Source organism: Chionomys nivalis, chromosome 10, assembly GCF_950005125.1.
Source record: "Chionomys nivalis chromosome 10, mChiNiv1.1, whole genome shotgun sequence".
In the NCBI taxonomy this organism is placed as follows: Eukaryota; Metazoa; Chordata; class Mammalia; order Rodentia; family Cricetidae; genus Chionomys; species Chionomys nivalis.
In genome coordinates, this window is record NC_080095.1 from 12,211,364 (window position 1) to 12,355,542 (window position 144,179).

The window sequence follows — 144,179 nt, forward strand, 5'->3', positions numbered from 1 at the left end:
CAGTCCTGAGAGGAAAGTTCATAGCACTAAGTGCCCACTTAAAGAAAACAGAGAAAGCACAAATTGGAGACTTAACAGTCAACCTGAAAGCTCTAGAAAAAAAAGAAGCAGACTCACCTAGAAGGAGTAGAAGACTGGAAATATTCAAACTAAGGGCTGAAATCAACAAAATAGAAAAACAGAAAACAATTGAAAGAATCAATGAAACAAAAAGCTGGTTCCTGGAGAAAATCAACAAGATTGATAAACCCCTATCCAAACTAATCAAACGGCAGAGATCGAATTTGCAAATTAATAAAATCAGAAATGAAAAGGGGGACATAACCACAGACACAGAGGAAATTCAGACAAACATTGGATCTTACTACAAAAGCCTGTATGCAACAAAACTGGAAAATGTTAAAGAAATGAACACTTATTTAGATGAATACCATATACCAAAGTTAAACCAGGACCAGGTAAACAACCTAAATAGACCTGTGAGTCGTGAAGAATTAGAAGCTGTTATCAAAAACCTCCCTTCCAAAAAAAGTCCAGGACCAGATGGTTTCAATGCGGAATTCTACCAGAACTTCCAAGAAGACCTAATACCTATACTCCTAAAGGTATTTCACAATATAGAAACAGAAGAGTCATTGCCAAATTCCTTCTATGAAGCTACAGTAACTCTGATACCAAAACCACACAAAGACTCAACCAAGAAAGAGAATTACAGGCCAATCTCACTCATGAACATCGACGCAAAAATCCTCAACAAAATTCTGGCAAACCGAATCCAAGAACACATTAGAAAAATTATCCATTATGATCAAGTAGGCTTCATCCCAGAGATGCAGGGCTGGTTTAACATACGCAAATCTATCATTGTAATCCATCATATAAATAAACTGAAAGAAAAAACCATATGATAGTTTCATTAGATGCTGAAAAAGCATTTGACAAAATTCAACATCCCTTTATGATAAAAGTCTTGGAGAGATTAGGGATACAAGGGCCATACCTAAATGTAATTAAAGCTATTTACAGCAAGCCGACAGCTAATATCAAATTAAATGGAGAGAAACTTAAAGCCATCCCACTAAAATCCAGAACACGCCAAGGCTGTCCACTCTCCCCTTACCTCTTCAATATAGTTCTTGAAGTCTTAGCAATAGCAATAAGACAACATAAGGGGATCAAGGGGATTCGAATTGGAAAGGAAGAAGTTAAACTTGCGTTATTTGCAGATGATATGATAGTGTATTTAAGTGACCGCAAAAACTCCACCAATGAACTTCTACAGCTGATAAATACATTTAGTAATGTGGCAGGATACAAGATCAACTCCAAAAAATCAATCGCCCTCTTATACACAAAGGATATGGAAGCAGAGAGGGAAATAAGAGAATCATCACCTTTCATGATAGCCACAAACAGCATAAAATATCTTGGGGTAACTCTAACCAAGGAAGTGAAAGATCTATTTGACAAGAACTTTAAGTCTTTGAAGAAAGAAATTGAAGAGGATACCAGAAAATGGAAGGATCTCCCTTGCTCTTGGATTGGGAGGATCAACATAGTAAAAATGGCCATTCTACCAAAGGCAATCTATAGATTCAATACAATCCCCATCAAGGTCCCATCAAAATTCTTCACAGATCTTGAGAGGACAATAATCAACTTTATATGGAAAAACAAAAAACCTAGGATAGCAAAAACAATCTTATACAATAAAGGAACTTCTGGAGGCATTACCATCCCTGACTTCAAACTCTATTACAGAGCTACAGTAATGAAAACAGCGTGGTACTGGCATAAATACAGAGAAGTTGACCAATGGAATCGTATAGAAGACCCGGATTTTAACCCACAAACCTATGAACACCTCATTTTAGATAAAGGAGCTGAAAGTGTACAATGGAAGAAAGAAAGCATCTTCAACAAATGGTGCTGGCACAACTGGTTGTCAACCTGTAGAAGAATGAAAATAGACCCATATCTATCACCATGCACAAAACTCAAGTCCAAATGGATCAAAGACCTCAATATCAATCTGAACACACTCAACCTGATAGAAGAGAAAATGTGGAGTACCCTACAAGATATGGGCACAGGAGATCGCTTCCTATGTATAACCCCAGCAGCACAGACATTAAGGGCAACATTGAATAAATGGGACCTCCTGAAACTGAGAAGCTTCTGTAAAGCAAAGGACACTGTCACGAAGACAAAATGGCACCCTACTGACTGGGAGAAGATCTTCACCAACCCCGCAACAGACAAAGGTCTGATCTCCAAAATATATAAAGAACTCAAGAAACTAGACGTTAAAATGATATTTAACCCAATTAAAAAATGGGGCACTGAACTGAACAGAGAATTCTCAACAGAAGAAGTTCCAATAGCCAAAAGATACTTAAGATCATGCTCAACCTCCTTAGCGATCATAGAAATGCAAATCAAAACAACTTTGAGATATCATCTTACACCTGTCAGAATGGCTAAAATCAAAAACACCAAAGATAGCCTTTGCTGGAGAGGTTGTGGAGAAAGGGGTACCCTCATCCATTGCTATTGGCACTGCAAACTTGTACAACCACTTTGGTAATCAGTGTGGCGGTTTCTCAGAAAAATTGGGATCAACCTACCCCTGGACCCAGCAATACCACTCCTGGGAATATACCCAAGAGATTCCTTATCATATGACAAAAGCATTTGTTCAACTATGTTCATAGCAGCATTATTTGTAATAGCCAGAACCTGGAAGCATCCTAGGTGTCCTTCAATGGAAGAATGGATGAAGAAAGTGTGGAATATATACACATTAGAGTACTACTCTGCAGTAAAAAACAATGACTTCTCGAATTTTGCATGCAAATGGATGGAAATAGAAAATACTATCCTGAGTGAGGTAACCCAGACCCAAAAAGAAGATCATGGGGTGTACTCACTCATAATTGGTTTCTAGCCATGGATAGGGGGCCTCTGAGTGTATAATATGTGGTCTTAAAGAAGCTAAACAAGAGGGCAAACCCAAGGAAAAACATATAGTTATCCTCCTGGCTATGGGAAGTAGACAAGAGTGCCGGGCAAAAAATTGAAATCTTGGGGGTAGGGTGGGATGGGGGTAAGGGGAGATGGAGAGAGAAAAGTGTGAAGGAGAGGATGAGGGGAACTGGGGGAAACGGGACGATTGGGGATAAAGGAAGGTTGGATAGGGGAGCAGGGAAACTCATATCTTAGTTAAGGGAACCACCTAAGGGTTGGCAAGAGACTTGAACTTGGGGTGGCTACCAGATGCCCAGGGCAATGTCCCCAGTTAGTTCCTTGAGCACCTGAGGATAGGGAACCTGAAATGAACCTATCCTATAGCCATACTGATGAATATCTTGCATATCACCATAGAACCTTCATCTAGCGATGGATGGAGATAGAGACAGAGACCCACACTGGAGCACCGGACTGAGCTCCCAAGGTCCTAATGAGGAGCAGAAGGAGGGAGAACATGTACAACGAAGTCAGGACCACGAGGGGTGCACCCACCCACTGAGACAGTGGGGCCGATCTATTGGGAGCTCACCAAGGCCAGCTGGACTGTGACTGAAAAAGCATGGGATAAAACCGGACTCTCTGAACATGGTGGACAATGAGAGCTGACAAGAGGCCAAGGACAATGGCACGGGGTTTTGATCCTACTTCAGGGTCGGGCTTTGTGGGAGCCTAGACAGTTTGGATGTTCAACTTCCTAGATCTGGATGGAGGGGGGAGGACCTTGAACTTTCCACAGGGCAGGGAACCCTGACTGCTCCGGGGACTGGAGATGGAGGAGAAGAAGAGTGGGGGGAGGGGGAGAGGGGCGGGAGGAGGGGGAGGGAAATGGGAGGCGGGGAGGAGGCGGAAAATTTTTTTTTCAATAAAAAAAAAATAATAATCTCTGCAAGCAAGCATGTCTTGAAAAGTTTCCAGGTAAGTAAACACCCATGAAACCACTACACTGAAAGACAATAAAGTATTTATTGCTTCTCTGAAGTTTATATCAATATCTCCCATATGATTCTATTAACCATTTTGAGGAATACATAGTCACAATATTTATGCTTTCTGGATGAGTTTCCCTAAAGATGAGAGTCCCTAAAGTTATGCCTTTACTGTACAGGGACTTCTCAGTTGTACAACCTGGCTAGAAAATCCAAGTAGTAAATTTGTTTCCCTTCTTGACCTCTGATCTTTTCTCAAAATGCAGTTATCACCCCATCTATTAACCTGGACATGTTCTCCTGATTCACCTACACTGAAATTGCATAGTACCCTGCTTTCTACCTGACAAATGACCCATGTATGCCTAAGAGAACCCCTGTATTGATTTTGCAAATCCTTACTATTCCCTGGGCACCTCCACAAGCACCATCAGCCACCTCAGGTCTGTAGCTCCTCTCTTAGACCCCATATGTCAGCATCTGAGCTGGTGCCATGCTGGATTTATTATCAAGGTACTTCAATGTGGTTTGAAATAAAATGTGGATAAATCTTCATCCCCATTTCTCTTGCTAAAGTTTGTCTTGACTGCCCATTTCTTTCATATTTAGTAATATCTTCCTTAAGCATTTTCTTTGGGGATTCATTTTTTTTATTAATTAATTTTTTTAATTATTAAAGATTTTTGCCTCTTCCCCACCACCACCTCCCATTACCCCCATCCCCCAATCAAGTCTTCCTCCCTCCTCAGCCCAAAGAGCAAGCAGGTTTCCCTGCCCTGTGGGAGGTCCAAGGACCACCCACCTCCATCCAGGTCTATTAAGGTGAGCATCCAAACTACCTAGGCTCCCACAAAGCCTTTACGTGCAATAGGATCAAGAACCCATTGCCATTGTTCTTCAGTTCTCAGTAGTCTTCATTGTCCGTTATGTTCAGCGAGACCGGTTTTGTCCCATGCTTTTTCAGACCCCGGCCAGCTGGCCTTGGTGAGTTCCCTATAGAACATCCCCATTGCCTCAGAGTGTGGGTGCACCCCTCGCGGTCCTGAGTTCCTTGCTCGTGCTCTCTCTCCTTCTGCTCCTCCTTTGGATCGTGAGACTTCAGTTTAGTGCTCCAATGTTGGTCTCTGTCTCTGTCTTCTTTCATCGCCTGATGAAGGTTAATATTCAGGAGGATGCTTATATGTTTTTCTTTAGGTTCACCTTCTTATTTAGCTTCTCTAGAATCACGAATTATAGTCTCAATGTCCTTTATTTATGGAGAAATCAAATATGAGTGAGTACATCCCATGTTCCTCTTTTTGGGTCAGGCTTAACTCACTCAGGACAGTGTTTTCAATTTCCATCCATTTGTATGCAAAATTCAAGAAGTCATTGTTTTTTACTGCTGAGTAGTGCTCTAATATGTATATATTCCATACTTTCTTCATCCATTCTTCCATTGAAGGGCATCTAGGTTGTTTCCAGGTTCTGGCTATTACAAACAATGCTGCTATGAACATAGTTGAGCATATACTTTTGTTGTATGTTAGGGCATCTCTTGGGTATATTCCCAATAGTGGTATTGCTGGGTCGAGAGGTAGGTTGAACCTGACTTTCCTGAGAAACTGCCACACTGATTTCCAAAGTGGTTGCACAAGTTTGCATTCCCACCAGCAATGGATGAGTGTGCCCCTTTCTCCACAACCTCTCCAGCAGAGGCTATCATTGGTGTTTTTGATTTTAGCCATTTTGACAGGTGTAAGATGGTATCTTAATGTTGTCTTGATTTGCATTTCCCTGATTGCTAAGGAAGTTGAGCACGATCTTAAGTGTCTTTTGGCCATTTGAACTTCTTCTGTTGAAAAGTCTCTGTTCAGCTCAGTGCCCCATTTTATAATTGGATTGATTAACCTTTTACGGTCTAATTTCTTGAGTTCTTTATATATTTTGGAGATCAGACCTTTGTCAGTTGCGGGGTTGGTGAAGATCTTCTCCCAGTCAGTGGGTTGCCTTTCTGTCTTAGTGACAGTGTCCTTTGCTTTACAGAAGCTTCTCAGTCTCAGGAGGTCCCATTTATTCAATGATGTCCTTAGTGTTTGTGCTGCTGGGGTTATACGTAGGAAGTGTTCTCCTGTGCCCATGTGTTGTAGAGTACTTCCCACTTTCTCTAATTCATCTATTCAATGGGTACTAATCTTTCTTCATTTTGAGGAATTGCATACCTAAAATATATGCAATTAAATATAATAACATTTGCACACTATTTCCCTTTCAGCTACTCCTAATCATTCCCAAAATAAGTGTTTCACAACTTATTGACCTCTGTAAGCCGAGTTGATGCTGCCCATGTGTGCATGCGTGTGTAGCCAGGCACTTTAGTATAAGAAACCTACTAATGATCACATTCTCAAAATGAAAGTGCCTCAGTTTTCAGGAAAGATCTATATTCAACAGATCATCAGTAAGAGGGAAGGCCTGGAAATAATCTACACAATGGTTTTGACTGGCTTGATCTCAGTTATGCTTACACAGAGAACAATTGCCATTATAAGTTCATGATGTGAGAGCCATGTCAAATCCAGAATTCAGCAAGTAACAGCGCTCTTCTTTATGCCTCTTACTTCTTTCCACTCCCCCTCCTCAATGTTCTCTGAGACTTGGAAGAATGTAATTGGAACTGGAAATTGTTATGTCAGAAAATATAACAAGTATTGAGCAGGACAAAGACTACCTGTTTCTTTCATATTATGCACCTAGATTCATTGTGTTAGGTGTTCTGGCATCTGCTTTATAGAACATGTAAGTAAAAGGGGAACCCTAGGAAAGGAAGACATCTTAATTGAGAGACAAGAAGAATGAAGCACAGGGTAATGTTGGTGCTGTTAAAGAAAAAACTGACAGTGATGATGGAAAGTTGATGAATAGGAGGGAAACCAGACAAATGGTTAAAGAACAACAAGTTCGTCCTAAAACTTAATCAAAATTCTGGTTCTGATAATTATATTATTTGGTAAATGAAAATTATTCTAACACAAAATAAAAACAGTCATAAGGTGCTTGGAGTAATGATGACAGAAGATAACAGTGGAGTGGAGAGTTTAAAGCAATCAAAGAGAGAACTTCAGAATGGAAAAAAGTGCATTTGATGCTAATGGATATAGGTCTCCTTAGTAAGTACAAAGTAGAAGAGAGAAAGAGTGACAAGGGATATCTCACTTACAATTCTCCTATAGCATGAGGACAGCATGGTCTTAAAAATAAGTAAAATTCAGAAAATCCCCAAGTATTCTTGCAACAGAGAGAGTTATGCCAACAGCATCTAAATGTTGTAACCTTGTCAAAGAGCCACATCAGGGAGAATCCATTTCCAGGCCAGAAAGTAAGAAAATCTGTGCTCCTATGTAGAAACACACCTGTGTTTGGCACATTTAATTTTATATGTGTACTAAGAAGACCTGATAGTATATATCCGCATGTTCTGTGCACGTGCACATAAAAGAAGAAACTGAAGTGTTGTGAATATTTCACAAGGAAAGTGTGAATCCAAAACTACAATTTTATGTCAATTTCTATAACTAGCATCGTTGATTTTGATGTCTTATATCTGTTATGAGCACTGCCTTCCCTCAAGGCTCCAACACTAGAGCAACTAGAGCAGGAAGGCATGCAAATAAGGCTTCTCTGTGCCAATGAAAACCAGCACTGCCTTGACCCTGCAGCTCAGACAGAGGAACCCAGAGCTGAATTTCCTGGTCCCACCATTCAGTTACCACTACTGATCAGAGACCATTCACCATGAACTTGGGGCACAGTTGGCTTTTCCTCGTCATTGTTTTAAAAGGTAATTTATGGAGACCATATGCTGTGTGCATTTGTGTACAATAGGAAGAAGAAAATTGGATTCTGTGACAGTTTTCTAATCAGGAATCTCTGTGTTTGCAGGTGTGCAGTGTGAGGTTCAGCTTGTGGAGTCAGGAGGAGGTTTGGTGCAACCTGGAAAGTCACTGAAACTCTCCTGTGTGGCCTCTGGATTCACCTTCAGTAACTATTGGATGAGCTGGATCCGCCTGGCTCCAGGGAAGTCCCTGGAGTGGGTTGCATCTATGTATAGTAGTAATAGCATCTACTACGCCGACGCTGTGAAGGGCCGATTCACCATCTCCAGAGACAATGCCAAGAACACCCTACACCTGGAAATGGGCAGTTTGAAGTCGGAGGACACAGCCATGTATTACTGTGCAAGAGACACAGTGAGTGAAAGCTGCTGTGAATTCAGACACAAACCTCCATGCAAAGTGCTCAGGACCAGCAGGTGGCGCAGACAGCACACAGTGCTCTCAGCCACAGAGGATCCTGATCAGAGAGGCATAAAGGAATGGACTCCTCTGTGTCTGGGCTGCATCTCCATATCACATTCTAAGATTCTCTCTACAGTAATTCTTGAAGTGTTCACAGTTTTAATCAAATATATATTTTCCATTGTGACATGCTTTTCTGTTTGTTTATCATACTGATTTTGTCCTCTGCTTCTTTTTCTCTTTTACTCTCCCTCCCTTTCTCCTTCTGGCACTGCTCTTCCTCCCTTTCTGCTTCCTCTCTCCCTCCCTTCCTCCCTCCTCCCCTCCTGCACATGATGACATATGATGTATTCCTCTATTAATCTGCAGTATATATTTGACACAGGTTCTAGAACTGCGCCTGAAATTTGCCACCTGACTTGACTGGTTGCCCAATGAGTCCCAGTGATAATGCTATCTACATATTCCTTAAAAAGGACAACTTCTTGGCTGATAAATCCATTCATTTGCAATCTTGGAGATCAAAGCTCAGAGTTAGATTCTATTCAGTTGTTCTTCTATGGCAAGAAATTGAGCTACAGAAGTATTTTCATGGTTCTTTTACCTTGTAAATTCAGAAAGCACTCTGCCTAGAAGAAAATCATCAAGCAGGGCAGAAGTGTTTATATTTAGTGAAGTGTATCAGATTCTGGAAAAGAAAAACAACCTGGAAAGTGTTAAGCCTAGACTCAGGGCAGCTCAAAAATATCTGTGAGTACAGAGAACACTGTACCCTCTGTTTGTCTCTATGACAACTACACTACCCACACAGAAGTGTATATATAAAATTAAAAATAAAGTATTTCTTCATAAATTCATTGAGTTCTGGGAGTTATAACAAATGGCTAAGTTCTTGTGTAGTATGTATGAATCCTTGATTCAAATCATAATATTTTAAATATATAGCCTAAGTTTTGATTAATAAATAATGTGTTTGTACCATCAATTCTCCTCGTTAAAGGTTAGAACACTATTTATCTCTTTTAAGATATCAGTCTCATTTTTCTTCTCACAAAAAACTCATTCGACTTGCTTGTCTGAGAATTGGGTCCACAAGGTAAAACAAGTTCAGGAAACACAGTGGTGAAAAGTGATGTCCTCATGGGCAGACAACTTCCTGCCCTCCATCCTATGATTGCACTCCTTCATCTTGACAAATTCATATAGGTGGAAGATATTGCATAGGCCAGTATCTCTAATAACCAGAGACATGGATATTAAAACCTAAAGGATAAGTTGCCTGTAACCAATGGTGCAAGTGCCATTTGCCAAAGGAAAGTATTGAAATGAGTGTGGGGGATATAGAGGAAGGGATCTATGTGCTGTATTGATGGCAAATACTATGGTGGTGCTTCAGAGATTTACACATGCAAGACCGTGTTACACAGCAGTCTCACTTCTGGTGAGTAGACAAAGGAAGAAAAGAGGAAGGAATAGGAGCAGAGGAGGAGGGAGGAGAGAAGAGACACGAGAGTGGGAGAAGACAGAGCAGTCAAATTAGTAAGAGGAAAAAGAGAGAGACTAGTCTGATGAATGGATATAATCACAGAACATTATAAACAAGCATGATGTTGACATTTTTAAGTAGGATGAATGACAGATAGAAACAACATTTTCAAGCAACATAAGTTGCTAAAACACATCTATCTCTCTTTTCTTTTATGCCTATAATTGTGCAGGTTGATCTCTGCATTATTTCTGGGTTTCTGTCTGAGTGCTTGTGTGTTTACTCAGGAGATGCTTATTTTCTCATAATATTACATTACACGGGTTACTACAGCTTCCTTGGACAACTGAGCCAAGGTCATGAGTCCTATGGGACTGGGAGTGGGGATTTGCTTTCAGGTTTTGGGCCTTCTTTACCTGAACCAGCCTCTGTAGACATACCAGTTCCTCTTCCTGCCCAATATTCCCAGTTACTCTCTGAATACCAGAGACTGAAACACAGCTCAGAAGACTCTGAATTTCTCAATTCAGTGTGGGGCAGAAACACTGCTCTTATTTTTCCATCTTCACAGTAGATGATGATGCCATCATTTCATGTGGTCCAGACTCTGGATAGGAGGCACCATAGTTGGAGATACAATTTCTTCCTTCCCCTCTTCCCTTCTTCCCCCTCCTCTCCCTGAGATAGTTCTAAACATCTACAAACTATGAGTTCAATCCCTGAAAAAGGAAACGTTTGAATGAATGAAAATGCTCATTGCTGATACTGTGTCTTCATATGTGTATGTTTGCATATGACTGTGGAGGCCACATGGTGATTAGGAGAGTCTTCCTCAACTGCTCTTTAACTTGTTTTTGAGACAGATTCTCACACTGAAACTGGAGCTCACATGTTTAGATAGAATGTTTAGACATAAGTCCCAAAGTGCCTCTTGTCACAATCTACCAAGTTATGGGAATATAAGGATAAACCATCATACCCAGGTTCCTAGTTAAGTACTGAGAATCAAACTGAGATACTCATATTAGGAGGCAGGCACCTTGCTCCCTAGCCATCTCCTTAGCAATGGATATTATCATTATACATTTTATAAGTTAATAAGAATATAGTAATCTATAAAAGGAATAAATGTATAATGATTTTAAAGGAGAAATATTTTGATAGTTATGGATTTTTAAACCATTTATTGCCCAGATAAAAAAGAAAACCATGAGGCAAATCCCTTCAATGTCCTAAAAATTCTTCCAGTTATGTGACTGGGCAATGTGAGAGAGAGGAAAGACTTGGGAAGGAATGAAGGGGAGGGGGATAGGAATCAGAACATATTGAGTGAAAATATTTTCAAAAAAATAAATAATTAATTTTTAAGACTCTTCATGTGAATGTCGGGAATAGTGATGCGTTCATTTAATCCAGTTACATGGGGGCAGTGGCTAGAAAATCTTTCATAGTTCAATATGAGCTTGGTCTACATAGTGAATCCAGGCCAACCAAAATGTGCCAGTCAAAGAAAAGTAAGAAAGAAAGTCAGCACTTCTACCAGTGAATATGTTTTTAAATGTACATTTGCTGGATGTCTGCATTGTGTGTGTTTCTGTAATGTGTTGGGATATGTGACTGTATTTATAATTGTGATCGTATGTTTGATTGTGTTTGCCATGTCTGTCTTCTCATCACATGAACTTTAAATTATTCTAGACTATATTTTTTTATTTGATGAAAACCATGCCCAAATGCATCATGGGAAGAGAAGGGATAATATCATCTTAGCTCTCATGGATCATTATAAAGAAAAATCAAATCATGTAATAAGGCAGGAGACTGAAAGTAGGAACTGAATCAAAAATCACACAAAAACAATGCTTACCAGTTTGCTCTCCATCGTTGTTCAGCATGCTTTCTTTTACAACCCAGAAACACCTGTCCAGGAATGACACTTTCTAATATGCCTAAGCCTTGCAAAACCAATTTTTTAATCAAGAAAATGCCCTACAGTCTTGCCTGATAACAATCAGATGGAGGCATTTTTCCACCTCTTACATTCTTCCAGTCTCCCTTTCCTCAGTGTTCTCTGAGACTTAGAAAAACATGAATAATTCTGAAGTCTTTGATGTATTGATTATGTTTATTAGATTTGTGCTTCAAACACCTTACCTTTCTTTGTAGCTGGGTGCTCAAGCCATGTGCCATTAAATATCGCATCATCCATTCCCAGGTAGGCTTTGTACTACTACTTATAGATAAAATATTTTTAATTTATTGCTGCATTGGTTGTTTTCCTATTCTGTGAAATATTCCTAACAGGAGGTCACTGCAGAAACAAAGGGTCTTTTTTTTTTGTTTTGTTTTGTTTTAAAAATTTATTTATTTATTTATTATGTGTACAACATTCTGCTTCCCACACACCAGAAGAGGGCGCCAGATCTCATTACAGATGGTTGTGAGCCATCATGTGGTTGCTGGGAATTGAACTCAGGACCTCTGGAAGAGCAGTCAGTGCTCTTAACCTCTGAGCCATCTCTCCAGCCCCCAAAGGGTCTTTTTGAATGAAGGTGTGAGGGGCACAGTCCATCATGACAGGAAGGTATGGCATACAGGACTTCTTACACTGCACCTGCATTCTGCAAGTAGAGAATAAATCACAGAGAGATCTGCTGTATAAACATTCAAGATGCACACCCAGGGACACAGTTCATCCTGAGGCACCACCTCTCAAGCATTCCACAGCATCTCTAAAGAGCATCATCAGACAGAGAACAAAGTTTAAACATATGACCCATTGGGAGCAAGTCCACTTTCAAATGACTACAAATACATAAATAATGTTTTTATTCAACTGAAGTTTTGATATTATTTACATTACCTGAGCAAAATGTATTGTAAATTATGGATTTTTAATCCATTCTTTGTATATATGAAAAAGAATGCCATGAGTTCAATACTTAAATGTCTTTATAAATGGTCCTAAGACCTCTGCCTGTCATTATTTGGATAAGATGGATGCTAGGGAGACTCTCAGGTGATGAGGGCAGGAAAACAGTGCTCAGAATACACACTGTGGATAAAGAAACTGCTTTCAGTGAAATTAAAACATTATATTTTAATAATCTGTGTTTGATAGTGAGGCACTGTGCCCCATACCTTTAATCTGGGCACTAGGAAGACAGAGGCAAAAGTATGTCGGAAGTTCAAGACCAGCCTGGTCAACAGTGATTCCAGGCCAGACAGAGTGGACCTGTTGAAAGTTCCATCCCTGAAACTATGAAGTTTCTGAGTCTGGCTTTGGTACTGTGTGTCAGTTTGTGAGTGTGCATGTGTGAGGGGGGTGTGGTTGTATGTGTGTGATTGGATGTGGGACTGCATCTGTGCATGTAACTATTCTTTGTATGTGTGTGTATTGGGATGTTACTTATTTGGGAGTGTGACTATGTGTGTGTCTGTGATTATGTGACTGCAAGTGCATGTATGTTGAGATTGTGACTATATCTATAAGTATGAATTTTGGTATATGTGTTTGTGTGTGTATTCAGATATGAGAACTTATCTGTAAGGGTGACTCTGTGTTGTGTGTGTGTGTGTGTGTGTGTGTATAAGTGTGTTGGAATGTGGAAGTGTATGTGTAAATGTGATTCTGTGTGGCTGTGGTTGCAGTTGTGCAGTCTGTTACCTCTCCCACATCCACCCTCTCATCAGAAGCATTTTAGGCCCATGCTTCTCATATGTGAACCTCTAAGTCCCTCACACCATGTTGCAGGATCACCCAGTCCAGTCAAATCAAGGTCTCACAGCCAGACTTCTGATGTTTCAAATATCTTCCCAAGGCAGTGCTCATCTCTTCTCTGAGTCAAGATAACTGTACTATGGTCTATGAATAGAAAATCCATCTGTGCTGTGTTTTTCTTGTTTGTCTTCCAGAGTTAGTACAAGTTAGATTCCCCAGGGGCAGAAGGAAACCACGATTAAGTGAAAGGGATTTATTGATATGTTATTCCAGGTCAAAATAATAAGAAAATAATGAATAAAGTAAGGAAGTTTAAAAACAAACAGAGACCTCTGCAGATCCAAGAGGAGCCTCAGGCTTGCAGCGGACTCCGTAGTAGGAACTAATTCATTGCATAACCATAAAAATAATATTTTAGATACATTGACTAAAGTACATATCTTCTCCTACAGAACTGTCACATGCATGCCCATAGGAGAGTGTAAGTCATGGCAGTATGCAAGGAATGTGTGGAGACCTTGGTTAAGATGGCAGTGGAGCTGAGTGTCCAGGTGGTATTCTCACCTTGTGTTTCTTAAGCAGTCCACAGGGATGATGGAGCAAGAAGCAAGTGTGGACCACATATAACAACAATGTGATACAGTAACAAGCTCAGCAAGACAAGAACAAATCCTAGTTATGAGAACAGGGAAGGATGCAGAAATGTGTTTGAGTCATCCACGAGAAAGCAAGTTTGAAAACATGAGAAGATATCTGACACTGGCCTTGGGTCTCAAAAATAAATAAATATCACAACCTACCTGACAATGTATGCACATTGGTTCAATAGTGTCGTGAATGTTATGGGAATGACTAAATACTTCTTATTGGATTTAAGACCCATTCCCAAAAACTTGAAATTGTATCTGGTTCCACGAACCAGACCAGGAACCCATTACATGGTAGATCATAAGCCCTAGGAGATAATTTAGCACTATTATTTTGTCAAATTTACATTATGTGAAACAACCCCTTAAGAATTTAAAATTTGTACTATATCTCATTGAATTTCTTCAGCTAAATCAAAACTCTGATTTATGGAGGTGTTGATTAATACAGAGACCTAAATCTAGCCCGCATTTGGAGAATAGGAGGCCCTGAAGTCCTCAATATAAATGGGACATTTCAACTATTCCTTCACTTTCCAAGATTTGGGGATCAATAATAGAAGAGAAGTTAAAAGAGCTTTAAGAGGCAGAACTGAGGGATGACATTAGTGAAACAGTGTTTTTCAGGCATGGCAAGGCTGCCACACTCATGAACCCACAGAAGCTGTAACTATATGCACAAGTCCACACTAGCTAACATCCCAGCATGGGATGTCTAACTCATAAATTCACAGCATCTGTAACTGCATGCACAGGATCATATGAGTCAACAACCTAGCATGGAAGGTCTCAATCATGAAGTCACAGCAGCTGCAACTGCATACACAAGATCACACTAACCACCCCAGCATGGGATGTCTCATTCATGAACTCATAGCATATGTAACTTCATACACAAGTTCACACCAGCAAACATCTCAGCATGATAGGTAAGGATGTCTTGAATTCTCATCTTTAGATGAAAAATTATTCAAAATTGTTAACTTTTGGAAGAGGGAGAATCATTTTTCTTTGAGATTTCAGTTTCTAACAGACTACCTACCCTTATTCCAATAGTAAGGCCACATGCATGAACATTGAGGCAGGACTAAGTGGAATCCTCAGATTTTTTAAAAGCACATTAATTTCTGCAGAAAAAGTGCATCACAAGAGAGGAGAAATCTGTGAAAAGTAGGGTGTATTTGAATAAAATACATTATGTGAATAATAAAAACTGAGATGTTTCTTTTAAAGGACAGGGAAGAAGAGAGTCTGTGTCAAGCCAACTCTACAATGAGAAGGAAGGGTCAAATGCTGATGTGTTTCCAGTGACTCCCCAGTCTACATGCTTCTTTATTCCAGACTCATATAACAAGAATACAGGATCACTGATGCTCACCCTGCAACAAGCAAAAGGAGTCAATATGAAACTTCCTCCCTTATGAAGGCAGGGAAGATTCCTCACATCCTAGTCCGAAAATCCTGTTCTAAGTTAAATTACTTCCTGATCTGTGGGACTTCACTGCTTTTTCTCACACAAGGTTGAGTTTTCTGAGGAAGGAGGATGGCCTATATCTTCTCTCTCCAAGGTGTGTATCACCATGCCACACATGTGCAAAGGTTGTGACAGTGTGCAACTGATGATGCCTGATTCTTCCTGTGTCCAGGCATCCTGTCTCAAGTACAGGTAGCTGTGCTGTGGTAAAATGCTCTTGTACACTAAAAAGACTTGACCCTCATATTTGATTAATAAAATGCATATTGGCAAGTAGCTCAACAGGAAGTATAGGCAGGGCAACTGGACTAGGGTAATTCTGGGAAGAGGAAAGGCAGCCAGTCAGTCACTAGTCAAATGAAGAAGAAGTAAGATGAGAATGTCTTACTGAGAAAAGGAACCACGTCATGTGACTAAACATAAACAAGAATTAAAGATCTTGCCAGGCAATGGTGGCGCACGCCATTAATCCCAGCACTCGGGAGGAAGAGGCAGGCGGATCTCTGTGAGTTCGAGACCAGCCTGGTCTACAGAGCTAGTTCCAGGACAGGCTCCAAAGCTACAGAGAAACCCTGTCTCAAAAAACCAAAAAACAAAAAAAAAAAAAAAAGAATTAAAGATCTTAAGTCATAAATGTTAGTTAATGATAAGTCTGAACAATAAGCCTAACAGTTTATAATTAATATAAGCCTCTGTGTGTTTATTTGGGCCTGAATATCTACAGAACTAGGTGGGACAGAAAGTTCTGTCAACAAAGGGCACCAAAAATGTTTAGCAAGAATTCCACATAAAGCCTGAGAAAGCATTAAGTAAAGGATTCTATACAGATAAGATGAGAGTCAAGTGCAGCTTCTTTGTAACCATCCTTACTCCAGTAGGCTATGCTTGCTAGAGGCAAGCAGAGGTGTGGCTCCTTTAAGAGAAACTTCTTGACATGGTGTTAGCAGCAAAAACATCGCGGCTCTTTTAAGAGGTTTTGCCACCAAACACTTAAATGATGCCTATGAGCAGCTGATTTTAGGCTTTTTGGTGGTGGCATGGACCTAGAAACTTTATAGAGTTGTGGAAACATAGGTGACCCTCCACCATGAAGGCAGACGCTCCACAAGCTGATAAATATGGTGGAGACAGCCACCAAAGTCACAGGTTTAATCCTAGCCTTATTGCTTTGCAAATTAAAGATTCATGTGCTTCGAAAAAGACAGAGATACATAATAAAAACAGATAGAGAAAAATAAACCTCTAAATGGCTGCAGTGTGTTTAAAAATATACATTGGCTTGGGAGAGAAGAAAATGGATAAAAACACTCCTTAAAAAAAGAAATGGGAACCCCATAAAAGCAAGTACAAGGGAGCAACCTCTGAGGGAGCAGGTCAAAGCCAGAGACCTCTGGGGATCCAGGTGCAAGCCAGTGACCTCCACTGGAGCAGGCCTGAAACAGAAATCTCAACTGGAGCAGGCCTGGGGCATCAGTCCTCCCAGGAGCAGGTGCAAGGGAGCAACTGCTGAGAGAGCAAGCACAAGCCAGAGACCTTTGCAGGATTGGGCACAAGTCAGGCAACTGCGAGGGAACAGGCTCAAACCAAGGACATCTGCTTGAACTGGTCTGAGCCAAGGACCTCCATGGGAGCAAGCCTGAGCAAGCTACCCGAGCCTGAGTAGGCCCAATGCAGGGACCACCAGAGTATCAGGCTTGAGCCAGTGACTTCTGAAGTAGGCCTGAGGCAACAGCATTCAGAGAAGCAGTTACAAGGCAGCCACCACTGAAGGAACAGGCCCATGTCAGAGACATTTGCAGTACTCGACATAAATTGAAGACTACTGAGGTAGCAGGCCTTTGCCAGCAACCCTCACCATGCAGGCCCAAATCAGCAACCTCCAACAGGTAGGCCTGAGCCAGTGAGCTCTGCTGGAACAGGCCCATGCCAGTGACCTCAGCCTAAGCAGCACCAAGCAAGCAAACTTCATGGGAGCAGGCTTGAAAGACCCCTAGTATTGCAGAGTGGTCTCAGGGAGTCCAGAGCAAACTCCAGGAATACTGAGTGACCACCAGGGTGACTGGAACTGAGACCCTGATTACACTACAAGGAGCAATTATCTGATCCTTGGATCCATGATGGAGGAAGGTCATTTGTCAATAAACAAACTGCCTTGGCCCATTTGATAGGCTACCCCTTAGGTGGGTGGAGTAGACAGAATAGAATGCTGGGAGGAAGAGGAAGTGAGCTCAGATGCAAGGCAGCTCCTCTCAGAGACAGACGCCATGCTCTCCTCTCCAGAGCAGACGAGATGAAACTCCAACCCAGGATGGATGTAGGCTAGAATCTTCCCGGTAAGCGCACCTGGGGTGCTACATACATGAATAGAAATGGGCCAAGCAGTGTTTAAAAGAATAGAGTTTGTGTGTCGTTATTTTGGGGCATAAGCTAGCCAGGCAACCATGAGCCGGGCTGTGGGAAGAGGCCCGCAGCCCCTACTACAGATGGCGCCCACGTGGATAACTGCATCCACAGAAAGCCTGAGAAAGCTTGGGAAAGAATAGAGTAAAGCGTGTTTTCTTGGTAGCAGCAATTTCTCGGGTCTGCTCTGCTTGCTAGAGGCAAGCAAGCGCTCTCATCTAAGAGAGGCTTCCTGACTCAGCTTCAGCTGTGAAACCTTGCAGCTCATTTAAGAGGTCCTGCCACGAAATACTTAAAACGGTGTTGGTGGAAAGCTGAAGGCATGCTTTTCGGTTTTCAGCCGTAGCAGGAAAAAAATTGTGCTGTTTTAAAATGCCGGCTTTCTGGGCCATCCTGCCAGGGCAAACTCTGACTGTCTGAGGCAGGAGGTCAGCTACAGAGAGAGTATTTGAGTGTTGTAGCTTGTTTGCTGACAAGGACCTTGAAACGCCACAGAGTTGTGGTGATAAACATGGCTACAGCCGGTACCTCAGCCATGAGGCTGGAAAGCTAAGGAATGTGCTGGATCCAGCCGTCAAAGCCACGGCTTTCGTCCTACTGATATTGCTTGCTAAATTAAAGACTCATGTGGTCAGAAAAAGAGAGATATACAGTAAAGAGAGATTCAAAGACAAAGAAAATTTCTAAATTGTGTGTTAAAAGTATATGCAGGCTAAAAGTTCTTAAAAAAATAAGGAAGAAAGCAGTTGGGTGTGGTAGTACACACCTTTAATCCCCAACACTTGGAAGGCAGAGGGAGATTGACCTCTGAGACTTCAAGGTGTGGTAGCACAGGCCTTTAATCCCACTGCCTGGAAGGCAGAGACAGAAGGATCTCTGAGAGTTCAAGGACAGTCTGGTCTACAGAGTTATTCCAGGACAAATATATACAGAGAATATAAAACAAAAGTAAAAATAAACAAAATAGAGTTAAAATAAAGCTGCACAAAGATGGAAAATACACAGAGAATCTTGATACTGTATGCTATTATGCTCTCTTTGAATTGTTTGAATGCTGAGGAAGGAGCAACAGATGCTAAAAGATATTTGTTTATAAGTGCTGCTGAACTAATCCAAGATAGATATTTTCAAAATACCTTGACTTCAGAATTTGGATCTAAGGATATGATACTTTGGAAAAGAGTTTCTTCTTTTGTTTTCACAGAAGATGAGACACTGTGGATTGCTTCTTTGATCACGATATGGTATGATAGATCACGCCCTCCTGAAGGGTTGCTGTGAACACCCTTAAAAAATTGCTTCGCTCAACTGCCAACTGAGATGAACCTAGCACACAGGTTATACCCTGAAATATCTGATTAACAGCGCCCCCATTCAGCAGGAAGCAGTTTGGAGAGAAATAACTGCGCCCATATTCCCAAATATTGTTTATAAATGTTCTTTTACATTTCAAGAGGGAGATGATATAGATGTGAATAATTTGCATTGATATGAATCTTGGTTTACTGATATTAATTTAAGGTCAATTTTATTATATGTATATGTATTTCTGATATTGATTAAGGTATTGTGATTGTGTAGTTCACTTAAAAATGTAATGTCTATAGGTTGTTAATGGATAATTATCAATAATAGTCAAGTTTGTAGTCATGTTAGTTAGATTTTCTAGATGTGCATGCATATATTTCAGATAGGCATTCATCATATCTTTCAAAGGCTAGAGAATATGGTATTTTAAATGTTTTAATAACTTAGGGCTTTTCATGACAATGAGACACTCTGCTCCTGGCAGCACCAATCTACTTCAAGAAGAAGATGGGCATCGAAGAGGATCCTTATGGAGTTTGATAGCCATTTGGGCAAGAAACTGCTCTTGCCTGGACTATTTTATAAACTGGACACAAAGAACCCGCAGAGAGAGGACTGCTGAACTTGCCTAAAGGTGAGATGATCTTTCAGGGTTCCTGATTCATGAAAGAGTCTGCGAGACATTCTGCAGGACACAGCAGATAGTGACTGAACTGCCTTTAAATTTCCTGCTTCATGGAAACGTCTCTGGATACTATGGACCTTTAGGCCGAAGATGGATGCCCCAACGGTACAGAGGAACTTTGGGTGACTGTCCAGGCAGTGAGATGTCTCTGTCATTTCTAGAGTTTAGAAGTTGCTTACTTTTTGTTTGCTTAGGTAATATTGTATTCTTCTGGAGTCTTTGATGGAGTTGAATAATAGATAGATAGTTATAGTTATAGTTTTCCTTAGTTATGATAAAGATAAAATAGATGTAAATATTGTAATTTTTACTTGATAACTGTTTTGTTATATGTAATTTTGCTATGTTAAAGTTAAAGCCTTCCTTTTTTTTTTGTTTAAACAGAAAAAAGGGAAATGATGGAGGAAGGTCATTTGTCAATAAACAAACTGCCTTGGCCCATTTGATAGGCTACCCCTTAGGTGGGTGGAGTAGACAGAATAGAATGCTGGGAGGAAGAGGAAGTGAGCTCAGATGCAAGGCAGCTCCTCTCAGAGACAGACGCCATGCTCTCCTCTCCAGAGCAGACGAGATGAAACTCCAACCCAGGATGGATGTAGGCTAGAATCTTCCCGGTAAGCGCACCTGGGGTGCTACATACATGAATAGAAATGGGCCAAGCAGTGTTTAAAAGAATAGAGTTTGTGTGTCGTTATTTTGGGGCATAAGCTAGCCAGGCAACCATGAGCCGGGCTGTGGGAAGAGGCCCGCAGCCCTTACTACAGATCCAATGGCACCTGGAAGATTGAACACCATAGACAAGACAACTTCAACTACATCAATTAAAGGAAAAGATGAGTAGACAAGGTAAGAATACACTCAACACCAAAAGAGAAACAATAAAAACTAGTGGCCCTACAATAGCAAGACTTCAATAATCAAATATAGATGAAAAAGAAGAAAATGACATATAATTAACTTTAAGAGAGTGTTTGAGGTCCTTAAAGAGGTAATGAAAAATTCTGTCGAAGATGCTCTCTTTTTTCCATTGTACACTTTTAGCTCCTTTATCGAAAATCAGGTGTTCATAGGTTTGTGGGCTAAAGTCAGGGTCTTCTATTCGATTCCATTGGTCGACTTCTCTGTTTATATGCCAATACCAAGCTGTTTTCAATACTGCAGCTCTGTAATAGAGTTTGAAGTCAGGGATGGTAATGCCTCCAGACGATCCTTTATTGTATAAGAATGTTTTGGCTATCCTGGGTTTTTTGTTTTTCCATATAAAGTTGATTATTGTCTTCTCCAGATCTGTGAAGAATTTTGATGGGATTTTGATGGGGATTGCATTGAATCTATAGATTGCTTTTGGTAGCATCTTCAACAAATTGTGCTGGCAAAACTGGATGTCAATCTGTAGAAGAATGAAAATAGATCAATATCTATCACCATGCACAAAACTCAAGTCCAAATGGATTAAAGACCTCAATATCAGTCCAAACACACTGAACCTGACAGAAGAGAAAGTGGGAAGTACTCTACAACACATGGGCACAGGAGAACACTTCCTACGTATAACCCCAGCAGCACAAACACTAAGGACATCATTGAATAAATGGGACCTCCTGAGACTGAGAAGCTTCTGTAAAGCAAAGGACACTGTCACTAAGACAGAAAGGCAACCCACTGACTGGGAGAAGATCTTCACCAACCCTGCAACTGACAAAGGTCTGATCTCCAAAATATATAAAGAACTCAAGAAATTAGACCGTAAAAGGTTAATCAATCCAATTATAAAATGGGGCACTGAGCTGAACAGAGACTTTTCAACAGAAGAAGTTCAAATGGCCAAAAGACACTTAAGATCGTGCTCAACTTCCTTAGCAATCAGGGAAATGCAAATCAAGACAACATTAAGATACCATCTTACACCTGTCAGAATGGCTAAAATCAAAAACACCAATGATAGCCTCTGCTGGAGAGGTTGTGGAGAAAGGGGCACACTCATCCATTGCTGGTGGGAATGCAAACTTGTGCAACCACTTTGGAAATTAGTGTGGCGGTTTCTCAGGAAAGTCGGGTTCAACCTACCTCTCGACCCAGCAATACCACTATTGGGAATATACCCAAGAGATGCCCTAACATACAACAAAAGTATATGCTCAACTATGTTCATAGCAGCATTGCTTGTAATAGCCAGAACCTGGAAACAACCTAGATGCCCTTCAATGGAAGAATGGATGAAGAAAGTATGGAATATATACATATTAGAGTACTACTCAGCAGTAAAAAACAATGACTTCTTGAATTTTGTATACAAATGGACGGAAATTGAAAACAATATCCTGAGTGAGTTAAGCCAGACCCAAAAAGAGGAACATGGGATGTACTCACTCATATTTGATTTCTAGCCATAAATAAAGGACATTGAGACTATAATTCGTGATTCTAGAGAAGCTAAATAAGAAGGTGAACCCAAAGAAAAACATATAAGCATCCTCCTGAATATTAACCTTCATCAGGCGATGAAAGAAGACAGAGACAGAGACCAACATTGGAGCACTGGACTGAAGTCTCACAATCCAAAGGAGGAGCAGAAGGAGAGAGAGCACGAGCAAGGAACTCAGGACCGCGAGGGGTGCACCCACACACTGAGACAATGGGGATGTTCTATCAGGAACTCACCAAGGCCAGCTGGCCGTGGTCTGAAAAAGCATGGGACAAAACCGGTCTCGCTGAACATAGCGGACAATAAGGACTTCTGAGAACTGAAGAACGATGGCAATGGGTTTTTGATCCTATTGCATGTAATGGCTTTGTGGGAGCCTAGGTAGTTTGGATGCTCACCTTAATAGACCTGGATGGAGGTGGGTGGTCCTTGGACCTCCCACAGGGCAGGGGAACCTGATTGCTCTTTGGGCTGAGGAGGGAGGAAGACTTGATTGGGGGGGGGAATGGGAGGTGGTGGCGGGGAAGAGGCAGAAATCATTAATAATTAAATTAATTAATTAATTAATTAATAAAAAAAGAAAATTCTGTCAAAAAATGGAGGAAAAGATAAACAAAAAATTGGGAGAAATCAAAAAATCCCTTAAAGAAAACTAAAAAAAAAGAAATCAAAAAAGTGAAAGAAATGATTAAAGACTTGAAAAGTGAAATAGAAATAATAAGGAAAACGCAACCTGAGGCAAATATAGAAACATAAGATATAAGGAAATCTTCTAGAGTACCGTTTACCTGTAATAAACTATTAATCTTGCTTTTTAATTGCACACTAAACATCTTTGTTCCCCAATAATTCTCTAATTGCTTCCTGTCAGACAAATCAGCGCATTAGTTTTATATATATATATATATATATATTCCATATATACATTATATATATAGGCATGTATGTCATCATCAGGTGTCTGAAATAATGAAACTTGTTGACTGTAAATTTTGAAAGACAGCTAGGGAATTTTGATTAATCTTTAATTCATCCTGTTTCTTTTTAAACTTGTGGTAGAGAAACAACTTCCCTGAATTGATGTTAAATTTCCACAGTTATCTTAGAAAATGAGCCATCCACAGTTTTCTACCACTAAACTAATAGGACCTTATAAAAGTATACAGTTGTTAAAATTTTTGCAAGATTCTAATTTTAAGCCTTTGCCTTTGCTAAAATTTAGCTTGCACTTTGAAGTACATGCTATTGATTTCTCTATAGGCAGATTGTACAATTCAGACCACACAATTCTCAGCCACAAATATGCACATCCCAGCAGATATCAGCTCCACTCCCTGGTTCATCTCTCTCCAAAACTTCCCATGGGCAACTGAGTTCTATGATTTTCACAGTTTGTTGGTGCTTTGGTTGCTCCCAGAATTACCCCTCTATACTCTCTGATGTTGGTGACAGGAAAAGCCTGGTTTCTCATGTGTGAGCTAGAGAAGTGTCTTCAGAGAAGCCGTGTTGGCTATGGGCTCCATGTTAATGTGTCATAAACGTGGGTCAGTTTTAAAATAGAAAAGAGAATCTTTTCATCTGAGGCTAAGGCTTCTCTGGAAATTCATGTATTGACACCAACAGTGTGTGATGAAGCCTTGGAGACCACATTGACTACATTCTTAGAATCCTGACAGCAGAACACATAACATATTTTCCAGGGTCAGTGTGTGCATCAGCTTACGTGGTTGCTCCTGAAAAGGATGAACAAGGTAAAATTTTCAATAAATTTTTTGGACATAAAATATATCAGAACCAATATGTCTATTCTATTCACAAGGATTTTCCTTTTGAACAATAATATCTATAACATTTTATGGAGAGCCTACCAATATTAATTAAAAGACTTCACATATCCACACTAAGGTAAATAAATTATTGAACAAATAGGCACAGGCAAAGTTTTCCCTTTGGAGCAGAAAAGAAGCAACAGTTGTTTATAGAGATGTCCTTGAAATTCTCTTCTCTTCAGTATGTCCTCTGATTGATTCTAAATAATTTATAGAAAAGGAGGTACCTAGATGACATCAAAAGAACTGTTATTGCAGCATGAGCCCTGAAAAAGTAGGCAGGAATTATGTGTGTTTCCCCTAATTCTGAATAATGATGGGATAATGTCACCTTAGAATAAAGTAACAACTAAACAAATTTGAAAAGATATTTTACAAATCATGTATAGGATTATCTGCAAATAAGTTTCCTGAAACTGAGAAGCCTCTTTAAAGCAAAGGACACAGTCAATAAAACAGAAAGGCAGCCTACTGAATGGGAAAAGATCTTCACCAACCCCACTTAAGACAAAGGACTGATCTTCAAAATACATAAAGAACTCAAGAAATTAGAAGTTAAATTCAAAATATCCCAATTAAAAATTGGGAACTGAACTAAACAGAGAATTCTGAACAGAAGACTATCAAATGGCCAAAAGATATTTAAGGTAATGTTCAACATCCTTAGCTATCAGAGAAATGCTAATCAAAACAATTCTGAGATACTGTCTTACACCTGTTAGGATGGTTAAGATTAAAAACACTAATGATATCTTATGCTGGAGAAGATGTAGAGTAGGTGAACACTCATCCATTGCTGGTGGGAATGCAAACTTATAAAACCACCTGGGAAATCAGTATGGCAGTTTCTCAGAAAATTGGGAATCAACTTACCTCAGGATCCAGCAATACCACTCTTGGGCATATACCTAAAAGATGATCAATAAGCATTTGTTCACCCATGTTTATAGCAGCATTATTTGTAATAGTTAGACTCTGCAAACAACCTAAATGCCCCTAAGCTGAAGAATGGATAAAGAAAATGTTGTACTTCACACATTAGAATACTACTCAGTAGTAAAAATCAATGGCATTTTGAATTTTCCATGCAAATGGATGGATATAGAAAACACTATCCTGAGTGAGATAATCCAGACCCCAAAAAATGAATATGATATGTACTCACTCATAAGTAGATTCTAGCTATAAACAAAGGACATTGAGCCTACAGTTCATAATCCTAGAGAGGCCAAGTAGTATATATAATATATATATATATATGTTATTACTATATATTATTATATATTATATATATATATACCCACCTGAAAATTGGAAATGGACAGGATTGACTGTCAGGGTTGGGAGCATGGTGGTGGGTGTAGAGAGAGGGGAGAGTAGGGAGAAGAGAAAGGGAGAGGTGGAGGGTAGAGGAGAACTTGCAGGAATGGAATGGTCAAGATGGAGGAAGGACAAAGATGAGAGCAAGGAAAGAGATATCTTGATTGAGAGAGGTATTATAGGGTTATCAGAAACCTGAATCTATAGAAATTCCAAGAAATCAAAAAGAATGACCCCCCTAGGACCCTGAGAAATAGAGGAGAGAGGGTCCGAACTTGACTTGCCCTGTAGTCAGACTGATGATTATCGTAAATATCACCATAGAGCTTTCATCCAGCAACTGATGGAGGAAGAGGCAGAGACCCACATTGGAGCTCCCAAGTCCAGTTGAATAGTGAAAAGAATTAGAATATGAGCAAGGAGGTCAAGACCGTGAAGGGTTCAAACTCTGAAACAGTTGGCCTGAGCTAATGTGAGCTCACCAACTCCAGCTGAACTGGGAAGGAACAGGAATAAGACAAAACCAGTTCCTCAGAATGGCATTGACATTTGTGTGGCTGGGGAAGGCTGAGGAGCCACTAGCATGGCACCAGGATTTATCTCTACTGCATTTACTGTTTTGGGGGGATCCTATTCTCTTTGCATGTATACCTTGCTCAGCCTAGATATGGTAGGGAGGAATCTTGGACCTTCCACAAGGCAATGTGCCTTACCCTCTCTGAGGATTAAATGAAGGTAGGATGAAAGGGTGTTTGGAAGAGGTAATGGGAACAGGAGAGGGAGTGGGAACTTGGAATGGTATTTTTTTAAAAAAAATTCTAATAAATTAAAAAAAAACTAAATAAGTGAAGGACTCCACCAGTTCTTAGTTGGATGGGAAGATAGTCCCATCTAAAGTTGCCTACAAAGTTATTTAATATTTATCAGTGTTCCTTAACCATTTGCTTTCTGAATTTATTGTTTTGAGCCTCAGTTATATAGTTTATATTATTTTCCTTTATTCTTTAGGATCTCTATGTATGATATTATTCATCCAGCTCCCCCCAAATCTGGCAAGCATGAGGCTGTATCAACCTTATACTTATTTAAGCACAATAAGTGCTGCCCATATCTACATGTATGTGAACCCATGCACTGCAATATTGGAAGCATACCAGTGACCATAACCTCAAAAAGAAGGGGGACTACATCCATTGTCCAGAAAATACATTTCCACCTGCTCCTCTGTAAGAAGTAGGGCCAAGAAATTATCATCCCTATCTATACGAGGCTGGATTGGCCCTAGTTAAGATTATACAGACAATAGCAGCCGTTATGAGTCCATGATTGTGATATCCCTGACCTGTCCAGAAGACAGCATTTCACAGCACCCTTCCCTGTGCTCCACTCCTTACATTCTTCCCTCCTCTTCTTCATCAGTGTTCTCTGAGCCTTGGAGGAACTTGAACAATTTTGAAAATCTTATATCACACAACATACTGAAGATTGGGAAGGACATTTTCTGCCTTATAGAAAATCCAGATTGTGTGTTTGAGACTCTGTGTATGTGGTATTCTGATTTCTGTTTTGTAGGCTAGGAACTAGAGTGGAAGTCAAGACGGGAAAAGACATTTTAAGTGAGGGACAAGAGGGAAGGAAATGACAAGGGTAAGACGGAGGTTTTAAATGAAATGTTGGGTGTATTGAGAGAAAGGGGATGAGTGAGTAGAAAGCATGAGAATTCTGGAAAATAAAACCAGTGTCTTCTGACAATACCAAACTGACGTCAAAATTCTGTGTTTTGTTATAAAAATTTATTAAGTGCCCCCATTATGCTGATATAAATATGCAGAAACAAAAACTGACCTAAGACAAATTGAAAACAGACATGTGTTGCCTTGTATCAAGTTGGGAAAAAGAAAGGCACAGTGAGAAGTAGAAAGTGGTCATAGGAAAAATTTCAGGATGGAAAAGATTAAGTGCTGCAAATATAAATATATCTCCATAGCAATCACCGATAGGAAGAAAGACAACAACAAGGAATGTCTCATTTGCAAACTTCCTGGGGTCATAGGACAACATTTCTCAGAACTGAGAAAAATCAAAAAAGTCTCAAGTGTTCCTGTCACAGAGAATGAGTTTCACTTAGAAGCAGGTGTCACCCTACCCAAATTCCACCTCAGGAAGAAGCCATGTCCAGCAGAGACAAAGGGACAGACAGAGATAATATCTAGAACCACAGAAGTGTGGAGTTTTTCAATATCACATTGATCCTAAACAGAAATGACAGTGTGGAAACACAACATTTTCTATGCATATGGTGAAAAGGGAACTAAGTACAGTGTAGAGAAGCCCTAAGAAGGAAAATATGTACACAAAACTATGTTAAAGCTTCAATTTCTAACTGTCATCAGTGTGTACGATGACTTATATCTGCTCTGAGTACTGTGTTCTGCCCAGGTCTAACTACACAGCCTGTTATAGCAGGAAGATATGCAAATAAGGCTTTTTTGTGCCCATAAAAACTAGGCCTGGCCTGACTCTGCAGTTCTGGCAGAAGAGACCAGCTGTGGATTCCCAAATCCTCCCAGTCAGGGTTTAGCGCTGAACACAGGTCACTCACCATGGACTTAGGGCTTATGCTGGTTTTCTCTGTCCTTATTTTAAAAGGTAATTCATAAAGATGAGGTGCTGAGTATTGTGTGGACATGAGAAAGAAAAAAATTTCTTTTGTGTCAGTTTTCTAACCAAAATTCTTTGTGTTTATAGGTGTCCAGTGTGAGGTGCAATTGCTGGAGTCTGGGGGAGGCTTAGTGCAGCCTGGGAAGACCCTGAAACTCTTCTGTGCAGCCTCTGGATTCACCTTTAGTAGTTACACAATGAACTGGGTCCGTCAGGCTCCAGGGAAAGGGCTGGAGTGGGTCGCATACATTAGTGAGAGTGGTAGCTACATCTACTACGCCGACGCTGTGAAGGGCCGGTTCACAATCTCCAGAGATAATGCCAAGAACACTCTGTTCCTGGAAATGAGCAGTCTGAAGTCTGAGGACACAGCCATGTATTACTGTGCAAGAGACACAGTGAGGTAATACTCTTGTGAGCTCTGACATAAACACCTCTGTGGGGGACACAGGACCAGCAGGGGGCGCTGAGAGCACGTAGAAATCTGGGTCTCAGAAGAGCCTCAGAGTAACATGGAAGACTGAACTTCTCTGTTTGCACTGCCCCATCATATCACACTTATCTCTACATGTATAGTGTGTAATAATCCTTGAATGTCCACCTGTTTATTCCAATTTAATTTTTCTGTTGAGTTGTGTGTGTTTATTTATTACAGTATTTCTCCTTGTTTCCCTATAACTCTATCTACTTGTCTCTCTCAATGTCTCACTCTCTCTTTCACTCTCCCTCTTTCTCTCTGTCTTTCTCTCTCACACATATTCTCTCTAACTACTTTGTGTGTGTGTGTGTGTTTGTGTGTGTGTGAGCGCGTGCTGACATATGATACTGAACAGCCTGTCTTTCTCTTTTCAATGTGTGGCAGACACTGTTACTCATATGTACAGCCTGTTCTCATTTTTACCTTTATATTAAGGTGTGTGAGTTGAACATGAATAGTGGGATTCCAGCACTATACAAGTTGAACTACACAGTAGTCGTGAAAAGGTCATGGAGTCCAGACTCAGGAGTCACCAGCTGAGGGTGAAGTTTCTTTCTACTTCTCCTTGTCCTCTCTCTTCTTTTTTCTTTGTTTGGTTTGATTTATCCTCAATACCCCAACATTTTGATATCCATGCTCAATAAATTGATCTTTTACAGAATCAGTTATAAGTGCTGGGCATCAAGGATGAAGAATTTGTGGTTCCTGGTATATATGTTAGTAGTGCATAAATGCAGTCTTCAAAAAATATTTTCTGTAGAATAATGTGATGTTTTAAAAGACTGATCTGGACTTGTAGCTCTGTGATAGAGATCTTTATGATCATGTGAAATGTCTTAAGTTTTAGAAACAAACTCTTCTAAAAATAGGAATTAAGCACTTAGACAAATATTATTTCTTACTTTCAGAGATTTAAATGAGTCACTCTAATGGCTGGAAAAGAAATGGAAGTCCCCAGAGTAGGAAGTACAGCTGTAAAGTTGTGCAGAAGGAACAAGTCTACAGGAGTTTAACTCTTGACTTCCATAGCAGGTAGTTCATCCAAGGTCTGCAACATCCATGACACAGTTCTAAATAGCTATAAACCATGAATCCTATGCAGGGTAAGGACAATGGATGGCTTGAAAACCTAACTGTCTAGACTGTGTGTGCATTGTGTATGGTTTGCGCATGTGTCTGAAGGCTAGAGTTGGGATTGAGTGTGTTTATTGGTTCATTTCTATCTTATTTTTGAGACAGGATCTCACATTAACCCTAGAGCACAAATACACAGATAGATTCTTGGCATGGCAAGTTTCAGAGAACCTAGGTCACAACCCCCTCCAGTGCTGGGAATATAGGATAAACCATCACACCCAGCTTCTAAGCTAATTGTGAATCAAGCTAAGATACGAATACTGGATGGAAAGCATCTTACACCTGAGTCAACTGGGTATTATCACTATACATTGATGAAAAAATTGTAATATGTAAAAGAAATACATGTATTGTAAAATATTTTTTAAAAGAGAAAATGTATTGCCAATTATGGATTTTTAAACCATTAACTGTCTATATGAAAATGAATGACTTGAATCCAAACCCTTATATGTCCTAATATATAACCCTTAAAACTGACCATTATGGAAATCAGGAAATGGTGAAATGGGTAGGATCTGCAAAAGAAGAGAGAATGTAAATAATAATCAGAATATATTGTATTGAAAGTTTTTCTAGGTAATAAATTCTTTAATTATCGACAACAGTGCATTTGATGGTAGTGCATGGTGAAATATAATCTCAATACATTCAATAGAGAGACAAAAGCAAGAAAAACTCTCATAGCTTGGTCTATATGGAAAGTCCCTTCCACCTAGATGACCCTGTCAAAAAATGAAAAAAGCCATCACTTCTACCAATGAATGTGAGAGTGTTTCTGACTGTATCTGGAAGTGGGAATCTCATTCTCAATCTATTTGTGTGTCTCTGTCTGTGTATGTTGGAATGTGTGGCTGAGGTTGCTGAGAGTTGAAAATGACTCATGAAACATTTAAGAATAAGGATCCACCCCTAAAATATAAAATAATTGTAAATAATGTGTGACTTTACCATCAACTCATTCCCTTTGAAATGACTTTTGCTTAGTGAATTCCTTCTAGCCCGATTCACAGAAACAGAAACCCATAAAACAAAAGAGTATAGAATACAAATGCAAATTATCTCTGCAGAAGGCAATGTAAAAAATATGTGAATAATAAATTGACCTATAATAAGTTCCCAAATGTAGTATCAGAAATGTGTCTTATTTCTCTGATATTCCTTCCCTGATTTTTGTAATCTCAATGAGAGCATCAGACAAACCCAAGATGAGACAAACTAAACATGTCTGAAAAATATTCTTTTAACTTACTGAACGTAGCGAATAAGTAGAACACAGCACTCATAGTTCCCCATCAGTATTTGCAAGGATGACTGACTGACCTATGTTAAGTTCTAGCTCCCTCACTGCCACTAATAGTAAATATAATGTGCCCAAAATTTGAGGGACATAAAATGTGGGATTCCAATAAAGGTAGTGGTGGATGTTCTTTGGGATCTGACAGGGCAGGTTGGTTACAGCTCCTTATTTCTCTTCCTTGGTGATTTACATTACTAAGGCATTGGACAAAGCCCTTCAGTCCCTTGTCCTCTATGGTAATCCTAAGCACAAGGCAAGCAGTTCCCACTGCTTCCATGTTTTGTCATCACATAGGTTTCTGTTTTTTTATTACTTCAGATCACATAACCCTCAAGTCTGGCTGGATGGTACTTCTTTTCATGAGGTGTTATGAACTGCTGGCTTCTCATCCACTGACAATGAACTAATCATAAAACCCGGGTTCTTATGTGTTACAACCTAAGGACAGAGAAAGAAAAATATAAAACTACAAAGAGGGAAAAAAAGACTGACATAAATAAAGATGTTCATGGACAAGTTCCCAGGTATGGTGTTACTAATTAGAAAGGTAAACAGTCTGAGCCTAATAAAATCAGATCCAAGACAGTCACTTGTGTTTTTTTTCCCAATGAACACATGAGATCACACATACTAAATGTTAATAATCGCAAGTTATCTTATAGATGAGGGATAAGAATAAGATGCCCCTACTGACACCAAAAAATATATTCTAAGTTTTCATAAGTATGATTTCTGATTACTATGAACCCCAATTCCATTCTAAATCCAATTTATGAATTTGCAGAGACATTCAGATACAGCGATTAAGTTATACCCCATCCTACCATCATTATGGACTCATGGTAAACATTTCTATCTTTTCCTGGCAGATCTGCACAGTGTGACTCAAAATATTTCTTGTTTGTCAAGGATTGGAAACCCAGCCAGAACCAGGAAAATGTTCCTGAATATCCATTTCTATTTCTACTAAAAAGCAGAAAACAAATGTCAGTCACCTGAAGGGGAAATGGAAACCTCCTGTGCTTCCTTTTATACTCTCAGGAACCACTCCCAATTCAAAAAAGCCCCAGGCTCAGGAAGAAAGCCAAGGCCTAGCTGAGAATCCTAGAGCCTCTAGGAGAGCATTACTGTATTGGTGCTACTCCTCTGCCTCATGACCTTTCCAACCCATAAGTGCTTTAGGTTTTAAGGAGAGAGACCCAGTTACACCATGTATGAAATGTTATGACTGATGATGATGTTTCTTGTTCACAGGTGACCTGTTTCAAGTCCAGGTGAAGAAGTCAGGATGTGACCTGGTGCAGCCATCAGAGACCAGACCCAGACCTTGTCTCTCACCTGCACTGTCTCTGTGTTCCCAGCCAACTATCATATACACTGTGTCCACCAGCCTCCAGGATAAGGTCTGGAGTTAATGGGAATAATATGGTATAATGAGAACACCAATTAAAATTCAGTTCTCAAATCCTAGGACACCATCAGCAGAGACACCTCCTGAGAGTTTCCTGAAAACTGAACAGTCTGCAAACTGGATATACAGCCGTATATTACTCTACCAGAGACACAGTGATGGACCTCTACAAAACCTTCCTACAGAGATCTCAGGGCCATCAGGTGGTACAAAGGGTCAACTGAGACTCCCCAGCCCAAACACAAGACATTTCAGTGTGCTGAATCACAGCAGGTGCACAAGCCCGTGACGAGTTGGCTTCTCTGTTCCTTGGCTTGCTCTGTGAATCAAAGTCGTGTTTCTCGTTGCACTCTTCTAGAATTTACTCTGTACTAATCTATAATGCATTGACCACAGCTATGCTCTCTCTAGTACTCAGACCATAGAAATAATGCAGGTAAAGGCAGCAGCTGGGGAGCCTATAGGAGCCTATAGGAGGTTCCTGGCTAACATACTACTTAAGGTGTCCCTGAGCCCCAAGTCCCTTTCTGGAAATGCTGTCAAATCAAAGTGTATTTTCTATGTATAAGGATCTATTTTGGTTTTGTCAGATTCCTGTTGTGTAATCAATTTGGTTTTGGCTAAAATAAAATGCCCTACCCATACTAATGTATTTAATCACATTTTAAAAGCTTACAAGATTTTAATTTCATCATGTAGATGCATTTCTAGATCCATGACTTCCTCCACAGAATACCTACTTACACTCATTCATTTGCAAATAAGTTTTGTGTTCTCTGCAGTGATATCTGAGTCATATATTCTTGATCTGAATATCAGATGTCCCAGCTTGTAGCACCTGAAGGATTCAGGGAAAGGGATGTGTGTTGTGGGCTATCCTCCATCACATTCTTGGACCCTTCTGGATTGATCTCACTGGAGAAGAACAAGTGGGTGTTCAAAGCAAAGAGATAACATTTTTCACCTCAATTGTGATGAAAATAAGGATCTGTTGTTGGTCTGTTCACATTGTCATGGAGTTCTACAGCATAGCACTCCTCCTCATTCTCTGGGTCTTACATGTTCTCCACCCTCTCTACTGAGGTATTCTTTTGGCATGGAGGAGGTGATATAGATGCCCATAGACCAGAATACATTCACTGGAATGTGAAAAGTTATGTGTCTCAGGATTAAGCGTTACTCCACTGCAAAAGAAGCTTATCCAAAAAAGGCAGAGATCAGCACTAAATATGTGTTCAAACATAAATATTTATAAAATATTTACAAACATGTCAAATTAGCAAAACAACTGTAGTAGGTTCTTCTCTAAAACTATGACCTCCCCAAGCATGATGGTTTAGAGTATCAGCCATGGATTTATTCCTGTAAATTAGGACATCTTGAGCTTTATTCCTCAAACTGTGTGTAATGATGTCTTCAGCCATATCATCTTTTATGTATTTTTTATTTATTTATTTGTTTGTTTGTTTATTAAAGATTTCTGCCTCCTCCCCACCACCGCCTCCCATTTTCCTCCCCTTCCCCCAATCAATCAACTCCCCCTCCCTCATCAGCCCAAAGAGCAGTCAGGGTTCCCTGCCCTGTGGGAAGTCCAAGGACCACCCACCTTCTTGCAGGTCTAGTAAGGTGAGCATCCAAACAGCCTAGGCTCCCACAAAGCCAGTACGTGCAGTAGGATCAAAAACCCAGTGCCATTGTTCTTGACTTCTCAGCAGTCATTTTCCGCTATGTTCAGCGAGTCCGGTTTTATCCCATGCTTTTTTAGACCCAGTTCAGCTGGCCTTGATGAGTTCCGATAGAACATCCCCATTGTCACAGTGTGTGGGTGCACCCCTCGCGGTCCTAAGTTCCTTGCTCAAGCTCTCTATCCTTCTGCTCCTGATTTGGACTTTGGGATTTCAGTCTGGTGCTCCAATGTGGGTCTCTGTCTCTGTCTCCTTTCGTCGCCTGATGAAGGTTAATATCCAGGAGGATGACTATATGTTTTTCTTTGGGTTCATCTTCTTATTTAGCTTCTCTAGGATCACGAATTATAGTCTCACTGTCCTTTATTTATGGCTAGAAACCAATTATGAGTGAGGACATCTCATGGTCCTCTTTTTGGGTCTGGCTTACCTGACTTAGGATAGTGTTTTCTATTTCTGTCCGTTTGCATGCAAAATTGAAGAAGTCATTGTTTTTCACTGGTGAGTATATATTCCATACTTTCTTCATCTATTCTCCCATTGAAGGGCATCTAGGTTGTTTCCAGGTTCTGGCTATTACAAACAATGCTGCTGTGAACATAGTTTAGCATATACTTTTGTCATATGATAGGGCATCTCTTGGGTATATTCCCAAGAGTGGTATTGCTGGGTCCTGGGGTAGGTTGATAACGAATTTCCTGAGAAACGGCCACACTGCTTTCCAAAGTGGTTGCACAAGTTCGGATTCCCACCAACAATGGATGAGTGTAACCCTTACTCCACATCCTCTCCAGCAAAGTCTATCACTGGAGTTTTAGATTTTAGCCATTCTGACAGGTGTAAGATGGTATCTTAAAGTTGTTTTGATTTGCATTTACCTGATTGCTAAGGAAGTTGAGCATGACCTTAAGTGTCTTTTGGCAATTTGTACTTCTTCTGTTGAGAATTCTCTGTTCAGCTCAGTGCCCCATTTTATAATTGTGTTGATTAGCATTTTATAGTCTAGTTTCTTGAGTTCTTTATATATTTTGGAGATCAGACCTTTGTCTGTTGCTGGGTTGGTGAAGATCTTTACCCAGTCAGTGGGTTGCCTTTTTGTCTTAGTGACATTGTCCTTTGCTTTACAGAAGCTTCTCAGTTTCAGGAGGTCCCATTTATTCAATGTTGCCCTTAAGGTCTGTGCTGCTGGGGTTATATGTAGGAAGTGTTCTCCTGTGCTCATATGTTGTAGAGTACTCCCACTATCTCATCTATCAGGTTCAGTGAATTCAGACTTATAATGAGGTCTTTAATCCACTTGGACTAGAGTTTTGTGCATGGTGATAGATATGGATCTATTTTCATTCTTCTACAGATTGACATCCAGTTATGGCAGCACAATTTGTTGAAGATGCTCTCTTTTTTTCATTGTATATTTTTGCTCCTTTATCGAAAATCAGGTGTTCAAAGGTTGGTGGATTAAAGTCCAGGTCTTCTATTCAATTCCATGGTCAACTTCTCTATTTTTATGCCAATACCAAGCTGTTTTCAATACTGAAGCTCTGTAATAGAGTTTGAAGTCAGGGATGGTAATGTCTCCAGACGATCCTCTATTATATAAGTTATTTTGGCTATCCTGGGCTTTTCTGTTTTTCCATATAAAGTTGATTATTGTCTTCTCAAGGTCTGTGAAGAATTTTGATGGGATTTTGATGGGGATTGCATTGAATCTATAGATTGCTTTTGGTAGAATTGCCATTTTTACCATGTTGATCCTCCCAATCCAAAATCAAGGGACACCCTTCCATTTTCTGGTGTCCTCTTCAATTTCTTTCTTCAAAGACTTAAAGTTCTTGTCAAATAGATCTTTCACTTCCTTGGCCAGAGTTACCCCAAGATATTTTATGCTATTTGTGGCAATCGTAAAAGGTGATGCTTCTCTGATTTCCCTCTCTGCTTCCTTATCCTTAGTGTATAGGAAGGCAACTGATTTTTTGGAGTTGGTCTTGTATCCTGCCACATTACTAAAGTGTTTATCAGCTGTAGGAGTTCTTTGGTAGAGTTTTTGGAGTCGCTTATGTACACTATCATATCATCTGCAAATAACGGAATTTTAACTTCTTCCTTTCCCATACGAATCCCCTTGATCCCCTTATGTTGTCTTATTGCTATTGCTAGAATTTCAAGCACTATATTGAAGAAGTATAGAGAGAGTGGACAGTTTTGCCATGTTCCTGATTTTAGTGAGATGGCTTTGAGTTTTCCTCTGTTTAATTTAATGTTAGCTGTCAGCTTGCTGTAAATAGCTTTTTATATTTAGGTATGACCCTTGTATCCCTAATCTCTCAAGACCTTTATCATAAAGGGGTGTTGAAATTTGTCGAATGCTTTTTCAGCATCTAATGAAATGATCATATGTTTTTTTTTTCTTTCAGTTTATTTATATGATGGATTACATTGATAGATTTGCGTATTTTGAACCAGCCCTGCATCTCTGGGATGAAGCCTATTGGTCATAATGGATAATTTTTCTAATGTGTTCTTGGATTTGGTATTTTATTGAGAATTTTTGCATCGATGTTCATGAGTGAGATTGGCCTATAATTCTCTTTCCTGGTTGAGTCTTTGTGAGGTTTTGGTATCAGGGTGACTATAGCTTCATAAAAGGAATTTGACATTGACTCTTCTGTTTCTATATTGTGAAATACATTAAGGAGTATAGGTATTAGGTCTTCTTGGAAGTTCTGGTAGAATTCTGCATTGAAACCATCTGGTCCAAGGCTTATTTTTGAAGTGAGGTTTTTGATAATATCTTCTAATTATTCGCGACTAACAGGTCTATTTAGATTGTTCACCTGGTCTTGGTTTAACTTTGGTATATGGTACTTATCTAAAAAATGTCCATTTCTCTGCATTTTCCAGTTTTGTGGCATACAGGCTTTTGTAGTAAGATCTAATGATTCTCTGAATTTCTTCTGTGTATGAGGTTGTGTCCCCCTTTTAATTTATGATCTTATTTATTTGCGTGTTCTCTCTCTGTCGTTTAATTAGTTTGTATAGAGGTTTGTCAATCTTGTTGATTTTATCCAAGAACCAACTTTTTGTTTCATTGATTCTTTGGATTGTTTTCTGTGTTTCTATTTTGTTGATTTCAGCTCTCAGTTTGATTATTTCCAGTCGTCTACTCCTCCGGAGCGTGTCTGCTTCTTTTTTTTTCTAGAGCTTTCAGGTGTGCTATTAAGTCTCCAATGTATGCTTTCTCAATTTTCTTTAAGTGGGCACTTAGTGATATGAACTTTCCTCTTAGTACTGCTTTCCTTGTGTCCCATAGGTTTTAGCATGTTGTCTCTTTATTTTCATTAAGTTCAAGGAAGACTTTAATTTCTTTCTTAACTTCTTCCTTGACCCAGGTGTGGTTCAGTAGTTGACTATTCAGTTTCCATGAGTTTGTAGGCTTTCTGGGGGTAGCATTGTTGTTGCCTTCTAACTTTAATCCGTGGTGATCTGATAAGACACAGGTGGACACTGATTTTTTTTTTTTGTATCTGTGGAGGTTTCCTTTGTTACTGAGTATGTGGTCAATTTTCGAGAAGGTTCCATGAGCTGCAGAGAAGAATGTATATTCTTTCCTATTTGGGTGGTGTATTCTATAGATGCCTGTTAAGTCCATTTGCTTCATTACCTCCAATAAATCTCTTAATTCTCTCTTAGGTTTTTGTCTGATTGACCTGTCCATTGGTGAGAGAAGTGTGTTGAAGTCTCCTACTACTAGTGTGTTTGGTTTGATGTCTGCCTGGAGTTCTAGTAATGTTTCTTTTACCTAAGTGGGTTCTTTTATAGTAGGGGCACAGATATTCAGGATTGAGACCTCATCCTGTTGAATTGTTCCTGTTATGAATATAAATGTCCACCTCGATCTCTTCTGATTGATTTTAGTTTGAAGTCAGTTTTGTTAGAAATTAGTATGGCTTCCCTCTTTGGGCACATAACACCACCCAGCTCAGCCTGTCTGGGTGCTGGGGTCGAATCCTCAGGGCAAGCGAGTGGGCAAGAGTTCCTTTGTGTCAATAACCTGCCTGCACCAAGCAAGGTAGGTGCTTTGTTTACAAACTACCCAACCAGCTCAGAGATCTGCTCTCGGCACCAGGAGAGCCATCATTGGGGTGAGTTTCTGACCCGTGGCAGCAGCCAGGGACAGGGAACTCAGAAGTTCCTCATCCCCGCCCCCATACTTCCTGGGCTCCCTGCAGGCGCTCTACTGCTTCTCTCTTCCTATCCCACCCAGCTTGCATCCAGAACCCTCCTCCCTTCTGCCCGCCTTCCCTCTTTGGGCACATAACACCACCCAGCTCAGCCTGTCTGGGTGCTGGGGTCGAATCCTCAGGGCAAGCGAGTGGGCAAGAGTTCCTTTGTGTCAATAACCTGCCTGCAGCAAGCAAGGTAGGAGCTTTGTTTACAAACTACCCAACCAGCACGGATATCTGCTCTCGGCAACAGGAGAGCCATCATTGGGGTGAGTTTATGACCCGCAGCAGCAGCCAGGGACAGGGAACTCAGAAGTTCCTCATCCACCCATACTTTATGGGCTCCCTGCAGGGGCTCTACTCCCCATATACTGCCTCTCTCTTCCTATCCCACCCAGCTTGCATCCAGAACCCTCCTCCCTTCTGCCCGTCTTCCCTCTTTGAGCACATTAAAACAACTCAGCTCAGCCTGTCTGGTTGCTGGGGTCGAATCCTCAGGGCAACCCGGTGGGCGGGAGATCCTTTGTTTCACTAGCCTGCCTGCACCAAGCAAGGTAGGCGCTTTGGTTTACGAACTACCCACCAGCACAGAGATCTGATCTCGGCACCAGGACAGCCATCACTGGAACACCAGGAGAGCCATCACTGGGGAGTGCCATCACGGGGAAGGTACATCAGTAGGCAAGGAGACCTGATCCTGTAAAAGAAGATCCATAGGGGAGCATTGGGAGGAAGAGATGGGCAGGGGCCAATGCAAGAATTCACCCAACAATCTGAAAAACAATATGAAACCACCAGAACCCAGTGACCTCACAACAAGAGGTCATGAACACCTTAGTCAAGAAAAGTAGAAAAAATTGACCTTATAAAAGTGATTGACGCCCTTAAACAGCATGTAAAAAATGCCCTTATAGAAATGGATGAGAAGTATAACAGAAAGTTTGAAAAATTGAGTAAATCACTGAATGATACCCTAGGAAACCAAGGAAAAACAATCAAACAGATAATGGAAACAGTTCAAGACTTGAAAACTGAATGGAGGCAAAGAAGAAAACACAGAGAGCCAGCTGGACATGGAAAATCTAGGTAAATGAATAGAGACTACAGAAACAAGCATAACCAACAGAATACAAGATATAGAAGAAAGAATCTCAGATTCTGAACATACCATAGAGAAAATAAACACGCTGATCAAAGAAAACAGCAAGGCCAACAATCTCTCATCACAAAACATTCCGGAAATGTGGGACAGAATAAAAAGAACAAACCTAAGAATAATAGGAGTAGAAGAAGGGGAAGAAGCGCAGCTCAATGGTCCCCAGAAAATATATTTAATAAAATTATAGAAGAAAACTTTCCCAACCTACAGAAAGATATACCTATGAAAGATCTAGAAGCACACAGAACACCGAATAGGCTGGATCAAAAAAAAAACATCCCCTTGCCATATAATAATCAAAACACAAAGCATACAGAATAAAGAAAGAATATTAAGAGCTGCAAAGAAAAAAGGCCAAGTTACTTATAAAGGCAAACCTATCAGACTTACAACTGACTTCTCTATGGAATCCATGAAAGCCAGAAGGTCCTGGATAGATGTACTGCAGAAACTAAGAGACCATGGATGCAAGCACAGACTACTATACCCAGCAAAACTTTCGTTCACTATAAATGGAGAAAACAAAATTTTCAGGATAAAAACAAATTTAAAAATACGTAGCCACAAATCTAGCCTTACAGAAAGTAATAGAAGGAAAATCACTAACCAAGGAGTCCAACAATGACCACAAGAACTCAGACATCTAGAGACCCTTCACCAGCACAACTCAAAGAAGGGAAACACACAAACTCTACTACTAAAAAAGTGACCGGAGTTAACAACCACTTGTCATTAATATCACTTAATGTCAATGGACTCCACTCACCTATAAAAAGGCACAGACTAAGGGACTGGATACGAAAACAGGATCCAACATTCTGCTGTTTACAAGAAACACACCTCAACCCCAAGACAGGCCCCTACTCAGAGTAAAGGGCTGGGATAAGGCTTATCAAGCAAATTGACCTAAGAAACAAGCAGGTGTGGCCATACTAATTTCTAACAAAGTTAACTTAAAACTTAAATCAATCAGAAGAGATGGGGAGGGACATTTTCTACTCATAACAGGAACAATTCATCAGAATGAAGTCTCAATGCTGAATATCTATGCCCCTAATATAAAAGAACCCACGTACCTAAAAGAAACATTGCTAAAACTAAAGGCAGCCATCAAACCGCACACACTAATAGTAGGAGACTTCAACACATCTCTCTCACCAATGGACAGGTCAATTAGAGAGAAACCTAAGAGAGAAATAAGAGAATTAATGGAGGTAGGGAATCAAATGGAGTTAACATACATCTATAGAATATGCCACCCAAATAGGAAAGAATATACCTTTTTCTCTGCAGCTCATGGTACCTTCTCAAAAATTGACCACATACTCGGTAACAAAGCAAACATCCACAGTTACAAACAATATTAGTAACCTCCTGTATCTTATCAGATCACCATGAATTAAAGCTAGCATTCAACAACAATGCTACCCCCAGAAAGCCTACAAACTCATGGAAACTGAACAGTCAACTACTGAACCATACCTGGATTAAGAAAGAAATAAAGAAAGAAATTAAAGTCTTTCTTGGATTCAATGAAAATAAAGAAACAACATACTAAACTTATGGGACACTATGAAAAGAGTCCTAAGAGGAAAGTTCATAACACTAAGTGCCCACTTAAAGAAAACAGAGAAAGCACACATGGGAGACTTAGCAGCCCACCTGAAAGCTCTAGAAAAAAAAGAAGCAGACTCACAAAGGAGGAGTAGAAGAATGGAAATAATCAAACTGAGGGCTGAAATCAACAAAAGAAACACAGAAAACAATTGAAAGAATCAATGAAACAAAAAGCTGGTTCCTGGAGAAAATCAACAAGATTGATAAACCCCTATCCAAACTAATCAAACGGCAGAGAGAAAATTTGCAAATTAATAAGATCAGAAAAGAAAAGGGGGACATAACCACAGACACAGAGGAAATTCAGAGAATCATTAGATCTTACTACAAAAGCCTGTATGTCACAAAACTAGAAAATGTAAAAGAAATGGACACTTTTTTAGATAAATATCATATACCAAAGTTAAACCAGGACCAGGTGAACAACCTAAATAGACCTCTTATTCGCGAAGAATTAGAAGCTTTTATCAAAAACCTCCCTTCCAAAAAAAGTCCAGGACCAGATGGTTTCAATACGGAATTCTCCCAGAAGTTCCAAGAAGACCTAATACCTATACTCCTAAATGTATTTCACAATATAGAAACAGAAGAGTCATTGCCAAATTCCTTTTATGAAGCTACAGTAACTCTGATACCAAAACTACACAAAGACTCAACCAAGAAAGAGAATTACATTCCAATCTCACTCATGAACATTGACACAAAAATCCTCAACAAAATACTGGCAAACCGAATCCACGAACACATTAGAAAAATTATCTATTATGATCAAGTAGGCTTCATCCCAGAGATGCTGGGCTGGTTCAAAATACGCAAATCTATCAATGTAATCCATCATATAAATAAACTGAAAGAAAAAAAAAACATATGATCGTTTCATTAGATGCTGAAAAAGCATTTGACAAAATTCAACATCCCTTTATGATAAAAGTCTTGGAGAGATTAGGGATACAAGGGTCATACCTAAATATAAAAAGCTATTTACAACAAGCTGACAGCTAACATCAAATTAAATGGAGAGAAACTTAAATCCATCCCACTAAAACCAGGAAAACACCAAGGCTGTCCACTCTCTCCATACCTCTTCAATATTGTGCTTGAAGTTTTAGCAACAGCAATAAGACAACATAAGGGTATAAACGGGATTCGAATTGGCAAGGAAGAAGTTAAACATGCATTATTTGCAGATGATATGATAGTGTACATAAGTGACCCCAAAAACTCCAACAAAAAACTCTTACAGCTGATAAACACCTTTAGTAATGTGGCAGGATACAAGATCAACTCCAATAAATCAGTCGCCCTCTTATACACAAAGGATAAGGAAGCAGAGAGGGAAATAAGAGAATCATCATCTTTCATGATAGCCACAAACAGCTAAATATCTTGGGGTAACTCTAACCAAGGAAGTGAAAGATCTATTTGACAAGAACTTTAAGGCATTGAAGAACGAAATTGAAGAGGATACCAGAAAATGGAAGGATCTTCCCTGTTCTTGGATTGGGAGGATCAACATAGTAAAAATGTCAGTTCTACCAAGGGCAATTTATAGATTCAATGCAATCCCCATCAAGGTCTCATCAAAATTCTTCACAGATCTTGAGAGGACAATAATCAACTTTATATGGAAAAACAAAAAACCCAAGACAGCCAAAACAGTCTTATACAATGGAGGAACTTCTGGAGGCATTACCATCCCTGACTTCAAACTCTATTACAGAGCTACAGTAATGAAAACAGCGTGGTACTGGCATAAAAACTGAGAAGTCGACCAATGGAATCGTATAGAAGAGCCAGATTTTAACCCACAAACCTATGAACACCTCATTTCCAATAAAGGAGCTAAAAGTATACAACGGAAGAAAGAAAGCATCTTCAACAAATGGTGCTGGCATAACTGGATATCAACCTGTAGAAGAATGTAAATAGACCCATATCTATCACCATGCACACAAATCAAGTCCAAATGGATCAAAGACCTCACTATAAATCTGAACACACTCAACCTGATAGAAGAGAAAATGGGAAGTACCCTACAACACATGGGCACACGAGATCGCTTCCTATGTATAACCCCAAAAGCACAGACATTAAGGGCAACATTGAATAAACGGGACCTCCTGAAACTGAGAAGCTTCTGTAAAGCAAAGGACACTGTCACTAAGACAAAAAGTCAACCCACTGACTGGGAGAAGATTTTCACCAACCCCACAACAGATAAAGCTCTGACCTCCAAAATATATAAAGAACTCAAGAAACTAGACTTTAAAATGCTAATTAACCCAATTAAAAAATGGGGCACTGAACTGAACAGAGAATTCCCAACAGAAGAAGTTCAAATGGCCAAAAGACACTTAAGGTAATGCTCAACCTCCTTAGCGATCAGAGAAATGCAAATCAAAACAACTTTGAGATATCATCTTACACCTGTCAGAATGGCTAAAATCAAAAACACCATGATAACCTTTGCTGGAGAGGTTGTGGAGAAATGGGTACCCTCATTCATTGCTGGTGGGAATGTAAACTTGTGCAACCACTTTAGAAATCAGTGTGACGGTTCCTCAGGAAAGTTTGGATCAACCTACCCCTGGACCCAGCAATACCACTCTTGGGACTATACCCAAGAGATACCCTATCATATGACAAAAGCATTTGTCCAACTATGTTCATAGCAGCATTATTTGTAATAGCCAGAACGTGGAAGCATCCTAGATGTCCTTCAATGGAAGAATGGATGAAGAAAGTTGGAATATATACACATTAGACTACTATTCTGCGGTAAAACACAATGACTTCTCGAATTTTGCATGCAAATGGATGGAAATAGAAAATACTATCCTGAGTGAGGTAACCCAGACCCAAAAAGAAGATCATGGGATGTACTCACTCTTAATTGGTTTCTAGCCATGGATAGGGGTCACTGAGTCTATATTTTGTGATCCTAAAGAAGCTAAATAAGAGGGTGAACCCAAGGAAAAATATATAGTTATCCCCCTGGCTATGGGAAGTAGACAAGATTGCCGGGCAAAAAAATTGGAATCTTGGGGGTGGGATGGGAGTAAGGGGAGATGGGGAGAGAAAAGTGTGAAGGAGAGGATGGGGGGAACTTTGGGAAATGGGATGATTGGGGATAAAAGAAGGTTGGATAGGGGGAGCAGGGAAGCACATATCTTAGTTAAGGGAGCCACCTAAGGTTTGGCAAGAGACTTGAACTTGGAGTGGCTACCAGGTGCCCAGGGCAATGTCCCCAATTATTTCCTTGGGCAGCTGAGGATAGGGAACCTGAAATGACCCTATCCCATAGCCATACTGATTGAATATCTTGCATATCACCATAGAACCTTCATCTAGCGATGGATGGAGTTAGAGACAGAGACCCACACTGGAGCACCAGACTGAGTTCCCAAGGTCCTAACGAGGAGCAGAAGGAGGGAGATCATAAACAAGGAAGTCAGGACCACGAGGGGTGCATCCACCCACTGAGACAGTGGAGCTGATCTATTGGGAGCTCACCAAGGCCAGCTGGACTGTGACTGAAAAAGCATGGGATGAAACTGGACTCTGAACATGGCGGATAATGAGAGCTGATGAGAGGCCAAGGACAATGGCATGGGGTTTTGATCCTACTTCATGTTCTGGCTTTGTGGGAGCCTAGAGAGTTTGGATGTTCACCTTCCTGGACCTGGATGGAGGGGGGGGATCTTGGACTTTCCATAGGGCAAGGAACACTGACTGCTCTTGGGACTGGAGAGGGAGGAGAAGAGGAGTGGGGGGAGGGGGAAAGGGGCGGGAGGAGGGGGATGGAAATGGGTGGCGGGGAGGAGGTGGAAATTTAAAAAAAAGAAATTAGTATGGCTACACCTGCTTGTTTCTTAGGCCCATTTACTTGAAAAACTTTTTCTCAACCCTTTCCTCTGAGTAGATGCCTATTTTTGTTGTTGAGATATGTTTCTTGTATACAGCAGAATGTTGGAACCTGTTTTCGTATCCAATCTCTTAGCCTGTGCCTTTTTATAGGTGAATTGAGTCCATTAATATTAAGTGATATTAATGACCAGTGTTTCTTATTGTTTTTGGTAATAGAGTTTGTGTGTTTCCATTCTTTGAGATGTGCTGGTGAAGGGTCACTAGATGCCCGAGTTATTGTAGGCAATGTTGGCAATGTTGGATTTCTTGAATCATGATTTTCCTTCTATTACTTTCTGTAAGACTGGATTTGTGCCTACGTATTGTTTAAATTTGTTCTTATCCTGGAATGTTTTGTTTTCTCCATTGATAGTGAACGATAGTTTGGTTGGGTATAGTAGTTTGGGCTTGCATCCATGGTCTTTTAGTTTCTGCAGTACCTCTATCCAGGACCTTCTGCCTTTCATGTTTTTCATAGAGAAGTCAGGTATAAGTCTGATCGGTTTACCTTTATAAATTACTTGACCTTTTTCCTTTGCAGTTCTTAATATTCTTTCTCTAATCTGTATGTTTTGTGTTTTGATCATTATGGCGAGGCGATTTTTTTTTTGATCTAGTCTATTTGGTGTTCTGTATGCTTCTTAAATATTCAAAGGAATATCTCTCTTTATGTTGGGAAAGTTTTCTTCCATAATTTTGTTAAAAATATTTTCTGGGCCTTTGAGCTGTGACTCTTCTCCTTCTTCTATCCCTGTTATTCTTAGGTTTGGTCTTTTTATTGTGCCCCATATTTCATGAATGTTTTGTGATGAGAATTTGTTGGCTTTGCTGTTTTCTTTGATCAGTGCATTTATTTTCTCTATGGTGTCCTCAGGATCTGAGATTCTTCCTTCTAACTCTTGTATTCTATTGATTATGCTTGGTTCTGTAGTCTCTGCTCGTTGACCTAGATTTTCCATATGCAGCTGGTCCTCAGTTTGTGATTTCTTCCTTGCTTCCACTTCAGTTTTCAATTCTTGAACTGTTTCCATTACCTGTTTGATCATTTTTTTTCTTGGTTTACCAGGGTATCTTTTCCATATTTATTCATTTCTTCAAATTTTTTGTTATGCTTCTCATCCATTTCTATAAGGACATTTTTTACATTTTGTTTAAGGTACTCTATTGCTTTCATAAAGTCAATTTTTTCCACATCTTCTGTGTTAGGGTGTTCAAGACCTTCTGATGTGAGATCTTTGGGTTCTGGTGTTTTCATGTTGTTTTTCAGATTGTTGGGTGAATTCTTGCCTTGGCGCCTGCCCATCTCCTCCTGCCGATGCTATCTAATGGGTCTTCTAAAACAGTATCAGGTTTCCCTGCTGGCCAGGGTCCCCACTTACAAAATGCCCCCGCTCCATTTCCTGGCTCCCGCTGCAGGCCGAGATCCCTCTCACCACTCAGAGGGGTCTTCAGGAACAGGACCAGGCTCCCCATTCACGAGGGACCTCACCAACAAAAGGCCTACCACTCTGCAGGCCAGCCACCAAAACAAAGAAACTCCTGCTGCCCTCTGCCCTGAGCACCCGATCCAGTGCCCAAACAGGCTGAATTGGGGTATCCCGCATCCCCCCCGAAGGGAGGGAGAAGGAAGGAAGCCCCTGGGTGCAATCTTGGATGGACCAGGGAGAGAGAGGTCTCAGCAGAAGAGGAGCAGCCCCAGCAGAGGGGAGCAGCCACCGCAGATTGACCGGGGAGTCAAGGGGGTCGGGGAATGCCCCCGCTCTATTTCCTGGGTCCCGCAGCAGAAGACTCAGGAGGGTCTTCAGGGACAGAACCAGGCTCCCTGTTCACCAGGGATCTCGCCACAGAAGGCCGACCACTCTGCAGGCCAGCCACCAAAAACCTACTTGATTTAATTGTAGTGGGACAATCTGCTCTCAGTGTGGGCTTCACTGTTTCATGCTTGAACCATCAAAAAATATAAGTTCAAGTCTGCGCTGTGTCTGCCGCGTCTGTGCCGTGTCCACCGCATCTGCGCCACATCCACCGCATCTGCGCCTTATGTATTTCTTATAGGAAACTAGAGGCAATGTCAGTAACTTATTTTGTCTGAGGAACCTTGGGCATTTCTTTATGAGTAACCTCCCATCCCTGACACAGAGCAAGAAATATTGCCCAGGTCATGAAACTCATCGGAAGGTATGGAATATGAGCTGCTTATCATCAAGTTTCATCTCAATTAGTGACTGGTAGCCAAACTTGAGAAAATGCTATGAGAGCCTTGATTTGTGACACAAAAGTGATACTTGAAACTTGGACTATATTCTACCTTTCCTGACCCAAACTTCATCTCCACATACACAATGAAGAAGAGTTTAATCTCATAATTGAATTTTGTAAATATGGAGGACATGACCATATAGTAGTCTGATTAAAAAAAAGAGGGGCCATCAATGTGAGTCTTGATACAATACTCCATGACTGGTTCCCAGAAGCAGTAGTGGGTGATTGGTTGAAGGAAAGGGTAGTATATTCAATAAACTATTCTTAATATCCTGATGTGAGGAGTAAATTCCTTCCCTGTCTTCCAATGTTTTTCCTGGACTCTAATGCCTGCCTATTTTCTTCCCTATACTACCAATTGCAATCTGAAGATTGGTTTTTGAGCTGAAACCATGAGTAGCAGAATCAAAACCAGAATTCACTAGAGAGGACTTTGTTTAGACTTGACCCCCAAGTCAAACTGTCAAGTAGTGAAGTAGGGATGTATGATGGTATCCCAACCAGCAGGATATGAATCGGGGTCCCTGGTAACCTGTAAGAGAAAGGAATGGAGTGGCAAAAGATACAAGAAATGGACATCAAGTCTGTATTTCTGATCAAGCTGTCAACTTTTTTTTTTCAGAGGCATTTCTATACCAAACAGGAAGAGGAAGGGGAAGATGCTGGAATGTCAGGTCTGGAGGCATCTCTAGCTGACAGAAAGAGAATAAGGAGATTTTTAACTAACAAAGGGAATATTAATTAATTTTGAAGCCTGGGGCCTGTAGGTCTCACTGGGAGATAAGAAGAGAAAGGGTTCTTTCCTAGGCCTGGAACTTGCCCTACAGAGCATCCTAAATAGCTTATTTAACTTGTGTACTTAAAATGGCTATAACCAAAATACAGATCTTTGTTTCTGTCATGATGGTTAGGGCATCACTCTGCAAGTATGCAGGATTGTGTAGGTGATCTCAGACCACTCATTCTGTGTCCTTGCAGTTGGCCCATAACAAACCTCCCATCATAATGTCACCAAATTGTCCTGAGTAGTGTGAGCTACATCAGTGTATAAAGAATAAATTGATTACATTAGAAAAATTGTATTGGATGCCGAAGGTCCAGTTACATTCATGAATATCCCATAGGGAAGATGGAGCATCATGGGTTTGATCCTCCCATAATAAGAAGCACTAAGGGAAATGAGAACATATCATAAGATTTTTAACATGGGAGAAAATCAGGAATTCTATGAGTTTCAGTCAAATTAGGAATATCAAAAGTACAAGAGAACCCTGGGCACTATTCTAGTGTATATTCAGACTAACAGGAAGATGGTGAGTCAATAGAAAGAAAGATAATTACAGTCAGATGTCTTTACAGTAACACAAAAGACCACATGCTCTTTTCTAGACTCATGCATCAATAATATTGGAGCAGTTATTATATCTTGAAAGAACTTGAGGAGTCAATTTTCACTCACTAACTTATAAAGAAAATGCTGACTTCCTGCATGAAAATTTATCTTCCAGTTCTGTTATATCCTTTTCTGGGCTGTGGGATCTCATAGCTCTCTCATAGAAATTACTGACCTAAGTACAAAAAAGGAGTATTGACTATTGATGAAATTGTTGGGTTTTCTCCTGTGAGTGGTATACCAGGATACTGAGAAGTAAGGAGATATGTGTTTGAGGTAGAGACATTTTACCCTGCAGCGGATATTGGCATCATAAGTCAGATTTCTCTTTGCTTGGTGATTCTTTCTGGATATCTATCTTTTCTTTTTAGGCATCTAGATATCTGAGATCTCTTGATTTTATGAAGATAGTCTCTTTCCTGGAAAGACAGGAAAAACTCCTGAGCTTCTCTACAACCTGTAGTATTGTCATCTCTGTGAATGAACTGTCATTTATGTTTATCAAGAGGTTTCTCCTTCCCCAAAATAGCATATCTGCTGGTTTTCATTCTGAGGTCAATATTTCCTAGGATGTTCTGACTGACTTAACTCAGAAGTTTTCTCTGTTATCCAATGTCTTTATGCAGCTGCTGTTCTATTCTCATTAGCATTAAAAATTCAAGGTTAATAGAGCTTTATGCAATCTATTTTGGCAGTCTTTCTCATTACTTTCTGTTAGCTTGACATATTATTTATAGTTCAGTTTGATCAATCTATAACTGCCTGACTTGAAGGATTATTTGCTATACCTGTAATATATGTTAAATTATAATAAGAAAAAAAACCTGTTTTATTTTCTTGGAGACATATACTGGATCATTGTCTGTTTTTATTTGTGCTGGTATAAACATGATGGAAATAACTTCAAGCAAATGTGTGATACTAAATCAGTCTTTCCTGAACTCAAGACAGTTGCCCATTGAAAATGTGAATACGTATCAATGGTGTGGTATACCATACTTTAATTTTCCAAATTCTAAAAAATAAAACACACCCACCTGCCAAATTTCATTCCTTTGAATACGCTTTGTGTTACTTCCTGCAGGGAGTAATGTTTTGTTTTAAAAAGAACAAGTACAGCATCTCCTCATAATTCCCTTGTCTTGTTGCAATTTAATGAAAAGGTTCTTTTTTAAAGCTTTACTCTAGAAATAACAGGGTTATTTTGTGAAATTCTGAGATGGTTAGCACATTTCCAAACAATAATTGATCTATTTCTGCATTGCCTTTTGCTAGAGGAACTGGCATATATATATGGATCAAGGAAAGTGAAGTCTATTCCTGATTAAATCTTGAATCTGGTTGAATACTAAAGTAAATTTTGTATCATCTGAAATAAATTCAGGGGTTTCAATATGCAAAACATCTATTTCCATGTATTGTAGATAGGTAACTATACTGAAAGTTTCTTTAAAATCTCTTAGCACCATGAGAGTAGCATATAAGTATTAGATTGGAAATGTCTTCTAGCATTTTTTGAAAGTAATAGAGTCTACAATTGATCTCTTTTTAATTACAACTTTTGTGGTCTAATTTCCTATAAACCTATTTTATAACCCAAATAATATAAATAATCTCCTTTTTATATTTTTTCAGGATCAATGTGTAAACCTCAACAAGGCAAAATTTTCTTTACTTCTTCAAACATTCTTTTTAAAGTATCCATATTTGAATCAGATAGCAAAATGTCATCAATGTAATGTTAAACTTAAGATTTAGGAAATAGATTACTATCTTTTCCAATGGCTGACTTACAAAATATTGGCATGGGATGGGGCTATTTAACATTTCCTGTGGGAAATCTACCACTGATATCTTTTAGCAATCTCTGAGTAGGCACAGCAAAGACAAATATTTCTCTGTTTTTTTCTTGTAAAGGTTTGGTGAAGAAACAAACTTTTAAATCAGTGACTATAAGAGGCCATCATTTAGGCAATAGGGAAGTCAAAGGAATTCCAGATTGGAGAGAGGCCATTGTTGGAATTACATTATTAAGAGATCATAGATCTGTTGCCATTCTCCATTTCCCAAATTTCTATTTAACAACAAATACAGGAAAATTCAAAAGGCTAGTTGAATGTTCATTATGCTGAAAACCTTTTTGCTCCTATACCAGATATTCTAAAGACTGTAGTTTCTCTATTTTTATAAGCCATTGTTTAACTGATATAGCTTTCTTTGTTAATAATTTTAAAGTTAGGATCATTGGTTTCTATGAGAGTTTGCCAGTTGTTCTGTTTGTTTGGACAGTATGAATGTTTGGTATCTGTTTTTTTATAGTGATTTATAGTATCTTTTCAAAGAATGTAAGTTGGCTTGTGGTCAGTACTGAGATCAAATAAATGTTTATCTGGGTATTCCATTGTTATAAAAGATCACAACCTCTTAGCATCTCTAATATATATGCCACATATGACCTCAGCCTTTCTATCTGTCCTACTGGCCCTATGCAATTAGCCTAACTCATGTTTGATTTATCTGAGAAAGGTTTCCAATTCTTAAGAATTGAAATCTGGCTCAAGGTCCCCGCGAGGGAACGCGGGCCCCTGCTGCTGGGGCTGCAGGGTCTGCTGTGCTCTCCTGGACCCGCTAGGCCTGTGCCCTACTTCCCGTGGTCCCTGGCTCATTGGGGCTACCAGGAGTCCCTGTGTAGGTGCTGAGAAGTTCCAACTGGACGGGTGAGTGTGTGCTATTCTGGGGTGGACTGTCCCGGTAGAGAGCACAAACACCCCTCCCCCAGCTCCTGCTGCAGGGCTTTCTTTCCTACACAGGTGCCCCCACCCCCACCCCCAAGCCTGCCTTGCCTGCAAGATCCTTTGCTGTGGAACAGCTGCCCGCCCTTTCACTAAGGCTACCAACCCAGAGCAGTGAGTGCCTGACTAGAGGGCAGTCCTCAAGGTCCCCGCCAGGGAACGCATGCCCCTGCTGCTGGGGCTGCAGTGTCTGCTGTGCTCTCCTGGACCCACTCTGCCTGCCTCCTACTTCCCTTGGTCCCTGGCTCATTGGGCTACCAGGAGTCCCTGTGTAGGTGCTGAGAAGTTCCATCTGGATGGGTGAGTGTGTGCTATCCTGGGGCAGACTGTCCCAGTAGAGAGCACAAATCCCCCTACACTAAGGCCACCCAACCAGAGCAGTGAGTGCCTGCCTAGCGGGCAGGCCTCAGCAACCCCCGAAAGGGAGCACAGGCACCTCCAGCTTGTACTGCAGTGTCGCCTGTGTTCTACTCGACCCTGCCCTACCCCCTGCATTCGCCCTTTTGTCCGCGGGGCATTAGAATACCAGGCATCCCTGCTTTGGTGTTGAAGAGTTCATCTGGAAGGGAACAGTTCCTGCCCCTACACTGAGGAGATACACACAGAGAGTTAGTCACAGCAAAGACTGCTCCAAGACACCAGGCCTCTCCTGGCTCCATTTGAAGGAAGAGATGGGCAGGTGCCAATGCAAGAATTCCCCCAACAACTTGAAAGGCAACGTGATATCACAAGAATCCAGGAATCCCGAAATAAGAAGTGTACACCCTAATCCAGAAGAATTAGAAGAATTCGACTCAAAAGTGAATTATATGAAAATAATAGAGGACCTTAAACAGGAGGTGAAAAACTGCCATAATCAATTAGAGACTACAAACAAAAAGATAGAGGAAATGAATAAATCTCTTTAAGATACCGAAGAAAACCAAGAGAAACAAGAAAATGTAATCAAACAGGTAAGGGAAACGGTTCAAGACTTGAAGAATGAAGTGGAAGTTATAAAGAAAACATAAAACAAGGGAAGGATGGAGATGGAAAATTTGGATAAATGAACAGGAAGAACAGAGACAAGTACCACCAACAGATTACAAGAGATAGAAGAAAGAATCTCAGACACTGAAGATACCATAGAGAAAATAAAGAGTCTGATCAAAGAAAACAGCATAACCAACAAATTCTCATCACAAAACATTCAGGATATCTGGGACACAATAAAAAGAACAAACTTAAGAATAATAGGGATAGAAGAAGGAGAAGAAGTACAGTTCAATGGTCCAGAACATATATTTAATAAAATTATAGAAGAAAACTTTCCCAACCTTAAGAAAGATATTCCTTTGAAAGTCCATGAAGCATACAGAACACCGAATCAACTGGATCGAAAAAAAAAAAAAAACATCTCATTATATGATAATCAAAACACAAAACATACAGAATAAAGAAAGAATATTAAGAGCGGCAAAGAAAAAAGGTCAAGTTACCTATAAAGGTAAACCTATCAGACTTACACCTGACTTCTCTATGGAAACCATGAAAGCCAGAAGGTCCTGGATAGATGTACTGCAGAAAGTAAGAGACCATGGATGCAAGCACAGACTACTATACCCAGCCAAGCTTTTGTTCACTATAAATGGAGAAAACAAAATTTTTCTGGATAAAAACAAATTTAAACACTATGTAGCCACAAATCCAGCCTTACAGAAAGTAATAGAAGGAAAATCACAAACCAAGGAGTCCAACAATGCCCACAATAACTCAGACATCTAATGACCCTTCACCAGCACAACTTGAAGAAGGGAAACACACAAACTCTACTACCAAAAGAAAGAAAGAAAGAAAGAAAGGAAGAAAGAAAGAAAGGAAAAATGACCGGAGTTAACAACCACTGGTCATTAATATCACTTAATATCAATGGATTCAACTCCCCTATAAAGAGGCACAGGCTAAGAGATTGGATACGAAAACAGGATCCAACATTCTGCTGCTTACAAGAAACACACCTCAACCACAAAGACAGACATCTACTCAGAGTAAAGGGCTGGGAAAAGGTTTATCAAGCAAACGGACCTAAGAAACAAGCAGGTGTGGCCATACTAATTTCTAAGAAAGTTGACTTCAAACTAAAATCAATCAAAAGAGATGGAGAGGGACATTTTTTACTCATAACAGGAACAATTCACCAGGATGAAGTCTCAATCCTGAATATATATGCCCCTAATATAAAAGCACCCGCTTATGTAAAAGAAACGTTACTAAAACTCAAGGCAGTCATCAAACCACACACACTAATAGTAGGAGATTTCAACACTCCTCTCTCACCAATGGACAGGTCAATCAGACAGAAACCTAACAGAGAAATAAGAGGATTAAGGGAGGTAATGAATCAAATGGACTTAACAGAAATCTATAGAACATTCCACTCAAATAAGAAAGAATATACCTTCTTCTCTGCAGCTCATGGAACCTTCTCGAAAATAGACCACATACTCAGTAACAAAGCAAACTTACATAGTTACAAAAAAATATCGGTAACCACCTGTGTCTTATCAGATCACCATGGATTAAAGTTAGAATTCAACAATAATGCTATCCCTAGAAAGCCTATGAACTCATGGAAACTAGACAGTCAACTACTGAACCACACCTGGATCAAGGAAGAAATAAAGAAAGAAATTAAGTCTTTCTTGAATTCAATGAAAACGAAGACTCAACATACTCAAACCTATGGGACACTATGAAAGCAGTGCTAAAAGGAAAGTTCATAGCATTAAGCGCCCACTTAAAGAAAATGGAGAAAGCACACATTGGAGACTTAATAGCCCACCTGAAAGCTTTAGAAAAAAAAGAAGCAGACTCACCTAGGAGATGTAGAAGACTGGAAATAATCAAATTGAGGGCTGAAATCAACAAAATAGAAACACAAAAAACAATCCAAAGAATCAGTGAAACAAAAAGCTGGTTCCTGGAGAAAATCAATAAGATTGATAAACCCCTATCCAAACTAATCTAACGGCGGAGAGAGAATACGCAAATTAACAAAATCAGAAACGAAAAGGGAGACATAACCACAGACACAGAGGAAATTCAGAGAATCATTAGTTCTTACTACAAAAACCTGTATGCCACAAAATTGGAAAATGTAAAAGAAATGGAAACTTTTTTAGATAAGTACCATATACCAAAGTTAAACCAGGACCAGGTGAACAATCTAAATAGACCTGTTAGTCACGAAGAATTAGAAGTTGTTATAAAAAACCTCCCCACCAAAAAAAGCCCAGGTCCAGACGGCTTCAATGCAGAATTCTACCAGATCTTCCAAGAAGACCTAATACATATACTCCTTAATGTATTTCACAATATAGAAACAGAGAAGTCATTGCCAAATTCCTTTTATGAAGCTGCAGTTACTCTGTTACCAAAACCACACGAAGACACAACCAAGAAAGAGAACTACAGGCCAATCTCACTCATGAACATCGACGCAAAAATACTCAATAAAGTACTGGCAAACCGAATCCAAGAATACATTAGAAAAATTATCCATTATGATCAAGTAGGCTTCATCCCAGAGATGCAGGGCTGGTTCAATATATGAAAATCTTTCAACGTAATCCATCATATAAATAAACTGAAAGAAAAAAAATATGATCATTTAATTAGATGCTGAAAAAGCATTTGACAAAATTCAACATCGCTTTATGATAAAGGTCTTAAAGAGATTAGGAATACAAGGGTCGTACCTAAGTATAATAAAAGCTATATATAGCAAGCTATCAGCTAACATCAAATTAAATGGAGAGAAACTCAAAGCTATTCCACTAAATCAGGAACACGACAAGGTTGTCCACTCTCTCCATACCTCTTTAATATAGTGCTTGAAATTCTAGCAATAGCAATAAGACAACATAAGGGGATCAAAGGGATTCAACTTGGAAAGGAAGAAGTTAAACTTTCATTATTTGCAGACGATATGATAGTGTACATAAGCGACCCCAAAAACTCCAGCAAATAACTCCTTCAGCTGATAAACACCTTTAGTAGCGTTGCAGGATACAAGATCAATTCCAAAAAATCAGTTGCCCTCCTATACACAAAGGAAAAGGAAGCAGAGATGGAAATCAGAGAAGCATCACCCTTCATGATAGCCACAAATAGCATAAAATATCTTGGGGTAACTCTAACCAAGGAAGTGAAGGATCTATTTGACAAGAACTTTAAGTCAATGAAGAAAGAAATTGAGGAGGATACCAGAAAATGGAAGGATCTCCCTTGCTCTTGGATTAGGAGGACCAAAATCGTAAAAATAGCAATTCTACCAAGGGCAATTTATAGATTCAATGCAATCCCCATTAAAATCCCATCAAAATTCTTCACAGATCTTGAGAGGACAATAATCAACTTTATATGGAGAAACAAAAAACCCAGGATAGCCAAAACAATCTTATATAATAAAGGATCGTCTGGAGGCATTACCATCCCTGACCTCACACTCTATTACAGAGCCTCAGTATTGAAAACAGCTTGTTATTGACATAAAAACAGAGAAGTCGATCAATGGAACCGAGTAGACCCTGATTTTAACCCACAAACATATGAACACCTAATTTTTGATAAAGGAGCTAAAAGTATTTAATGGAAAAAAGAGAGCATCTTCAACAAATGGTGCTGGCAGAACTGGTTGTCAACATGTAGAAGAATGAAAATAGATCCATATCTATCACCATGCACAAAGCTCAAGTCCAAATGGATTAAAGACCTCAATATTAGTCTGAACACACTGAACCTGATAGAAGAAAAAGTTGGAAGTACTCTACAACATATGGGTACAGGAGACCACTTCCTACGTTTATCCCCAGCAGCACAGACATTAAAGACAACATTGAATAAATGGGACCTCCTGAAACTGAGTAGCTTCTGTAAAGCAAACGACACTATCACTAAGACAAAAAGGCAACCCACTGACTGGGAGAAGATCTTCACCAACCCTGCAACAGACAAAGGTCTGATCTCCAAAATATATAAAGAACTCAAGAAACTAGACTTTAAAATGCTAATTAACCCAATTAAAAAATGGGGCACTGAACTGAACAGAGAATTCTCAACAGAAGAAATTCAAATGGCCAAAAGACACTTAAGGTCATGCTCAACCTCCTTAGCGATAAGGGAAATGCAAATTAAAACAACTTTGAGATACCATCTTACCCCTGTCAGAATGGCTAAAATCAAAAACACCAATGATAGCATTTGCTGGAGAGGTTGTGGAGACAGGGGTACACTCATCCATTGCTGGTGGGAATGCAAACTTGTGCAACTACTTTGGAAATCAGTGTGGCGATTTCTCAGGAAATTTGGGATCAACCTACCCCAAGATCCAGTAATACCACTCTTGGGAATATACCCAAGAGACCCCCTATCATATGACAAAAGTATCTGTTCAACTATGTTCATAGCAGCATTGTTTGTAATAGCCAGAACCTGGAAACAACCTATATGCCCTTCAATGGAGGAATGGATGAAGAAAGTGTGGAATATATACATATTAGAGTACTACTCAGCGTTAAAAAACTATGACTTCTCGAATTTTGCGTGCAAACGGATGGAAATAGAAAACACTATCCTGAGTGAGGTATCCCAGACCCAAAAAGAGGAACATGGGATGTACTCACTCATAATCAGTTTTTAGCCATAAATAAAGGACATCGAGCACACAATTTGTGATCCTAGAGAAGCTAAATAAGAAAGTGAACCCAAAGAAAATCGTATAGTCATCCGCCTGGAGAGGGGAAGTAGACAAGATTGCAGGGCAAAACTGGGAACTTGCGGGTGAGGTGGTATGGGGCAAAGGGGAAATGGGATGAGAAACATGAGAAGGGGAGGATGGGAGGAGCTTGGGCGATTGGGATGGTTGGGATATAGGAAGGGTGGATACGGGAGCAGCGAAGTATATATCCTAACTAAGGGAGCCATCTTAGGGTTGGCAAGAGACTTGACTCTAGAGGGGTTCGCAGGTGTCCAGGGAGATGTCCCCAACTGGTACCTTGGGCAACTGAGGAGAGGGAACCTGAAATGACCCTATCCTATACTGATGAATATCTTGCATATCACCTTTAACATTTTTAAAAAAATTTTCTTGTTTCCTCTCTACTCATTCCCTTTCTCTCAGCACACCTCACTTTTGCTTTCACATCATCAGTATAACTTTGCCTTTGTTACTCATTAGAGATCTAATGATTCTCTGAATTTCCTCTGTGTCTGTGGTTATGTCTCCCTTTTCGTTTCTGATTTTGTTAATTTGCGTATTCTCTCTCTGCCGTTTGATTAGTTTGGATAGGGGTTTATCAATCTTATTGATTTTCTCCAAGAACCAGCTTTTTGTTTCATTGATTCTTTGGATTGTTTTCTTTGTTTCTATATTGTTGATTTCAGCCCTCAATTTGATTATTTCCAGTCTTCTACTTCTCCTAGGTGTGTCTGCTTCTTTTTTTTCTTAAGCTTTCAGGTTGGCTACTAAGTATCCAATGTGTGCTTTCTCCGTTTTCTTTAAGTGGACACTTAATGTTATGAACTTTCCTCTTAGCACTGCTTTCATAGTGTCCCAAAGGTTTGAGTATGTTGAGTCTTCATTTTCATTGAATTCAAGAAAGACTTTAATTTCTTTCTTTATTTCTTCCTTGATCCAGGTGTGGTTCAGTAGTTGACTGTCCAGTTTCCATGAGTTCATAGGCTTTCTGGGGATAGCATTGTTGTTGAATTCTAACTTTAATCCATGGTGATCTGATAAGACACAGGTGGTTACCGATATTTTTTTGTAACTGTGTAAGTTTGCTTTGTTACCGAGTATGTGGTCTATTTTCGAGAAGGTTCCATGAGCTGCAGAGAAGAAGGTGTATTCTTTCCTATTTGAGTGGAATGTTCTATAGATGTCTGTTAAGTCCATTTGATTCATTACCTCCCTTAATCCTGTTATTTCTCTGTTAGGTTTCTGTATGATTGACCTGTCCATTGGTGAGAGAGGAGTGTTGAAATCTCCTACTATTAGTGTGTGTGGTTTGATGACTGCCTTGAGTTTTAGTAACGTTTCTTTTACATAAGTGGGTGCTTTTATATTAGGGGCATATATATTCAAGATTGAGACTTCATCCTGGTGAATTGTTCCTGTTATGAGTAAAAAATGTCCCTCTCCATCTCTTTTGATTGATTTTAGTTTGAAGTCAACTTTCTTAGAAATTAGTATGGCCACACCTGCTTGTTTCTTAGGTCCGTTTGCTTGATAAACCTTTTCCCAGCCCTTTACTCTGAGTAGATGTCTGTCTTTGTGGTTGAGGTGTGTTTCTTGTAAGCAGCAGAATGTTGGATCCTGTTTTCGTATCCAATCTCTTAGCCTGTGCCTCTTTATAGGGGAGTTGAATCCATTGATATTAAGTGATATTAATGACCAGTGGTTGTTAACTCCGGTCATTTTTCCTTTCTTTCTTTCTTTCTTTTGGTAGTAGAGTTTGTGTGTTTCCCTTCTTCAAGTTGTGCTGGTGAAGGGTCATTAGATGTCTGAGTTATTGTGGGCATTGTTGGACTCCTTGGTTTGTGATTTTCCTTCTATTACTTTCTGTAAGGCTGGATTTGTGGCTACGTATTGTTTAAATTTGTTTTTATCCTGGAAAATTTTGTTTTCTCCATTTATAGTGAACAAAAGCTTGGCTGGGTATAGTAGTCTGTGCTTGCATCCATGGTCTCTTAGTTTCTGCAGTACATCTATCCAGGACCTTCTGGCTTTCATGGTTTCTATAGAGAAGTCAGGTGTAAGTCTGATAGGTTTACCTTTATAGGTAACTTGACCTTTTTACTTTGCCGCTCTTAATATTCTTTCTTTATTCTGTATGTTTTGTGTATTGATTATTATATGATGAGGAGATGTTTTTTTTTGATCCAGTCGATTCTTTATCCTTCTTGGACCTTCAAAGGAATATCTTTCTTTCTTTTTTTTTTCCAATTGGCAGATTCAGGGTGTATTTGGAAAAAATGGATTACAATTAATATTTTATCATAATTAAAAGAAAGACCTTCAGTCACAGCAAAGAATTCCCTGAAAAATGTGGTACACTGGTGATTCTCGGCTATCCACGTACCAGGAAAACATTACTCACAGACCCCTGAGAGGAGATGGTGAGGGGAACAGAACTTGGGAACCCTCACTGTATTAAAGATCTGAAGTGCGTGCTCCTGTTAAATAACATTTAAAAAAAAAAACCAATCCTTCCTTCCTTCCTCCCTCCCTTCCTCCTTCCCTCCCTTCCTTCCTTCCTTCCTTCCTTATTTCCCCCTCTCCCTCCCTCCTTTCCTCCTCCCCTTCCTCCATCCCTTCCTTCTTCATGTGTGTGTTCCGGGGCAGGTGTGCGCCAATGTGCACATGGGGAAGTCAGAGGACAGCTACTCAGTTCTTACTTGCCACTTGGTGGGATCCGGATCTTGAGTTCCAGCTATCAAGTCCATAGGCTAGTACCTCAGTGCACTAAAGTATCTGTCTGACCACCCTTATCACCCTTTGAACTTCGTCCTGGTGAGGTAGTACAATTTCCAGTCTCATAAGATGTTCTGCGACATGTTTCAACAAAGCATTTTCAATTCCCTTTCCTAAAGGTAGCTCTTCTACCCCTAAGGACACCTTGACATGTGCATAGGACATTTTAATGATTTGTTGTGTGGGTTTTTCTCCGTTGAAATGTAGGTGACTTGGGGCAAGAATGACTGTGGAGTTCTAAGTATATAAATAACTTCTAACAAGTACCTCGCTCAAGGACGACTCTTCAACATTTGTTTCCTGAAAGGGAAGGAACCAAGGTGTACCACAGCCCCCTCTAAGTGTGGCTTCTATGCTTCTCGGGACTTGGGACTGCCTTTCTTCCTAAGGGAAATGTGAACTAGGTCTCCCATCGTGAGGAACTTAATAACCACATCTTGAGTTGTTGGGAACCTGACTTATTTCTACATTTTTAAGCCTCGCTTTTCTCTCATCAATTTCTTTTTTTTTATTTATTTATTTTATTTATTTTTATTGAAAAAAAAATTTTCCGCTTCCTCCCCGCCTCCCATTTCCCTACCCATCCTCCCGCCGCTCTCCACCTCCCCCCACTTCTATTCTCCTCCCTCTCCAGTCCCAGGAGCAGTCAGGGTTCACTGCCCTGTGGAAAGTCCAAGGTCCTCCCCCCTCCATCCAGATCTAGGAAGTTGAACATCAAAACTGTCTCGGCTCCCACAAAGCCAGAACCTGAAGTAGGATCAAAACCCCATGCCATTGTCCTTGGCCTCTCGTCAGCTCTCATTGTCCGCCATGTTCAGAGAGTCCAGTTTTATCCCATGCTTTTTCAGTCACAGTCCAGCTGGCCTTGGTGAGCTCCCAATAGATCGGCCCCACTGTCTCAGTGGGTGGGTGCACCCCTCGTGGTCCTGACTTCATTGTACATGTTCTCCCTCCTTCTGCTCCTCATTAGGACCTTGGGAGCTCAGTCCGGTGCTCCAGTGTGGGTCTCTGTCTCTATCTCCATCCATCGCTAGATGAAGGTTCTATGGTGATATGCAAGATATTCATCAGTATGGCTATAGGATAGGTTCATTTCAGGTTCCCTATCCTCAGGTGCCCAATGAACTAACTGGGGACATTGACCTGGGCATCTGGTAGCCACTCCAAGTTCAAGTCTCTTGCCAACCCTTAGGTGGATCCCTTAACTAAGATATGAGTTTCCCTGCTCCTCTATCCAACCTTCCTATATCCCCAATCATACCGTTTCCCCAAATTCCCTTCATCTTCTCTTTCACACTTTTCTCTCTCCATCTCCCCTTACCCCCATACCACCCTACCCCCAAGATTCCAATTTTTTGCTCGGCAATCTTGTCTATTTCCCACAGCCAGGAGGATAACTATATGTTTTTCCTTGGGATTGCCCTCTTGTTTGGCTTCTTTAGGACCACAGATTATAGACTCAGTGGCCCCCTATCCATGGCCAATTATGAGTGAGTACATCCCATGATCTTCTTTTTGGGTCTGGGTTACCTCACACAGTATAGTATTTTCTATTTCCATCCATTTGCATGCAAAATTCAAGAAGTCATTGTTTTTTACCACAGAGTAGTACTCTAATGTGTATATATTCCACACTTTCTTCATCCATTCTTCCATTGAAGGACACCTAGGATGCTTCCACGTTCTGGCTATTACAAATAATGCTGCTATGAACATAGTTGAACAAATGCTTTTGTCATATGATAAGGGATCTCTTGGGTATATTCCCAAGAGTGGTATTGCTGGGTCCAGGGGTAGGTTTATCCCAATTTTTCTGAGAAACCGCCACACTGATTTCCAAAGTGGTTGCACAAGTTTACATTCCCACCAGCAATGAATGAGGGTACCCATTATTCCACAACCTCTCCAGCAAAGGCTATCCTTGGTGTTTTTGATTTTAGCCATTCTGACAGGTGTAAGATGATATCTCAAAGTTGATTTGATTTGCATTTCTCTGATCGCTAAGGAGGTTGAGCATGACCTTAAGTATCTTTTGGCCATTTGAACTTCTTCTGTTGAGAATTCTCTGTTCAGTTCAGTGCCCCCTTTTTTAATTGGGTTAATTATCATTTTAACGTCTAGTTTCTTGAGTTCTTTATATATTTTGGAGATCAGACCTTTGTCTGTTGCGGGGTTGGTGAAGATCTTCTCCCAGTCAGTAGGGTGCCTTTTTGTCTTAGTGACAGTGTCCTTTGCTTTACAGAAGCTTCTCAGTTTCAGGAGGTTCCATTTATTCAATGTTGCCCTTAATGTCTGTGCTGCTGGGGTTATACATAGGAAGCGATCTCCTGTGCCTATATGTTGTAAGGTACTTCCCATTTTCTCTTCTATCAGGTTGAGTGTGTTCAGATTGATATTGAGTTCTTTGATCCATTTGGACTTGAATTTTGTGCATGGTGATAGATATGGGTCTATTTTCATTCTTCTACAGGTTGACATCCAGTTGTGCCAGCACCATTTGTTGAAGATGCTTTCTTTCTTCCGTTGTACACTTTTAGCTCCTTTATTGAAAATGAGGTGCTCATAGGTTTGTGGGTTAAAATCCGGTCTTCTATATGATTCCATTGGTCGACTTCTATGTTTTTATGCCAGTACCACGCTGTTTTCATTACTGTAGCTCTGTAAAAGAGTTTGAAGTCAGGGAAGGTAATGCCTCCAGAAGTTCCTTTATTGTATAAGATTGTTTTCGCTATCCTGGGTTTTTTGTTTTTCTATATAAAGTTGATTATTGTCCTCTCAAGATCTGTGAAGAATTTTGATGGGACCTTGATGGGGATTGCATTGAATCTATAGATTGCCTTTGGTAGAATTGCCATTTTTACTATGTTGATCCTCTCAATCCAAGAGCAAGGGAGATCCTTCCATTTTCTGGTATCCTCTTCAATTTCTTTCTTCAAAGACTTAAAGTTCTTGTCAAATAGATCTTTCACTTCCTTGGTTAGAGTTACCCCAAGATATTTTATGCTGTTTGTGGCTATCGTGAAAGGTGATGATTCTCTTATTTCCCTCTCTGCTTCCATATCCTTTGTGTATAAGAGGGTGACTGATTTTTTGGAGTTGATCTTGTATCCTGCCACATTACTAAATGTATTTATCAGCTGTAGAAGTTCTTTGGTGGAGTTTTTGGGGTCGCTTAAGTACACTATCATATCATCTACACATAATGCAAGTTTAACTTCTTCCTTTCCAATTTGAATCCCCTTTATCCCCTTATGTTGTCTTATTGCTATTGCTAAGACTTCAAGAACTATATTGAAGAGGTATGGAGAGAGCGTACAGCCTTGGCGTGTTCCTGATTTTAGTGGGATGGCTTTAAGTTTCTCTCCGTTTAATTTGATGTTAGCTGTCAGCTTGCTGTAAATGGCTTTAATTATATTTAGGTATGACCCTTGTATCCCTAATCTCTCCAAGACTTTTATCATAAAGGGATGTTGAATTTTGTCAAATGCTTTTTCAGCATCTAATGAAACGATCATATGGTTTTTTTCTTTCAGTTTACTTATATGATTGATTACATTGATAGATTTGCGTATGTTAAACCAGCCCTGCATCTCTGGGATGAAGCCTACTTGATCAGAATGGATAATTTTTCTAATGTGTTCTTGGATTCGGTTTGCCAGTATTTTGTTGAGGATTTCTGCGTCGATATTCATGAGTGAGATTGGACTGTAATTCTCTTTCTTGGTTGAGTCTTTGTATGGTTTTGCTATCAGAGTTACTGTAGCTTCATAAAAGGAATTTGGCAATGACTCTTTTGTTTCTATATTGTGAAATACATTTAGGAGTATAGGTATTAGGTCTTCTTGGAAGTTCTGGTAGAATTCCGCATTGAAACCATCTGGTCCTGTACTTTTTTTGGAAGGGAGGTTTTTGATAACAGCTTCTAATTCTTCGCGACTCACGGGTCTATTTAGGTTGTTTACCTGGTCCTGGTTTAACTTTGGTATACGGTATTCATCTAAAAAAGTGTCCATTTCTTTTACATTTTCCAGTTTTGTGGCATACAGGCTTTTGTAGTAAGATCTAATGATTCTCTGAATTTCCTCTGTGTCTGTGGTTATGTCCCCCTTTTCATTTCTGATTTTATTAATTTGCAAACTCTCTCTCTGCCGTTTGATTAGTTTGGATAGGGGTTTATCAATCTTGTTGATTTTCTCCAGGAACCAGCTTTTTGTTTCATTGATTCTTTCAATTGTTTTCTGTGTTTCTATTTTGTTGATTTCAGCCCTTAGTTTGATTATTTCCAGTCTTCTACTCCTTCTAGGTGAGTCTGCTTCTTTTTTTTCTAGAGCTTTCAGGTGGGCTATTAAGTCTCCAATGTGTGCTTTCTCTGTTTTCTTTAAGTGCGCACTTAGTGTTAAGAACTTTCCTCTTAGGACTGCTTTCATAATGTCCCATTGGTTTGAGTATGTTGTTTCTTTATTTTCATTGAATTCAAGGAAGACTTTAATTTCTTTCTTTATTTCTTCCTTAATCCAGGTATGGTTCAGTAGTTGAGTGTTCAGTTTCCATGAGTTTGTAGGCTTTCTGGGGGTAGCATTGTTGTTCAATTCTAGCTTTAATCCGTGGTGATCTAATAAGATACAGGTGGTTACAGATATTTTTTTGTAACTGTGGATGTTTGCTTTGTTACCGAGTATGTGGTCAATTTTCAAGAAGGTTCCATGAGCTGCAGAGAAGAAGGTATATTCTTTCCTATTTGGGTGGAATATTCTATAGATGTCTGTTAAGTCCATTTGATTCATTACCTCCAATAATTCTCTTATTTCTCTGTTAGGTTTCTGTCTAATTGACCTGTCCATTGGTGAGAGAGGAGTGTTAAAGTCTCCTACTATTAATGTGTGTGGTTTGATTGCTCCCTTGAGTTTTAGCAATGTTTCTTTTACGTACGTGGGTGCTTTTGTATTAGGGGCATAGATATTCAGGATTGAGACTTCATCCTGATGAATTGTTCCTGTTATGAGTAGAAAATGTCCCTCTCCATCTCTTCTGATTGATTTTAGTTTGAAGTCAACTTTGTTAGAAATTAGTATGGCCACACCTGCTTGTTTCTTAGGTCCGTTAACTTGAAACACCTTATCCCAACCCTTTACTCTGAGTAGGTGTCTGTCTTTGTAGTTGAGGTGTGTTTCTTGTAAACAGCAGAATATTGGATCTTGTTTTCATATCCAATCTCTTAGTCTGTGCCTTTTTATAGGTGAGTTGAGTCCATTGACATTAAGTGATATTAATGACCAGTGGTTGTTAACTCCAGTCATTTTTTTTAGTAGTAAATTTTGTGTGTTTCCCTTCTTTGTGTTGTGCTGGTGAAGGGTCTCTAGTTGTCTGAGATATTGTGGTCATTGTTGGACTTTTTGGTTAGTGATTTTCCTTCTATTACTTTCTGTAAGGCTGGATTTGTGGCTACATATTGTTTAAATTTGATGGCTCTCCTGGTACGGAGCTCAGATCTCCGTGCTGGTTGGGTAGTTCGTAAACAAAGCGCCTACCTCGTTTGGTGCAGGCAGGCTAGTGAAACAAAGGAACTGCTGCCCGCCTGTTTGCCCTGAGGATTCGCCCCCAGTGCCCAGACAGGCTGAGCTAGGGGTGTTATGTGCCCAAAGAAGGAAGGGGGCAGAAGGAAGAAGGGTTCTGGATGCAAGCTGGGTGGGTTAGGAACAGAGGGGAATATCTTTCTTAAGGTTGGGAAAGTTTTCTTCTATAATTTTATTAAATATATTTTCTGGACCATTGAGCTGTACTTCTTCTCCTTCTTCTATCACAATTATTCTTAGGTTTGGTTTTTTTTATTGTGTCCCAGATTTCTTGAATGTTTTGTGATGAGAATTTGTTGGTTATGCTGTTTTCTTTGATCAGAGTGTTTATTTTCTCTATGGTATCTTCAGTGTCTGAGATTCTTTCTTCTATCTCTTGTAATCTGTTGGTGGTACTTGTCTCTGTAGTTCCTGTTCGTTTATCCAAATTTCCATCTCCATCCTTCCCTCGGTTTGTGTTTTATTACTTCCACTTCATTCTTCAAGTCTTGAACCATTTCCCTTACCTGTTTGATTACTTTTTCTTGTTTCTCTTGGTTTTCTTCGGTATCTTAAAGAGATTTATTCATTTCCTCTACCTTTTTGTTTGTAGTCTCTAATTGATTATGGCAGTTTTTCACCTCCTGTTTAAGGTCCTCTATTATTTTCATATAATTCACTTTTGAGTCAAATTCTTCTAATTCTTTTGGATTAGGGTGTACACTTCTTATTTCGGGATTCCTGGATTCTGGTGATGTCACGTTGCCTTTCAAGTTGTTGGGGGAATTCTTGCATTGGCGCCTGCCCATATCTTCCTTCAAATGGAGCCAGGAGAGTCATGGTGTCTTGGAGCAGTCTTTGCTGTGACTAACTCTCTGGGTGTATCTCCTCAGTGTAGGGGCAGGAACCGTTCCCTTCCAGATGAACTCCTCAACACCAAAACAGAGAAGCCTGGTATTCCAATGACCCGCGGAAAAAAGGGCAAATGCAGGGGGTAGGGCGGGGTCGAGTAGAACACAGGCAACACTGCAGTACAAGCTGCAGGTGACTGGGCTCCCTTTTGGGCATTGCTGAGGCCTGCCTGCTAGGCAGGCACTCACTGCTCTGGTTGGGTAGCCTTAGTGTAGGGGGTTTTGTGCTCTCTACTGGGACAGTCCGCCCCAGGATAGCACACAATCACCCATCCAGATGGAACTTCTCAGCACCTACACAGGGACTCCTGGTAGCCCAATGAGCCAGGGACCAAGGGAAGTAGGAGGAAGGCAGAGCGGGTCCAGGAGAGAACAGGAGACCCTGCAACCCCAGCAGCAGGGGCCCGCATTCCCTGGCAGGGACCTTGAGGCCTGCCCTCTAGTCAGGCACTCACTGCTCTGGGTTGGTAGCCTTAGTGAAAGGCAGGAAGCTGTTCCACAGCAGAGGACCTTGCACAAAAGGCAGGCTTGGGGGTGGGGGTAGGGGCGCATGTGTAGGATAGAAAGCCCTGCAGCAGGAGCTGGGGGAGGGGCCTTTGTGCTCTCTACTGGGACAGTCCGCCCCAGGATCACACTCACTCACCCGTCCAGATGGAACTTCTCAGTACCTACACTGGGACTCCTGGTAACCCCAATGAGCCAGGGACCAAGGGAAGTAGGGGGCAGGCAGAGCAAGTCCAGGAGAGCACAGCAGACCCTGCAGCCCCAGCAGCAGGGGCCTGCGTTCCCTGGCGGGTACCTTGAGGCCTGCCCTCTAGTCAGGCACTCACTGCTCTGGGTTGGTAGCCTTAGTGAAAGGGCAGCAAGCTGTTCCACAGCAAAGGACCTTGCAGATAAGGCAGGCTTGGGGGTGGGGGTGGGGGCACGTGTGTAGGAAAGAAAGCCCTGCAGCAGGAGCTGGGGGATAGAAAGCCCTGCAGCAGGAGCTGGGGGAGGTGGGTTTGTGCTCTCTACCAGGACAGTCCGCCCCAGGATAGCACACACTCACCCGTCCAGATAGGACTTCTCAGCACCTACACAGGGACACCTGGTAGCCCCAATGAGCCAGGGACCAAGGGAAGTAGGGGGCAGGCAGAGCAGGTCCAGGAGAGCACAGCAGACACTGCAGCCCCAGCAGCAGGGGCCCCGCGTTCCCTGGCGGGGACCTTGAGGCCTGCCCTCTAGTCAGGCACTTACTGCTCTGGGTTGGTAGCCTTAGTGAAAGGCAGGAAGCTGTTCCACAGCAAAGGACCTTGCAGGCAAGGCAGGCTTGTGGTTGGGGGAGGGGCGCGTGTGTAGGAAAGAAAGCCCTGCAGTAGGAGCTGGGGTAGCGGCCTTTGTGCTCTCTACTGGACAGTCCGCTCCAGGATAGCACACACTCACCCGTCCATATGGAACTTCCTGAGATTGTGTAATCTTATACTATGAACAGAGACTCAGTAATATTACCTAGTTAGAGCACTGTGTTGTTTAATGTTGGAGATAAAAAAGGAACCAGTCAGTGTCGTTGAACCATGAACACAGATTGCCTTTAGTCTCTACATCATCATCACCACACAGAATAGGTAACAGACAAAGCCTTGAATCAACTGTAGTTCTAATAATAAAATGTGTTTGAGGCTTCAGCACTGAGACTGTGAACTCAATGTATCTAGTGATACTCACTGAGCTTCAGTTAGTTGAAAATAGATACTAACCCACTCATACATAACGTGATTTCTTTGCTTCTTTCCTGTTTATGTGTTAAAGTTCAGCTTCTGGAATTCCAACAGAATTTATTGGGTGCAATGAGTTTTCTTTCCTACAAGTTTCTAAGAGTATTATTTACACTGCTGTTCAAAAATTACGATGTATAACACCTCTGGCTAATTCTGAACTGAGGTTCTTTATCTAGAGCTCTGATGTATTCAGGTTACAAAAGTTGGAAGAAAGAAGTATTCTGGATAGCATGCTGGAATCATATAAAGTTTCATTACAAAAGAGTAGGTGGGCTTGGAAGCCAAGTGATTTTGTTTCTTCAATCAAAGCATGATGTCACCTGTGAAATTATCTAGATTTTTCAGAAAATCATGAACATTGTTGCCTGTAATGATGGAATAGCTGTGGCTGTAATACATTCACATCCTGTGAGTTCTGGAGAAATAGCAAAGAGAGGGCTGTGCATTCATAGGTTCAACCATCAGGCAAAGATCTGAACGATGCAGGCATGAACCAAATCTTATAGTCCATTATGTAGGTATATCAGTACATGAAATCAGAGCAGTAACCTGAAAGTAGGAACTGAAAGGAAAACCATAAAGGACCCTGTTTATTGGCCTGCACTCCCTGTTTGTTCAGCATGTCTGCTTATACAAAATAGGAACAACTTCTCATAGATGGCACTACCCTGTGTGTCTAAACCCTCCCTTATCAATCATTACTCAAGAAAATGGCCCTACATTCATTCTTAAAGAACAACCTGCTGGAGGAGACTTTTACAAATGAAGTCCCTTCTTCCCTGATGACTGGAGCTTGTATTATGTTCAGTGTATTCTGACCACACCACAAATGTACAAGCTGGAACTAACATTATAATATGACCCATTAGTTAGTCTTCCTGTGTCCACCAGACATAAGTAAACAACTGATAAAAGACATATGTATAAGAATTTACCTATCAAGTAGAATATAATTATATGTGATGGTTGGATTTACCATGAATTCTTAACCTTTACAAATAATTTGCTTAGTGACTTCCTTCATGGAATGCATGGAAAAGGGAAATTCAATGAACAAGAAAGTGCCAGCACAAACTATCTCTGAAGCAACCAAAGGCCAAAATCACCAATATAGTACAAGAGATGCACATTTATTTATGTAATACTCCTTCACAAATTTTTGTTAAAACAATAAAAATATTAGATAAACCCACTATGAAACATGCTGAGAATAATATCTGAAAAATATTCTAACATCCAGGGCAAAGAATATGTGAAACACAGTACTCATAGTGGAAGTGACCATCAGAGCTTGCACAAATGGCTGAATCGCTAATGTTAAGTAAGACCTGTCTCTACCACTGCCACTCTAGTCAAAGATTATGCACACACAAATAAGGAATTTAAAATGTGAGATCTCCAATACCAAGTAATAGGCAGACATTCTCTGAATGCTGATTGATCAGTGTGGGTCCAGCTCTGCACTTTATTTCCCCTATGGTTTGTGTTACCAAAGCAAGGATGAAAGCTCTACACACTCTTGTTCTCTATGGTGATCTACAACTCAAGGCACAGGGTTCCCATATTCATAACTGCCTACTTCTCCACTTTTTTAATGATTCAGCTTCCCTTCCATATTTTTCACTTTCATTAACACAACTCTCAAGACTAGTTGTATACTACTGTGCTTCCTGAAATTTTATTGACAGCCAAATTTCACATCCCTTATAATGCAATAATTATATAAAGGAACAAGGGTTTTTCTGTATTACTGGCTATAAAGAGAGATGAAAGTGTATAGAGAAAGGTAGACTGACATATGTCAAGAGGTACTAAAACCAGTCCCTCGATACTATGCTCCAAAATGATAAACTGAATAGGTTGAGCCACATGAGGTAGGAACTAAATAAGTCTCTTGGGTATCTTCTCAGATAAATACTTGAAATCACATGTACTAATGTTAGTGAGCTTTATCTTCACAAGTTATGTTCTAGACCAGTTATGAGAATAAAAATTATTTTACTGACACCAAGTGAATAAATTTTAAGTTATTTCTTAAAGTAGGGTTACTGATAACTAAGAGGCCCAATCTCATACTAAATTCAATTCTGCAATTTATAGAGATATACAACTGCATTTAGGTTATGGTACACTGTTCTTCCTGTGCTGCATAAATGTGGACTCACTTAGGGTAAACACTCCTATGTTTAACTTGCCAGGTCTACACAGTGTAATTCATACTAATTCCCATTTGTCACGGTTTGGAAATATAAACAATAACAAGAAAATGTTCCTGAGTTCCCATATTCATCCTCTAAGAAACATAAGACAAATCTCATTCACCTTAGGAAAGTGGAAACCAAGTCCTGTGCTTTCTTTTATCCCCTCAGGAGTGTGTGCCAATGCAAAGCAGCCCTCAGACTCACTATAAAAGCCCAGGCCTATCTGAGAGGCCCCATCTCCTTCTCACTGGAGCTCCAGCAAAGCATGGCTTTCCTGGTGCTGCTCCTCTGCCTGGTGACATTTCCAAGTTGTAAGTGTTTCAGGGTTTCAGGAGAGGGACCCAGGCATGTCATCTAGGTAATGTATGACTGATCGTGATGTTGCTTGTCTCCAGGTGTCTTTTCCCAGGTACATCTGAAGGAGACAGGACCTGGCCTGGTACAGCCCTCACAGACCCTGTCTCTCACCTGCACTGTCTCTGGGTTTTCATTGACCAGCAATGCTGTACACTGGGTTCGCCATTCTCCAGGAAAGAATCTGGAGTGGATGGGAGTAATATGGAATCATGGAGGCACAAAGTACAATTCACCTCTCCAATCTCGAATCACCATCAGTAAGGACAACTCCAAGAATGAAGTCTTCTTAAAATTGAACAGTGTGCACACTGAAGACACAGCCACATATTACTGTGCCAGACACACAGTGAGGAAACTCCAATTTGAGCCTACACAAAAAATACCTCCTTGTAGAGACATCTGGGACCACCAGAGGGCACTATGGATGAACAGGGATTCCTGAGAACCAAAAGTAAGGTTCACCTCAGAGGCTAAAGCTTTGTGACCTTGAGTTTTAATATCAGAACCTGTGGTTTGCTCTTCGAGCAAGCATATCCTGAGGCCCCTCTTCTTTCTCTTATTATATTCAACCTTCTATGTGTGCAAACATGAGATCAATTTTTTACATACTCTCTAAATTATCCAGTTGCTTCTGACTAACAGAAAAAATGACATATAATTTAATATATTCTGTGGTGTTCTCTCTTTCTCTGTCTCTTTCTCTCTTTGTGTGTGTGTGTGTGTGTGTGAAATAATAATTCAAAAGGAGTCTGTAATTGTGACACTTGTTGACTTAAATTTCAATGTAAAGCTTTGGAATTTTAAATATTTTGTAATTTATTCTATTTGTTTTTGAACATGTGATGGAGAAACTGCAGCTTCTCTGTAAAATACACTTTCCAAGGGTAGATTTGAAAATGAAATATACAATATTTCCTTCTTCTAAACCAAGAAAACTTAAAAGATTATACTTGGTTATAATTTTTTTCTTGGTTATCATTTTTGAAAGTTTCTAATATTAAACATTTTCATCTTGTTAAAAATCAGTATGCACCCTAATTTTCAAGGTATTATTCCTCTGTAGTCGTATTTGCATGCCCTTGATGTACAAAATTCTCAGCCACTAGTGTGCATATCCCTACTGGTATAAGCTTCATTACTGCCTCCAACTGACACCAGCCCTTTCCATAGCATCTGAGTTCTAAGAAAACCAAGTTTCAGTTTGTGATTTGTTGATGCTTTTACTGCTAACAAAGATTCCCAGAATTACCTGCTTCTCCTAAGCACCCTTACCTATAAAGAATTCCAAATTCCCATCCACTGGCCAACCACTAACTTGTATTTCTACTCCTGGTCCCTCTTTATTGAGGAGTCCCCAGATAAAAATACAGACTATCAAGGGCCCTCCATCTACAAAATATTTAGAAAGACAACTTCTATCACCTGTCCTGGATCTCACAAATGGCTGGTGAACAAGTGAGCCCCAGTGATTATCCCATCCCCAGATCCCACAGATAAGATAATTCTTTGGCTGCCACACAACTCTTTTTGCAGTCTTGGAGACCTGAATTAATAGTTTAGATCCCATTCAGTTGTTCTGCTATGGCAAGAACCTGAAGCACAGAGCTGTTTTCACAGCTCCATTAAAGTTGTATTCTAAATTTAGGATATGCTCTGAAATCAACAAAATGTAAATCATCACACAAGGTAGAAGTGATTCTGTGGTGATCACCATAAGATGGATGATGTGGAAGGGTCTTCTGTTTGTGGTGATTTCATTGGTTAATAAAGAAACTGCCATTGCCCATTTGATAGGTTAGCCCTTAGGTGGGTGGAGTAGACAGAACAGAATTCTGGGAAGAAGGGAAGTGAGGTCAGATATGATGGACCTAGCTATCAGGTCAGATATGCTGAATCTTTCCCGGTAAGACACCACTTCGTGGTGCTACACAGATTACTGAATATGGGTTAAATCAAGATATGAGAGTTAGCCGGTAAGAGGCTAGAGCTAATGGGCCAGGCAGTGTTTAAAAGAATATTGTTTCTGGCTCTTTGGGCACATAACACCATCCAGCTCAGTCTGTCAGGCGCTGGGGGCAATCCTCAGGGCAAGTAGGCAGGCGAGACTTCCTTTGTTTCACTGGCCTGCCTGCAACAAACAAGGTAAGGGCTTTGTTTACAAACTACCCAACCTGCACGGAGATCTGATCTAGGCACCAGGAGAGACAGCAGCGGGGTGACTTTGTGACCAGCGGCGGTGGAAGCAGCCCTGGACAGGGAACTCTGAAGTTCCTCATCCCCCACCCTATACTCCGTGGGCTCCCTGCAGGGGCTCTACACCCTGCATACTGCCTCTCTCTTCTTGTCCCACCCAGCTTGCATCCAGAACCCTTCTTCCTTCTGCCCCCTTTCCTCTTTGGGCACATAACACCATCCAGCTCAGACTGTGTGGTGCTGGGGGCAATCCTCAGGGCAAGTAGGCAGGCGAGACTTCCTTTGTTTCACTGGCCTGCCTGCACCAAACAAGGTAAGGGCTTTGTTTACGAATTACCCAACCTGCACGGAGATCTGATCTAGGCACCAGGAGAGACAGCAGCGGGGTGAGTTTGTGACAGGCGGCCACGGAAGCAGCCCTGGACAGGGAACTCTGACGTTCCTCATCCCCCACCCTACACTCCCTGGGCTCCCTGCAGGGGCTCTACACCCTGCATACTGCCTCTCTCTTCTTGTCCCACCCAGCTTGCATCCAGAACCCTTCTTCCTTCTGCCTCCTTTCCTCTTTGGGCACATAACACCATCCAGCTCAGTCTGTCTGGTGCTGGGGGCAATCCTCAGGGCAAGTAGGCAGGCGAGACTTCCTTTGTTTCACTGGCCTGCCTGCACCAAGCAAGGTAAGGGCTTTGTTTACGAACTACCCAACCTGCACGGAGATCTGATCTCGGCACCAGGAGAGACATCAGTGGGAGAGCTAATCTGGGTACCAGGAGAGCTGTCTTTGGGCACGGAGATCTGATATTGGTACCAGGAGAGACATCACTGGAGCTCCAGGAGAGCTATCACTGCAGAGTGCCATCACTGGGAAGGTACATCAGTAGGCAAGGAGACCTGATCCGGTAAAAGAAGATCCATAGCGGAGCATTCGGAGAAAGAGATGGGCAGACGCCAATGCAAGAATTCACCCAACAATCTGAAAAACTATATGAAACCACCAGAACCCAGCGACCTCACAACAGGAGGACATGAACACCTTAATTATGAAGAAGTAGAAAAAATTGACTTTATGAAAGTGATTGACACCCTTAAACAGCATGTAAAAAATGCCCTTATAGAAATGGATGAGAAGTATAACAGAAAGTTTGAAGAATTGAATAAATCAGTGAATGATACCCTAGGAAACCAAGGAAAAACAATCAAACAGATAATGGAAACAGTTCAAGACTTAAAAACTGAAATGGAGGCAAAGAAAAAAACACAAACAGGAGGCCAGCTGGACAGGGAAAATCTAGGTAAACGAATAGAGACTACAGAAGCAAGCATAACCAACAGAATACATGAGATAGAAGAAAGAATCTCAGATTCTGAAGATACCATAGAGAAAATAAACACGCTGATCAAAGAAAACAACAAGGCCAACAAATTCTCATCACAAAACATTCAAGAAATATGGGACACAATAAAAAGACCAAACCTAAGAATAATAGGAATAGAAGAAGGAGAAGAAGCGCAGCTCAATGGTCCAGAAAATATATTTAATAAAATTATAGAAGAAAACTTTCCCAACCTAAAGAAAGATATACCTATGAAGGTTCAAGAAGCATACAGAACACCGAATAGGCCGGATCAAAAAAAAAATCCTCTCACCATATAATAATCAAAACACAAAGCATACAGAATAAAGAACGAATACTAAGAGCAGCAAAGGAAAAAGGCCAAGTTACTTATAAAGGTAAACCTATCAGACTTACACCTGACTTCTCTATGGAAACCATGAAAGCCAGAAGGTCCTGGATAGATGTACTGCAGAAACTAAGAGACCATGGATGCAAGCACAGACTACAATACCCAGCCAAGCTTTCGTTCCCTATAAATGGAGAAAACAAAATTTTCAGGATAAAAACAAATTTAAACAATACATAGCCACAAATCCAGCCTTACAGAAAGTAATAGAAGGAAAATCACTAACCAAGGAGTCCAACAATGACCACAAGAACTCAGACATCTAGAGACCCTTTACCAGCACATCTCAAAGAAGGGAAACACACAAACTCTACTACTAAAAAAATGACCGGAGTTAACAACCACTGGTCATTAATATCACTTAATGTCAATGGACTCAACTCACCTATAAAAAGGCACAGACTAAGAGATTAGATATGAAAACAGGACCCAACATTCTGCTGTTTACAAGAAACACACCTCAACCACAAAGACAGGCACCTACTCAGAGTAAAGGGCTGGGATAAGGCCTATCAAGTAAATGGACCTAGGAAACAAGCAGGTGTGGCCACACTAATTTCTAACAAAATTGACTTCAAACTTAAATCAATCAGAAGAGATGGAGAGGGATATTTTCTACTCATAACAGGAACAATTCATCAGGATGAAATCTCAATCCTGAATATCTATGCCCCTAATATAAAAGCACCCACCTACGTAAAAGAAACATTGTTAAAACTCAAGGCAGCCATCAAACCGCACACATTAATAGTAGGAGACTTTAACACTCCTCTCTCACCAATGGACAGGTCAATTAGACAGAAACCTAACAGAGAAATAAGAGAATTAATGGAGGTAATGAATCAAATGGACTTAACAGACATCTATAGAATATTCCACCCAAATAGGAAAGAATATACCTTCTTCTCTGCAGCTCATGGAACCTTCTCAAAAATCAACCACATACTCGGTAACAAAGCAAACATTCACAGTTACAAAAAATATTAATAACCACCTGTATCTTATCAGATCACCATGGATTAAAGCTAGAATTCAGCAACAATGCTACCCCCAGAAAGCCTACAAACTCATAGAAACTGAATAGTCAACTACTGAACCATACCTGGATTAAGGAAGAAATAAAGAAAGAAATTAAAGTCTTCCTTGAAGACAATGATAATAAAGAAACAACATACTGAAACCTATGGGACACTATGAAAGCAGTCCTGAGAGGAAAGTTCATAGCATGATGGAGGAATTACTTTCATTTAATAAAGAAACTGCCTTGGCCCATTTATAGGCCAGCCCTTAGGTGGGTGGAGTAAACAGAGAGAATACTGGGAGAAAGAAGCTGAGTCAGGAGTCGCCATGATTTGCCCACCAGACACAGACGCAGCTTAAGATCTTCCCTGGTAAGCCAGCTCATGGGCTGCACAGAATATTAGAAATGGGTTAGATCAGTATGTAAGATCTAGCCAATAAGAGGTTGGAACTAATGGGCCAAGCAGTGTTTAAAAGAATACAGTTTCCGTGTAATTATTTCGGGGCATAAGCTAGCCATGCGGGCGGCCGGGTGCTGGGGACGCAGCCCCGCTGCTCTTATTACAACAGAGTGGCACCCAACGTGATAATGAACTCCACATAAAACCTGAGAGGGCTTAAAAAGGAGAGAGAGAGAATTTAAGACAGCTTTTTGCTGTTTGTGGGTTGCGTGCCGCAGAGAAATTGTCCTGACTCAGCAGCAGGAAAAAAACTGGCTGTTTTAAAATGCCGGCTTTCTGGGCTGTGCCGCCATCGCGATCTCTGTCTGGCTCCTGCAGGAGACAGAGTCTTTGAATGGAGCATTTGGAATAAAGTGCTACGATTTGTTTGATGGCAACTAGACTCACTGTGTGCCTAAAAGGAAGTCATTTTGTGCTGCGGCTCAGAGGCACAAGCAGCTCTACCACGCTACTGGTGCAATGTGCAAGGATCAGAGGCATGAGCTGCTCCGCCATGTTGGACTGGGCGGGGCAAGCAGGCAGTACCTGTTTTTGACCTAGGAATGTCACAGCTTAGATTCTTAAGCGCTTAGCGATTTAAAAGCACAAAACAAAGTGCTCCTGGATACTAAAAAATTACAGATTCACAATAGAACTGATTCAGACACTGTTGGATGAATATACGTAGGCTTGAGAGAGAGAAAATATATATATAAAGAATAAAGTTAATGTCTTAAAAAAAAGGGTAAAGTCTTTAAAGAGACAGAGTACAGATAGTTATAGATTAAAAGAAATAAAGAAAAATAAGCCACGTAAAAATGGAAAATTCACAGAGAGTCTGGATTCTTTGTATTATTGTATTTTCTTTAAAATTTTTGACTGTGAAGGAGCTAAGTACAGAGAGACATTTTATTATATGGGCTGCCAAGCTAAACCAGAATGGATATAATGGTATTATGATTTCAGAATATGGGTCTAAGGATATGATGCTTTGGAGAGGGTCTTCTTTTGTTTTCACAGAGGATGAGACTCTGTGGATTGCGTCTATCCCGATATGGTATGATAGACCACGCCCTCCTGAAAGGTTGCTGTGAACACCTTCAGAAAAATACTTCACTCAACTGCCGACTGAGATGACCCTGACACACAGGTTACACTATGAAAGATCTGAATACAGCGCCCCCATTCAGCAGGAAGCAGTTTGGAGAAAAAAACTGCGCCCATGTTCCCAAATATGGTTTATGAATATTCTTTTACATTTAAAGGGGGATATGATATAGATATAAATAATTTACATTGGTATAGATTTTAATGTCAATTTTGTTATATGTATATGTATTTCCGATCTTGATTAAGGTATTGTGATTGTGTAGTTCATTTAAAAATGTAATGTATAATTAAGAAATATAGATTAATGGATAATCATCAATACTCAAGCTTATAGTCATGTTAGTTAGATTTTCTAGATATATAGAGATATATTTCAGTTAGATAGACATTCTTCATATCTTTCAAAGACTGCAGAATATGGCATTTAAAATATTTTAATAACTTAGGGTTTTTCATGACAATGAGACACGTCTGCTCCTGGCAGCACCATCTACTTCAAGAGGATGATGGGCACCGAAGAGGCTCCTTAAGGAGTTTGATAGCCATTTGGGCATGAAACTGCTCATGCCTGGACTGTTGCATAAACTGGACACAAAGAACCCGCAGAAAAAGAACTGCTGAACTTGCCTAAAGGTGAGATGGTCTTTCGGGGTTCCTGACTCATGAAAGAGTCTGCAAGACATTCTGCAGGACACAGCAAAAAGTGACTGAAATGTCTTTGGAATTTCCTGCTTGATGAAAATGTCTGCTGGATACTATGGGCCGGTAGGCTGAAGACAGATGCCCCAACGGTACAGAGAAACTTTGGATGACTGTCCAGGCAGCGAGATGTCTCTGTCATTTCTAGAGTTTTCTTATTTCTTGTTTACTTAGGTAATATTATATCCTTCTGGAGTCTTTGATGGAGTTGAAGAATGGATAGATAGTTATAGTTTTCCTTAGTTATGATAAAATAGATATAAATATTATAACTGTAATTCTTGCTTGATAACTGTTTTGCTATATGTAATCTTACTATGTTAAAGTGAAAGCCTTTCTTTTTTGTTTAAACAGAAAAAGGGGAAATGATGGAGGAATTACTTTCATTTAATAAAGAAACTGCCTTGGCCCATTTATAGGCCAGCCCTTAGGTGGGTGGAGTAAACAGAGAGAATACTGAGAGAAAGAAGCTGAGTCAGGAGTCGCCATGATTCGCCCACCAGACACAGACGCAGGTTAAGATCTTCCCTGGTAAGCCAGCTCATGGGCTACACAGAATATTAGAAATGGGTTAGATCAATATGTAAGAGCTAGCCAATAAGAGGTTGGAACTAATGGGCCAGGCAGTGTTTAAAAGAATACAGTTTCCATGTAACTATTTTGGGGCATAAGCTAGCCATGCGGGCGGCCGGGTGCTGGGGATGCAGCCCCGCCGCTCTTATTACAACAATAGCACTAACTGCCCACTTAAAGAAAACAGAGAAAGCACACATTGGAGACTTAACAGCCCACCTGAAAGCTCTAGAAAAAAAAGAAGCAGACTCACCTAGAAGGGGTAGAAGACTGGAAATAAACAAACTGAGGGCTGAAATCAACAAAATAGAAACACAGAAAACAATTGAAAGAATCAATAAATCAAAAAGCTGGTTCCTGGAGAAAATCAACAAGATTAATAAACCCCTATCCAAACTAATCAAACGGCAGAGATCGAATTTGCAAATTAATAAAATCAGAAATGAAAAGGGAGACATAACCACAGACACAGAGGAAATTCAGAGAATCATTAGATCTTACTACAAAAGCCTGTATGCCACAAAACTGGAAAATGTAAAAGAAATGGACACTTTTTTAGATAAATACCATATACCAAAGTTAAACCAGGACCAGGTGAACAACCTAAATAGACCTGTTAGTCGTGAAGAATTAGAAGCGGTTATCAAAAACCTCCCTTCCAAAAAAAGTCCAGGACCAGATGGTTTCAATGTGGAATTCTACCAGAACTTCCAAGAAGACCTAATACCTATACTCCTTAAGGTATTTCACAATATAGAAACAGAAGAGTCATTGCCAAATTCCTTTTATGAAGCTACAGTAACTCTGATACCAAAACCACACAAAGACCCAACCAAGAAAGAAAATTACAGGCCAATCTCACTCATGAACATCGACGCAAAAATCCTCAACAAAATTCTGGCAAACCGAATCCAAGAATACATTAGAAAAATTATCCATTATGATCAAGTAGGTTTCATACCAGAGATGCATGGCTGGTTTAACATACGCAAATCTATCAATGTAATCCATCATATAGATAAACTGAAAGAAAAAAAACATATGATCGTTTCATTAGACGCGGAAAAAGCATTTGACAAAATTCAACATCCCTTTATGATAAATGTCTTGGAGAGATTAGGGATACAAGGGTCATACCTAAATTTAATTAAAGCTATATACAGCAAGCCAACAGCTAATATCAAATTAAATGGAGAGAAACTTAAAGCCATCCCACTAAAATCAGGAACACGCCAAGGCTGTCCACTCTCTCCATACCTCTTCAATATAGTTCTCGAAGTTTTAGCAATAGCAATAAGACAACATAAGGGGATAAAGGGGATACAAATTGGAAAGGAAGAAGTTAAACTTGCATTATTTGCAGATGATATGATAGTGTACATGAGCGACCCCAAAAACTCCACCAAAGAACTTCTACAGCTGATAAATGCCTTTAGTAATGTGGCAGGATACAAGATCAACTCCAAAAAATCAGTCGCCCTCTTATACACAAAGGATATGGAAGCAGAGAGGGAAATAAGAGAATCATCACCTTTCACGATAGCCACAAAAAGCATAAAATATCTTGGGGTAACTCTAACCAAGGAAGTGAAAGATCTATTTGACAAGAACTTTAAGTCTTTGAAGAAAGAAATTGAAGAGGATACCAGAAAATGGAAGGATCTCCCTTGCTCGTGGATTGGGAGGATCAACATAGTAAAAATGGCAATTCTACCAACGGCAATTTATATTCAATGCAATCCCCATTAAAATCCCATCAAAACTCTTCACAGATCTTGAAAGGAAAATAATCAACTTTATATGGAGAAACAAAAAAAACAGGATAGCCAAAACAATCTTATACAATAAAGGAACTTCTGGAGGCATTACCATCCCTGACTTCAAACTCTATTACAGAGCTACAGTAATGAAAACAGCATGGTACTGGCATAAAAACAGAGAAGTCGACCAATGGAATCGTATAGAAGACCCGGATTTTAACCCACAAACTTATGAACAACTAATTTTCGATAAAGGAGCAAAAAGTGTACAATGGAAGAAAGAAAGCATCTTCAACAAATGGTGCTGGCACAATTGGATGTCAACCTGTAGAAGAATGAAAATAGACCCATATCTATCACCATGCACAAAACTCAATTCCAAATGGATCAAAGACCTCAATATCAATCTGAACACACTCAACCTGATAGAAGAGAAAATGGGAAGTACCCTACAACATATGGGCACAGGAGATTGCTTCCTATGTATAACCCCAGCAGCACAGACATTAAGGGCAACATTGAATAAATGGGACCTCCTGAAACTGAGAAGCTTCTGTAAAGCAAAGTACACTGTCATTAAGACAAAAAGGCAGCCTACTGACTGGGAGAAGATCTTCACCAACCCTGCTACAGACAAAGGTCTGATCTCCAAAATATATAAAGAACTCAAGAAACTAGACTTTAAAAGGATAATTAACCCAATTAAAAAAATGGGGCACTGAACTGAACAGAGAATTCTCATCAGAAGAAGTTAAAATGGCCAAAAGATACTTAAGGTCATGCTCAACCTCCTTAGCGATCAGAGAAATGCAAATCAAATCAACTTTGAGATATCATCTTACACCTGTCAGAATGGGTAAAATCAAAAACACCAAGGATAGCCTTTGCTGGAGAGGTTGTGGAGAAAGGGGTACCCTCATCCATTGCTGGTGGGACTGCAAACTTGTGCAACCACTTTGGAAATCAGTGTGGCGGTTTCTCAGAAAAATTGGGATCAACCTACCCCTGGACCCAGCAATACCACTCTTGGGAATATACCCAAGAGATGCCCTATCATATGACATAAGCATTTGTCCAACTATGTTAATAGCAGCATTATTTGTAATAGCCAGAACCTGGAAGCAACCTAGATGCCCTTCAATAGAAGAATGGATGAAGAAAGTATTCAATATATATACATTAGAGTACTACTCTGCGGTAAAAAACAATGACTTCTCAAATTTTGCATGCAAATGGATGGAAATAGAAAATACGATCCTGAGTGAGGTAACCCAGACCCAAAAAGAAGATCATGGGATGTACTCACTCATAATTGGTTTCTAGCCATGGATAGGGGCCACTGAGTCTATAATTTGTGATCCTAAAGAAGCTAAACAAAAGGGTAAACCCAAGGAAAAACATATAGATATCCTCCCAGCTATGGGAAATAGACAAGATTGATGGGCAAAAAATTGGAATCTTGGGGGGTGGGGTGGGATGGGGATGAGGGGTGATGGGGAGAGAAAAGTGTGAAGGAGAGGATGAGGGGAACTGGGGGAATCGGGGTGATTGGGGTTAAAGGAAGGTTGGATTGGGGAGCAGGGAAACTCATACCTTAGTTAAGGGAGCCACCTAAGGGTTGGCAAGAGACTTGAACCTGGAATGGCTACCAGATGCCCAGGGCAATGTCCCCAGTTAGTTCATTGGGGCACCTGAGGATAGGGAACCTGAAATGAACATATCCTATAATCATAATGATGAATATCTTGCATATCGCCATAGAACCTTCATCTAGTGATGGATGGAGATAGAGACAGAGACCCACACTGGAGCACCGGACTGAGCTCCCAAGGTTATAATGAGGAGCAGAAGGAGAGAGAACATGAACAAGGAATTCAGGACCATGAGGGGTGCACCCAACCACTGAGACAGGGGGACCGATCTATTGGGAGCTCACCAAGGCCAGCTGAACTGCTACTGAAAAAAACATGGGATAAAACCGGACTCTCTGAATGTGGCGGACAATGAGAGCTGACGAGAGGCCAAGGAGAATGGCACAGGAACTTTCATCTGGCAATGGATCGAGAGAGAGACAGAGACCCAATTTGGAGCAACCGTCTGAGCTCTTAAGGTCCAAATGAGGAGCAGAAGGAGGGAGAACATGAGCAAGGAAATCAGGACCACGAAGTGTGCACCCACCCACTGTGACAGTGGAACTGATCTATTGGGAGCTCTCCAAGGCCAGCTGGACTGGGACTGAATAAGCATGGGTTGAAACTGGACTCTGAACAAGGCGGACGATTAAGGCTGATGAGAAGCCAAGGACAATGGCACTAGGTTTCGATCCTAATACATGAACTGGCTTTGTGGGAGCGTAGCCTGTTTGGATGCTCACCTTCCTGGACCTAGATAGAAGTGGGAGTACCTTGGTCTTCCTGTAGAGCAGGGAATTTGGACTGCTTTTCAGTATCGAGAGGGAGGGGGAGTGGACTGGGGTGATGAGAAGTGGAGTGGAGATAGGGGGAGGGGAGCGGGGGGAGGGGGCAATATGTGGAAGGAGGGGGAGGGAAATGGGAAACGGGGAGCAGTTGGAAATTTTAATTAAAAAAGAATAAAAAAATGAGAAAAAAATGACTCTTTTAGAGGCAAGAGAAATTGATTTCTTAAATATGACCCAGATGTTGAATAGGTATGCTTTATTGTATAAGTCTAATTGAATGTTTTCTGAGAAGTATCTGTATCACCCAAAAGACTGAATTTTGCACAATTTACTTATCAAAGCAATGGGGGAAAATAGGGTAAACCATACAGCTGACTTATTAAACAGTTGAAGTGGAAAAATAATTTCTTCCTAAAAATACTGGAGTAGTAAAGGACAAAAGTTTGCCCTTATCAAAAAAAAAAAAGAATACTGTTTCTGGTTATTTCAGGGCATAAGCTAGCCAGGCAGCTGGGAGCTGGGTGGCAGGAATGCAGCCCGCAGCTCCCACTACAGATGGAGAAGAAGCTAAAAAGCCAAAATAATGTAAATACTAGACACATGGCAGCTTATAACCACATGTGAGACCAGAGGACCCTGGGACCTCTTGTTTTTCTCCAAGATCACTAGATCAACCACATAGAAACATATACACTTAATTAAAAGATAAAGCATTTATTTAAAACTTTCTCATTCCTTGCTGGAAGTTAGCTTAATGGGAGAGTTCTCGTGTAGTATATATGAAACTTTGATTCAAAAAGTACCATTTCAAGTGTGTATTCATCATTTTGATAAATAAATACTGCATTTGAACCATTCATACTCCCTGTAAAAGGTTATGACACTTTTTCTCATCAAAAGAACAGACTCATTTATCTTCTCAGAAACAACTCTTCTTTATCACTCCTCTGAGGTTTGATTCCACAGGACAACACAGAGCTCAAGGAACACAGGGTCATCTGGTGTAAGATGCAGATGAGAAAGGGTACTAAGATACATTAATATTATCAATGTATATTGTTAAGGAACTAGATAATTTTTTAAGTAGAATGAGTGACATAGGCTGAAAAGGAATGTTAGCATACATATATCTGTTTCTCCAAGTATGTGTATGTTTGTGTATTTTTCTCTCTGCTGCTATTTGTCCATTTTTCTGTGTTGATGTCTTGATGTTAGCATATTTGTTTTATAGAGGCATATCTTCTCATACTATGTGAATAGTTTATATTACAGAGGTTCAGATAGAATGGTGGGATGGTAAGTCACAGAGAGTTTCCTACCACCACCTCCCCAGTGCAGGGAGTACAGAATAAAGCATCACACCCAGCTTGATAGTTAAGTACTAAGAACTTAACTGAGACAGTCATATATGGGGGCAGGAAAGTAACACTGAGGCATCTCATCAGACCTTAATTTTGATGTGTTATATTGTACACATTAATAAAGCATTTTAAACTATAAGACAAATATATACATTATAGAATGATTTTTAAGATAAAATGTATACTCAATTATGCATTTTTCCTATTTATTTATTTTTTTGAAAAAGAAAACAATCTTATTTATTATACATACCATTCCAAGTTCCCACTCCTTCCTCTCCTCCCCTTCACTCCACATTCCCTCCCAGAACACCCCATGCAATCCTCAGAAAGGGTAAGACACATCGCTTTGGGGAAGGTCCTAGGCCATCCTCACTAATATCTAGGTAGAGCAAGGTATCATCCAAAGGGAATAGGTTCCCCGAAAGCTAGTACATGCAGTAGGGATAAATAAACTGCCAGTGGCCTCTCAGTCTGTTCTAGCCATGCAAATATCAACCACATTTAGAGGGACTAAATTAGTCTTATGCTTGTTCCTCCCGTGTCATCTGGAGTTGGTGAACTCCATTAGTTCAGGTAGACTGGTTCAGTGGGCGTACCCATTATAGTCTTGACCTCTTTGCTCATATTCTCATCCCTCCTTCTCTTCAACTGGACTTTGGGAGCTCAGTCCAGGATACAATGCCGGTATCTGCCTTTGTTTCCATCAGGTACTGGATGAAGGTTCTATGGTGTTATATAAGATATTCATTAGTCTTATTACAGGGCAAGTCAACTTTGTTTATTTTTTTTTCTCCTCTATTGCTTAGGGTCTTAGATGGGGTCATCCTTGTAGATTCCTGGGCATTTCTCTAGAGCCAAGTTTCTTGGTAACTCTAAATTGGCTCTGTAAATGAAGATATCACTTTCCATGCTCTCAAGTCTGTTCTTCCTCCTAATCAACTAGCCCATTGCCTCAAGTTATCCTCACCCCTCCCTTTCTCCACTCCGCTTCCCCTTCCATGCTCCCTTCTCCACTCACCCCCATGCTCCCAATTTTGTCAGGCATTCTTGTCTGTTTCCAACTTCCAGGTGGACATATACTTTTTTTTGTTTGTTTGTTTATTTTTGGTTCACCTTATTATTTAGCTTTTCTTTTTTTTTCTTCTTTTTTTATTTATTAAAAATTTCCACCTCCTCCCCTCTGCCCATTTTCCTCCCACTCCCTCCACTCCCTTTTCACCTCCCTCTCCAGTCCTAAAAGCCATCAGGGTTTCCTGCCCTGTGGAAAGTCCAAGGTCCTCCCCCATCTATCCAGGTGTGGGAAGGAGAACATCCAAACAGACTAGGCTCCCACAAGGCCAGTCCATGCAGTAGAATCAAAACTCAGTGCCATTGTCCTTGGTTTTTCAGTCAGCCCTCATTGTCAGCCACATTCAGAGAGTCCAGTTTGATCACATGCTCCATCAGTCCCAGTCCAGCTGTCCTTGGTGAGCTCCCATTAGATCCATCCCATTCTCTCAGTGGGTGTGCGCACCCCTCACAGTCCTGAGTTCCTTGCTCATGTTCTCCCTTCTTCTGCTCCTCATTTAGACGTTGGTAACTCATTCCAGTACTCCAATGTAGGTCTCTGTCTCTATCTCCATCCATCGCCAGATAAAGGTTCTATGGTGATATGCAAAATATTCATCAGTGTGGCTATAGGATAAGGCCAGTTCAGGCACCCTCTCCTCTGCTGCCCACAGAACTAGTTGGGGAAATCCCCTTGGACACCTGGGAACCCCTCTAGAGCCAATACTCTAGCCAAACCTAAAGTGGCTCCCTTGATTAGAATAACTTATTCCCTACTCCCATATCTACCCTTCCTCCATCTCATTTATCCCATTCCCCAAAGCCTTCCCCAATCCTCCCCTTCTCTCTTCTCTCTCCCCATCTCCCCTTCCCCCAAACCACCCCCACTCCCCTGCTCCCAACTTTTGCCTGATGATCTTGTCAACATCCGATATCCAGGAGGATAAATATATTTTTTCTTTGGGTTCATCTTCTTATTTAGCTTCTCTAGGATCCCTTGCTCTTAGATTGGGAGTATCAACATAGTAAAAATGTTAATTCTACAAAAAGCAAACTATAGATTCAATGCAATCCCCATCAAAATCTCAACAAAATTCTTCACAGACCTTGAAAGAATAATAATCAACTTTATATGGAAAAACAAAAAAAAAGGCAGGATAGCCAAAACAATCCTATACAATAAAAGTACTTTTGAAGGCATTACCATCTCTGACCCAAACTGTATTACAGAGCTACAGTAATGAAAAGAGCTTGCTATTAGCACAAAAACACAGATGTAGACAAATGGAATTGAATAGAAGACCCAGATATTAACCCACAAACCTATGAACACCAATTTTCGACAAAGGAGCTAGAATTGTACAATGGAATAAAGAAAGCATCTAAAATGGTGCTGGCATAACTGGATTTCAACATGTAGAAGAATGAAAATAGATCCATATCTATCACCATGCACAAAACTCAAGTCCAAATGGATTAAAGACCTCAATATAAAGCTGACCACACTGAACCTGATAGAAGAGAAAGTGCAAAGTAGTCTGCAACACATGGGCACAGGAGACCAATTCTTTTTTTTTTTTTACAGGAGACCTATTCTTATGTATAACCCCAGTAGCACAGACAATAAGAGCAACAATTAATAAAATGGGCCCTCCTGAAATGAAGAAGCTTTTGTAATGCAAAGGACACTCTCATTAAGACAAAAAGGCAACTTACTGACTGGGAGAAGATCTTCACCAACCCCACTTCAGATGAAGGTCTGATCTCCAAAATATATAAAGAACTCAAGAAACTAGACATTAGAACTCTAATTAACCCAATTAAAAATGGGGTACTGAACTGAACAGAGAATTCTCAACAGAAGAAGTTCAAATGGCCAAAAGATACTTAAGGTCATGATCAACCTCCTTAGCGATCAGGGAAATGCAAATCCAAACAACTTTTCGATACCATCTTACACCAGTCAAAATGGCCAAAATCAAACACACCAATGGTAGCCTATGTTGGAGAAGTTGTGGAGTAAGGGGAACACTCATCCATTGTTGGTGGGAATGCAAACCTGTGCAACCACTTTGGAAAGCAGTGTGGAGTTTTCTCAGGAAACTGGGAGTCAACCTACCTCAGGATCCAGCAATTCCACTCTTGGGAACATATTCAAGAGATGCCTAATTATACTACCAAAGCATTTGTTCAACTATGTTCATAGCAGCACTATTTGTAATAGCCAGAACCTGGAAACAACCTAGGTGCCCCTCCATAGAAGAATGGATAACGAAGGTGTGGCACATATATACTTTAGAGTTCTACTCAGTGGTAAAAAACAATGATATATTGAACTTTGCATGTAAATGAATGGAAATAGAAAACACTCTACTGAGTAAGATAACCCAGAGACAAAAAGAAGAATATGGTATGTACTCACTCATAAGCGTATTCTAGCCATAAACAAAGGGCATTGAGCCTTTAGCTTTTCTAGGATTATGAACTATAGTCTCAATATAATTTGTATTCACTTCTGAGTGAGTATATGCCATATTCATCTTTTTGAGTCTGGGTTACCTCACTCATGTTAGTGTTTTATATTTCTATCCATTTGCATGCCAAATTCAAGATGTCATTATTTTTGATCAATGAGTAATACTCTAATGTGTAAATGTGTCACATTTTCTTTATCCAGTTTCAGTTGAGGGGCATCTAGTTTGTTTCCAGGTTCTGGCTATTACAAATAATGCTGCTATGAATATAGTTGAACAAATGCCTTTGTAGTATGATTAAGTATCATTTGACTATATGCCCAAGAGTAATATTGCTGGATCTTGATGTAGGTTGATTCCCAATTTTCTGAGAAACCACCATACTGATTTACAAAGTATTTGTAGAAGTTTTATTCCTACCAGCAATGGCTGAGTGTTCCCCTTACTCCACTCCTCTCCAGCATAGGTTATCATTGGTGTCTTTTAACTTAGCCATTCTGACAGGTGCAAAATGGCATCTCAGAGTTGTTTAAATTTACATTTCCCTGAAAACTAAAAATGTTGAAAACTTTCATAAGTATCATTTGACCATTTGAGATTTGTCTGTGGAGAATTCTCTGTTTAGTTTGGTAGCCCATTTTTATTGGGTTATTTAGAATTTTAATGTCTAATTTCTTGAGTTCTTTATATATTTTTTTTAAAATTAGTCCTTTGTCTGATGTAGAGTTGGTGAAGATCTTTTCCCATTTAGTAGGCTGCCTTTTTGTCTTATTGACTGTGTCCTTTGCTTTACAGAACTTTCTCAGTTTCAGGAGGTCCCATTTGTTTATTGTTACTCTTAGTGTCTGTGCTCCCTGGGTTATATTTAGAAAGTGGTCTCTTGTGTCTATGCATTGAACTACTTTCCACTTTCTTATTGGGTTCAGTGTGGTCAGATTTATATTGGGGTTATTGGGGTCTTTAATCCATTTGGATTTGAGTTTTGTGCATCGGGATGGATGTGGATCTATTTTCAATCTCTACATGTTAATATCCAGTTATGCCAGAACCAATAATTGAAGATATGTTCCTTTTCCCATTGTATAATTTTAGCTTTTTTCTCAAAAATCAGGTGTTCATATGTGTGTCGATTAATATACAAGCCTTGTTGATTCTATTGGTCAAGCTCTCTGTTTTTATGCCAGTACCAAGCTGTTTTCATTACCATAGCTCTGTAATCAAACTTGATGTCAGGGATGATAATGCCTCCACACGTTCCTTTATTGCACAGGATTTTTGTTTTTTGCTATGCTGGGTTTTTTTTTCCATGTTAAAGTGATTGTTGTTCTTTCAATATCTGTGAAGATTGTGTAAGAATTTTGATGAGGATTGCATTGAACCTATAGATTGCATTTGGTAGGATTACCATTTTTAATATGCTGATTCTAACTATCCAAGAGTATGGTAGATCTTTATATTTTTTTGCTATCCTCTTCAATTTCTTTATTCAAAGACTTAAAGTTCTTGTCAAATAGAACTTTCACTTCTTTGGTTACTGTTACCTCAAGATATTTTATTTATTTTTGTCTATTGTGGAAGGAGATTTTTCTCTTATTTCCTTCTCGGCTTCTTTATCATTTGTATATAGGAGGGCTACTCATTTTTGAGTTGATTTTGTATCACTGAATGTATTTATCAGCTGTATGATTTCTCTGGAAGGGTTTTGGGGGCCTCCTATATATATACTATCATATCATATGCAAATAACAAAAAGTTTGCCTTCTTCCTTTCTAATTTCATTCCCCTTAATCGCCTTTTGTTGTCTTATATCTATAGCCAAAACTTAAAGAAATGTGTTGAAGAGATATGGAGAGAGTGGACAGCCTTGTCTTTTTCCTGATTTTAGTGGAATTGTTTTGAGTTTATCTCTATTTAATTTGATGTTGTGTTTTTGTATATTGATTAATTTTTTTTGTATAGTAGATAAGTTCCTTGTATCACTGATCTCTCCAAGACATTTATTATGAAGGTTATTGGATTTTGCCAAACATCTAATGAAATGATCATATAATATTTTCTTTCAGTTTATTTATATGATGGATTACATTGGTGTTTTTTCCTATGTTGAATCATCCTTGCATCTATGGGACAAAGTTGACTTAATCATGGTGGGGGATTTTTTGTTGTATTTTTGGATTTGGTTTGGCAGTATTTTTTTGAGCATTTTTGCATCTATGCTCATGAGTGAGATTGGTCTATAATGCTATTTCTTGGTTGAGTCTCTTTGTAGTTTTGATAGCAGGGTACCTGTGGCCTCATAAAGAGGTTGGCAAAGTTCTTTCTGTTTCTGTTGTGTGGAAGTGTTTAAGGATTACAGTTATTAGCTCTTCTTAAAAACTCTGGTATAATTGTGCACAAAAACCACCTAGCCCTGAGCTTTTATTGGTTTGCAAGTCATTGATTTCAGCTTCTATTTCCTAGCAGTTTATTGGTCTATTTAAATTGTTTACCTGGTCTTCATTTAACTTTGTTATATGGTATCTATCTAGAAATTTGTCCATTTCTCTTACATTTCCAATTTTGTGGAGTACAGGTTTTTGTAATATGACCTAATGATTCCCTGAACTTCTTCAGTGCCTTTTGTTATATCAACCTTTTTATTTCTGATTTTGTTAATTCAGATGTTCTCTCTCTGGCTTTTGATCAATTTGGATAAGGATTGGTCTATCTTGTTAATGTTCTCAAAGAACCAGCTCTTTGCTTTATTTATTCTTTGTGTTGTTTTCTTTGTTTCCATTTTGTTAATTTTATCCTCAATTTGATTACTTCCTGTCTTCTACATTTCCTGGGTGCATCTGCTTCTTTTTGTTATAGAGCTTTCAGGTGTGTTTTAAAGTAATTGATGAGGGCTTTCTCTGTTTTCTTTATGTGGGCACTTAGTATATGAATGTTCCTCTTAGTACTGTTTTGATGGTGTCCCATAGGTTTGGATATGTTGTATCTCTATTTTTGTTGATTTCAAGGAAGTCTTTAATTTCTTTATGTCTTCCTTGACCCAGGGGTGGTGGTTCAGTAGTGCACTATTAAATTTCCATGAGATTGTAAGGTTTCTGAGAGTAATATTGTTCTTAAATTCTAACTTTAATCCATGGTGATCTGATAAGACACAGAAGGTTAGTCCAGTTTTGTTTTTGTATCTGTGGAAGTTTGCTTTGTTACTGTGCATATGATCAATTTTAGAGAAGATTCCATGAGGTGCTGAGGAGAAGGTATATTCTTTTTTGTTTGGGTGGAATGTTCTATATATGTCTGTTAATTCCATTTGGTTCATTACATCTGTTAGTTATCTTATTTCTCTGTTGAGTTTCTGTCTGGTTGACCTGTCCATTAACAAGAGTGGAGTGTTGAAGTCTCCTACTATTAGTGTGTGGGATTTGATGTGTAATTTAAGTTTTAGCAACATTTTTTTGACATGTGTAGGTGCTCTTATATAAGGGCATAGTTGTTCAGAATTGAAACTACATCTTAATGGACTGTTCCTGTTTTGAGTATAAAATGTCCTTCTCCATCTCTTCTGATTGATGTTAGTTTGAAATCTATTTTGTTAAATATTAGGATAGCTACACCTGCTTGTTTCTTAGGTTTGTTTGATTGGAAAACCTTTTCCCAACCCTATACCATGAGGTAGTGTCTGTTTTTGAGATTGAGGTGTGTTTCTTGTATACATCAGAAGTATGAATGCTGTTTTTGCTTCCATTCTTTTAGCCTGTGTCTTTTTATATGTGAAGTGAGTCTATTGATGTTAAGAGATATTAATGGCCCATGGTTGTTAATTCCAGTTATTTTTCAATAGTAGTGTTTGTGAGTTTCCCTTTTTTGTACTTTGCTGATGTGAGGTTATCTATTGCCTGTATCTTTTGGGTCCAGTTATCTTCCTTGGGTTGGGGTTCTTCTTCTAGTTCTTTCTGTAGGTCTGGGTTTGTGGATACATATTTTTTAAATCTGTTCTGTCATGGAATATCTTGTTTTCTTCATCGATGGTGATTGAAATCTTTGTTGGATATCGTAGTCTGGGTTTGCATCCATGTTCTTTTATTATCTGCATTGCATCTGACCAGAACTTCTGGCTTTTATGGTTCTCACTGAGAAGTCAGGTGGAATTCTCATACCTCGATCTTTTTTGGTACTTTGCATTTTTCCTTTGTAGTTCATAATACTCTTTCTTTATTCTGTATGTTTTTCACTTCAATTATTATATGGTGAGGTAACCGTTCCTTTTTTGTTTGTTTTGTTTTTTGATCCAGTGTATTTTGTGTTCTTTGAGCTTCTTGTACCATAATAGGAATATCCCTCTTTAGGATGGGAAAGTTATCATCTATGATTTTATTTAACATATTTTCTGTGCCATTGAACTGGAGTTCTAACCATATTCTTTTATATACTTTATATATTTATATACTTATATATTTTATATTATTTTACTACACTTGTTCTACCCTTATTAGTTTTAGGTTTGGTCTTTTCATGGTGTTCCAATTTTTCTGAATGTTTTGTGTTAAGAATTTGTTAAATTTAATGTTTTTTTTTTTATCAATGAGCCTATTTCTTCTATAGTATCTTCAACTTCTGAGATTCTTTATTCTATATTTTATATTCTGTTGGTTATAATTGTCTCTGTTGTATTTCCTGTTCGTTTATCCAGATTTTTCCATATCCAGAATTCCCTAGGTTTTTGTTTTTTTTTATTGCCTCTCTTCCAGTCTTCAGGTCTTGAACTATTTCCTCTATGTGTTTGATTGTTTTTTCTTGGTTTTATTAGATTTCTTTGAGGGATTTATTAATTTCTTTCATTTTTTGTTTGTCTTCTCCTCCATTTCTTTAAGGGAGCTCTTTTTATTTCTTCTTTAAAGGCCTCCATCATTTTTATAAAGTTACATTTAAAGTCGTTTTCTTCTGCTGCTTTTTTTTTTTTTTTTTTTTGAGACAGGGTTTCACTGTGTGACCGCCCTAACTGTCCTGGCACTAGCTCTTGTAGACCAGGCTGGCTTCAGACTCATAGAGATCCGCCTGCCTCTGCCTCCCGAGTGCTGGGATTAAAGGCACGCGCCAGGACCTACTGGCCTTCTGCTTCTTCTTGATTGTGATGATCAAGTGTTTCTGTTATGTGACCACCGGGTTCTGCTGTTACCATGATGCTTTTTGGGTTATCGGATGAATTCTTGCATTGGAGCCTACTCATTTCTTGCTTCAGTTGAGGCTGGCAGTGTCTTTGCACCTTGGTCCAATCCTTTCTTTGGCTGTCTGAGTGTTTTGGATTTTTGTTTGCTTGTTCTATAGTTTTAATGTCTGTGTCTCGTGAGCCACTGAGGTTTCTCTAAGACTGCTCTCTCGGTCTTCTCTCCTGGTTCCCTCTCTTGGTCCTCTCTATTGGCCTCCTCAGTGCTGTAGCAAGAACTTGTTCCCCTCAGTAGCATAGCAAGCTCTTGTTCCCTTCAGTACTGTAGCAAGTTCTTAGTGCTCTCTGTATTGTTGCAAGCTGTGTGTTTCAGAGTTCCTCTGAGGTTGCAGGAGAATAGACAAGTTTAGAGGTTCATGATGGGGCTAGTAGTTTACAGGGTCTGGTGGATGGGCTTGGGTAATGGAGAAGTCTAGCTGCAGCAAACTTTTCTACTGGCTGGCTAGAAAATCTAAGGGAGTGTGTTTCAGAGTTCAACTGAGGTTTCAGAAGGATAGGCAAATTTGAGGATGGGGTGGGCCTAGTAGCTTGGATGGTCCATTGGATAGGGTTGGTGTTAAAGGAGCCTACCTGCAAGAAACACTCTAGCTTGCTGGCTAAAAAACCAGGGGAGTTGGGGCAGAGGCCCTGAATTTAGCCCACTGTGGATTTTCTAGAAAGTGGGGTGTCCTGCCATGTTGCTGTTCACTCACCTTTTAGTCCTCTCAGTATTGGAGCAAGCTATGTTGCAGAGTTCCACCAAGATTGCAGGAGGTTAGGTGAGTTTGGATGTGAGGTAAGTCTAGTAGCTTGGAGGGTATGGAGGATGGTGTAGGGCGTTGGGGGAGCCTACATGCAGGAAATGCTTTTATTTGCTGGCTAGAAAACCCTAGAAAGTTGAGGGAGTGGCAAAAGTTTTGCTTCACTGTGAAGGTCCTAGAGAGTGGGGTATCCTGCCACATGGCTGTACACTTACCTCTTAGTCCCCTCAGTATTGGAGCAAGCTGTACTAGACTCAGAGCAGTCTCAATAGTTACCTTCATGAAAGCACTAGAATTCAAGTTAGAGGCAACAAGGAAATAAGACCAGGTCAAATATTCAAGAAAACTGTGCTCTTCACTCTCACCTTCATCCTCAAAAAATATGTGCACATCAGACACAGGTATGGAACTGATAATAAAATGTGTGTGAGACTCCATCATTGAGACTGTGAGGACAATACAATCAGTATCATCTCACCAATCTTCAGTTAGCTGCAGGCAGTCAATAATCTACTCAGCAGAGAGCATGTCTTTTGTTTTCTTCTTTAATATTTATTTGTTGTTTTTACTCATGTAATTCCCTAATTTAAAGGGACTAAAAAATTTTCTTTTAACACGTTCATCCAGTTTCTTTCCTATAGGCTCCTTCCTATATTATTTACATTGCCTCTCAGCAAACATGATGGGCAGTCTCTGTTGTAATATCTGAGACAGATTCTTTATCTGAAACTCAGGTATACTCAAGTTTGGATCCTACAAGGACCTGGAAAAACTGATGATCCCTCACTGGTATGTTGGGATCCTATAGACTGTGTCACTATGAAAGAACAGATAAGCATTGGAAACATATGTTATTTTGTTCAGTGTAAATATGATGATACCTGAGAACTGATCAAGGCACAGTCAGATTTTCTTGAAATTTTTTCACCTTTGATGATGTCATAACTGAGAATGGTATTCTGTGAGTTCTGTAAAAATGCAAGATAGAAGCTGAATCAATACCAGCTTCATAAGTTCAGCCATTAGGTATAACACCTGGAAGCTGCAGACAGAAGACAGACTGCTCAAAGAAAGCAGTTGCATCTTCTCTGCACTGCCCTTGCAGCATCAGGTCCACATTCTTGTGTGTGGACTTCTTTTCTGACTAACAGGAAGGTGAGACTTTGAACATCATGGCTATGACAGCTCACAGTCCCAGGAGGACTAGAGAATGTCTCAGTAACTGAAAATTAATCCAGTCAGGCTGATATCTAAGACTGACCACTGTTGTGATTGACTCTTATTTAAAACAGACGTTTCACTCTTTACTCTTTTTTCAAATCTTTCTTAATGGATTTGTTCAGAGATCCAAGCACCACAGTTCTTACACTTCCTTTCCAATCATAAAGCAGATGTGGATCCTTGGAGGGAGAAGACTGAGAGAGCTGAGAGCACTAGATGGAAGATTACTACTCCAAAGTAAATGACAGGAGGAATCAAATATTAATAAATCGTCCTGCTTCCAATGAAGGTCCTTCAGATTCATTTTTCACACTGTCTTATTTGTAGATATAGGAATCATCAACTATGTTTCATGTCATTAATGGTTATTAAATATATTCTTGACTTAAATGAGCAACTTAATAGTTTGTGTTGCTGGTTTAAAGACATGTTAGTAATTAACTACATTGTGAAGTTTTTCTTCCTCTTTTGTATCTTCTGTACATTCAAGGACAGATGCATGCATGTGATAAAGAAGGAAACTCCTGATATAGCTACACTTTGAGTTCATGTGCTCCCCCAAGGTAGACCATAGGATTCCACAGGGTCTGGAAACACCAGGTGCAATATAGTGTTAGCCAACTATCTGAGAATTTAATGAATTTAAGTCATGAAATGGGACAAATTCATCGTGATATTTCTCAAGGGGGCAATTTGAAATGACAAATGTGTGGGAAGGAACACAGGAGAGCCTGTGGTCTCTCTCAACTTCTAGAGAAGAGTTACAGAAAATGATGTTCCCATGCCTCAGATTATCTTCTGATGAAAAATTATATTATGGTGCTTTCAATAATTGTAAACACGATTGTCTGAGAATTCAGCTTCCTTACTGAACTGGATACAGGTAACTGTGTTATTTAGGAAACATTATGGTATAAATGAGCCTCTGAATGTTTGAGTGTTGAATATTTACAGGACACAGCCACATTGAGGGTAGGTTTTCTTGAATCCTGTCATTACTACAGTGCCCACCATGAATGTGAGGTATGCCCTGAATATAACCTCCCTTTTGAGCCCAGGTCAAGAGAACATGCATAACAGGGAAATGCAAACAGTACCACATTCTGCTCAGGAAAAACTTCCCAGCCTTGACCCTGAAACTCTGGAAGAGTAATCCAGTCTGGAATTTCTAGGTCTGTCCATTCAGTGATACACTGAACTCAGACCATTCACCATGAAATTTAGGATGAGAAGAGTCTTTTTATTCATTTACAAGGCAATTTATGAGAAAGAACAGATGCTGAGTTTGTAAATAGTTATGAGTGTGAGGGAAGGTGGGCATGTGTATCAGTTTCAAGAACAGAACCTCAGTGTTTGCAGGTGTCCTATGAGAGGTGCAGTAGGTGGAATGTGGAGGAGGATTGTTGCATCCTGGAGCAACAGTGTAATATCCCTGTGTGACATATAGCTTCATTTTTAGAAATTACTATATGCACTAGACCTGCTGTGCTCCAGGGAAGGGACTAGAGTGGATCTTATACATGTAAGGCTGGTGTCTCAATGAAATATACAAATTCTGTCGAGAATCAAATGACCATCTCTGGAGACAATTACAAGAACACTTTGTCAATGATAATGAATACTCTGAAAGTCTATGATAAAACCACGTATTGCTGTATCAAAATACACACTAAAGAGAATAAGCATGGACCTAGATACAAGCCTCCCTTCAGGGCATTCTTATGAACAGAGGGGAGCAATGAGAAAGCAGACAGGTCAAAATCACCCTGAACAGGAGCAGTGGGACATGATGGGCTACAATCCATATGTCTGAGCTGCCTCTGTACATCACACAGAAAATCTTTCTACAAGAGTGGTATGCAGATACATTTGAATTGGTCAAATATAAAAGAGTATTTTCAACTGTGATGGAGATCATCACACAGGGAAACTGACTCTACATTGGGTACTAAAATCAGGTTATAAATAATTTAGGACTCTAATTATTGGGTTTCTCTAGACTCAGAGCAGAGCCTCTCTTGGGTTTCATGGTTGAAACACTAGAGAATTCAAGTTAAACAAAGGTCAGGCATGGTCAGTGACTCATGAATCTTGGAAAGCTTTACACTCAACATAGTCCTCACTCAATGTGTGCACATCAGACCAAACAGTAAACATACTGTCTAGCTTGTCCTAGCTTGTGTGGAAAGTAAGTCATTGATCCTGAGAGGACTCCTGCGTGGAGATTAGGAGAACAATGGAGCTGGGGACAGCAGTTGAGCCTCAGGTACCTGTCCTACTCACCAGGTAAGGAATTTTTGTACCCCAACTCCTGTTCTAAGACAGCTGTGGGATTACTTAGTTGATTGGAGACTGCAGTTCTTCTGTGATGCTAGCAGCTGCCATATGTGGGAATCATTTCTCTTTTCATCTTTCCTTTTATGTTTATTTGTATGCTATTTCATTACAGACCACTGAATTCACAAGCACTAAAGAATTTACTTTTTAACATGCATACATCTTTTCCCTTAGATGTTCTTTTTCCACACACCTTCATTTGCTACCTGTTATGATTAAGATGAGCTTTGTGGTCTCTATGTAGGAATTACACGCTCAGGTTCTTAATCTGATCATGAAAATTCTATTTTTAATAAAATATGATATACATTATATGTATCTTTGCTGAAGGGATGGATCTTCTCAAAAGCAAAAGTATATATATATATATATATATATATATATATATATATTGATATTTGTCCCTTTGTAACAAAAATTAAGAAAGGAAAGAATAAAACAAGGAAAGAAAAAGAGAAAGAAAGAAAGAAAGAAAGAAAGAAAGAAAGAAAGAAAGAAAGAAAGAGAAAGAAGCCTTGCTTGCTTCATTTGAGAAAACCATAGATAGGAGAGGAAGAAGTTGTAGCAGTTGTGGGTATCCGAAAAAAGATTGCCAGAGTGGAGCAAAAGGAAGGAAAGTGAGAGGAACATTCCTTAGAGTCTGAATCTCTGCGTGTTCGAAAAAGTGGTTAAAGGAATTGTCATCAAAGTATAGGACTCTTTGGTAATACTTTCCCTGGAATTGGGCATTTCAGATGCTTCATAGGAGTGCAAATTCCATGATAAGTGGAGGATGTGTTCAACAAAATCAGTTACACAGTCAGGGTCTGTTGAAAACAAAACAACAACAATAAAAAAAAAAAAACAATGAGATAGGGATGTCTCTGGCATTCATAGAGACAGAACAGATTTAAAGGACTTCAATTTGTGGGGGTAGGAAGGCACTACTGGTGAGCCAGCTGCTCATCAGAACGTTGGTATAGGAAGCCTTTAATGTTCTACAGTTATGGACTTTTAATACACTACATTATTTTGAAAAGATTTTTTAAGTATGTTTTTGAGAACTCATACACATTTGTAATGTATCTTGGCCATATCCTCATACAACATTTTTTCCAATTCCCACTCCTTGGCCCTCCCAAAACATTTCCCTCCAAAATTCATGTCTTCATTTATGACTCAACAAATCCAAACAGTTTTTATCATAAGCCTGTTGGTGTGGACAAAGGCAAAAACCAATAGTTACACTTTCAAGTAAAATAAATCTCCATCCCCCATGAGCCATCATTGAATGCAGAGAGTTTATGACTGTTCACTGCTGAGAATAGACAACTGTGTGAGGACTTCTCCACAGACAGAATGTCTATATCAAAACTTCCGCATCCCTTACTTCCGTACCCCTCCATATGCCTCCCACAAGGCACAAGTAACATCACTGAAGAGAGGGTTGAAAGAATGAAAGTACCATAAAATGGGGAAGAGTTCTGTGGGATGGTTACCTCTGGACATCACATGGTCATTACACACATAAACTGTTTATGTTCATGTACAATATATCTATGAAACCTAGCGACTGAAATGGTCAAGCATGTAGAGGAGAGGGACAGCACACACCACACAAACCTGAGATCCTCCATATATTTTCCCGAGATTATCATCCTTCAAAATTAAAACATATTTAAACATTTAAAAAATTAGAACACAGAACTGTTCGAAAACCAACAGTACAAAGGACACAATACTATGAGGAAATCAAGTATTGGTATTTTGTTGGGAAGCATATACTAAAACTGTCTTCTATACTTACATCAATATGTTAGTGCTTCTCTCAGCCTTGGTCGGTGAAACTTTTCTAAACTGTGTGACGTGTAAAGTATGTACCCATGACTGCACTATTATTGAGAATAAGTGACTGCTGAATACTCACCCCAAAACAAACATATTATGTATGTTCAAAAGCCCAAGAAAGGTAGCCAGAGACTGCTGGAGGAATGTGATAGAGCTGTCTGCTGCCTTTTAGATACAGTATAGCCATAACAATTATGTACATATAACAGAAACAACATATTATATATAGCCAGAAACAAGGAAATGGAAGGGAATGATGAAAGAAAGAATGTGAGAGAGAGTGGGAGGGAAGAAGAGAGAGGAAATAAGGAAGCAGATGTTTAACTTGGAGGCCAGGAGAGATAGGAAGAAGAAAAGTAAAGGACATGAGAGTAGGAGGGGTCAGAAGGGTCATCAGGAGTGAGCAGAAGAGGAAAGAAGGTAGTAGGAATGACTGATTCATAGATTAGCTTTAAAAAGTTCTATTCTGTCTAAATCTTCATAAAATTTCTCCTTCTGCAATAAATTCCCTTTTCTTGTTTCAAATGAAATATTTTCCAATTCCTTCCTCAACAATATAAAGAAAATTGTACCATTCTAATGTTGCTAAAATGCTGCTAGAGGCTTTTGTACAGGTCAATTTGGGGGGGGGGGGGATTTTCTCCCAACTGAGGTTTGCTGTGTCCAGATAATCATAGCTTTTTTTCTACATTGAAAAAGCTCTAACCATCATATGAGTATCAAATATCGTACTGCAATTGTAATAGGAGCCATTAACTGAATGTTCATGAGTCCACTAAACATGACTGAATAAATGACTGAACAAACTCAAGTATAAGGATGCAACTCTCAAATAGAAGATAACTGTGAGTAATGTGCAGCTTTACCTTGAAGGCATTCCCGTTGAACAATTTTTTTTCCTTAGTGATTCCTTCTAGAGAGTTTCATGGAGAAGGGAACCCCTAGGAGCATGAGAGAATAAAATGTGGACACAAACTCTATATGATGTAACCAAAGAAAAAATTCTTGAGTAAGGGGTCACATGACAGTTCTCCAAAATGGTATGAAAATATGCAATTATTCTGTGATCTTTCACAAGATCCAAAAAGCACAATGAAAAATAAGACAAAGCAAAGATGAGACACACTGAGCACAATGTCTAAAAATGTTCTAACAAACAGTGCATCCTGAACAAGGTTGACAAAGCACTTACAGGTGTGGATGCCCATCAGAGCTGGCACAGTATTGCCGGCTTCCCAGTCGTAAGACCTGTCTGCTCCATGGCTACTCACAATAGAGAATAGTCTCAGAGGAATAAGGGACACAACATATGCGGTATCTAAAGTGATACAATTGGTTGATATTCTCTGGGATATATTGAACAGTGTTTTGAGGCATTCTCTGCCATTCCCTGATGATTTACACTACCAAGGCATTGAGTAAAACCGTGAACCGCATTTCTCTATGGTAATCTTCAACACAAGACAAATAGTTACCATTTTTCAAGCATGTCCTCCTCTCCACTGCTTGTCATCACTTAGGATTCTCTGCCTTTTATTGCTTCAGGTAACATAACCATGAAGACTGGATCCATGCTACTGTTTTTTATGAGTTGTCACCAATACAAAAATCATATTTAGGAACCTGCTTTTTCAATGTGTTTCAAGTGGTAAAGAGACAAGGAAGTAAATAAAAAGTACATAGTGACAGAGACACAAACAAACAGAAAATGGGAACTTAGAAATATCCAGGTGTAGTGTCCCTGAGACCACTTATGTGTATGAAAAACACTGCCTTGAATCTCCTCTTAGACAAAAAATTAAATAACTTGTACTAAAAGTTTGTGAGTTACATCCTCACAAGGACCCTATAAAAGTGTACAGTTGTTATAATTGTTGCAAGATTCTATTTTTGAGCCAGGCAGCGGTGGCGCACGCCTTTAATCCCAGCACTCGCGAGGCAGAGACAGGCGGATCTTTGTGAGTTCGAGGCCAGCCTGGTCTACAAGAGCTAGTTCCAGGACAGGCTCCGTAGCTACAGAGAAACCCTGTCTCGAAAAAACCAAAAAAAAAAAAAAAAAAAAAAAAAAAAAAAAAAAGAAAAGAAAAGATTCTATTTTTGAACATAAGCATTTTGTTAAAAATTAGCTTGTACTTTGAAATCCAAACTAATGATTCACCTAAAGGCATATTGTGCAACTCAGACCACAAATTTCTCAGCCACAAATATGCACATCCCAGCAGACAACAGCTCCAGTCTCTGGTTCGTCTCTCTTCAGTCCTTCCCATAAACAACTGAGTTCTATGATTTTCATAGTTTGTGCTTTTGTTGGTGCTTCTTTTGTTGCTCCCAAAATTACTCCTCTGCACTCTCTGTTGTTGGTGAAATAAACAGCAGGTGTCTCATGTGTGAGCTAGACAAGTGTCTTCAGAGAAGTCATGTTGACTGTGGGCTAAATGTTAATGCATGACAGACTGGGGGCAGGTTTAAAAAGGAAATGAGATTCTTTTCATCTGAGGCGTCTCCTAAAATCCAGGTAGTGACACCAATAGTGTGTGATAAAACTTCGGAGACCACATTGACTACATTCTTAGAATCCTGACAGAAGAATACATAACCGTGAGTTGAATAACTCCACTCAATGTTGAACTCAAAGTTTCCACTGTCATATTTTCCTGTGTCAGTGTGAAGATCAGCATACATGGCTGCTCCTGAAATGGATAAATAGGGTAAGATTTTAATGAGTTTGTTGGACCTAAAATATATCAGAACCAATACCACTATTCTAATACCAGGTTTATACTTTTGACCAAGAATATCCAGAACATTTTTTGGAAAGCCTACCAATATGAATTAAAAGACTTCACATATTCACATTAAGGTAAATAAATTATTAAATAGACACAGGCAAAATTTTTCCTCTGGAGTAGAAAAGAAGTAACAATTGTTTATAGAAATGCCCTTGATTTTCTCTTCTCTTCAGTATGTCCTCTGATTCATTCTAGATAATTTTAAAGAAAAGAGTATACCTAGATGATACACATATATGCATATATATACGTGTATGTATGTATGTGTATATATATACATATATAATCTGACAACAGAATAACTGTACCTGCAGCATGAGCTCTGAAAGTGTAGGGAAAGAATGATATGGTTCCCCTAATTCTGATTGAAGATGGGATATTTTTACCTAAGGGTAAAGTAACAGCTAACTAAATGTGAAAAAAAAAAGTATTTTACAAATCATGTATAGGATTATATGCAAATAGATTTTTATACATCATTGAAGGACCCCACCAGTTCTTAGCTGGATTGAAAGATGGTCCCAGATAAAGTTGCCTACCAAGTTGTTTGATATTTACCAATATTCCTTAATCATTTGCTTTCTGAATTTTTCTTTAAGCCTCAGCTATACAGTTTTTACTAATTTTCTTTATTCTTTCAGTTTAGGATCCCTATACGCAATGTTTTCCACCCAGCTACTCCAACAACTTCCAAACATGGGTCCCTAACAACCGTATACTTAATTAAGAACTTAAGAACTGTTGCTCAGTAAGAAGTAGGATCAAGGAATTTTCAGCTTTATCTCTACCAGGGTTTTGGCTGACTTGGCCCTATTTGGGGTTAGACAGACAACAACAACCATTATGAGTCCATGATTGTGATATCCATGTCATGTGCAGAAGACAACATTTCACAGCACTCCTCCCTGTGCTCCACTCATTACATTCTTCCCACCTCCCCTTCATCAGTTGAGAATTGGAGGAACTTGAATGGTACTGGAAATCTTATATTATACAACATATTGAAGATTGGGAAGAACATTTTCTGCCTTATAGAGAATACAGACTGTGTGTTTGAAACTTCTGTTATGTAGGCTTAGAACTAGAATGGAAGTCAAGACAGGAAAAGACGTCTTAAGTGAAGGAAAGAAGTTAAAAAGCACAAAGTAATACAAGGGTTTTCAAAGGAAAAGTTGGGTGTAGTGAGAAAGAGTTCCTGAGTGGGTAGAAAGCAAAGCATGAGAATTTGGAAAAACAAAAACAAAGCCTTCTGAAAATACAAAATTGATGCAGAAGTTTTGTGTTTGGTTATAGACGCTTATGAAATGCCCACATTATGATGAAAATATAAATATGCAGAAATAAAAGTGAATTTAGACAACATGAAGCCAGCCATGTGTTGAATGGTATTGAGGTGGGAAAGGCAGAGTGGGAAGTACAAAGTGATCATAGGGAGAACTTCAGGATGCAGACAACTAAGTGCTGCAAATACAAATATGTTTCCACTAAGAGGAAGACAGACAGAACAAGAAATGTATCATTTGCAAAATTCCATAGTGCGTATGATAGCACCTCTTAGAACTAAGTAGAATCCAGAAAAGTTTCAAGTGTTCCTGTCAGGATTCACCTCAAGAAGAAGCCATGTCAAGCAGAAACAGAGGGACAAACAGAGCTTATATCTAGAAACACAGCTTTGTGTGGAGGTTTTCTATTTCATATTGACCCTAAAGATACATGACGATGTGGAAACACAACATTTTTTATGCACATGGGGAAAAGAGAAGTAAATAAAGTATGGTGAATCCCTAACAAGGAAATTATGTACACAGAGCTACATTAATGCTTCAATATCATTAACTATCATCACTGTATATGATGTCTTATATCTACTCTGAGTACTGCCTTCTGGCCACGTCCAACTACAGAGCCTATTATGGCAGGAAGATATGCAAATATGGCTTCTTTTGCCCATAAAAACCAGTCCTGCCCTGACCCTGCAGCTCTGGCAGAGACCTGTCCTGAATTCCTAAGTCCTCCCAGTCAGGGTTCAGCACTAAACACAGGGCCACTCACCATGGACTTAGGGCACATATTGGTTTTCTTTGTCCTTATTTTAAAAGGTAATTCATAACGATGAGATGCTGTCTATTGTGTGCACATTAGAAAGAGAAAAAATGCCTTCTTTGTCAGTTTTCTAACCTGAATTCTTTGCGTTTACAGGTGTCCACTGTGAGGTGTAATTACTGGAGTCTGAGGGAGGCTTAGTGCAGTCTGGAAAGTCCCTTAAACTCTTCTGTGCAGCCTCTGGATTCACCTTCAGGGACTACTGGATGAGCTGGGTCCGCCAGGCTCCAGGGAAGGGGCTGGAGTGGGTCGCATATATTAATACTGGTGGTGGTAGTACCTCCTATGCGGACTCTGTGAAGGGTCGGTTCACAATCTCCAGAGACAATGCCAAGAACACTCTGTACCTGGAAATGAACAGTCTGAGATCTGAGGACACAGCCACGTATTACTGTACAAGATACACAGTGAGTGAATGCTACTGAGAATTAAGAAAAAAACACCACTGAGGAGAACACAGGACCAGCAGGGGGCGCTGAGAGCACTTAGAAATCTGGGTCACAGAACAGCCTGCTCAGAAAAACATGAAAAACTTCACTTCTCTGTGTCTGCACTGCCTCTCCATATCACACTTAGGGATTATCTCTACAGATATAATGTGTAGTAATCCTTGAATGACCAAATGTTTATTCTAATTTCTGTTTCTTGTTGTGGTGTTTGTGTTGATTTATTATAGTGTTTCTCCCTATTACCCTTTATCTCACTGTGTCTGTCTCAATCTCTCTCGCTCTCCGTGTGTGTGTGTGTGTGTGTATGTGTGTGTGTTGACCTATGAAGCATTTCTCTAAAAACCTGTAACACTTGTTTTGAGACAAATTCTATCTCCATGGGTCTGGATCTCAACCACTGGATTGTCTGATTTTACAGTTATTCACAGTGATTGCTTAGTCTCCACATTACCTACATGGTATACCTCGTTTTCTATCACACCCATTTTTTTCTTCCTTCCTTCCTTCCTTCCTTCCTTCCTCCCTCTCTCCTTTCCTCCCTCCCTCCCTCCCCTCCTTCCTTCCTTCCTTCCTTCCTTCCTTCCTTCCTTCCTTCCATTCTTCCTTCCTTCCTTTCATTCTTCCTGACTTCTTTCTTTATTTTTTACTTATGTATTCTGAGTTCTGTGTTTAGAACTAACTAAAGGGTTCTTGTGTGTCAAAAACTTGATTTTCACAGCCCCATAATAGCTGCTTTTTAAATTTAGGATGTCCTTTACCTGAACCAAATTCAGATCATCATACTGAGCTAGAGTGATCCTGTCTTTTGACCTGCATCAGTTCCTGAAGAAGGCAAAGAAGATTAAAACCCTAGATGACACAGGGAGCTCTGAAACACAAGTGAGTCTAGAGGACTCTATGCCATCTGTTTGTCTCCATGAGCAATACACTACCCACACAGAATTAATGCCCCTAATTAAAACAGTGTATTTTTTAAAAGTTCTCATCCAATTCTGTGATTTAGTCCAATGATCTATTTCTTGTGTAGTTTATGTAAGGCCTTGATTCAAATGGTAATTTGAGGTTTTAACAACAGTATTTATTATTCAATATGAGAAGTCCCATCTCCTTCTCACTGGAGCCTCCAACAGAGCATGACTGTCCTTGTTCTGCTCCGCTGCCTCATGAACTTTCCAACCTGGAAGTGTTCTGGGGTTTAAGGAAAGAGACCCAGGTACACCATGTTTGGAATGTATGACCGATGATTATATAACTTGTCCCCAGGTGGCCCGTTCCAGGTCCAGGTGAAGGAGTCAGGACCTGACCTGGTTCAGCCATCACAGACCCAGACCCTGTCTCTCAGCTTCACTGTGTCTGTGTTCTCATTAACCAGCTGTCATTTGCACAGGGTCCATCAGACTCCAAGATAGGATCTGGAGTTACTGGAAATAATATGGTATAATGAAAACACTGATTATAATTCTCTTCTCAAATCCTAAGTCACCATCAGCAGGCACACTCCCAAGTACTAATTTTCCTTAAAACTGAGCAGTTTTCAAACAGAGGGCACAGCCATATATTACTCTACCAGACAGTGATGGAACTCTAGTGTGAACCTGTACAAAACCTTCCTACAGAGACCTTGGGATGAAAAAGCAGTACTAAGGGCCAACAGGGACTCCCCAGCACTAACACAAATCATTTCAGATGCTCAATCACAGCAGTTGCACAAGACCATGAAGGGATGCTATGAGCATCAAAGTCATGTTTCTCATTGCACTCTTCTAGAATTTAGTCTGTACTAAACTTTAATATGTGAATATTTTTGCAGTCCTGTTTTCTACTGTAATATTTATTTTTCTATATAATTTGCAATCTCATCTGAACAAGATAGTAAACATCACACAGGCAGACCTAGCTGTGCTGTGTGCACCAGGATCAATCATGAAGAGACTCAGGGATCATTGGGAGTGGGCTCCCTAGATTCACAACTGATCTCCAGTTAATTATCCAGTTAGAACAGAATTTAGAATTTCATTAAGAGCCAACAGATCATGTAGGAATACCCTGGTATTTAACCTTGATTTCCTCTACTCCCTCCATCATCCTCACATAAAACATGAACATCAATTTCATCATTGATCCTGGTTATGCTCTGGTACTCAGACCATGGAAGTAATGCAGCTAGAGACAGCAGCTGAGGTTCAGGAGCATGTAGGATGTTTCTAGATAACCACTGCTTAAGGTGTCCCTGAGCCTCACGTTCTTTATGATAATGCTCTCAAATCAAAATGTGATTTATAGATCTTAGAATCTATTCTGATCTTCTCAGATTGCTAGTGAATAATCAAATTGTTTTTGGCTAAAATAAAATACCATACCTCTACCAAAGTATTTAAACACATTTTAAAAGGTTACAGGATTTTAATTTCATCATGTAGATATATTTCTCTTTCCATTGTTTACTTCATAGACTTCTTACTTACACAGATTCACTTGCAAATAAGTTTTGTGGTCTCTGCAGTGATATCTGAGTCATTGATCCTTGATCTGAATATCAGATGTTGCTGTGGGACAATAGTTGGTATCCTGTCAATTCTATTTTTTTAAAAAAAAATGCTTATTGGCCAGTAGCCAGGCAGGAAGTATAGGCAGGACAACCAGACAGGAAATAGAGGTGGGTCAATGAGAAAGGAGAATTATGGGAAGAAAGATGTCCTAGTCTGCAGTCATGACCCAGCCACAGAAGAAGCAAGATGTGACTGCCTTGCCAAATAAGGAACCAAATGCTGTGGCTAACATAGAAACGAAATGAATAATGGGCTAATATATGTTATAAGAGTTAATAAGATGTCTGAGCTACTAGATCAGTTTATAGTTAATGTAGACCTTTGTGTAAATTCCTTTGGGACTTAAAAACTGCAGGAACTGGGCAGGACAGAAAATCTCAGACAGCAGAATGATGCTCAACATGTGGACAACTACATCCACATAAAGCCTGAGAGACCTTGAGAAGTAATTCCAGACTTAAAATAATAGAGTCAAGCATGGCTTATTGATAGCAGCACTTTCTCGGGTGGGCTCTCCTTTCTAGAGGCAAGCACTCTCATTTAAGAGAGGTTTCCTGACTCATCTTTACCTGTAAAACCTTGCAGCTGTTTTAAGAGGTCCTGTCACAAAATACTTAAATGATTTTAATGAAAAGCTGACAGCATGCTTTTTAGTTTTCAGCCATAGAAGGAAAAAGCCACACCATTTTAAAATGCTGGCTTTCTGTTCCATCCTGCTAGTGCTAACTCTGACTCTTTCAGACAGAAGGTCCAGCTACAGAGAATTTGAGTGTGTTTTTTGAGCACACTGCTTTAGCTTTCTTGCTGGCAAGGACCTTAAAACGCCATAGACTTGTGGCATTAAACATGGCTAGAAACAGTACATCTGCCTTTAGGCTGGAATCTCAGAAAACTAAGAAATGGATTGGATCTAGCCATCAAAACCACGGCCTTAATCCTTTCCATATTGCTTAGCAAATTAAAGACTCATGTCATCAGAAAAAGAGTGTTATACAGTAAAGACAGATTCAAAGAGAAACAAAACCTCTAAATACCTTAAGTGTGTTTAAAAATATATGGAGGCTTTGGAGAAAAAGAAAAAGTTTAAAGTTCCTAAAAAAAGAAATAAAGAAAGTAGTTGGGAATGGTAGTACACACCTTTAATCCCTATGCCTTCAAGGCAGAAGCAGACAGATCTCTGTGTGTTCAAGGTGTGGTAGCACAGAACTTCAATCCCAGCACAGGGGAGGTAGAGACAAGCAGATATCTGAGTTCAAGGACAGCCTGGTCTATAGAGGGAGTTCCAGGACAAAGACATGAAGAAACCCTGTCTCAAAAAGCCAAAAATTAAAAATAAAAGAAATGGAGTTTAAAATAAAGCCACATAACGTTGGAAAACACACAGAGAATCTGAATGCTGTATGTTATTATGCTCTCCTTCAATTGTTTGAATGCTGAGGAAGGAGCAACAGGTGCTAAAAGATATTTGCTTATAAATGTTGTTGAGCTAATCCAAGATAGGTATTTTAAAATACCTTGAATTCAAAATTAAGTCAGAAGGTATGTTACTTTGGAGAAGAGATTTTGCTTTTGTTTCCACAGGAAATGAGAGGCTGTGGATTAATTCTGAGTTAAGAAAAATCAAATTTGATCAAGGAAGAGCACTTGAGAATTCTCCAGTAGGAAAGGATGGGCCAAATGTCTGAATTCTACATCCAGAACAGATTCAAGATGCTGCCTGTGATGATCAAGCCTCAGAAGATACTCCAGTCAGGACTTAATCATAACTCTAAATTTTCTTTAGGTTCCCATAAGATTATCAGCACTCCCAACCATCTGGAAGTATCCTGGAATACTACGCCCACATTCCCAAAAAAGGGATTATGGATATTTTCCTTAGTTTAAAAAAAAGAGGGGGAAATGGTGCAGGAGAATTGTCTGTATTCTGTCAATCATACTTTAAATAAATGTTGGTTGGCCAGTATCCAGGCAGGAAGTATAGGCAGGACAACCAGACAGGAAATAGAGGCAGGGCAATGAGTACAGGAGTATTCTGGGAAGAAGGAAGCTCTTCCTGCAGTCCTGTCCAGACACCAAAGAAGCAAGATGTGACCTACCCCACTGAAAAAGGTACTAAGCCATGAGGCTAGCACAGATAAGAATAATGGGTTAATATAATGTATAAGAGTTAATAAAAAGCGTAAGCTAAAGGGCCAATCAGTTTGTAAGTTATGGAGGCCTCTATGTGATATTCTTTGGGATTTACCAGCTATGGGAACTGGACAGGACAGTAAACCCAGACAAGCAGGCCCATTATGTTACACACAGGTACAAGATATAATCAGGAATAGGCTTTGTCCCAGATACATAACACAATTCAATCTCATACACGTCTTCCAGGTCTTTCAGCACAAGGTAATGAAGAAATTGATCAATTATTAATTGGAAGAACGTTTAAGGCCTCAGAATTCCATAAGAAAGATCATGCCAAGAGCAAAGGTTTAAAGAGTTTTCTATTACATGGCAACAAGCTAAGAAGATTATAGAGAGATATCCTACTTGCTCTTTCTATAACCAAAGACCTCTTTCTGCAGGGACTAACTCAAAGGGTACCTAAAGGAATAAAATATGCCAGATGGATGTTTTCCACTTTGCATAATTTGAAAAATTAAAATATTTACACCACACCATTGACACTTATTCAGCTTTCAGTGGGCAACTGCTTTGAGCTCAGAAAAGTTTGATTCAGTAATCACACCTTTATTACAAGTTATGGACATCATGGGTATACCTGCACAAATAAAGATAGAAAATGGTCCAGCATATGTCTTTAAGAAAATGAAACAGTTTTTTTTTGCTTATTATAATATAAAGCATATTACAGGTATACTACACAATCCTACAGGTCAGGCAGTTGTAGAAAGATTAAACTGAATTATAAAGGATATGTTAAATAAACAGAAAGGGATGGAAAATACCCCCCCAGGAATAGATTGCATAATGCTTTATTAAAATTTAATTTTCTTAACACTAATGAGAAAGGGACAACAGAAGCAGAGAGACATTGGATAATAGAAAAGTCTTCTGAATTAAATCAGTCAGTTTATTTCATGGATGTGTTGACTTCACAATGAAAACCAGGAGATGTGCTATGTTGGGGAGAAGAAAAACTATGGATAGCATCAAAATTTATAAATATTCAGTTTGAAAAGAGAAAACTCTTGAGAAAGAGAAATGACAGCTCATTCACAGTGGTGACAGCAATACAGGTGGTAAGAAACCTTATAAAATATGGGGCACAGTTTAGCTCTTGTCTTTACAGGAAAATATACATCTTCAAAAATTCAAGAGACCCTGGATGTTTGGATGCTAACAGAAGGAAAAATAACTATCCAATAAGGATCATCAAGAAAAAGTAGTATGACATGTTAGGACAGGTGATCAAACCATATACATTTATATATATATATATATATATATGTATATGTATATATATACATATATTCTGACTTTGGAGTTAGACAATGGTTCTGTCCTCTAAATTCAAGTAAATTCATAAAAAATTTTACATTTCTTCATACATATTTTTGTCTCTATTGTACTTTTCATTGAATATATATATATATATTTCTGTATATGCCTATATACGCATTGTTTAAGTTTTCCACAATGAACAATGAATTTTCCTGCAGTAATCTTTGAAATTTTCAGGAAGAAGATGGGGCCTGCAACAACTCCACCTGGTTAAGATGACATCATTGTGCTAATAGTGCTATAATTAAGATCTGTTTTAGGTATCAGCTACTCAAGATGATTCCAACTTGGTTAGCTAAAATGGTGTACTTTTTTTTACAACGTTCTGCCCAGAACTCCAAATAGGAACCTCAGAAATACCCTAATACTCAGAGACTATTTCTAATTATACCAGACAGTAATCTTGGACAGTAACCATCATTTTACTTTCACATGATCCCATAAAAAGTACATCAACTCCATGACAGCTGGAAGTAATTCTAGAAGATGACATCCCCTCTCCCACCAAAGTTTGTCCACAGGATTCGGGACATCATTTAGGGGTTGATTATAATTGGTATAGGGTTGGGGCTTTCAGGAAACATTTTGTGGGTTAAGGGATATCTTTGAAAAAAAAAGGAGAAACTTGGATGGGATAATAAATTAATGTGAGCTTACTCACACTATAAATAATAATGAGTAATTGAGTGAACACTTGTGAGCTATTATTTATAGGCAAATTACATTGGTATAGATTCTTGTATATTGATAGAAACTTAAATTATATTGAATATGTTCCTATTTTCATCTATTTGTATATCTAGGAAAAGTTATTTTGTCATATTGTGTTCATGCATGGTTTTACCTTTGCTTAAAAACATTTTTGTATATTTATACAAATTTAGGATATATTTATCATATTACGATGTACATTTCTACCTATAATCAAAATACTTTTATAATTGCTTACATTTTGAGGTCATTGTCCTCATTTGTTGCACTGTTGTTTATTGTATAATATTCTAATATGAAGTCGTAGACTTTAAGTCATATAGGTATTATAGATCAGTAGTTATCTATGTTTGTCATACTTATTGTTACACTAATCAGGTTCTTTAGATACATAGATATTTTATTCTGCATAGACAGGTAATCTTCAACCACTTCAGAGAACTGTAGAATATGGCGTTTAAACAACTTAGGGTTCTGTTGAAGTGAGATACAACTGCTCCTAGCAGCACCAATCTATTTCCCAAAAGAATGTTGAGCACCAAAGAAGACACTCCTCTTGGAGTTTGTTTTCTTCTTGGCAAAACTGGCCTTTGTGCAAGGAACTGCCTATGTATCTATCACTGACAAAAGGCACGATGTCTGGACAGGACAAGCAGGATACAAGAAAAAAGACTGTCAAACCTTGGCAATACAGGTTAAGAGGTTTTGAAAAATTTCTTGCCTCAGAAAATGGTCTGTCAGTTATTCTAGGCCTTAAACAAAGTTGGTTGCCAAGGTAGTCAGTTACCTCTGTCAATTGTTGCACATTTTGAAAGTTACTTAATTATACTTCCTGCTCATTCCAGTATTATTATTTTTATTCTCAAATCTTCAATGGGATTGAAGACTAGATAGTTGTAGTGACTTTCCTCTCATTACTTGGCCAAGTTATTTATTATATAAGACTAAAACTTATCAGGATAGGATAATTATTGAAACATTTATCACATGTTTGTGGCATGATATATTTGTTCCTATTGTGTATAATTTTGTATTAGGCTTAGAACTCCCTTATTTAAACAAAATGGGGAAGTACTGTAGGAATTCCTACCAACAGTAGCCTTTATATTACCAGCCCACTTGGGTGTGGTCTCTTATACTATTTATGCCCATGTAAAGTGTGTCTAGCCTCTTTTCTGGTAATTCATATTCCTATCTCATCAAAGGAATTTTACACAGATGCAGGTGTGATCCTAACCATAATCCACTTCAGGAAGCCGTGTCCAGAAGAGACAGAGGGACAGACAGAGCTAATATTTAGAAACTCAGATGTGTGTGGAGCTTTTCTATTTCACACTGATCCTAAAGAGACATGACAGTGTGGAAACACATGTTCCATGCATATGATGAAAAGAGACTAAAGTAAAGTGTGGTGAATCCCTAACAATGAAAATATATATACACGGAGTTACATTAATGCTTCAATTTCTATAAGTGTCATCAGTGGATGTAATGCTTTATATCTGCTCTGAGTACTGCCTTCTGCCCAGGTCCAACTACAGAGGCTGTTATGGCAGGAAGATATGCAAATAAGTCTTCTTTGTGCCCATAAAATCCAGCCCCTCCCTGACCCTGCAGCTCTGGCAGAGGAGACAAGCCCAGTAAGGGTTCAGCATTGAAAACGGGACACTCACCATGGATTTAGGGCTGATATTGGTTTCCTTTGTTCTTATTTTAAAAGGTAATTCATAAAGATGAGATGCTGTATGTTGTGTGACCATGAGAAAGAAAATATGTCTTCTGTGTCAGTTTTATAACCAGAATTCTTTGTGTAAACAGGTGGACAATGTGAGATGCAATTGCTGGAGTCTGGGGGAGGCTTAGTGCAGCCTGGAAAGTCCCTGAAACTCTCCTGTGCAGCCTCTGGATTCACCTTCAGTAGCTACTGGATGATTTGGGTTCGCCATGCTCCAGGCAAGGCGCTGGAGTGGATCACACACATTAATCCAGATGGTGGTAGCACCTGGTATATGGACGCTGTGAAGGGCCGGTTCACGTTCTCCAGAGACAATGCCAAGAACACTCTGTACCTGGAAATGAACAGTTTGAGATCTGAGGACACAGCCATGTATTACTGTGCAAGAGACACAGTGAGTGAATGTTACTGTGAGCTCAGACAAAAACACTGCTGTGGGGAACACTGGACCAGCTGGGGACGCAGAGAGCACTTAGAGATCTGGGTCACAAAAGAGCCTGCTTAGAGAAGCATGGAAGACTGAACTTCTCTGTGCCTGCACTGTCTCCTCTTATCACACTTAGAGATTTTCTCAACAGGTATGGTGAGTAGTAATCCTTGAATGTCCAAATGATTATTAAATTTCTGGTTCCAGTTGTGCGTTTATTTATTATAGTGTTTCTCCATGTTTCCCTTTATCTCTTTCTATCTCCCTATTTCTGCCTATGTTTCACTCTGTCTCTCTCTCTCTCTCAATCTTTCTTTCTTGCTCTTCTCCGTGTGTGTGTGTGTGTGCGTGTGTGTGTGTATGCTGACACATGATGAATTTCTCTAACAATCTGTATTACTTGTTTTGAGACCATTTCTCTCACCTGGCCTGGATCTCAACGACTGTATAGTCTGGTTGGCCAATGAGTCCCAGTGATGGCTTTGTCTCCACATTCCCTATATGGTGTACCTGGTTGAATGTCACACCCATTTCTTTATTTAATTGTGGATTTTGATTTCTGTGTTCAAGACCCACTGATGGGTTCTTGTGTTGCAAAAACTTGTTTTTCACAGCCCAATTATAGTTTTTTTTTTTTTAAAAACTGAGGATGTGTTTTTACCTGAACAAAATGCAGATCATCACACAGAGCAAAATGTTCCTGAAGTTCCTGAAGAAGGCAAAGAAGGAGATAAACCCTAGAAGAGGCAGGAATCTGAGAACCACATGTGAGTCTAGAGGACCCTGGGCCATCTGTTTGTCTCCATGAGCACTACACTACCCATACAGAAGCATAAACCCCTAATTAACACAGTGTATTTTAAAAAAATTTCTCATTCAATGCTGTGATTTATCCCAATGATATACTTCTTGTGTAGTTTATATGAGACCTTGATTCAAATGGTAATATTTCAAAAGAGATTTATCATTTTGATTAATAAATACTGTGTTTGAAACATCACTACTCCCTGTTAAATGTTATAACATGATTTCAGTCATCCAAGAGAACAGTTTGTTTTTTTTCTTTTCAAGAAAAACTGCTTTCTTCCACTTCTCTAAGTTTTGAGTCAGGAAGTTAATAGATAACACTGGGAACCCAAGGTTGAGAGGTGATGTCATCATGAACACACATTGCTCTGCCCTCCATTCTCTCATTGGGATACTTCACTTGACCAGTACATGTGGGCAGAACACGTTGCGTAAAGCTGATATTTTTAATAACCACAGAAATGGATCTTAAACCCAAAAGAATTGGTTGCCTGTAACTAATGATATGAGTTTCATTTACCCAAGGAAAGAATAAGACTGAGTGTTATTGTAATGGAGGAAAAGGAATGTCTGTGCTATGGAAATGGGAATGTGGTTCTACTGAGACATTATAGAAACTGGGGGGGGGGGACTTAGAGAATTACACAAGATGATGTGACCTTGCAATCTCACTTCTTGATGAGCAGAAAAAGAAGCAGAGTTGGTGCATAAAATCAGGAAAGAATGGAGGATAGAACAGAAGAGATATGAGAACTGAGAGGCCAGAAGGGTCAAAGAAGTGAGAGAAAAAGGAGAAAAGGTAGTGGGATGAATCAATGTAATCACAGTGCATTATAAATAAGCATGCTGATTTGTTTTTAAGCAGAATGAATAACAAGAGGTAGAAAAAGAACATTTTCAAATATCATATGAAGTTAATATACTTGTAAGTGTGTTTTTGGAAAAAAATTTCTCTGTTGTTGTATATCTCTCTGTGTGTATATATCTGAGTGTTGTGTGCTTGCTTCAGTGATGCAAACTTTCTCATCATCTGTAAATAGTTTACATTAGAGAGGTTACCATAGCATCATCTGATGACAGAAACCTGCTTTGAGGTCAGGTGAGCAGCAGGGCTGGGATTCAAGGTTTGACTTCAGGTTCAGGGCTTCCCTTACCCTGAGCAAGATTCTGAAGACATTCCAGTTTCCATTCTTCCTTAAGAGCCCAATGATTCCCAAAGCATCAAATCCAGAGAACACAGCTCAACAGGACCTGTCTTTTCTTTAAGATATGTGACAGACACTGTTATTCATATGTGCAGTATGTTCTTATTTTTCTTTTTATTCAGGTGTGTGGTGTTGAACATGAGTAGTGAGATTCCAGCACAATCTGTGGTTCCACTACACAGTAGTCTTGAAAACGTAATGGAGTCCAGAATGAGAATAGGAGTCACCAGCTGAGGATATGCTTTCCATATTTCTTGTTCTCTTCCTTCTGTTTCATTGTTTGTTTATCCTCAGTACCCCAACATTCTTAAATCTATGCTCACTAAATTGATCCTTCTGTTTGTTTGGTTTTGTTTTTGTGTATTTGAGATAGGATTTCTTTTTAGCTTTGGAGCTTATCTTGGAACTAGCTCTTGTACACCACACTGGCTTCAAATTCACAGAGATTTGTCTGCCTCTGCCCCCAAAGTGCTGGGATTAAAGGCATGTGCCTCCACTGCCTGGCAGTAAATTGATCCTTTACAGAATCAGTTATAAGTTCTGGGTGTCAAGGAAGAAAAATTTGTGGTTCCTTGTAACACCCAATTTTGTGTTACACCCTCAGTACAGTTCACATGCCACTGTACCATACGCGAGTCAGGCAAGGGCCTGGAGATTGAAAGAACACACAAAGAGACCTGGACCATTCCAAAGGAGATCAGCAGAATGCCGTTTATTCAAACTTGGGGAAATCCTTGTGTACCTAGCTGTTGCACAAAGATTTAAACCCAGGCAGGTGGCAAATTACCATACCAACAATGGAGTCAATGCCCTACAGCTAATCACCAGGCAGGACAGGGGGAGCACAGGAACAAACAGCATGCTTTAGTTAGCTGACCAGAAACTGTCCTCAAGATGAACCTCAGCAACAAGGGTAGACCGGGGCCCTACAGTTCCTGTTTTTTTTTTTTTTTTTTTTTTTTTTTTTTTTTTTTTTTTGTAGTGCATAAATGCAGTCATCAAAAATTATTTTCTGTAGAAAAAATGTTATGTTTTAAAAGACTGAGCTAGGCTTGTAGCTCTGTGATAGAGTGCTTTGTCACCATGTGAAAGATCTTAAGTTTGAGAACCAAACTCACTTAAAAATAGGAATTAAGCACTTAGAAAAATATCATTTCTTGCATTCATAGTCTTAAATGAGCCACTCTCATGGCTGGAAATTGAATGGAAGTTCTCAGAGTAGGAAGTGCAGTTGGGAAGTTGTGGAGAAGGAACAAGTCTACAGGAGTTCATCTCTTGGGTTCTGCAGCAAGCAGTTCATCAAGGTCTGCAGTATCCATGACACAGGTCTAAATAAATACAAATTGTGAATTCTATGCACAGTAAAGACAATGTTTAGATGGCTGTGAATGTTAATTGGCTGTACTGTGCATGCATAGTACATGGTTTTCACATGTGTTTGGAGGCTAGAGTTGAATTTGTGTATATTTACCAGTTGATTTCTATCTTATTTTTGAGTAAGGATATCACAGTGAATGTGGAACACAGATATGCAGATAGTATCTTTGGATGGCAAGACTTCGAGCACCTCCAGTCACAATGCCTCTCCCCCAGTGATGGGAATATAGGATAAACAATAACACCCATCTTCCAAGCAAAGTGTTGTGAATCAATACTAGTACTGGGAGGCAGGCACAGTACAGCTGAGTCAACTCTTGAGCCCTGAATTTTATTACTATACATTGATAAATGAATTATAATCTATAAAATCAAATATATGTATTGTATAATATTTTTAATTAATATTTTAATATTATTTTTAATATTAATAACTTTTAAGAGAGAAAATGTACTGCCAATTTTGGATTTTGAAAGCATTACCTGTCTATGTGGAAATGAATGCCTCATGTCCAAGCCCTTATATGTCCTCATAAATGACCCTTAAAACTCAGACTTTTTATGGAATTCTTTTATTTGGGTAGATGGACAGGATGTGCAAAAGAAGGGAGAAAGGAAATAATTGCCAGAATATATTGTATTGAAATTTCTCACAAAAATAATTAATTATCAACAACACTGCATTTGATGGTTGGGCATCATGAAACATAGTATTAATCCATTCACTATGGAGATAGAAACAATAATGTCTCTCATAACATGGTCTATAAAGAAAGTCTAGGCCACCCAGATGACCCTGCCAAAAAAGAAGAAAGTCCTCCTCTCTACCTGTATATGGGAGAGTGTTTCTGATTGTGGGTGTGTAGGATGGGTATGGAACTGTATCTGGAAGTGGGACTCTCATACTCTTCATGTGTCTCTGTATATGTTGGAATGTGTGGCTGTATGTGGAAGGGGGACTCTGTGTGTGGCTGAGGTTGTAGTTGTAAAGCCTGCCATGTGACCTACTTCCGTAATTTCATGAGAAGAATTTTCAGTTATCCTACCTTGTGATTTTTCAATGTGATCAACACTTTGAACAAAAACATCATGGGAATTAAAGGGTTTCTGTCATGTTAACTCTCACAATCCATCATGAGGAAAATCAGGACACTAAATCTAGATAGGAACCTGAAGGTGGAAACTGAATCAGAAACTCTGATTTACCAGCCTGGTCTCCATGGTTGTTCAGGCTGCTTTCTTATACAAACCAGGAACACCTTATCATGGATGGCATCTTCAACATCAGCCTGGGGCTCTCTCACATGAGTCATTATACAAGAAAATGGTTCCCAAAGTCTTGCATGCAGACCAAAATGATGAAGGCATATTTCCCAGCTGAGGTTCTTTGTTTCATGATACCTCTATTTTATATTATGTTGATGGAATTCTAACTACAACACAAATGGACAGGCTGATATTGTCATGATAATGTGGCCCATTAAATAATTGCCATTTGTCTACCACATAGGAAAAATGACTTATGAAACACTTAAGAATAAATATCCACCTCTCAAATAGAACATAATTAAAAATAATGTGTGACTTTACCATCAACTCATTCCCTTTGCAAATGACTTTTGCTTAGTAACTTCCTTCTAGGCAGATTCACAGGAAAGAAAAACCCAGGGAACAAGAGAGTAGAGAATATAGATAGAAAATATCTCTGAAGTTACCAAAGTCAAAAATACCTGAATAAGTCAACAAAAACAAGTTCTCAAATGTAATATCAGAAATGTGTCTGTGATGTCCTTTCCCAATTTTTGTAACCACAATGAAAATACAAACAAACCCAAGATTAGACATAGTAAACATTTCTGAGAAATATTATTTTAACCTCCCAAATGTTAGAAATAAGAAGAACACAACACTCATAATGTTGTTTTTCAATCAGCATTTGCAAGGATGATTGTCTCATCTATCTTATGTTTTAGCTCCACCACCACCACTCACAGTAAACAGATTATGCACAACAAAATGAGGGACATAAAATGTGGGGTACAAGTACATAGAAAATGGTGGATGTTCTCCAGGATCTGACAGGGCAGTTTGGTTACAGCTCCTCATTTCCCTTCCCTGGTGATTTACATTACCAAGGCATGTGAAAATAGCAGGAAAGTGCCTTGTCCTCTATGGTTATCCCCACCACAAGGAAAATAGTTCCCACTGTTCAAGCATGACCTCCTTCCATGTCTTGTTATCACTATATCTTTTCCTTACTCTAGATCACTTAACCCTCAAGCCTGGCTGCATGCTACTTCTTTTCACAGGGTGTTATGAACTGCTGGATTTCTCTTCTATCACCAATGCCATAATCATAAATCCTGGGTTCTTATATGCTACAATGTGAGGACAGAGAAGGTGAGACAAAAAATGCAAAGAGAAAAGAAGACTGAAGTAAATAAAGATGTTCAAGGGAAAGTGCCCATGTAGGGTGTTCCTAATTAGGAAGGTAAATAGTGTGAGCCTAATAAGATACAAAATGTTAGTAATCAAAAAGTTATCTTCTAGATGAGGGATAAGAATAAATTGTCTCGACTGACACCAAAATAATAAATTTTAAGTAAGATTTCTTAAGTAAGATTTCTAATGACTATGAGCTCAAATTTACATCCTTAGTCTACCTTATTAATTTTCAGAGACATTCAAATGCATCAAGTAATGATACCTGCTCCAAGATCATTGAATGAATGTGGACTCACCATGAACATTCCTATCTTTTGCCTGTCATGTCTGCACAGTGTGACTCAAAAAGTTTCTTGTTTGTCAGGGATTAAAAACCCACCCAGAACCAGGAAAATGTTCCTGAGTATCCATTTCCATTTCTACTGAGAAGCACAAAGAAAAAGTCAGTCATAAAGGAAAGGAAACTTCCTGGGCTTCCTTTATCCTCTCAGGAACCACCCCCAATGAAAAGCAGCCCTCAGGCTCAGAAAGAAAGCCAAGACCTAGCTAAGAAGCCCCATCTCCTTTATACTGGAGCCTCCAGAAGAGCATGGGTGTCCTGGTGCTGCTTCTCTGCCTCTTGAATTTACCAACCTGTAATTGTTTCAGGGTTTAAAAAGAGAGAAACAGGTATATCATGTATGGAATATTTAGATGATGGTGATGTTGCTTTTCCCCAGGTGCACTGTCACAGTTTCAGGTGAAGAAATCAGAAATTGACCTAGTGCAGCAATCACAGACCCACCTGCACTGTCTCTGTGTTCTCATTAACCAGCTATCATGTACACTGGGTCCACCAGTCTCTAGGATAGGGTCTGGAGTTAATGGGAATAATATGGTATAATGAAAACACGGATTATAATTCAGTTCTCAAGTCCTCAGTAACCATCAGCAGGAACACCTCCAAGAGGCAAGTTTTCTTAAAACTGAATTCTGCAAACTGACAACACAGTCATATATTACTCTACCCGAGACACAGTGATTGAAATGCAGTGTGAACCTGTATGAAACCTTCCTACAGAGAACATGGAAACAGCAAGCAATAATAAGGGCCAACAGAGACTCACCAGTCCTATGACAAGACTTTTCAGAGTGCTGAATCAAAGCGGTGCTCAAGCCCGTGAAGGGTTGTCTTCTCAGATTCTTGGCTTGTTCTGTGTATCAGAGATATTTTCCCATTACAATCTTCTGGAACTTAGTCTGTACTAATTTTTAATGCATCTGAATATTTTTGAAGTTCTGTTTTCCCTGTAATGTTTATTTTTCTATACAGCTTGTGATCTCATATGAACAAGATAGAGAGCATCACATAGGGAAGTCCTGGCTATACTGTGGGCACTGGGATTAATCTTGAAGAGACTCAGGAGTCATTGAGAGTGGATTCCCTAGATTCACAACAGAGATTCAGTTAATTTTCCAGTTAGAGAAGAATTTAGGATTTTGGTTAGAGTCAACAGATCATGCAGGAATACCCTGGTAGGACCTATAAATCATTAACATTGATTTCCTACACTCTCTCTATCATCCTCACATGAAACATGAACATAAAATTTATCATTGATCCTGGCTATACTTCAGAAGCCTGCAAGAAGTTCTTGCCTAACATCCTGCTTAAGGTGTTCTTTAGTTTCATGACCCTTTCAGGAAATGTTGTCAAATCGCATTGTAATTTGTAGTTCTTAGGATTTATTCTGGTCTTCCCAGATTCCTGGTTTGTAATCAATTTGTTTTTGGCTAAAATAAATATGCTACCTCTCCAAGGTAATTAAGCACACTTTAAAAGTTTACAAGATTTTAATTTCATCATGTAATATACTTCTTTCTCCCTTGTTTTTTTCAAAAGAGAACTTACACTGATTCAGTTGCAAACAATTTTCTGTTTCTTCAGTGATAATCTGAGTCACAGATCCTTGATCTGAGTATCAGATGTCCCCGCTTGTGGCACCTGTAGGATTCAGGGAAAGTCTTGGGTGTTGTGGGCTATCCTCCATCACATTATTGGAACCTTCTGATTGATCTCACTGGAGAGGACCAAGTGGGTATTCAAAGCAAAGAGATAACTTTTGTCAACTCAAATGTGATGAAAATAAGGATCTGTTCTTGGTCTGCTCACATTGTCATGGAGTTCTACAGCATAGCACTCCTCCTCATTCTTTGTTCTCCACCCTCTCTAATGAGGTATTCTTTGGGCATGGAGGAGGGGACATAGATGCCCACTAGAGCTGAACACATTAACTTTTTCTAAGAAATGTGAAAAGTTATATGCCTCAGAAGTAAGCATCTCTCTACTGCAAAATAAGCTTATTTGATGAAGGCAGAGATCAGCACTAACTATGTATTTAAACATAAATATTTAGAACAAATTTACTAACATGTCCAGTTAGCAAAATGACTGAGTAGGTTCTTCTCTAAGAACTATGACCCCACCCCCCTAAAGCCTGAGGGTTTAGAGTATCAGCCATGGATTCTTTCATGTAAATTAAGCTATTTTCTGCTTGACTCCTCAAACTGTGTGTCAAGATGTCTTCAGTAAAATCATCTTTTATCTATTTCTGGTTGGAAGCCAGAGTCAATGTCAATGACTTGTTTTGTTTGTGGAGCCTTGAGCTTTTTCTTATGAGAAACCACTCATAAGGAGCCCTCTTATCCCTGACACAGAGTAGGAAATAATGCCCAGGTCTTGAAGTGCATTGAAAGGTAAAGAATATGAGCAGTCATATCACCAAGCTTTTTCTTCTATTAGTGACTGTTAAGCAAATGGGATGCGAGCTTTAATATATGGCGTAAAAGTGACACTTGAAACTTGGAATAGATTCGATGTCTCCTGAGCCACATCTTCATCTTCACATACACAATGAAGAAACATTTTATCCCATAATTGAATTTCGTGAATATGGAGAATATGACCATATAGTGATTTGGTTAAAAAAAAATAGAGGTGCTGTCAATGTGAGCCCTAATGCAAAACTACATGGCAAGTTCCTAAGACAAGAAATTGGTGAATGTTTGAATGAAGAAAGTGGTAGTATATTGAATAAACTATTCCCCATATCCTGATGTAAAGAGTGAATTCCTTCCATGACCTCCAATGCTTTCTCTGTACTCTAGTGCCTTTGCTACTCAATTCCTTGTACCACCAATCACAATCTAAATCTTGACATTTATGCTGAAACTTTGACAAATAGAATCAAAACCAAAATTCTCTAGAGAAAACTTTGTTTAGACTTGACTCCAAGTCCAACTCTATAGTGAAGTAGGGATGTATGATGGTAATGACATCACCTCTACAAATACATAGGGCTGTGTAGGTAATCTCTGATCCCTCTCCCTGAGTCCTTGTAGTTGGCCAATCACGTATCTCCTCCCAACATACTGTCACACAGATGCCCTGAGTAGGCTGTGAGCTATGTCAGTGTATAAAGAATGAATTGATTCCATTAGAGAAGTGGTATGGGATGTTGAAGATCCATCAAGTGTCACCAACATCACTCAGGGAAATTGGAACAGGGTGGGTGTGGACTTCTTATAACAAGAAGCACTAAGGGCAATGTGAATACACCATAGCATTTTGAACATGGAAGGATATCAGGAATTCTATGGGGTTCCACAAAATTAGTAATATCAAAAGTACCAGAGAATCCTGAGAACTGCCCTAAAACATATGCAGACTAACTAGAAGATGGTGGGTCTATAAAAAGGAAGATAGGTACAGTCATAGATGTCTTTATCATAACACTAAAAACCACACGCTGTTTTCTAGACTCATGCATCAATAATGTTAAGACAGTTATTTCATCTTGAAAGGAATGTTGGAAGTCAATTTTTGCCTCCTGACTTAAAAAGAAATGGCTGACCTTGTGCATAAAAATTTATCTTCCAGTCTGTTATATCCTTTCTTGGGCTATGGGATACCATAGGCTGTGGGAACTCATAGCTCTCTCACACACATGCCTGACCACTATGCAAACAAACAGGGTTCTTGTCTACTGATGAGACTACTGGATCTTTTCCTGTGACTGGTGACAACACCCCAAGGTGAGTGTTACAATTTCACACATATGTCAGTATAGAGGTTTTAATAGGAGGTAATTAACAGTGACTATTTTTTTTCTTATACTCAGGTGTGTTGCCCCAGGTGAAGCTTCAGGAGACAAGACTTAGATTGATTAAGGTCTCACGCTCATTTTCCTTCACCTGCACTGTCACTGGTTATTTAATCACGAGCCTGGGCCTGGATTTGACAGCTCTAAGGGGGGGTTCTAGAGTTGGTGAGTTACATATTAGTGGTGGTAGTGGTGGCACTGGTTATAGTCCATTCTTCAAGGGCTAACACTTCATCATTAATGAAACATCTGAGAACCAGTTCTTCCTGAAACTTACTCTGTGACCACTGAGGATACTTCCATGTATTGTTGTGAAAGAAATGTTGTCAGAGCACTTCTGAGTGAGCACAGGCACAAAATTTCTTTCAGAGGAACTTATCACCAGGAGGGCACAATCAGTAGACAATAAAGCCAAGGATTCAAATTCAGAACAGACATGAGGAAAAAACTAGGGATTTTACTCTACTCTTTTTTCTCATATTGTTTAGGACTGGTTAAAACAGAATATAATTGCAGCTAATGGCTTTGTGCATGCTTTCTCTTATGAGATAGGACATACTTAACAGAATTTGTGCACACACAGATGCATCAGACTGTGCAGTCATGTTTTTCATTGATGCTTAAGATGTGATAACTTACTGATATGACGAGGTCAGTTTAATTTCAAGCAAATGTTCCAGCAAGAAATTTGTATGTGCACCCAAAATTAAGAGAAATGTGAATAAAAAGCTGAACATAGTTTCACATAACACATCATGGCCAGAGAGAAAAGATGCCTAAGTCTATGCCTGTGTTCTGATATATACAAATATCAAATACACATTCATCATGCATCATAGACATCTGTGATCCAACTATGTATCTACCAATTACAAATATTTAGTAACACAGTTATCCATCTACCTGCATAACATCTTTCTATCATATATCTATGTACCAACTGACATGACATTCACCTGTCTATATTAACTGACTTAATAAGATGGGAGCAGAACTGAGTTTACTATATAAAAACTGATGTTTCCATATGTGAGTAAACACATGAGAAACATTGAATTATTGTTACTACTGTGTTAAAATTTTATCATTACCCTTTAATAGTTCCTGTTCTACATTTCTTCCCTGTGTGAAGCTTAAACTTCATTTTAGGGGACTTTCCATCACACTCTACAAGTTACTACTACTGAGCTCAGGCTGTACATTGAAGTTACAGAGACTTCCCTTCTGCATAAAATTGTAATAATTAATCTTGGTTTTCAACTTGAAAGGATTTGAAATTAACTAATTTGTTGTCTACTAGGGATTCCCGTGAGGAACTTTTTGCTTTTTTATTATATTTTTTGTAAACTCCACACAGAGAATATAATTTATATCATGTTTATCCCTACCTCTCCCATCTCCAATGCCAACTTCACCACAATCCTTCTATCATTCCTTGCGTCTTCTTGATCATATTATTTTAGAAATGTCCTACTTAGATGAGTGTGGTCAGCACTGTTAGATAACAGACTAGATAAAAGCACATGAAAGAAAGGAATCTAACTTTTTATCTTTTTGTTTTCATTCCTGGCAAGTTCATCTATCCTTAACTGCAGCATTCATGCCCAGATATAAAACATACAGTGAAAACCAGTAGTTCTCAAGGAATCCTGAAGGATTTTTGTAGTGAGATTGGAGCTGTTCGGGTACCTGAATTGTAGTCTGAAAAATTAACAGATTCCCATTTTCTCCAGTGTGAGACTCTTCTTTTGTACTACTCAGACCATATTCTGTAAGGAATTTCATTAAACTCTTTTTATATATCCTTTCCACTACTTTGGAAAAACCTGACTACATTAGAAAGCCCTGTGATCACCGCTTGCTATTTTTTCTTCTCATCAATCAAATGACAGTCATCCTCCTCTTCAGTTCTTTCTGTTTTTTTTTTTTTTTTTCTGGATCAGGACATTTCTGCTCAATGTAGAGTCCATAAGATGATAAAAAATCAGAATTTCTTGCTTTCTGTAAGGCTGTATTATTTCATAATACATATGTACACATATACAAAAACACACTTGCATCAATTTTATTAATCCATTCTTTCTATGATCAATATGAATGTCATTCCTATGTGTTACCTATAGTAAATATTTCTACTATGAATAAGAGACTGTGGACATCTGAGACACTATTCAACACTCATTCATCTTCTTCTTCATAATTAAGGATAATAGAAACCAACTCCTTTAAGTTCCTGTTGTACTGACTTTCTGTCATAATGAACTGTGCTGTTGAAGTTTGACACAAAATAAATCTGTTCCCCTTCTCATTGATTTTCTCAGGAAATTTTATAACCACAAATGGAAACAAAGAAAAATTTTATTTGAGACTTTTAGGAGGGAGTGTTGCCTGTTTGCCCTTAGCAGCATAATCTACAAAGATAATGAAGTTTAAATTCAGCTTTGCACTTCTGTTCCCTGGTGGTTTATATTATCAAGAATCAGAACAAAGACCTTCATCTCCTACAAACTTTCTATACTGATCCTCAACTCAAGGTACTCAATTCCCCATGTATAAGCATGTTCTTCTCTTCACTACTTGCCAGCATCTCAGTTCTGTCATTTTTATTACCTCAGTTAACATAAACCTCAGGCCTGGTGGCATGCTACTGCTTTTTATGAAGTGTTATTTCCTGGTGTAGAAGTTTCTTCTGGTTGTGTTTTGTTTTCATTGGTTAATGAATAAAGAAACTGCCTTGGCCTAATAGACAGGGTGGAACTTAGGAAGGTGGAGAAAACAAAACTGAATGCTGGGAGGAAGAAGGGCAGATTCAGAGAAGCCATGGATCTTCTTCCGGAGATGTACGCCGGTTAGAATCTCAGAAGATGAGAGATCCTGTGGATTGCCTCCAGGCAAATATGGTTTCATGAATGAAGGCCTCTTGAAAGGTCACCATCAACACCCTCAAAAATTTACTTCTTCCAACTGCTGACTGAGATAAACCTAGCACACAGGATACACCATGAAACACCTGAGTAACAGTGCCCCCAATTAGCATGAAGCAGTATGGATAAATCTCTTCCCATATTTCCAAATATCATTTATATGTTCATTTACATTTACATAGGGATATGATATAGATATAAATAATTTGCATTGGTATGGATCTTGTTTTATTGATCCAATTTTAAGGTCTATTTTGTTATATGTATATTTCTGCTCTTGATTAAGGTATTGTGATTGTATAGTTCATTCAAAATGTAATGTATATAAAAATAAGTAATAGATAATCTATAATAGTCATTTGTAGTCATGTTAGTTTGATTTTCTAGATGTATAGAGATACATTTAAGTTAGGTAAGTATTCTTCAAATCTTTCATAGACCTTAAAAATATGGCATTTAAATGTTTTAAAAACTTAGGACTTTTCATGACAATGAGTCACATCTTCTCCTGGCAGCACCAAGCTACTTCAAGAGGAAGATAGACATCAAAGGGCTCCTTATGGAGTTGGTTAGCCATTTGGGCAAGAAACTGCTCTTGCCTGAACTGCTATACTGGACATGCCGTACCCACAGAAAAATGACTGCTGAACTTGATTAAAGGTGAGATGATCTTTTGGGGTTTCTGCTTTATGAAAGAGTCTGCAAGACATTTTGCAAGATACAGAAGAAAGTGACTGAACTGTCTTTAACATCTCCTGCTTTGTGAAAAAGTCTGCTGGATATTATGGCCTGTAGGCTGAAGATGGATGCCCAGATTTATAGTGCAATGAGCTATTCTTTATTTTACTTAAATGAAGGTGAAATGTTTGTATTCTGACTGTGTTAAAGTCTGTGTTTCTCTGACAGTCCTAGAAGATAAATAAGGGAGTTGTTTTCAAGGTACAGGATCCATAGGAGATCCTGTCCCTAGAACTAGATGTGACTAGTGTTTTTGAAGAGCTCAGATTCCGTGAGAAGTGGAGGATGTGTTCAACACAAGTGTTACACTGTCAGAACCAATTGAAAGTAAAAATCAAGATGTGATTGACTCAAGGGTTATTGGACATTATCTAATTTCAAGGACTTAAATTTGTAATGAAAGGGAGTTATTGTTGGTGAACCAGATGTTCATAAGAACATTAGGGTTGGAGACCTTTAATGTTCTAAGGTGATGGATTTTACATGTTTGCAAAGCATTTTGGTCATAGCCTCACTCAAAAATTTCCTTCCTGGCCGGGCGGTGGTGGCGCACGCATTTAATCCCACCACTTGGGAGGCAGAGGTAGGCGGATCTCTGTGAGTTCGAGACCAGCCTGGTCTACAAGAGCTAGTTCCAGGACAGGCTCCAAAACCACAGAGAAACCCTGTCTCGAAAAACCAAAAAAAAAAAAAAAAAATATTTCCTTCCTGTTTCCCTACCTCTGGCCAACCACAACAGCTTCCTGACAAATTCAGGTCCTCTTTTTTGACACAACCAATCTTGTTAATGCTGACCACATTTTTGTGTGTGTGGAGTCACCCAAATGACAATGGCAACCAAGAGTAGCCACATCCTCACATAAAATTACATCAGCAGCAGCTGTTGAATGCAGAGACTATGACTGTTCAGTACTAAGAATAAACAACTGTGTGAGTTTTTATTCACAGATAGAATCACTATATCAAAATTTACACATGATCTTCTTCCATATCCCTCTATATACGTCCTACCTAGACACAAGAACATCACTAAAGAGTGGTTTGAAACCAGTGGTGGTGGTGCACTCCTTTAATTCCAGCACTTATCAGGCAGAGGCAGGCATATCTTTGTGAGTTCTAGGCCAGCCTAGTCTACAAGAGGTATTTCCAGGACAGGATCTAAATCTACAGAGAAACTCTGTCTCAAAAAAAAAAAAAGAGTGAGTTGAAAGAAGTACCAAAGAATGGGGAGGAGTGCTTAGAGACTGTAATCTCTGGACATCGCACACTTGAAATTACAATAGCTATGACTCCCTCTATAAGACATGGATTAAAGTTAGAATTCAACAACAATGCTATCCCCAGAAAGCCTATGAACTCATGGAAATTGGACAGTCAACTACTGAACCACACCTGGATCAAGGAAGAAATAAAGAAAGAAATTAAAGTCTTTCTTGAATTCAATGAAAACGAAGACTCAACATACTCAAACCTATGGGACACTATGAAAGCAGTGCTAAGAGGAAAGTTCATAGCATTAAGTGCCCACATAAAGAAAACGGAGAAAGCACACATTGGAGACCTAATAGCCCACCTTAAAGCTTTAGAAAGAAAAGAAGCAGACTCACCTAGGAGAAGTAGAAGACTGGAAATAATCAAATTGAGGGCTGAAATCAACAAAATAGAAACACAGAAAACAATCCAAAGAATCAATGAAACAAAAAGCTGGTTCTTGGAGAAAATCAATAAGATTGATAAACCCCTATCCAAACTAATCAAACGTCGGAGAGAGAATACGCAAATTAACAAAATCAGAAACGAAAAGGGAGACATAACCACAGACACAGACGAAATTCAGAGAATCATTAGATCTTACTACAAAAACCTGTATGCCACAAAATTGGAAAATGTAAAAGAAATGGACACTTTTTTAGATAAGTATCATATACCAAAGTTAAACCAGGACCAGGTGAACAATCTAAATAGACCTGTTAGTCGCGAAGAATTAGAAGTTGTTATAAAAAACCTCCCCACCAAAAAAAGCCCAGGTCCAGACGGCTTTAATGCAGAATTCTACCAGAACTTCCAAGAAGACCTAATACCTATACTCCTTAATGTATTTCACAATATTGAAACAGAGAAGTCATTGCCGAATTCCTTTTATGAAGCTGAAGTTACTCTGATACCAAAACCACACAAAGACACAACCAAGAAAGAGAACTACAGGCCAATCTCACTCATGAACATCGACGCAAAAATACTCAATAAAATACTGGCAAACCGAATCCAAGAACACATCAGAAAAATTATCCATTATGATCAAGTAGGCTTCATCCCAGAGATGCAGGGCTGGTTCAACATACGAAAATCTATCAATGTAATCCATCATATAAATAATCTGAAAGAAAAAAACCATATGATCATTTCATTAGATGCGGAAAAAGCATTTGACAAAATTCAACATCCCTTTATGATAAAGGTCTTAGAGAGATTAGGAATACAAGGGTCGTTCCTAAATATAATAAAAGCTATTTATAGCAAGCCGTCAGCTAACATCAAATTAAATGGAGAGAAACTCAAAGCTATTCCACTAAAATCAGGAACACGACAAGGTTGTCCACTCTCTCCATACCTCTTTAATATAGTGCTTGAAATTCTAGCAATAGCAATAAGACAACATAAGGGGATCAAAGGGATTCAAATCGGAAAGGAAGAAGTTAAACTTTCATTATTTGCAGATGATATGATAGTGTACATAAGCGACCCCAAAAACTCCAGCAAAGAACTCCTTCAGCTGATAAACACCTTTAGTAGCGTTGCAGGATACAAGATCAATTCCAAAAAATCAGTTGCCCTCCTATACACAAAGGATAAGGAAACAGAGATGGAAATCAGAGAAGCATCACCCTTCACGATAGCCACAAATAGCATAAAATATCTTGGGGTAACCCTAACCAAGGAAGTAAAGGATCTATTTGACAAGAACTTTAAGTCAATGAAGAAAGAAATTGAGGAGGATACCAGAAAATGGAAGGATCTCCCTTGCTCTTGGATAGGGAGGATCAACATAGTAATAATGGCAATTCTACCAAGGGCAATTTATAGATTCAATGCAATCCCCATCAAAATCCCATCAAAATTCTTCACAGATCTTGAGAGGACAATAATCAACTTTATATGGAGAAACAAAAAACCCAGGATAGCCAAAACAATCTTATATAATAAAGGATCGTCTGGAGGCATTACCATCCCTGACCTCACACTCTATTACAGAGCCTCAGTATTGAAAACAGCTTGGTATTGGCATAAAAACAGAGAAGTCGACCAATGGAACCGAGTAGAAGACCCTGATTTTAACCCACAAACTTATGAACACCTAATTTTTGATAAAGGAGCTAAAAGTATTCAATGGAAAAAAGAGAGCATCTTCAACAAATGGTGCTGGCAGAACTGGTTGTCAACGTGTAGAAGAATGAAAATAGATCCATATCTATCACCATGCACAAAACTCAAGTCCAAATGGATTAAAGACCTCAATATTAGTCTGAACACACTGAACCTGATAGAAGAAAAAGTTGGAAGTACTCTACAACATATGGGTACAGGAGATCACTTCCTACGTTTATCCCCAGCAGCACAGACATTAAGGGCAACATTGAATAAATGGGACCTCCTGAAACTGAGTAGCTTCTGTAAAGCAAAGGACACTGTCACTAAGACAAAAAGGCAACCCACTGACTGGGAGAAGATCTTCACCAACCCTGCAACAGACAAAGGTCTGATCACCAAAATATATAAAGAACTCAAGAAACTAAACTTTAAAATGCTAATGAACCCAATAAAAAAATGGGGCACTGATCTGAACAGAGAATTCTCAACAGAAGAAATTCAAATGGCCAAAAGACACCTAAGGTCATGCTCAACCTCCTTAGCGATAAGGGAAATGCAAATTAAAACAACTTTGAGATACCATCTTACACCTGTCAGAATGGCTAAAATCAAAAACACCAATGATAGCCTTTGCTGGCAAGGTTGTGGAGAAAGAGGCACACTCATTCATTGCTGGTGGGAATGCAAACTTGTGCAACCACTTTGGAAATCAGTGTGGCGATTTCTCAGGAAATTTGGGATCAACCTACCCCAAGATCCAGTAATACCACTATTGGGAATATACCCAAGAGATGCCACATCAAATGACAAAAGTATCTGTTCAACTATGTTCATAGCAGCATTGTTTGTAATAGCCAAAACCTGGAAACAACCTAGATGCCCTTCAATGGAGGAATGGATGAAGAAAGTGTGGAATATATACATATTAGAGTACTACTCAGCAGTAAAAAACAATGACTTCTCGAATTTTGCGTGCAAATGGATGGAAATAGAAAACACTATCCTGAGTGAGGTATCCCAGACCCAAAAAGAGGAACATGGGATGTACTCACTCATAATCAGTTTCTAGCCATAAATAAAAGACATTAAGCATATAATGTGTGATCCTATAGAAGTTAAATAAGAAAGTGAACCCAAAGAAAATCATATAGTCATCCGCATGGAGAGGGGGAAGTAGACAAGATTGCAGGGCAAAAACTGGGAACTTGCGGGTGAGGTGGCATGGGGCAAAGGGGAAATGGGATGAGAAATATGAGAAGGGGAGGATGGGAGGAGCTCGGGGGATTGGGATGGTTGGGATATAGGAAGGATGGATACGGGAGCAGCGAAGTATATATCCTATCTAAGGGAGCCATCTTAGGGTTGGCAAGAGACTTGACTCTAGAGGGGTTCGCAGGTGTCCAGGAATATGTCCCTAGCTGGTACCTTGGGCAACTAAAGAGAGGGAACCTGAAATGACCCTATCCTATACTGATGAATATCTTGCATATCACCTTAGAACCTTCATCTGGCGATGGATCGAGGTAGAGACAGATTCTCAATTTGGAGCAACGGTCTGGGCTCTTAAGGTCCAAATGAGGAGCAGAAGGAGGGAGAACAAGAGCAAAAAATCAGGACCACAAGGGATGCACCCACCCACTGTGACAGTGGAACTGATTTATTAGGAGCCCACCAAGGCCAGCTGGTCTGGGACTGAATAAGCATGGGTTGATTCCGGACTCTCTGAGCATGGCGGTCAATGAAGACTGATGAGAAGCCAAGGATAATGGCACTAGGTTTCAATCCTAATACATGAACTGGCTTTGTGGGAGCTTAGCCTGTTTAGAAGCTCACCTTCCTGGACAGTAGATAGAAGACCTTCGTCTTCCCGCAGGGCAGAGAATTTGGACTGCTCTTCAGTATCGAGAGGGAGGGGGAATGGTGTGGGGGGAGGAGAAGAGAAGTGGGGATAGGGGGAGGGGAGTGGGGGGAGGGGGCAATATTTGGGAGGAGGGGAGGGAAATGGGAAACGGGGAGCAGGTGGAAATTTTAATTAAAAAAAGAATAAAAAATAAATAAAAGAAAAAAAATAAACAAAACAAAACAAAAAAAAAAAGAAAGAAAAACAATTCGCATGGCCTTCAACAAAAAAGAAGCTCTTCAATAACTATGTCTCACTTGCACCTTTATAAACCTGAGGTCATAAGAAGGCAGGTAGCTGAAACTTAAAGGAGATTCTGAAGAACAGGTAAAAAAATTTCCTAGGAAATATTTTTGTTTACCTCCTTTAGAATAAAAATATATTGATAAAGTTACAAAACTGTACATCTAAACTAAATTATTCACTTAGATTGGAGAAATCAGTTCCATATTGAAATATACATCTAGTACAAGCCTGTATTTAACCATGCATTCTTTTAATGTTTAATAATAATCATAGGTCCGATATGATGTCATGAACCTTCAATCCCAGCACTCAGGAGGGAGAAACAGGCAGATCTCTAGTTCCAGGCCAGTCTGGTTTACATAGCCAGTTTTAGGGCAATGATGGCTACATAGTAGAGCCTTTTCTCAAAAAAGTTAAATAATAAACAGAATCCTAAAGACTGAACAAGTTTCGTGATTTGTAAAATATATTCTTGTATTGCGTTCTATTCTGAGCGTTGGTGATAATTATGGCCAGTGCCTTGGACTGTGGTTTAACCTAGATGTGTCTCAGATTTTGATCTGTTGTCCTTTAAGAAGTTAATTGGGTTAATTTTGAATACTTGTTCTAGCTGTTCCTGTCATATTTTTGACAGCTCTCAAATAATATAAAAACATACATCAAAAAAAAAAGACATATGCAAAAACAAGCAAAATAAATGGTCTACCAATTAGAGGAGAGGGGTCACTTATGTCCCACCAACCTAATATCTTCAATAATTTTTTGTGAGCTAATTATGTCATGGGTTGTTTGTGTCCATGAAAGCCCTGCCCCTTTCTGAATGAAAACAATAGATGAATATTGGATGGAGGGATTGAAGGGAGGCTGAGGGAGGAAATGAAAAGAGAGAGGGAAAACTGTGATCAGTATGTAAAATAAATGTAAAAATTAATAAAGGAACTATTTTTCACCACTTCCCATGTTACAAAATATAAAAAAATAAATTAATATTAAAACACTTTAAGTTACAACACAGAAATATTTTAAAATCTACAGTACAAAGGTCACATAACAATAATTACTACTTGTATTTTGCTAAACAGCATACACTTTAACTGTCTTCTAACTTTGTACTTATAGATCATTTATACCTTGGACAGAGTAATTCTTTCTGAAGCGTATGACTTCTATAGCAGTATCAATGACTGGGTAATACTAAAAATAAATGACTCTCACCACATGTGTGTGTGTTTGTTTGTGTGTGTGTGTGTGTGTGATGTACCAACTGGAGCCTAAGAAATATAGCCTCAGACAGTTGAAGGAATACTGTTGAGTTGGGCAAGGTCTAATAGAAACAATTTATCTAATGCAATTATGCACATGGAGCAACAGCAAATTTCAGCATATTGCCAGAAAAAATAAAAGGATGGAAGTGTTTGAAAAAATGATGTGGGAGTGAGAGAGAGGGAAGAGAAGAGAAAGGAAATAAAGAAGAAGGTTTGTTGTCAGGAAGACAGTAAACAAAGAGAGGAAGAAAAGAATAAATGAGACATGAGAGAAGGAGAAGCAAGAAAGGTTCATCAGGAATGAGAGACAGAGGAAAGATGGAAGTAGGAAGGAATGATTCACAGAAACTTTTGGGTAAGCTTTAATATAGCTTGATTGAAAGAGAATTAATAAAATGTCTTTCACAATAAATTCCCTTTGCCTGTTTCAAAGTAAATATTCTCCATCTCCTTAATAAAGAGATAAAGGAAATTGTGCCATTCCCATGTTTCTAAAATGTCACTCCAGGCAGGTTTGTTAGAGGCACTTTGTTTAAAACTGAGGTTCCCATTTTTCAGATGATCACTGCTTTAGCTACAATGACAAATATCTCACCACCATAAATGTCTACAAACTTTTCCTGTATCCTTACATGTACCATTAAATGAGTGTCCACGGGTCCCCTACACACATGTAAATTATTAACTGAACAAGCACTTAAGTATAAGGCTTTACCTCTCAAATGGAAAATAATCATAGTGTATTTTTAATTTGAACTCTTTCCCTGTGAAAGTACTGTTTTCTTAATGACTTTCAACCATTTCCTCCAAGAAGTACAAGGCAAATATCAGTCACCTGAGGGAAAATTGTAACCCTTGCTCTGTTCTTACTTTTATTCTCTCAGGGACCTCCCCCAATACAAAGCAGTCCTTAGGATCAGGCTAAAAGCAAAAAGCCTAGCTGGAAAGTCCCATCCCCTTCTAAATAGAGCCTCCAGGATAACATGGTTGTTGAGGAGCTGCTCCTCTGCATGGTGATCTCTCCAATCTGTAAGTGTTTCAGTGTTTCAGGAAAGACATATAAAAGATGTATAAATGATGGTGATGTTGCTTTTCCCTGGGTGTCTTGTCCCAGGTTCAGCCATCTCAGACCCCGTCCATCACCTGCACTGTTCCTAGATTCCCATTAACCAGCTATCATGTACACCGTGTTTACCAGCTTCCAGGAAAGGACCTGGAGTGCATGGGAGCAATATGGAGCAGTGGGTGCACTGATTATAATTCAGCATTTATATCGCAAATCAACATCAGCAGGGCCACCTACAAGAGCCAGGTTTCAAAAAATTGAACATTCTGCAAACCAAAGACACAGCCATGTATTACTGTGCCAGAGACACAGGGAGGGATCCCCAGTATGAGCCTGCACAAAAGCTTCCTTATAGAGACACTATGAACCAGCAGGGGGCAGCGAGGACCAGCATCTTTCCTGAGTACCACCAGGAAGATTCATTTCAGAATCAAGGAAACTCTGGACTATGCTACATCAGCATGAGTTTTAATGTCAGAACCTGTGGTTTTCTCTTTCAGCCAAGGATATCTTTGGAGGACCCTCTCCACTGTCATATTCTATTCCACTCTCTATGTGTGCACTCATTAGAACAATTTTTTTTCTCACATACACTCTAAGCTATCCAATTCCTTCTGATTACCTGACAGACATACATTTAATTTTATATATTATGTATGTGTATATATACCACTTGAATTACTGATATATATAATATAATGTATATATATATATATATATATCAGCAATATCAAAAAGTGTCTGAAATTATGATACTTGTTTAGTTTAAGTTTAATGACAAAATTTGGGAATTTTGAGTATCTTGTAATTTATTCTATTTGCTTTTTAACATTTGATGGAGAAACTACAAATTAACTTTCCAAAAGTAGATTTGAAACTGAAATATCCATTATTTCCTTCTAAACCAAAAGAACTAACCAAGTATACTTGGTTATCATTTGAGAAAAAAAAATGTTTGTAAGCATCTTGGCAAAAGTTAGTTTGCACTTCAAAGTCTAAAGTAATTCCTCTGTAGATAAATTTGTGTTCTCGCAAGCTCCAAAGTTCTCAGCCACCCATCTGCATATTTCATCTGGAGTTAGCTCCATTCCATCTCTCACCAGCCCTTTCCATAGACAACTGAGTCCTATGATTTTCTGTTTGTGATTTGTTGATGCTTTTGCTAACAAAGGCTTCCAGAGTTACACCTACTCTCTGTTGATGATGATGAAGAGTCTGCTGTCTTATGTGTAAGCTAAGGAAGTGTCATTCAGAGACATACATTCTCTGAGTCCTGACTGATCAGGTTGGCTCCAGCCCCTTACTTCCCTTCCCCTGTGGTTTATACTACCAATACATGGAGGAAATCCCTGCAAGCTCTTGTTCCCTATGGTGATTTAAACCTCAAGGCACAGGATTCCTAATGATCCTGTCTTTCCTCTTTTCCACTTCTTTTTATGATTCAGCTTCCCTGACTTATATTTTACTTTTGATAATATAACCCTTAAGACTAGTTGCACAATATTTTGTAGTATGAATTTTAGTTAACAGCTAAACTTCTCATACCTTACCAATGCAATAATCATACTTAGGAATTTGGGTTCTTCTGCATTACATCCTAAAAAGAGAAACAGAAAGTACCCAAAGAAAGAGAGACTGTCAAAAAATTAAAGGTACTAAAGCTTGTCCCCATATATGGTGTTCCGAATGAAAAGGTGAATAGGTTGATCTAAGTGAGGTGGGAACCAAATCATCTCTGGGGTCTCCTCTCATATAAACAGACAAAAATATACATACTAAATATTAATGAGCTGATTCATCACAAATTATTTTGTAGATGGTGATGAGAACAAGAATGATTCCATTGTCAAGAAGAGAATAATTTTTTGTTTTCTTTTTATTATTATTATTGTTATTATCACAAATTTTCACCTCCTCCCCTCCTCCCATTTCTTTTTCCCTCCTTCCATCCATCCTCCCCCTCCTTCTCCAGTCCAAAGAGCAGTCAGGATTCCCTGCCCTGTGGGAAGTCCAAGGTCCTCCCTCCTCCAACCAGGTGTAGGAAGGTGAGGATCCAAACAGACTAGGTTCCCACAAAGCCAGTACATGCAGTAGAATCAAAACCCAGTGCCATTGTCCTTGGCTTCTCAGTCAGCCCTCCTTGTCAGCCACGTTCAGAAGAGAATACATTTTAAGTTGCTCATTAAGCAAGGTTTCTGATTAATAGGAGGCCCAATTCCATTCCAAACCCACTGCTGGAATTTATATATATGTATAAATGCATTTAGGACATGGTACCCTGTGCTGCCTTTATTATGTGAATGTGGGTTCACTTAGTATAAACACTCCTAAGTTTATTTGCCAGGCCTGCACTGTGTCACTCATACTATTTCCTGTTTTTCAGGGTCTAGAAATCCAGACAATAACAAGGAAATATTCCAGAGTTTCCATCGCCAGTCCTCTAAGAAGCACAAAGGTAAATCTGTTCAGCTGAGGGAAGTGGGGAAACCTTATCCTGTGCTCATCTCAGGAACCTCCCCAAATACAAAACATCCCTGAGGCTCAGGCTGGAATTCTAGGCCTACCTGAGAAGCCCCATCTTTTTCTCACTAGAGCCTCAATCATGGCTGTCCTGGAGCTGCTCCTCTGACTGTTTGTTGACCTTTCCAAGCTCTGAGTGTTTCAAGGATTCAGGAGAAAGTCCCGGTCATGATACGTATGAGAGGATCTGCAGATGGTAATATTGCTTGTTTTCAGATGCCCTGTCCCAAATGTAGCTGAAGGAGTCAGGACCTGGCCTGGTGCAGCCTTCACAAAACCTGTCTCTCACTTGCCCAGTCTCTGGGTTCTCATTAACTATTTTCACTGTACACGGATGCTGTAGGATATCCTACAGCAAGTAGTTACCCGCCCACTGGAACATGGCCTCTTATACTATTTATACCAATGTGGAGCATGCATTCTGCCTCTTTTCTGGCTGTGGCATTAGTTTTCTAATCTCCGTTCAACCAGAGGATTCTGATTTATGAGTCTACTCGTAAATAAATAACCATCTATTTCTCAGTTCTGAGCTAGTGTGGCATTTCTTTAAAGTGTCCTTCTTCATGTGTCACCCACGCTGATTCGGACACCACATCTACCATGTGGATAGCCTAATGGTATAGCTGGTACATGGCCCAAGCAGTCTCCCAACCCTGCCTGTTTGGCTTGTTTGTACCTAAGAAGCTTTTTGTAGAACCCCACCACAACGGAGCTGTTGTGGCAACTTTGAAATTTCCCAAGCTGTACAAACAAATGTCATGTTCCCTGGCACTGTGCCCTAACACCTTCATTTCTCCCCTGATGTTCCAATCAGTCTTACATCATACAATCTTACTAGTCACTTTGAGGTTTATATACTGAAATATTTAAGTCTCTGAATGATTTCTTCTGGCTTTTTACTACTTAGAGGGATGCCAACTGAAATATTTATAAATGATTTTATAATTTTCTATGTTCGTTGCTTGTTTGCCTTCAGCTTTACTGATCAAACACCTGTGTCTTCTATGGTGGGGAATCTATGGTATAAATGATCTTTGCTTCCGACTATCTTGAAACTCATCAGATATTCAAGAAATGTAAATTAGATGTGTTTTCAACAAATTTATAAAACATAAAAATTTATGATTATTGTCATCTGCCTCCTCTAGAGATCCTACAATTGTCGCATAGTTCTGGGTTCCCTCGTAACATACCTCCTCCTCCTATGTACTCTTACTAATGGGAATCCCAAATGCCCATCCACTATTCAACTAGTATCTGGTATTTCTCTTCCTGGTACTTCTTTACTGAGCACTGCCCAAATAATAAGCACAGACTATCAAGGGTCCTCCATTTGTGTCACTAAGCCAGCACAACAATACAGTGAATGATTGTGCACATTTTATTCTGTGCACATCTCCACTAAGGAATTCTTTCTCTCTCTCTCTCTCTCTCTCTCTCTCTCTCTCTCTCTCTCTCTCTCTCTCTCTCTCTCTCTGTCAGTCTGGTTTTTACTGGTCCCTTTGGGACCCTCACCCCTTATTCTCAAAAGGGCAAGAAGAAGTTTCCTAGCAGAATATTTTCCCAGGAAGATAGTGGCCTTCCCCTCTCCTACCCAGGAGATTCTGAGCACAAGGTCACTTAGCTCAGCCCAGCCAGCCACCTGGTACAGGCTGATAAAGATGGCCTAACTCAAGAATGGAGGCCTTGGTCTAAAAACGAGGAAAAAGCTGACTTAACAGAATGGGAGGGAGCAAAATTCCTTGTACCTATGCCAAAGCATCTTCAAAGATCTCTTTGTAGTTATCCCTTTAAAAGCTTACCCCACAGAGGAGATACAACTCCTCTCTACCTTGTTGTAACAGGGATAGAGATGAGTTCCAAACTTGTTTGTATTATGCTGATTAAACCTTGCTTATTACAGTCTGGGCCTCTCTGATGGTCTCACTCTGGGGGTCTTAAGCTGAATTTATTATCATGGTACTGAGTGTAGCACCTGTAATAATGTGTATTACACCTTCATTAGCATTATTTTTACTGAGGGTTGCCTTGACGACCCCCTGTATATGACATTTAGCAAATCTTACTTAAGCATTATTGGAGTTTTGTTTTGTCTTTAAACCATTCAGTTATTCAGTAGGTACTATTTTTCTTTATTTTAAAAATTATCTACTCTACTTGTATACAATTAAATATGATCACACATCTATGCTATTTCCCCTTCAACCCTCTGCCATATCCTCACCAATGTAAGTTTCTCACCACTTCATGACATGTACAATGTCAGTTAATAATAGTGATATGTACATGTGTGTGGAGACAAACATTGCCGCCTAGGAAACTACCAATCACTACAGTCTCAAAAAAGAAGTATTCTTCTTCTCCAGGAATTGTCTACATCCAACAGCTCCTCAGTAAGCGGTAAGGTAAGGGAATAATCTCCACTAGTGTTTTAACTAGCTTGGTCTTCTTTAGGGCTTAAACATGAAACAACAACCATTATGATTCATAAATGTGATTACCATGCCCAATAGACAAGATTTCCCAGCTCTGTTCCCCATGGTCCACCTCTTACATTCTTTCTGCCTCTTCTTTCTCTGTGTTCTTTGAGCATAGGGGAAATATGAATAGGACTAGAAAATTTATATGTCAAACAATATAATAAAGATTGAAGGAACAAACACTGCCTTTTTGACCAAATTCAGAGCCTAGATTATGTGTGTTTTATGTTTTGGCTTCATTTTTTAAGATAGTGGAACTAAAATGAAAACCCTAGGAAGGGAAGACATCTTAATTGAGGAACAAAGGGGATGAATGGCAGAGGTACATACATGATGTGAAAGCAAATGTGAATTGTGATGAGAGAAAGGGGATGAGTAGGAAGGAAACAACAGACTTAAAAATTGTTAAATACGGCCGGGCGGTGGTGGCGCACGCCTTTAATCCCAGCACTTGGGAGGCAGAGGCAGGCGGATCTCTGTGAGTTCGAGACCAGCCTGGTCTACAAGAGCTAGTTCCAGGACAGGCTCCAAAACCACAGAGAAACCCTGTCTCGAAAAACCAAAAAGAAAAAAATATTGTTAAATACTTAAAAAAAAAAAAAACAAGGTCAACGTAAATCTTATTCAAGAGCCCAGGTTAAGCTAATAATATTAATTGGAGAAATGAAAATGAGGCTAAAGCAACATAAAGGCAGTCATGAGTTGCCTGGTGTAAAGAAGGGAGATGATAATGGCAGAGATTTTAAAATAATCAAAGAAAGAACATCATGAGACAGACAAGTGAGCTTGATGCAAATGGAAATATTACTACATAGTAGCCACAAAGTGGTAGAGAGACAGTGACAAGACATGTATTATTGTAAGTGTCCTATTGCCTAAGGACAGCAATTGTCTCAGAAGTGAGAAAATTAATAAAATTCCAAACAGTTCCCATCACAGTCATGGAGTTCTGCAAACATTACCTGGAGGGGCAGACCCTATCCAGAAGACACACCAGGGAGAAGCCATGTCCAGACCAGACAGTGGGTCAGACTGAAATCATGTCATACAGACATGAGTGGAACTACTTAATTATACATTTATACAAAGGAGACATGACATTATGGAAAGAAAGCAAATTCTGTGCATATGCACAAAAGAGAACAAAACAAAGGGTGATGAATACTTAATCAGGAAAGTATGAATACCAAACTACAATAATGTGTTGATTTCTATAAATGTCATCATTCCAAAATACTTTTATTTGCTCTGAGAAATGCCTTCCCCTGAGATCCAACTCCAGGACTTAGTATAGCAGGAAGACATGCAAATAAGGCTTTTATATGACCATGAAAATCAGGCCTGCTGACCCTACAGCTCTGACAGTGGAGACTGGTCCTGGATTCCCAAGTCTCCCCATTCAGTGATCACCACTGAACACAGAACACACATCATGGACTTGAGGCTCAGCTGGTTTTCCTTGTAATTATGTTGAGAGGTATTTTATAGAGATAAGATGATGTGTGTTCTTTGGACATGAGAAAGAAAAAAATGGCTCCTAGACAGTTTCATCACCAGATTTCTTTTTGCTTTCAGGTGTCCAGTGTGAGGTGCCCCTGTTGTAGCCTGGGAGAGACTTAGTACAGCCTTGAAAGTTCCTGTGACTCTCCTATACAGACTCTAGATTCACCTTCAGTGACTATTGAATTAATGGGTTGGTCAGGCCACAGGGTTGGGGCTGGAGTAGTAAGCATTCATTAATGGTGGTAGTAGTTCAATCTACTTTTTTGGTGCCATGAAGGACAAATTCACCTTCTTCAGAAACAATTTCCAGATCACTCTGTACCAGTAAATGAGCAGTCAGGCGTCTGAGGACACTGCCACATATTACTCTGCAAAGCACACTGTGAGATAATACTACTGTGAGCTCAAACACAAACCTCATTGCAGAATCCTAAGGTCCAGGAGTGGGTGCTAAAAGCTCACAGAACTCAGGTTCACAGAACCTCTTCAGAGAGACATAAAATCTGGACGCCTCTGTTTCTTGTCTCCCTCTTCACATAAAATTCAGGATTCTCTCTACAGGTGTAGCATATAGTAATTCTTGAAGTGTCTAAATGTTTATTCAAATTTCTGTTTTCTAGTGTGATATGCGTTTTTTAAATTATTTATTAAACTGTTTTCTTCCCTTCTCTCTACCTTCCTCCCTCCCCCTCACTGTGTATGTGTGTATTTGTGTACATGTTGATATGTGATTCATTCATCTATCAGCCTGCACCATATTTATAAAGAGAACTTCTATCACTTGGCCTGGATTTAACAAATGGCTAGACTGGTGGAACAGTAAGCCCCAGTGATTATTCTACCTGTACATCCCCCAGATCAGATAACTTGGTTGCCATACAGCTCTTTTTTTGCAGTCTTGGAGACCTGAAATCGTAGTTTAGATCTGAATCAACAGTTCTGCTGCGGAATAATCTAAAGTGCAGAGTTATTTTCCCAGATCCATTAAAGTGGCTTTTTAAATTTAGGATATGCTCTGATATGTACAAAATGCAGATAATCACACAAGGTAGAAGTGATTCTGTAGTGACCAGAAAAGATCTGGGAGAAGCTGAAGAACCTGGAGACTGTAAATCCTAGACTCAGGGCCTCTCATAACCACACATGGGTCCCAAGGACCCTGTGACCTCTGTTTTTCTCCACGATCACTGTAGCATTCACACAGAAGCATATACAAATAACTTAAAATAAAGCATTTATTTAAAAGTTTCTTATTCATTCCTGGGAGACAGCTCAATGGGAGAGTTCTGCTGTAGTATATATGAAGCTTTTATTCAAAAAGTCCCATTAATCCAGAGGGGTAAGTGTGTGCTCGCCTGGGAATGGAGTACAGGGCCCCTCCAGCTCCTGCTGCAAGGGCTTCTCTTTTCCATGGTATTCTGCCCCCCACGTCTGCCCTTTTGTCTGCGAGGTCCTTGGGCCAGCAAGAGTTCCTGCTCCTGTACTGAGGAGACCCATCCTGAGGGGTAAGTTTGTGCCCGAACACCGGAAAGTTCCAGGAACAGAGTACAGGGCACCTCCAACTCCTACTCCAGGAGCTTCTTTGTTCCACATAACCCTCCCTCTCACAAGCCTACCCTTTTGTCTACAAGGTCCTTGGCCTACAAGAGTCCCTGCTTCTGCGCTAAGAAGATCCATTCAGAGGGGTAAGTGTGTTCCTGCCTGGCCCACTGGTCCCAGGAACAGAGTACAGGGCCCCTCCAGCTCCTGCTGCAGGGACTTCTTTGTTCGACATGACCCTGCCTCCCCCAAGTCCGCCCTTTTGTCTGCAAGGTCCTTGGCCCAGCAAGAGTCCCTGCTCTTGTACTGAGGAGATCCATCCAGAGGGGTAAGTGTGTGCCCACCTTGCTGGACATTCCCAGGAATCAGTACAGGCCCCCTCCACAATCCTAAACATTTCTGGCCATTCAGAGGGTTGTCTCCCAGGCTACTGGCTTTCTCTAGTTACCCCATCTCATCTTGCCCCCAAGCACTCCTTTCCAACTGCATAGTCCTTAGATCCACCATCACAGCATACTTCAGGGCAGAGGGGATCTGAGAGCCAGCTCCAGTGCTGAGGGTGCTAAGAAAGGGCAGACTAAGAAAATCCCCCAAGTACAGTCAATCAGAGCAAAGATTTGACCAAAATGCCAAGACTGCATTTGAAGGAAGAAATAGGCAGGCAACAATGCAAGAATTCCTCCAACAACCTGAAAAGCAACATGACAACACCAGAATCCAGTGTACATGCAACAGGAAGAGTTGATCACCGTATTCCAGAAGAAGTAGAAGAAATAGACTAAAACGTAACATCATGAAAATAATAGAGGCCCTTAAACAAGATGTGAAAATCTCCTTTAAAGAAATGGAAGAGAAGACAAAAAAAAGTTAGAAGAAATTATTAAATCCCTCAAAGATACCCAAGAAAACACTATCAAACAGGTAATGAAAACAATTCAAGACTTGAAGAACAAAATGGAGGCAATAAAGAAAACACAAACCAAGGAACGCCTGGATATAGAAAATCTGGGAAAACAAAAAGGACCTATGAAGTCAAGTATATTCAACAGAATACAAGAGATAGAAGAAAGGATCTCAAAAGCAGGAGATACTTTAGAGGAAATAAACTTACTGATCAAAGAAAACAGCAAATCCAACTAATTCTTAACACAAAACATCCAGGAAATACGGGATACCATGAAAAGATCAAACCTAAGGATAATAAGGGTAGAAGAAGAAGAATTACATCTCAAAGGCCCAGAAAATATATTCAACAAAATTATTAAAAAAAAAAAAAAAACTTTCCCAACCTAAAGAACGATATTCTTATGAAAAGACAAGAAGCATACAGAACACCAAATAGACTGGATCAAA

The 144,179-nt window shown here is 39.5% G+C and overlaps 3 gene segments (V, D, J or C); all 3 read left to right on the forward strand.

Annotated features, from left to right (window-relative positions):
- The first annotated feature begins 7,680 nt into the window (after positions 1-7,680).
- On the forward strand, positions 7,681-8,651 carry LOC130882879 (immunoglobulin heavy variable 3-66-like). The segment is given in 3 exon segments: positions 7,681-7,776; positions 7,878-8,368; positions 8,619-8,651. Coding segments are annotated over 3 exon segments (570 nt in total).
- A 19,480-nt stretch (positions 8,652-28,131) lies between these two features.
- LOC130882880 (immunoglobulin heavy variable 3-48-like) lies at positions 28,132-104,341 on the forward strand. The segment is given in 3 exon segments: positions 28,132-28,177; positions 28,277-28,592; positions 104,113-104,341. Coding segments are annotated over 3 exon segments (591 nt in total).
- Positions 104,342-112,812: 8,471 nt separating this feature from the next.
- Positions 112,813-113,378, forward strand: LOC130882881 (immunoglobulin heavy variable 3-74-like). The segment is given in 2 exon segments: positions 112,813-112,858; positions 112,957-113,378. Coding segments are annotated over 2 exon segments (468 nt in total).
- The last annotated feature ends 30,801 nt before the right edge of the window (positions 113,379-144,179 follow it).